The sequence below is a fragment of the Chiroxiphia lanceolata genome, chromosome 1, assembly GCF_009829145.1.
Source record: "Chiroxiphia lanceolata isolate bChiLan1 chromosome 1, bChiLan1.pri, whole genome shotgun sequence".
Taxonomy (NCBI): Eukaryota; Metazoa; Chordata; class Aves; order Passeriformes; family Pipridae; genus Chiroxiphia; species Chiroxiphia lanceolata.
Window position 1 is genome coordinate 59,939,037 of NC_045637.1, and position 102,531 is coordinate 60,041,567.

A 102,531-nucleotide genomic window follows, 5' to 3' on the forward strand; every position below is an offset into this window, starting at 1 on the left:
ACATTTGCATCAAACTTTAGCTAAGGGAAAAAAAATCTATTATGCATAAGACTCTTTGCACATTCAAATCAGAATAGTATACACACACATTTAAATCATAAAGACAAAATTTGTTCCTAGAATTTCAAATTCTTTTTGGGAATTAAGTTTGTAAAGCACTTTGATTACAGAAAGGTTGGGTTTGCTTTTCATTGAGTTTTCTAACAGTCTCATTACATCATCAGCTCTTTTTGTCATCCAAAGCCTTTATGCTACACTTACCAGATACAAGTCTGAAATATAAAGCTAAAATTATTGAATATCTGACCAAACTCTTTCATCTTCAGGAGAGTCTCCACAGGGTGGAAGAAGGAGGCGCAAAACAGTTCTTCAGCCTTTTTCCCCACTGTGTTCACTGGAGCTTCAGCTCTTCAGCCTCCACTATGCTCCAGTTTTTAATTACTTAGCCATATGTTGTAGCTTAATGAAGAAACTAACTCAGTGGTAAACCAATGACCTTACTGCATGTGACATTTCCTATGTTCCAGCATAGTAAAAAGCAGAGTATCACTATGTGGTCCCCAGGGTCCTTTTCTGTAAACAGGATATATGTACCTATGTATGGACAGGCAGATTTCACATCAAGACCAAAAACATAAACCCAGTGTAAAATCTAAATAGCTTTATAAAAGAAATTATGTGTGAACCACTGTGCGAATCCCTTTGGAAACAATACTCACCTATGCATAACTCTAGACAGAGTACAGCTACAGTTACCACATATAAGGTACGATTTAGAGACAGCCACAAGGAGTCGAAAAATACAGAACAAATTCTTTCGACAAAACAGAAAAAAAGATGGTCAAGTGCAAGCTATATGAAAAGAGGCCTGAAATATTCCATAAGTCTGCTTCAGATTTTCCCCCAGTGTCAAATATCTAACTCTACTGTCAAGCAGGCAATTAGCAACTAAATCTCTGCAAGAAGCGATCAAGCAAAAGTAATACAGCCCAAGAAAATATCCCAAGGACGATTCAAACTAATGTGGACTTCAATGAATAGGTCTGATGTTGTACTGGAGAGAAATACATTAGAATATATAGAAAATTATTCACCAGTGAAATGATGTACCATCTTTTGGAGATAATTGAATCAGCATTCTGTTACACTAACTTTCCTATGAGGAAACAGATGAACTTTAATTGCATCCTCTGGCTCACTGGCTGGTGTAACCCAAAACATCCTAGGTGGATTCATCAGTATGTGCAGAGCAGCAGCAAAATCTTATTTGTAATGTATAAGGTAGGTATAAGCTGTTACTGAAATCTTTACTCCTCTGAAAGGAGGAAAATAATTTGAATTTATACTTGAGAAAAGAAAAAAGTACTGTGGGAGGACTGGATATGATTGAAGCAGTCTTCTAGCATATCACTTCTTGAAGTGCCCATTCTATAATCTCTTATTTTGAATGCCCTACATGGGTTCTACAAATTGAGCTGAAACATCACAAGCTCTTAAATTAGAGCTTTAGGCAGAGGCCTAAAGCCAGACTGGCAGAATCTGTCTGTATTTAAGTTTTATTTTAGATAGAACTGTCACATCTCTAATGTTAAAATGGAATTGCTTAAATAACTTACGACATGCTAAGTGTGTGAAGTGTATGATCAAGGTACTGTTTCCAGAAGAGGAATATAGGTTTCACTTACTGAAAAATCAAAATATTTTATTTTGAACAGTAATATCTCTGCATTTGCAGATTCAGATATTACTTGAGCCAAATGAATTCCTATATTCTACACTTATGGTTAACAAATGAGAAAGACCAGATTTAGTAACTAAATTATAACTGCAGAGAGCTGTATGCTTAATCAGCTTCCCTGGACTTCTACAAGCATAGTGCTCCTACAATCCTCCTTCTAAAAAAGAAAACTGGAATAGTTTTAAGGCTTTAAAAGAGGTCAACATAGCTACTGAGTTTATGAATCTGTGAACAGAAGATGTGGCCTCAGGAAGACAAGCATTACATTTCCTGCTAATTCTGCATATGAATAAGAAAGCAGCAACAAGCATAAAGCACTCATGACGTTATTCCTCAAAGCCCGTCAGATGACATTGCACATTTGATACACGCATGAAGATGGGATCAGCCAGGTACATGTCAATAATTCCTGACTCTCCTTAGATTGCCAAGACAGAACTGTGATAAAATTGTAGCTCCTCCAATTTCTACTAAGTAAAATGCAGCTAAGCAGTGCAGCCTGCTCCACTGCTGGGTTGTCCTCATGGGGAAGTATTTGTTCCTCACATGCAGTCCAAACCTCTTATTTCAGCTTCTGCAAGTTGCCTTTTGCATCCTGCCCATGCATGGCTGGTTTTTCTCCGGAATAACCTCTCCACAAGCACTCAGGGCTGCTGCTGAGAGAGCCCCAAAGCTGTCCCTGCTCCATACTGAACCAGCCCTGGTCCCTCAGCCTCTCCCCACAGGACAAGGGCTCCCGCTCTGACCATCCTGGGGGCCTCTGCTGAATGTCTTTATGGCACTGGGGACCGGGCTTGTCCAAAGCTGCAGGCAGTAGCCCAGATAAGGCCTAACAAGTGGAAAGTAGAGGGAGTTTATCATTCCCCTTTTCTGTAACTGATGCAGCTTGACTGTAGGTTTCGCGAAAGCAGAGTGGTTGTTCCTCCCATTTGTTTTACAAGCCTCATGTATTCATATACATACATTTTATACAGGTGTCTTTTGCCCTGTTTTATCGTTCCTGAGGTCTCCCTTGTAACTGTCACTCTGCATCTTCATCTACAGTATCCTTACTTCCCAAGTTGTCCCTTATTTAAGCTCTCCTCACCAAGCTGGCGAACCTGTTGGCAAAGGTGCTGTTGCCCCATCTGGTCAGGTAGGGCCTCCTCTCCACAGCAGTCCCTGATCTTCAAAAAGGGTCCTGTAGATGTACGAGCCAGTTTTCCATCTAAAACACCAGTTCTAGCCAGGTCTCCACACAGAAATATCAATCTGTTTTCCATCTTTCCAATCTGTTCTACACAGATTGGTCCCTTCCTCCTGCAGGCAGGTCACTGCATCCTTCTCCCCTGCCCCAGGCCAAGCTCCAGGGTTCTGCTGAAGGTCCGCTCTGTATCAGGGAAGCTGCTGGAGGAGAGACCCTGCCCTGTAGAACAGCACCCCCAGTGGTGGTCACTGAGCAGACTTATTCCATCCTCAGCAGAGCTTGGCCAATCTCTAATTGCACTATTTCCTTAACGCAGATTCTGCCTCCAAAACTGACCACTATCTGTCTCCTCATAGAAATAGCCCCTGGAATAAATGGGGCCTATCCCGATCCAACACAGCAATCCCCAAGTGTCATTTTGGTTATAGGAAGGTTAATAAATAAAGTAGGCAGGTCCCTTCCCTTTATACAGTTGTCTCTTCAAGAAACTGTCACTATCCAGTTTCTACTCTGCACTTAGCCATAACACAGGCCATTAAAATTTTATAGCTTTTCAGTCTAATAATACCTGATAAAAAGGGTATCCCAAACAACTTGCAGGAGGCTCAGAACAGAGAGACATAAACAAGGCACAGGCATACAACAGTTGCACTTATCGTAGCCACTGAGAGCAATTATTACATAAAATTACTCAAGAGTATCAAGCAAAAAATAGACTTCTTATAAAGTGAAATTTTTCACTCCCAGTGGTGACAGTCAGTGCTGTTGTGAATTGTAACAGCCCCCAAGAGAGAGCAAATATATAAATGCACTTTTAATCACTGCAAAATGCTGACACTTGGTTCTTTCCCAAATCATACTGAAAGGCATTTTTCATATATTGACTCTAACAGTCACTCTCTCAATTATTTTAGACACAAACTGTTATTATATATCAATGTTAATATAATTATGTCAGCTATCAAAAGGGTTTTTTTTAGGAAAGGCTTCCTGCAAAATATTTCAAGTTGGACTTGAATAACCACTTCTCAGCAGAAAAGTGCTCTACTGAGACTTTAAAAGCAACTCTGAATTAAATTCCTCTCATAACAAACCTGACGTTCTCTGCTCCATGACTTTGCTCAGCTCACTTGCAGATCCCTCGGTTATTCTCAGTCTTGCATCTTTCTCAAGCCCTACCAAAGACCATTCATATTATCAGTATTGGGCAGAACAGAACTCATGACAGAAAAACTGTTAGCATTTTGCAGTTGGCAATGCAATAAATAATAAGCTGCAGCCTTACTTCAAAGGATCTTTGTTTTCCAGGAAAATCCTTTGGCTGATACACCTTGTTGGAAGGTCTCTCCACGATGCAAGTTGAAAGTCTCTCTGAGCTGCCCTCGGAATTCCCTGAGAAGCTGAAAAGTCAAGCTAGGGGCCAATAAGTGTGCTCGAAGGGACTTAAGCACTTGAATTTCTCCTTGAGTTTTCCTGCTCAAGAACGCCAAGGTAAAACTGAGCTTATATGGCTTTGATATGAAATCAGACCCTAGAAGTCTTCAAAGCCAGAACTAAATTAATCAAAATTATTTGCGATTATTTGGAAAATTTTGCTTTATGTGGCTTAAGATGAGAGACTATGAAAGAAGGGGGCCTTCTGCCATAAGGGAGCAGAATATCAGAAAGCATTTGAAGAGTCCTGCCAACAGGCTGAGGGAGGTGATCCTTCCCCTTGACTCAGAGTTGACTTTTATTTCTCCAGCAAGATAGTGTAACTGATCTCTCTCCTGTGCTGCACAGTAATATTAGTTACTGATTACCAGAGAAAACTTTTACAAAATCTCAGGGTGAGGTCTCGGGTACTTGTTATGACAATGGCATTTTGAAAAGTATAAAAAGGTAGTCAGAATACAGGAAGTCTCCCTTAAATTATAAGTATTTATTTCTGTTCTTAAACACTCAGTTCTGGCTGCTCTCCAACAGCAGAAAACAAGCTAGCAGATTGCAAGAGCGGGAACCAATCTGAATAATCATGGGGGAATGTCGCATAGAATCTAAACAAATCTATTTACCAACCAATAAATAAGAGACTAATAACTGATTCTTTCTACAAAGTGAAAATTTGGTACTACCAGAAATCACACTAGATTTTTTCCTAGTATTAAATATATATTTACACCTGATTCCACCAACATACACTTATATAATAAAAAAATATAGCAACCCATTTTATTAGATATGGAAAGCATTTAATTTTATGCTGGATGCAAGGGCAAATGTAAAGATTTTGAAACAGTGAGTTTTTAAATATTTACTCTGAAACAAAGAATAGTAGCAAGAAGCTGTGAAAACATAATTAAATCAAAGTAACAGTATGCTATCTTACTAATCTGGAAATAAATTTCCCTCCCGCCAAACATCATCACTCATTTAAAACACTTCCATTATACAGCATTTTCCTTGTACCATTTTCCTTCATGATCCTTCTGTTTTCCTATTTTAAGTCAAACTGGTTTTTGTGTGACCTTAAGAAACCAAAGAATACAAGATCAAGAACAAAGAAAACAACATGAAAACCTAAAAACTGCTTAGTGAGGTACCTGAAGACTTTTAATTGAAGGCTTAACAGAGATGAGTGTCATTTTCAAGCAGCTAAAAATTTTTTTAAATTATTATGATTATGATTAGTCACACAGGATTTAAGAAGAATGATACATGGTGAGAAAAAAAAAAAAGACCACGGGAGCTAACATATTTTAAAACTATCAAACAAAGAAAACTAATAGCATATTCTGGTTTTTAAATATATACCTTGTAGAATAGTGTACAAATACAAATCAACTTTACCTATTTCACCTAGGTACTTGTAGAAAGGCAGTCAAAAAAAGAAAATCACATGCATATCTGAAGATATAGCCTACAGATAACAGAGTCAGGAAAACGTGATTTTACAGAAACCTGAATTCCTAAATCATTTTCCCTACATATTAGAAAATATAGCAAAAATATGGGTTTATGTCAACCAGTTTTAGAACCATGAAAGGTAAGGACATTAATTTGATCTTGGTACGCTACAGTCAAAGAAAATGAGCTCAATTTGAAGGCAATAAAAAAGTCAGTTATAAGCTTGATTTTCAGTTCATTTGTGCTAACTGAGAATCTCAGTCATATACTTGTGCAACCACTGAATGCAGGTGTTGTTTTACTGCCATGGTAAGAGCATAAACACCTCTGCTTGGAACTCTTAATTATAGATGACAAACTATAAATCACTATCTTATTGCAACATCAGAAGGCTCAAGATGCGATTCATCATGTCAACATCCCAAAAATAAATTAATCCCTCTGCTTTGCTTAGCAGAAGACGTAGAGTTATTACATTTATTTATGAGCAAGTAACAATTAGGGCCATGCTTGTCTTGAATATTCCTTTTGTCCAGTCTTCTGCCACTGCCTGTACTGTTTTGCACTGATACTATTTGATACTCACCCTATGTAAGCATAAAACAATGTAAGGTGCAAGGTAATGGAGAAGCAAGTACTGTACCTTAAGGTACATTGAATCCTATGGGATATTTGTTTTCATGAAGAACAGTCTTATTCATGAACTTCCATGAACTAAAAAAGAAAATAATCACAATATAACCCAGAAAAATAAATTATTAAATGTTCACTGAGAAAGCATCAGCTACTTATTAAAAGTGTGTCTCTATCAGTATATATTCATAAATGTATTTTGTCCAAATGACTAGCTATTGTAATCTAGGCAAGTAGCTCTTTAGATGCTTGCTCTTAGATATTACAAACAGCCTGAAACATATTGGAAATTTAACAGCTTCAAATGAACAGTGGCAATCGTTATTCAATGCCAATAAGAAAATCAGAGTTTGACAGGTGGGGAAAAATATTGACAGTTGAAATCAGTTTAAATCCTGGGGTATTAAATAAGGACTTCTCACAACTATTATATTTCACTACTCTCTAAGCTCACCCATGTTGTTTTATGTCATAATGGTAATAAAAGTCAGGCATGCAGGCAGGAACTTTTTAATGGAAAGGAAAACTGGCTGGGCTGCAGGAACACTGTCAGGAGAAACAGCAGCTGAACATATCAGTCTTTTGTGTATCATGGGATGTTATAACCACAGCAGGACTAAACTACTCTTCAGAAGCAAACCTCCTTGACCATCATTACTGTGATCACCAACTTGAAGCTATATACTTTTACTGAGGATACAAACATAAACCCTTGTAGTCCATCTGAGCAGAGAAAGCCCAAAGTCTAGAGTAAACCTATGCAAATTAAAAAGGCAATGAAAAGTGTTTAGTTGTTTCTTATGAGAAACGCATTTAATATTAAGAGTATGTTTTGTCTCCTCTTTTTCAGAAGGTTTTAACGGCCAATTATATGCACTGTCATTTCAAATAGCACAGAGTTGTGGGTTCATGATAGGCCAAAAGCCCTTAAACAGAAGTATGGTTATATTCTGTCACATTAGCATTTTGACCAAAAAAAAAATCGTGCTACTTGACAAAAAAAGCCATACAAGCATTACATATTTGAACAAAGCTGTCAGAGCACAAGACTACTGAGAAAAGCAACCAACAATAACACAATAGCTGCTTAAAAAACAACCAGTAGTTGTAACATGATGTACATTCTCTCAAGAAATCTGATATTGCTATAGGTGGTACAGGATCTTCACTGAAAAGGATGAGCAGGATTATGCAATTTAGGAAATTAATCCTCCATAAGGTTCCAGGAAGGGGTTGAGGTTTCTCATACATTTTGTGAAGAAATAAACTCCTGATCATAATCATACACTAATTAAATTATAAGGTGTAAATTAAGCTTTACTGCAATAGATTAGGTATTTCCAGTACAAGACCCAGGTCACAGCTGTCCTAAATCCAAGGCTGATGAAAAAACCAAAATCAACTACAACAGCAGTAGCACTTACCTTCTCTTCCAGTCCCTCAGAGAACCAGAATCTACTGGGGAGCTCAAAGGATAAATATCCACAGTGCTACATCCAGTTGCAACAGGCCTCTGTTCTCAGTTAAGGTTGCCCCATCCTGTATGAGGGCAGCAGCAGACCCAATCCCTTCATTACACACACACTGCCAGTTTTAAGATTAGTGCTACAGAGGAGACAAACACCATTGTGTTGATCCTCGCAAGAAGGCCAAGGAGATTGGAATGGATACAAGGCCTAATGCAATTGCAGAAGACATCAACAGCTTATCCACTGCATTAAACTCTGTGTAAACTGCCAATGTACTAAAAGCTCTTTTAACTTTCCTCAAATTCTCTGCACAATTGATCCACAATCATCTGAGTGCTCATTGAAGCTTAGCAGCCTACTTTTTTCCACTGACTGCAAATAGCCTGTTTGGTTCCCTAACTGTGTTACAGCCAACACTGTGCTCAGTGGAAAAGGCTGTTGGCAGTGTCTAGCTATTCTAGAAACTGTAATACAATCACACACAGTATGCTGGTTCTTGGTCTAATTCCTCTGGGAGTACCCTTGTTGTTTTCTTTCAACCTTTGGGGGAATATATAAATGAAGAGTTTAAACTGAGTCCATGTCACAGGTTCCCAAGCATCTATGAGACAGCAGGAGAGCTTGAAAACTTATCTGAAACAAGATTGCTGAACTCATTCCAATTAAATCTCCATGTACAAGTGCCAGTATCACAAAAATCATCATCAAACTTGGAATTAATTGGCAAATCAGCTGGAAGACTTGATAAAGAAGACAACTACCTTCTCCTCCAAACAGTGGTAAGGCTAGACACAGAGGTGGGTCATTGTGGAGAAATATACAACTGCCATCACCTCCCCCGTGTCCATGCTTCATTAACTGGTTTCAAATACTTTTTTAAATACTTTAGCCAAACACTTTTTCTTTAGAAGGCAAAAAAATGGTAGATGCAAATGAGCAATTCATATTCTGATGATGAGCACACCCAGGTAGGAGAAAAATATTTAAGTCTTTCCAGTCCATATTTAATTGCAATTAATTTGCAAGGAAAAAGTAGGGCTATGTAATCCTGTTAGTGGTGATAAGGGAAAGAAACAGTTAAGGTAAATATTAGATCTGTCTGAACTAAAACATTTGTTTGAAATATTTAAATCAACTGTGTTCAAAAGAGAAAAACATAGCTTAAAAAAACCTATTTCCGTAAACAATAGCAACAGTTTCAATATATATTTTAAAACTCCTTCCACTGACATTTTCCCATAACAGTAAGTAAGTAAGCAGCTGTGTAGCCTCTGCAGTAAGGTTGTTATTTGTTAAAGAAAAAAAATATTCAGTAACCATTAATTCCTCTCAAATAAGAGGTTTCAGGAAACAGGGATGTGTGCCATTTTCTTTATAGATAAGCCTAAACAAAGACTGGCTGTGCCATTTTCTTTATAGATAAGCCTAAACAAAGACTGTCCAGAACTCACTGCAATCAATGTTGTTCTTCGAAATATTTGAACACAAACTACTTAAGGTATAATTTGGATGTTACTTCAAATAAACCAACATAGCACCCCTAGAATGGCACTAATAATGAGAAAATAAAAAAATCATGGTCTAAAAAGTTAATTGATTTAGATGGGTCTTTGGCAGTTAGAAAAGGCATTGTTACCTTGTATCTTCCCTACCAACTGCAGTGATCTGCAAGATAACGAATCCAAGTGAAAGATGGTTCATTTATTTCTTGACTAGCAAATGCACAGTTGCCTTGAGCTCATGCTAAATAGTTTTCAAAGGAAACTCCATGAAAGTGGAACATACGTTAGTTGTTCTTATATTATTTCTAACAGAAAAGCAATATGAAATTCTGAGTTTAATTAAACTTAAAAAAACAATGCTGTCTTTAAAACAGTGTACCCATATTTCCCATGCTTCCTTCCTCCACTTTGCTTGTTTTGTAAGGCTAAGAAAATCCTATGCTTAGAAAAGACAGGAAACCTGTAAATTATTGCTAATCTGTAAGTAAGGTTATTTACAACTGCTTTCCAAAGATACTAAGTTTTCTCTCTTTCTGCTTTTTGCAAGGAAGATTTCCATTTCGTTGTTTAACCCTAATGATACATGGGGCCTGCATTTGGCACTACACAGATGCCAGATTGCATCCACAACACCCTCCTAGGACCACTGAGCAGAAAGATTTAGGTTCCCATCCAGCCCTTCAGCAATGAGCATGCAGGTAAACTTCAGAAAATGAGTAGTGCCATTAACAGACAGCCTGTGCGCTTAGCCATGGGTGCACATGTTGTCAAATCAGATCACTAGTAAACTCCTTTTTTTATATATGCATATAAGCACCCTCACAGGGCAAAGACCAAAAAAAACCCTCAAACCACTGCAGTAGCGAATATAATAATGGCACTTATTATTTAGAGTACATAACTTCGGAAGACTTCAGCACCAAAGAAATTCAGGTACCTGTTTGCCTTCCTAAATTAACATATTTTTGTCATTCTTTGTTCCTACAGAAACAGAATTAAGTTCACTAACTCAAAACAGGGTTCATTCTTCTTGAAGCTGCAGACATAAGGCACACCTAGTATTTTAACCTTGCTCTACTTGCATATGGCACACAATTATATACTACAATAAAAAATGACAGAACATGAGCAGTGTGCTGCACACACTGCATTATTCATTGTTTCACTGTTCATTCACTGTAAAGGTGTTTTTGAGGATGTTTATTGTTATCTCTTTCTTCTCATCCATTCATTGGCTCATGTACTTATATCAGAGGACTTATAGGGAGGCTTTAAATATCAGAGGTAATCAGGTCGGTGTCTTTTTCCTCAGAGAAGCCCTGAAACCAGAGGTGGTGGGAAGTACTGCTTGAGCAATGACTCCCAGGTTGGAGTGCAGTGAGAGACTCAAAGAAATCTGCAGCAGAAGGCACAATGATAGTAGATCCTCCACAGACAGTTCCCTGACAACAAAAAGAGCTAATATATGAATAGGAACCAAATTCAGCTTTAGAAGTTCTACAGTGAAAATGGTTAATAGGTGGGAGAATGTTTTGTGAAATAATCATTACAGGCTTGCTCTAGTCTTCTGCTCTCCCCAAAGCTCACCCTTTCAGCAACTGTCGAGGGAGAAAAGTAGAAGAAAAAAAAGTCTTCTCAAAGATAACTCACTGCAAAAGACTTGGACTGTAGCCAAACAATTCACTCCGTGACCACCACCCTAATGTCTTCAAATTCACATCTTCTTATTTTCATTTTCTTATTACCAGAAATTATGACTTTTAAAATAAATGCTGTGCAAGAATACAAATTCTGCCTTTGGCTGCCGCATTCTAAGACATTAGACTTGTGCCTTAAATATCATGGCACAAATTTATTAAAATAGTAACTTTGCTCAAAGAGTTTGTTATCACAATTTAACAGGTACTATAGGAAAAGCTGAATGAACAGGGAACACTAGCACAGGGTACATCAGTATTGCCTAATAAAATATTGTGATGCATGAACAAGACACTACTAATAAGATCAGGAAGTACAGATACTACATAAAGGGGTTTTGCCTTGAGCTATTTAATAAAATATAAAACCCATGCTAGACTCTTTAGGTCAAGTTTACATAAGCTGATGGGAAAAAAAAAAAGCAAACTGAACAGGAAAGGAATAGAATCAAGCAGCAGCAATGCAGTTTATGAAGGCCTGAGAGAAATGAGCAGAAAATAAGTATTTACAGGCTCTAAATACTATAAGCTTTAAAATAAGTGTTTACAGGCTCTAAGATCAGGTCAGATTCAGACTAAAATTCAGCCCAAAGTAAGGTCTGGCAGGCAAGTTCCATACTTCCACTGGTGAGAACAGCTGAGAGTCTCACCTACAACTTTATAAATGGTAACTCTGAAGTCCTCTTCCACCCCTGAAGGAAGTCGTACCATACTGTCAAAAAAATTTCAGAGCTATCTGCCTGTCTGCTTATATATCCCTTTCACTCCACTGGTTCTCCTGCATTTGAACAATGCTTGAGGACTCTACCACCCAGCAGAAACGCTGCCACCGCAGTGAGTACTTTACAAGGGCTGCAGGAGGTAACGATTTAAGATATGCAAGGCCATTAACTGATTATTTTACATTTAGCTCTAGTAGGCAACTGCAGCTACATGCTGAGTCACAGCAGTTACTTTCCAAGCAAATACTCCCTTAACTGAATGCCCCTATACTTTCAAAAGTAATAATCTTTTAAATAATCTTTTAAAAGACAAAATTGTTTCTTCTTTCAAAAACTATTTCCAACTGTGAGAATGTGACACGAATTATAAATTCACTAGTACAACTACAGCACACAAACCATCCCATATATATTCTTTCTATTCATGTTTGAAAATCTTTATTACCAGCTTCTCTGTAGGTGCCTTCCAACTTACTACCTGCTCTCCTGTTTCCTAGTAGTAAAACAAAATCACAAGACAGATAGTTTGTGCTATGGAAAAACTTCACCTTGCTTGTAAGTCTATGTCTTTGCAGTTGTAAGTTACTATGTAAGCCTTCTCTTTGCAGTTCAGTAAGGGCTCACTGCAGTAGAACAGTATTTTTCTAACTCCTTTTAACTTATAAAAAGTGTAATACTACCTTCCTGTGATAAAAACCTTAGTAGATCAATATAGACCAAGTTTTCATCAAAAAAGCCCACATCCTCTAAGCTATTATTTTGACTTTCATTTTTTAAATCTAGCTTTGATAATTTTGAATATATCTCCCCCAAAAAATTCTTTGACTGAGTGCTCATGAAAGCCTGTGGCAAATGTGCATGTTGAGACTTTGGAAATAACAAAGGATATAAATAGCACATTCCCATCACCTCTACATCTGCAGCATCCTGGCACACCCAATTTGCCTCTCAGAAAGCCTTCGTTTTTAATTCCTTTTACTCTGACACAAAGCAAGCCAAGACAACAAAAACTTAACTGGTCAAGTTCATGTAAGAAAAATACACACATGTCTAAGCAGCCTCCATAGTGCTGGGCATGTAGAATATTTCTGTTGTAGAAGTTTCAAATAAACTCTTGTAACAGCGTCTCCTGTGGGGAGAGCTGCTGCTTCCACATTCTTCATTCTTGGTTTTATACTTGGTTGCTAACACAATGCATTTGATCTCTCTTGAAGGATGATGTGAAATCTCACAAATAAGACTTACCTGGGATTTAAAAAAAAAAGCTGTATGACAACCAGGCTCTGCAATGCCATGGAATTTGCAACTTTCCTGCTTAATCAGGCTCTGTAAACAACAGGGTCCAGTCACAGCTGATACTATAGAAGCTACAGTTCTTTACTTCTCCCTTACTAGATAAGGTTAACAAAGTTGGGGTGGGAAAAAAACACAAAGTACCCTCACGAAAATACTGAACTTTACTCCAAGAAAAGTGGGAAGAACTTTGATTTTTAAATGGGAAAATTATAAGACCTAGGCTTTCTTACAGACTTCTGGTTTTTTGATCAGAGCAATATACTGTAGTTCCTTGAAAATCCTCCTTGAAGGGAGATCAAATATTTTGTATTAGCAACCAAGTATAAAACCAAGAATGTGGAAGCAGCAGCTCTCCCCACAGGAGACACTTTGAAATCTGCTATAACTGCAGATTAGAAGAAGTAATAAACACCAAATTAGAAAGGGCACCAACCTTTTATTGCAGTGTTTTAACTGGGAAGGAGGCAAGGGAAAGAGGGGATATTGGGAAACAGGAATGGTTTCAACACTCAAAGTTTTAATTTAGTCTGTAGCTTAGTGGTGTAAGTAGGCTTATACTTAAAAGGTTTCCCTGAAATTTCAGGAGGTATTTTTGTGTAGCCTCTGTGAATCATTGAGTCAATACCATGAATTAATCAGGTCAAAAAAAGCGAATTTTCTATTTTTGTATTGGAATGGGAAGTCGTCTTATTTTTCCCTAGGCAAATAGGGGAATACAAGCACTAAGACCCTTGTTTCACTCACAATGTACCCCCAACCCCTTTACTACCCAACAATACAAATGACACAAGAGATAATAATTTTAGCATGCAGGCCTCAAATTCATGATCATTTCAAAATACCTCTGTACAAGAAGAAAAGAAGATTTGAAATCATGCTCCAAATTTTAAAGTCTTCCAAGTGAGACTTAGAAACTACAAATAAATCTGCAGTTCTTCAGAACAGTATTAGTGGTCATATGAATCAGTGTGTCCCACCAAAGAAGAACTGGCACAGCTTTTGTCAAGAGGGGTCACAGCTCCCAGATTTCTATGTTTGAGGAAAGAACCAAGAAGCAAATGGACAAAGAAGATCCAGCTGGAAACAGTCTACTCCAATTGCTGAAGGCTCTTCAGAACAATCTGTATAGAAAACAGTCATGAGAAGAATGTTCTAAATAAAGGTGGTAATAATAAATAATCATTAAATGTAAAAAGACCAAAAAAGTAGTCATTTGCCTACTCTAATACCTCAGTGGAGGGAAGGTCCTGGCAGTCCCATATATTCTTAATCAACCTAAGAAAAAAAAGGAGAGCCCAGGACAACCATACACAACTGTTATATGCTCCACTTTTGTCAAATTTTGTCCCATTCTTTATAAACATTTCAATTCTGAATAAGAGCGAGCACAGAAAAATTTGAGGAAGAGAGGACATTGTAGAAGGAGGACACACATGAGGAAAAAACCTCTTCCAAATGTTCAGGTGAAAAAAGTAGCTGTGAAGGAAAGGTCTGTAACCAGAAAAAACTGCGAAACAGAACTGGAAACAGTCCTCTGATCCTCACTGAAAAAGACACTCTTCCAGTGCAGAAATAGAAACAGAGACAGGAATCAAGATAGAAGGATGGGAGAACACAAAACAAGGAATAGAAAACTTGATACCGAACTAAAAGGAACACATATTAAAAAAAACAAACAACAGAACATACCCACAAAAACCCCAAAACTTTCCCTTAGCTCTCACATTCCTTAACTTTCCTTAAAATTGCAATAGTCCCAATGCAAATCCCTACTGTATCCAAGAAAGCAACCAAGAAAGACAGGACAAGCCATTATACCTGAAAGATATGAAACTGTTGGAAACTATCAGGAGAGAGATGTACAGAAGGCTGAGGGAAGAGAAGGAAATTAAACAGTGAGAAGAGCAACACAATACCAGGATCACAGCATTTTTCTTCATTCTGTAGATTGACGATAAACACAACGAATCTGCTTAGAAATCAAAACTTTCAGAATTAGCACAGCAGTTTTAGAGACTAAAATGCTGATTTTCATAGGAAGAATTTGAGTCCTAAACTATAACAATTTTATTTTGTTTGCCTTTTTAAAGAGGTGACTTCAAGTAGATCTTCACTTCTTTTTGATACTTAGCAAGAAGGTTTTTTTGTTAAACATCAAAGCTTCTGTAGGTCTTGGTCATATAAGTGAGCAAGAAAATATTATCAGAAATTTAAAGAACTGAAAAAAAAAAGACAGTCTACTAAAAATACTGAAGAAAAGTCTATTTGCATATAAATTAGATAAGACAGGAACATATATCAATATTGAGAACAAACTTCTAATTCTGCTGGAAGATTCTGCTGAAACAATAAGATCTGACAGAAAAGGTCAGAGTTAATTAAATAACAAGGCCTCAAGATGGAAATAATAAATAATACACAGTTTTATACATTATTATGCAGTTTTATAGAATAAGGCACTTTGTAGGAGAATTGATTATGACACTACATGAGAAAGTCATAAGCCATCAATCTGGCACCAAAGTGAGAGATTATGAGTTATTTTAATAATATTTGAATGTCAGCCACATAAGCGTTCTGGGAAATGTAGTACAAAATATCCCTCAGCTAAAGTATTAATACTGAGGTAAAAGTCATGGAAGTCAGCTTGAAAAAAGTGAGTAATTGCCATAAAGAGGAAGAAGATTTGCACAACAACCTTTAATCTTTGCAGTTATTTCTAATATATTTGCATTCTAAAAGGCTTTGCACAAAATACTGGACTGAAATATGTAACTCTTATCAATGAGCACTTCCATAAGTTCACTCTTGCTTCTCAACTATTACAACATGATAACGACAAATAGAAGAAAACATCTGTCACCTGTCTCTGTCAATGCACTACTCCTGCAATTAGGTTCTAAACCCACAAGTTATTAATCACTATGAGAATCTATCTCAATACAAAGACTTTATTCCCTGCCACTGCTCAAATACTTATTTTAATTGGAGAGAATTTTTCACCATAAAAAAACCCTTGGAGGGTCACAAAAACAAGCTGTAAGAAAAGATTTAGTTGAATTGATGTCATGTACACTGCATGAGACGTAGATGATGTCTTTTTTTCCCAGTCCAAGTCAGACTCCTTAGAATCTATTCATCTTACCAGAGCAGATTGTAACAGCTGAACTTTTTGAGAGCCTTAATTATGTTGATCTTCTTATATCAAAGCATCTTTCTATTTTGACCACCCACATTTTCAAAATGTCAAAAAATACCTGCTTGACAGTGACTTTCTCTTTTTTTTTTGGATGGGTGAGGGAGCAATTATTTCAGTCATTTTACTGTAAAGCACCTTGCAAAAACAAAAAGGCAGAGTTTAAAAATGTTAAACAAAACTGTAATATAAACTTCTGTCTTAACATTTCAGAAAATGGCAAATTTTAAGAAGCGGCAACTATCACCATCAACTACTCTTTACAAAGCTATCGATTTGAAAGATTTAGGATAACTCAAGTGGTTTCTGTGAGGACACCAGAACACCTCGAAGGCAGTAATGCAGGAAGAGTTAGCCTTCAACAGAGCCTGGCCACTTCGGATCTAAAGACTGAATCAGAATCTTGAACCAGATGCCTTCTAGAACCATGCATTAATACTTTCTTAGACGTTAACTTCAGATCAGCTCTTATAAAATAATTTCCAGTCATCTCCAGCTTCTTTATCCCTCTCACAGGGATCCTTTCCTCCCACAGATCCCAGAACAGAGGGCGCAAATGCAAGGGGCAAAATGAAGAATTACCTGTATTCAACATGTGAGGTAACAGCACATCCACTATTATTTTAGAGGTAAACATTACTAAACACAGCTACCTAGGTAAAGAAAGCTGTACAAAAAGTGGAAATGGGATATTATTACTTTAAAATAAGAAGGCAGTTCCTCTTCTCCTCTCTAGTTTTTGCTAGGTGGCGAAAAGACTACAAAGTGCACTGAGGAAGATGCACTATGCATTCACATTCTAAAGAAACATGACGACTCCATTAGAGACATTATTAGACTAACTCCTTTGGAGCAGTAATTTTTCATTGACAGATGAAAAGACAAATTTCCATTAAGTCATCCCCCTATCTAATGCAGTTTTTTGTTCTCTGCAAATATACCTTTTCCCTGTCAGCCAAAGATAGTTTGCTTTGTGCTGCAGTTTTATCTTTACTCCCTACAATGCTGACAATGGGGTTTTGAGACAATATTCTTTACAATGTCTCATGTGGTGCAGATAATTATGAGTTTGCACGAGTCTGTGTTGTCCATATCTATCCATTTATTCAAATACATACCAAAATCGGTAGGGTGTACTAACAAGATCCAGCTGAGCATATAAGAATGTTATTCTACCTCCCCTAGAATAAACAACGACTGCTGTGAACAATTCAGTCTTTAAATGCCATCAGCATGCAAGAAAATAGAAAATTACAAATCAATGTATACCACAGACTTAAGTGCATTTTCCAGCTGCTAAAATAAATGATTCTTATATGCACAACAGAGAACATCTGAAACAAATCGTGCCATGCAAATGCCTGATTAAAACCATCTCCACTGAGTGTTCTCCACTAGGACATTGAATGTGTCATTTTTTTTGAAGCAGTGTGGCCAAACTATCATAATTTACTATTAATAATAGCAAAGTTTATAATCCATTCTGCAACCAGAGCATTTTCTGTATCACTATAATGCATTATACTCAATTTTCCTTAATAAGATTCCATCTTATTAAAACTTTGCTGTTACAATGCACATCTTGCTTCTTAATTCAGAAAAGAATTTATTTCTTGCTACCTACTAAAATCATCTTTCAGCTATCACTGGCATTGCATACTACTTAAGACTAATCTACTTACTGCAAATTACATCCATGTGCCATATTACTGGGCTTCAACACATGTGGAACTATCTTTGTCCATCAGGTGTAAGAAATATTGTACAGTTGTGTCACATTACAGTTGTGTCTTATTTAACCTCATCACATACATAATAGACTGCTCTTGGCTACCTTTGGATGCTGTAAATAAATTTCAGAATCAGTGTAGCCTGTAGATTTTTTTTTTTTTCATTCAGGAGGAGTTAACTCAGAATGCTTACAGATTTTCAGCCTTGGGGCTGCCTTTTTTTTTTTTATCAAATAATTTCTTTTTTAATCAAGTAATTTAACATTCTGTTGTGTGTTGTGTAGAATAATTCAGAATACCCAAGCTAACACTATGCCTCCATTCCTGAATTGTATCAACACAGTCCTATACAAACAAGTTAACCCTGTGTTGCTGTAGCTATACTTTTGTTTGAACCTGCACATAGTTCTACAGATCTACACTAAGGAACCACTTTGGCAAAGGTTGCACTGACAAAAGCTTAACACAAATTGTCAGACCTTCCAAACCATATAATAAAAATAATACTTTGGGTTACTCCTTAGAAACTTTGCCTTTTTGAGGTTTTTAGGTAAAGCAGAACATTTTCAGAATCTATCCAGCTTCATGTCGTACAGAAAACTGAGCAGTTCTAAGAGAGAACTAGACAAAAACATTATTATGATATCAAGACAAATATATAAGTCATTTGCAGAGGAGGGGCTGTGAAGAATTTTAAAATCCATACAAATTGTTGATTCTTGGTTCACTGATAAAGATCTGCTGGCATAAGAAACATTTCAAAGCAATCTCTTGCTTCATCTTAGCTGAACAATTACATTTCAACTACACAAATTAACTGAGAAGAAGTGAAACACAAACCACTTTCTATGCAAACCTTAGCAGCAAAGTCCAACTCTGACTCCACTCACACATTTTACAGTGGAACCATCCTGACTCTTCCACCCAAAGAAAATTACTTCATATACCCTATAGAAGTTAACACAGCAGGATGTAGAAACACTGGGATTGACTCAGGTACCGTGAAAATAAGGAGCCTGGAACAGAATTCACTGAGGACACAGGAACTGCTAGTTGGGAGCTGGATTGCTACTGAACAAACAGTTGGTTAGAGCCTGGTGCTGGTAACACAAAGGTTTCAATCCCTGTTCAATCCCTTTAGGGGTCATTCACTTAAGAGTTGGACTCAATGATCCTTGTAGATCCCTTCCAATATTCTGTGAAATCTGAGAAAACATTATTCAAGACAAAAAGTGCAGAAGCCCCAAGGTCAACAATGAGGATGAACTAGAACTGCACACTCAGAAAATAGCTCTTCAATGAGTGACTGTAGGGCAGTGATAACCAAGCACATATCATCAAATGAATCCTGACCTACAAACTAAAGATTGCTCATCAGTGCAACCCCATGGGGAGAGCAGATACTTGGAAAGGACATTTGCGTGACTATCCCTAGATTTACTGCTGCAGTTTCAAGATACATTGGCTGGAAAGGGGAAAAGGGAAAGGACATGAACTTCACTTTGCTCAGCTAACCCAGCATAACTGGAGCAGCACTTCAGCTACTTTTAGAATTCTTTTCAGCATCCATTTCCAATCCCAAATCTTCACTTCTTAGGGAAAGAAAAATCTGTTTTTCAGAGAAACCTTACAAAACTGTCTTTCCTGATTATGAAACATTACAAGAAGATGCAATTTACCATTCATTACATGACTGCAGGTGCTTCAACACAAGATCAATGCCTCCAATGTAATGCTAGAAAGACAGAGAAAGAAATTTTCCAAAGAGTACAGGGATACACCTTCTCAAAAAGTCAATGAGGGAAATGAGAATAGCAAGAAGTAAATTATGTATTGACTGAACTTTAGACATTTCAAATGTATGATCACATTTAACTATGCTTATCACTTAAGCCCTGCTGGGATCAAACCCTTTCCTGCAGATATGCTTCTGTCAATATTCTCACTGAAAAAGAATATGGGACTATGGAAGAAGCAGGTGGTGATTTTATTCACAAAATCCGAAACTAGATGTATGCATAGATACTCAAAGAGAGATTTTGTAGAAAGTACTTTCAAGTCACTGGTTAAAATTCAGTCAAAGAAATTCAACATAGCCTTCTTTCATTAATAGATAATATATGCTACCTTATAGACTTCAAGGCAGCAGCATAAGATCAGCCACATAACTGAAAAGCAGGAACACAGACAGAAACTCCTTGCATGTCAAAACCTATTTCTTCCCACAGTTAACTGAAGAAATGTGAAAGTAATGAAACTGCAGGTTTATGCTATTGCAAGGTGGAATTTCTGGATGATGATGACGCTGCTAACATGCTGCATCATCCTTAGTATCTCTAGAGGAAGCAAAGCTGAAAGGATATCACTGTAGAGCTATTTGCCTATGTCTGGAGGTGACATTCCCAGGGTGAAGCTGCTGATGCACCCTGCACCATTCTTGATCCACTTAGAATATCTCTGCCTAAAGGAAGTACTTTCCACAGCCTTAAACTCACTTAAAATGCTAACTAGGAAGAGCATCACCTGTAATATCAACAGGAGTTTTCTAAACTCAATGAATAAGATTAACCAATTTCACTGCAAATTACAAAATTCCTTTCAGCTGAAATTAACTCATTAAACTCAGATGCTTTCATTAAATTCCTCTTTATGCTAACATTCTTTAGTGGCAGGAACACACACACACAGAGGCCCAGAGAAGTTCTGGACCATTACCATGCATGACCACAAGCCTAAAACCCTGCCAGGTCATACACGGCACCCTGCTGGAAAACCCCCTTGAGTGTGGTTTTCCCAGGAGCAGCAGGTCTGTGAGGGGAAGCCCTTCTTTTGGGGCTGGGATGTCATGCAAGGACAGTTCCTGGCACTGAGTGCCCTCAACCCTTCTCCTGGGGGACGGGGCACTGACTATTTTTCTCATGGATACCCCTGAGTGATCCTTCATCCCTTTGGGTGAAGCAAATTGATCTTCTGGGTGCCCCTGAATAAGGGGAGTGGGGGGGTAGTGTAGTTGTTTTTGGGTATTTCCATGATAATCAGTAAGCTGCCACAGAAGTTAAAACTGAGTAAGTTCACAAAAGGACCCTCACTTTTCCCCTCCCTCTATTTTACATCCTGAGGAAGTTCTGCCAGCTGAGACAAATCTCACATGCCTCTGTGACTTCTCTCACTGCCTCTCATAAAGTTATGGCAGTGTAATGTGAAAATGAGCATTATCAAAAGTGGCAGGGGAAAAGTGTTGGTTTATGATTTACGTCCTTTAGAGAACAGATGATTAGAAAGTTCACTAAGTCCCTGTTGCCAGATTGTAGCTAACACACATATTAAATTACTGCTTCAGTTCACATTTTCCTTACAAATGCCTAAAACTGTTCTATAACCTGTCCAATTCTGCTGGTAGTAAACTGATGCTACCTGAGTGACATACTCTGTATAACTTCGCTGTTTTATACATTTGTATTAGACTGCAATCTTCTGTCTCTCAGTTGCTGTAATCTAGTGAGCAGACACGGCTGTTTTCAAGGCCATCAGGAATTGACCCACAACTGCATAAGACTGTCAGTTCCATACTTGTGGGAAGAGATCAAACAAGATTTGTGGTAGTCACTATGTGGCAAGACAATTTGTCTGACGCTGATGAGGCTAAAAAAGCTAAGGCAGCTCCCAGCAGCAAACCTGCTGAATATTCAGCAGACAAATCAATCCCTCTATGATTCCCTCTATGAACACCACTTGGATTATGGTAAAACAAGGGCAGTAACTGATGTAAAGTGTGGGAAGAAGCAGGTAAAGAAGCAAAAGCAACAGAAAAGAGGTAGAGGTAGAGGTTGAAGCCTGAAGTACAAAACTTCTTTCCATCTTCAGCTGCAACCCTCGTACAGGCTGTTACCCACAGTGACCTGTATCTTGTGGTCTCCTGCTGTAGTTTCCAAGCTGCACACAGCTACATTTGTGGCCTACATTTGTTGTACCAGTCCCGCACTGCATTTTCTGAAGCTTCAACAGTGGTCCACAGCACAGGAGACTGGTATCATCAATAACACAACTACAGCACAGAAGGGCTACTCCAAAAACTCCAGTAAATTACTGCTCAGTAAACTGCTCATGGGTAAATTTTGCATTCTGAGAGACATCCTGGAAATACAAGAAATGAACCTCTCCATAAGGATTACAATAAACCAGTGGGTTCCATGGGCCACCCAAAATTACTTTCTGCTTCCACCTGAACTCCATCACTCTTCTGGGACTTGTCTCATGACAAGCTCTATGATAAGCTCTTTTCTCTACCTTGGTCTAAGAAAGTTCATGTCTAAGGCTCAAAGACCTTAGAGTTATCTCACCTGCTTCAGCAAGTTCCCAAAGGTAGCAATCCTGTTACTACAGTCATTTGCTACCTTCATGGGAAAGCTTGTACATGGGGAAGCATGTACATGCTTCCTTCATTGTACATGAAAGAAGCCAAGGAGGGGGAAGCATTCATTTTCCTCCAAGACAGAAGAACTCTGGAACTTGAACTCTTCAGTTCAAGCCTTAGCCTGCCACATGGGAAACACGGATAGCAACCTGTGCCTAGAAGTTATTAGTTGTTGCTTAACCCACACTCCTTTGGTAATAAAAAAGTTCTTTGCTTTCTCATACGAATACTTACAGGAAATAAATATAACAAGAAATTAATGGAGAGTGCAGGCAAGCATCTTCAAGACAAAATCGTTCAATGGAAACAGATTACAAGGATGGTCAGACCACCAGCTATTTTAGTGTCTCGAGAAGCAGCATCCTAATGGTAGAAAAAATTAATGCTTAACTGCAGGTGACCTTCAAGAGATGCCAGCTGCTGCCCGTGTCAGAACCAGAGTGAACTGTCATGGGCCATTCTCTATGTGCAGGACTTTGTGTGCAAGTTAGTGTATGTTATATATAATTCTGAAGAAAGATAAAGGGAACGAAAGGAATGAGATTGCTCTACATAGGAGCTGCCTGGCATGTCAAATGCCTGGTGCTTCCACAGAATTAGAAAAAAAAAATCATTAAAGAAGTAAAATGAGAATTTGTCACAACAATGATGTGACATAAGCCTCTGGTGGGGGGGTGGGGAAGGTGGGAGTAGGGAGGAGACACAGACATCTAGTGGCTTAAAATCACATCTGGGTTCTGAACAAAATAACTTCCAAAAAGTCAGTCCTTGGAAAAAGAATCAAATTGCAGATTTAAAGGAAATTATTCACAGAAAGAAAAACTTATGATAACCTGGTAAGTTTATAAGTTTTCACAGATCAATACATATGTTCTACCTAGGTAAGTGTGTCTACACTACAAGTACATAAGCATAACAGAAGCTTGACAAAAATATTACACAAATATAATTATCAATTAGGGGTAAATCAACTTCTGCTATTCTCATCTCTAAAAGGGAATAAATTATTTTTTCAAAGAAGATTGTGACAGGAAGCTACAGTAGCTGCTACAACAGTCAAATGGTGTGCAATCTTTTCAGTTGATTAAGCAGTCATAAATTTGGCGCAGTCTGATAATGTCTTAGTTTCTGTATAAATTCTGGCACATAAAGCAAGAATCGAGACTTTTTATGCAACTCACCAAGCATTAGTTGGAAACAGGTCATTTGCTTAAACTGGACTTTTAATAGTCAAGACAAAATCATCAACACAAACCAGAAAATCTAAAGCTCCTTCTTATTAAATGTAATTCTGTCCAGTTTCACTGCTAGATAATTTATTTCAGCTCTCATAGAGATATGAAATTATGGAGAACATCTACACTGGAAATCTTACTGAATTAGTACGAATAAACATAAAGAGCTGAGCTAAAGCACCAACCAAAACTCCAGTTCTAATAAATCCTAGAATAAATGTCCCATGTAACACAAATATGGATGTGCAGTCTGATTTGCAGATGGGACTCTCTTTGGACTTCAAAATTTGCAGGCATTTTCCTCTTCACACTGCAATATTACACTACACAATTTGCACAAAATTACTGCAGGTGCAAAATGAGGGATCAAGGCACAGCAGAAGAAATAAAAGAGTGCTCTGTGACAGTAAACTAAAATTCCACATGTAAGTGCACTGAGTAGCTTAAATGGAAGGCCCCATGTACCCCAGAGATTAGAGCGTACTTTCAAACAGTGGTTGTGGGGAGATGCCAGAAAAAAAGCCTCTGTCTCTCAAAAACTATAAAGTTTGTGGGAGATTTTTTCCCAGTTTGGTTTGTTGGCTAATGAAAATAAGGCAATGCATGAACGTACTCATCGGGAATGATACATTCTGAATTCATGTTTCTGAGAAAGAACCCAGTGAAGGTTGGATTTTAATAGAATAGAGCTGCATAGAACAATGCAAGCTTTTTCATGTGACTCTTGGAGATGGTCCTGTGCAGAGCTAGGAGTTGGACTCAACAACCCTTGTTGGTCCCTTCCAACTTGGTATATTCTGTGATATAAAGTTCAACAACAAACAGGTTAATTAGCGCTTCAATTTGAAAGAGTACTCTAAACAAACCCACATGTAGAGATCTCCAGTGGCAACTAGGGCCCCAATTCTTGCCTTTTGATGCTTCAGGCATACTGAGTAAAAACGAGCAAGAATCCGTGATCTCCACAAATTCCTACACGGTTACAAAACTTAGTGAAAATTAAAGGCCAAAATAACTGCCTTCTACTCATGCTTTGAAAATATAAGTTGTAAAACTGAAATGCTGAGATTAAAAAAAGAAGCAGGCTGTCAATTAGTTCTACTACTTCCACTACTTCCTAAAGACACTGTATTTCCAATTCAGTCTTTACCATATGTCCGACAATATATGAAAGTAGATGCAAAACTTGAAATTAAAAAATTAATAATTGAATTATTCCATTAACCTTCACTAAATGTCTTTTCAGGAACAGCAGAACACCACTGATACAACGTTCTGTCCTTCCTCACACGCAAATATTCCACTAAGTACTGTACAACAGAATTAAAACAGCAAAGATCTTTATATACGTATGTCATTAGAACAGAACACGGTGGACATGTGGCATAGTTACCATGATGAGGTTTTTTCTCAAAACATTCTTTTACCTACCATGTCATACAGGTAGCAAACCTGGAATAAAATTATTTAGTGTCAGAGTATTTTTCCTCTTTCAAGATTTATGTTAAACGTTTTCACTAGGTAAACACGCTTTGCACATTTCTATCAGAAAAGGTGAAGTTGTAAATCGAGGTGTTAAAAAACAAATAATGATAATCACGGATAAGAATATTTACTTAATTCATTCTTTCCAGACTTTTCCAAACATGGAGAGCTTTCAGTATACTTTCTAAGTTCCTGGGGCTTTTCTTAAATCTTTAATCATTATTTCCAGATTCTTCTGAACATCAAGAGGGTTTTTTGCCCTATTTGTAAATATGTATTTTGTATCTTTGGTACAGAAGAGATACTTATGATACTGAACTCTGACATATTAAGCATTTATGTTAGCTTGAGGGGCTTGGTGGTGGGTTTTTTTGTTTAATAGCTAAATACTTTACAATCCCTGCAGATTGAACTGATTTATAGTATTTCAGTGAATAAACAGGACATTACCTAGCTATTACATTCTTCCCTACCTTGCATTTTTTTGATAAGTTTACACCAAAACAGTTGCCTTTAACTGATTCAGGAGGGAAATAATCATTAACATGTATTCTAAGTGGCCTTTATGCAGAACAAAAGTAATTCCACCTACCAACAGATGATCAGTGTCTAATACATGCATTTCCTTTCAAAAGGAGAAATCTCTTCAAAGGAGATAAACAACTTAAACCCAGAAAGAGTACCTCCTACTTTAGCTGTCTTCAGTATGTTTAAAAGCCTTACAGTTTTCAACTTCATTATAAACACTTCTACAACTGAAGCAGCATTAATACTAAGTAGTATTACTCCTTTTTCACAAACATTTTAAGAGGCACAGCATGAGAAATTCTCTTACATCTTAGAATTTGAAGAAAGAACAGAATGAGCAATGCTTTGACATTCAATTTGATAAATTTCTCACCACACCCAACTCACTAGTTATCCTTGTTGCCACCATTTACCCTTTTGATTTATGATGGATGCAAGAGACAGGAAACAAGGACAGGATTTACCTTTTCATATTAATGTCCCTACAACTCACTACACACAAGCAGAGATTAAAACTCATAGCTTGTTCTTATTTTAACTTCTTGAAACACTGTTTTATCTGTGCAGTTTCTAATAGAGTTATGTTTAAGCTCAGATTTAGTTATCACAACTTAATTAGACAACATGTATCCGCTGAGCTGTACTAATATGTCAGAAAGGCAGAAGAGCAAATGCTGTTACCTAAATCTCCTTCTAATAGTTTGAATAAGTTGGAACATCTCATAAATACAAAGCAGGCTACCACATGACTTGTTGGACAGTAACTCATTAAGACATATTGAAGATATAAAACTTGATCACTTGTCTAGATTCTTAATTTGAAACACTATCAATCTATTTCAGCTCATGATATCCTTATACTATACATATATTTTTGTTAAGTACACAATCACTAGTATCAAATAGCTATGTAGCTTAAGAAAAAAAATTTAAAAAATAAAAAAAAAAATAAAAATAAAAAAGGAAGACAGTCCTTGTCTCAAAAAGCAAGCATGAGATAATGAGACCAGTTTCAACCAAATCAAGGCCACACCTAAATATCTAACGGATGAATGCAAATCAAAACATACCTTCTAAATAGACAGAGAGAGACCAGGCAGGGGAAAAAAAATCTGTGATGAGGCTATACACCATACAACTGCTTACTGTATTAAACTCCACATATAAAAAGCACACTGGAACAGAAATGCACTATGAAAGCAAATGTTCTGTAATAGAGGTGGTTCTCTAACAGAAATCGAAAAAGGGAAGAAAAACCAAAACAACTGAAAGGCCAGTTTGAAGAAAAATACTGTGATCACTCGCCTACACTACAAAGACTTCAGAAATATATAGCTGCTATTAGCTCCCCACTAGAGTAAGCCAACTGCAGTAAAGAGCAGTGACTCCAGAGTGGCAGTGTTAAAATTAAAGACAATTGTTCACATAACATAAACTAACACAGTTCCAGCTTATTATCAATGGAAGATCGCATTAACTGTCCAAGAATACTAATCAATTGCTCATTTACAACCTTCGCCCTTTAGAAATACCTCTTTAAAAAAATAAAAATAAAGAACACAGAATATGGAAGCATTTAGGAACACAGCAGACATCTGGCAAAACAAAGATAAGTGGCAGGATTAACATTTACATGCAGTTCTATTAGAAAGACAACTTCTCCACTGTTGGAATAGTCTCATAAAAGCCCTTTCATTAAATCACTCTTTCATACTAACTGATTCCTTTTCAATGCAATTTAAGCTCATTATGTTAAAGGAACACTATTATATTTGCAATAAAATAAACATAAGTTCTGTTTTTATGCTTGCCTACCAGGTAAATCACCCTTTAAAAATATTACAGTTCTATCTGTTGCAGACTGCTTAAACATACACATTTAGAAGTTGTTAGAGGCTGCTCTCCTTTTAACTGGATGAGTTGCTACCTGAAGCACACAAATACAAGTAAAACCTTTCATATTTTTTCCCACTTAGAAGTGCTCATACTTCCTCTCACTGAGGCATTAAAGGAAAAATGTGCTGTAAGGCTTAGTGTCACAATCAGTTGTGTATTTTGATGATCAGATTTCAACTGGGGCCTCCACTCTTCCTGTTCGTCTTAATAATTGTCTTTTATACATAAGAATCTTTTAATGCAGAATGGGGTATGCAACTCATCTTACTGCCTTTTGCAATAGGTATATAAAAGGGGACTTAGAAGATTAGATGAAGATATTATCAAAACGTAGCTTTTTGGAACAGATACCTTCTTTCATGAAATGGGCCACTGCAGTTACCTAATGTAATCCCTTTTCTTTGTGGAGGTTTAGTGTATCTCCTTTCTTATACAAAGAAACAAAGATGTTGAAGAAATGCCAGTTTGAGTGAAGGCACATGTAGCTTTCCAGATTTGATCATACAGGTGGTCATTACCGAGTTTACTTGTGTGTGCAATTAAAAGCAACTGTCAGCTGAAATCAAAGGAGTGTTCACATGGCATAAATACTAAAGCAGGTTTAGGTCCATCTAAGGCCTATCTCAAGACATAAATAGGGATTATTAGCCTTCATATCTTCAGAAAACACATGATTACGGTCCTTTCCTTCAGCAAAGATGTGTGAAAACAGCTCTGCAACAGTTGGGTCCATTTTTTAAGGTCTTGGAACAGTTTGCTTGGCTTTGCTGCATACACATGTTGTTTATGAACAGCACAAGTTAGCAATAGTCAGGAAACTCTGCTATGCCTTGTATCACTTTTCAGGTTGACAGTGCTGCTAAAGATTTACCCTCTTCCTCATCAATTCAGTTAGTAAACTTTCAGGCTACTAAATGGCGTATTAGGGATAGGGACAGTATTACTCTCCTGTTTCATTTCCAGCAGTGGCACCAAAATTTTCTATAAAACATTCAACTGTATAAAACCATCAATGCCTTAGAAACAGCAATTGCTTATTAAAAGAAAAGGAAGTACTTTAATTTTTAAAAAATCCAAACCCACAAACACTGGAAATGCAACAAAAATTCAGCTAGAATGAGCAGTGATAGATCTTTTACCATTTTATGGCTGCTGAGTGCCCACTGACTTTGGTAGCTTTACAGCAAGTCAGAGAACATACCTGCACATCTCAAAGGATCAGTGCAGCCAGAATAATTGTACATCTTTGTTTACAGGCTTAGCAGTGAGGCCAACGACTGAGAGGGCTCCGGGACTGCGCTTCCATTTCCTTGCAAAAGGTGGTACCTCAAAGTCTAACTTCAGCCAAAAAAAAAAGCTTGACTGGCCACTTGTCTGTTCAGATGAATTTCAGTGTCTGTTGTTCTGGCATTCATCGTGCCCAGTCCATTTGTTAAAACATTTATATCACTTCAAGGGATCACAGTCACCATCAGCAGTCAGTAAGAAAGGACACGAAATGCAGCTGATCATGCTCGTTAGATTGGCTAACGACCAAACACAGAAACATTTCCACTTCTTCTTCAGACAAGATTATACAAGGCGAACTAGAGCTGTATCAGCCTCAGCTTTATTATCTTGGAAAGTTACATTAAGAAACACCTTTATGGCAGTGGTATGTATCTCCTGCTGTCTCTGCAGCATGGAACACAAGTACTTACATATGAACATTGCTTGCACAAACCAATTAATGTATGTAAGCAAATAAAGAAAAGAGCGACTTTAAGGAAATCACTGCCATAACAAAAATCACAGCCGTCAACAATATAACTGTTCATTTTTCTTAACAGAATTCTGTGAAACTGAATTTGCTGTGGTTTGTAACACAAGAGGTAATGACAGTGGAATTCCAATATCATATAATTTTATTTTTTAATACAGCAAGTAAAAAATTTGGTCCTAAAGTTACTCCAAGGAACCAGAAAGATCAGGCAGACACATTCAATTTTTATATGTATTGTTAAACAAACAGTATCAGATATGCATTGTTTCCAAAAGAACTGAATGTTACACAAATTCAGTACGAGCAGATGAGCTGATAATTGGGATCCAGTCATAGGCCAATACGTGAGGCAAGTACCTGGGCTCAAATCAGACAGAAAGTTAGAAAATGGGAAAAGAGAACAAACAGGAATTTAAAGAAATGTCATCACAGATATTGCAAGTGATTTTCTTGACAAATGTCTTGACTGCCATATTGTTCAGATCTGTGACTTCCTGTCTACCTTTTCAATCCTTTACTAGAATATATTTAAGTATTTTCTGGGGGAAAAAAAAAAGGAAATATTTCTGCATTTAACAAAACCTGTCATTTAGCAATAACACTTCAAGAAACCTGAAGGCAACAAAACACATGCTGTTTTATTACTATGCATAAAAGTCAATGTTCTCAAAAACTGCAGCTTACATCACATAAGGCATCTTCAAAGTATAGCTCTCAAGAGAAGCAGTTTTTTAACCACAGCAACAAGTGTCTGTAAATATTCATAAAAATAATTTCAATAGACTCACTATCAGAAACAGATTAACCATGTGATGTTCAACAGAGTAGAAAAACTATCATTTATATCAATAGGTCTCGTCGATCTCTCCAATACCAATTAAACAAATTATGCAATTGCACTTTTTACTGAAAAACTTGCGGGAACAGTCTTGCTCATTGGTATCAATGAGCACCAAAGCTTTAGTGTGTTTTTTGATTTGGTTTGGTTTGGTTTTTAAAGCAAGGAAATTAGTGACCCAATTAAGTCAGTAATTTGTTCCATACCAATTATTTACCTTTTCAGTGCTTACATAAAGCACCAAGTTGACTATAATATACTGCCTGGTTTCTTCCAGCCATACCAACTTAACACAAACTTTACCCTCTGAATCTGCATAGTTTGTGGTATAGATATGACCCATGTAATCATAAAGGCCAGATGTCTTGGAAGACAGTTCCATGCAGACTGGGGCACTGAAACACCAGAAGGGCTCTCCAGTTTCATCAAAAAGAGTAAGATTCATCATGTAGCAGTCCTACAAACACAAGCAGAAGAGATTATTTCTCCATGCCATGGCACAGTAAGTAGATCTGTCCCTAATTTTAGGAGAAGTATCAAGGGTTCAGAGAGTAATTTTTTGTATGAAAGCTAAAAATTCAAAATATAATTGACAGTGCTTCACTGATTACTGCAAAGCAACAAACACTTATTTAGAGGTTTCCTACAGAAATCAAGATTGCAATGTACAGACATCACAAGCTGTGCTACAGAAGGTAGCACTGCCAACCCAAATCAGACATTATTTCCAGAACAGTTTTAAGCCTTTAACATCTGTGTTTCTCAGTTATTAGTAACCTTACCCTGCAAACAAATGACAGTCCTTCCAATATGAGAAAGCAACTCAAGTATAAAATCAAGTTTAGAACTTGTGTGAATGCACCAAAATTTGCAGAGATACTCAGAGACCACACCAAGGAAGCCTACAGACACTATTACCCTTAACATGTCAGCTGTAAAAGGAAGCTTTACAACACTTTTTGAATGGCTTCAAGCTTCGGTTCCCAAAAAGGTAATACTAATATACCTTTCTACCCTTCAAATAATTCCTGCTTTTATGAATTCTTGAAAATGTTTCTTTACAACATTACACAATTACATCATTTTATAATGCTAATGTCAGGAAGCCAAATCTTCAGCACTTGCAAACTGATAGTTTCACATGTCCCTTAAAAGCACAGAAGTTGCGTGTCATTGTTAGTATCAGCTGTTACTTATTCTCATGAGTTCTAAATCACTAAATGAATCAAATTATCTTAATTATGTAGTATATATGCATTACTTCCAGGAGTAATGCTCCAAAAGTATAAATAAACCAACATCACATATTCCACGCCAAGAAAAAAACAATTTGGAATGCTTTACTTCTCTGTACTACATAGTTGTGTTTCTGTTGCTTTAACACTGCTTTCACTATTACTTTACTTCAATCAAACAACAGAGAGCAGATGGCACAAATGCAAGGCAATATGATACACACAATTTTCCTAAGCTTTTTACTGTAGACTGTGCTGAAAATACAAAATTCAAATCAAACCTAATGATGATGTAATCAACTTACATGAGCTATAAAATCGGTTGAAACAAGAAAAAATTACTATTTTCTGGTCTGACAACTTGCATATATAAAAGACCAATTATGAAAAGTAAGGCAGGGTGGTGTTGAGTGTTGGGATGTTTGGGTTCTTCCCAGGTATTTCTGTCCTGATTCCAGTCAGGACAGGGTTAATTTCTGCAATAGCCAGGAGGGGGCATGGCTAAGACCCGGAGGTTATTCTCTACCACCTCACACCATTTCCAGGAAGGGGGAAGGGCACACTTCCAGGTCAGGGCAGCTTGGCACAGTTGGGTCGGGTTCCATGGTGAGCATTTCCATGGGAATCATTTGCCTCTCTCTTGTACACTATTGTTATTAATACTGTTGCTATTACTATTCATTTTCTTATCTCACTGCTGTTTCCAGTAAATTGTTCTTATCTCAACCCGTGATGTTTAGCTTTTGTGACTCCAGTTCTCCTCTCCAGCCACTGCAAGGGAAGGGTAGGAGGACAGGGGAGGGATAAGTGGGGTGTGGTTTGAAGTGGAAACACTAAATTTGAGAATACTATTCCTAAATCATGACAATTTCTAACTATCTGTACTTCAGCAATTAATTTTTTATAAAAAATACCCAGAAGTGCAAAAAAAAAAGCTTTTGGGGTTTTTTTGTTTTCTTTAGAGCACTGAGCAAAATTCAAATAAATTCAAAGTAGTGGCACGTCCTGCTTCTGTGGCTGTTGTTATTTGGCCTCCACATGTTTTAATAATTTTAGAGATTCATGTTAAAAACCACACTGAATTCTACCCACAGCTTTATGTTGACATGTTCAATCTCTCACCACAAAATGAGGAGTTTAAAAAAAATCTTGTATTCTTTATTTTTTCCTAGAAACAAATATTCAGTATAACTTATGCTGTAAGCACACAGGACAGAGACTAAAACTAAAAAACTAAAAACTACAGCCATAGCTCTGTGTTTCCTCTGATAGTTAACTTCCCAAATTCTTGTGCTACTCATGAAAAAAAAAAAAATTCTGCCAAGCAGCTGTTAATCCCATAGAACAGTTTGGGTTGGAGGACACCTTTAAAGATCACCTAGTTCCACCTCTACTGCTATGGGCAGGGACAGCTTCCACTAGACCAGGTAGCTCCCAGACCCATCCAGCCTGGTCTTGAACTCTTACAGGGATGGGGCATCCACAGCTTCTCTGGGCAATCTGATCCTGTGCCTCACCACCCTCAGTGTAAAAAAAAACCAAAAAGTCTTTCTGATGTCCAATGTAAATCTATGCTCTTTCAGTTTAAAAACATTGTCCCTTGTTCTGTCACTACAGGCCTTGGTAAAAAAGCCTCCCTCAACTACATTATCAAACAATATTCCACTCCACATTTATGCAGGATTAACAGAAACAACAGTTTTATTAATTTTTAGGGTTTTTTTCAAAACAAGTGCCAAAATCAAAACCAAGTGTTGAACTAGATAATTTTTCAGTAGTGCTTACATTACGTTTATCAGAATTTTTGTAACGTCTGAAATATTCATGCAGTTGAAGAACATTTAAAAATAAGTGCCTTCACCACTACTGCAAAATCTAAAGAACTGCTCTCAAACTTTCTTTGAAATAATGCTCTTAGGAATTTTATCCAACAGAATGAGTGAGCATTCCTCTAAAATACAAAGAGTTAAACTAGCTGACCGATGCACACGACTCGAGCTAGGTGCTGACTGTGTGAATGTGGACTGTAACTTTCTGCATGTGTTCATTGGCATTTTAACATTCTCCAGCATTTCCTAACTTCCACTGCATATATGTACTAGCACAGAACTGCAGAGTATTTCCCCAGGGGTTCAAGGCTTATTGCTTGCAAAAAAACTCCAAACAAACAAACAAACAAAAAAAAAAATCACCAAACCAACCAAACAAACCCACAAAAAGTACATCTGCATTACAGTATTTTTGTCCAGCATTTCCAAGCAGGGCTGGTCAGTCGCAGCACCTTGCTGAGTGGAAACCACTGGAGTCATTGCATATACACAATGGTTCTATCATGCAACCTACACTACAGGAGAGAAAGGATAAAACTGTTTTTTTTCAAAATTTACGTATTTTTTGCAATATCTGAATGGAGGTCTTTTTCTAGTTAAAGATACCTTCTACAAACAAAAACATTGTTTTAAAAATTAGCATACTTAGGATACACAAACTTAGTTCCGTTTTGAGATAAGTGTTTCCAGAAACAAAAAATATTTCTGACCTTCACATTGCCTTTAAACACATCTGTTTCCCAGGATAAGCCAAGTGTCCCAATAAGAGGCAAGTGCTTCCTATTATCCTTTAAGCTTACAACCGTGAGCCTCAAGTATCCATTTGCAATGTCACCTGAAAATACAAACAATATCTAACATTATACCAGAACAAATCAAATACACTGTAAATGTTCTCTTATTTTCTCTCCATGTCTTTATTTTCTTCTCACTCACCAATAAGGAACCCTGACATCCTTCAACAGAGAAATTCAGTTGCAGTTCAGAGCTTCAATTCTGTGACCCACAGTAGAAGCAGCAGCTAAATGGTCTTTTGTATTTTTTAGTATAAAAATATGAATGGCACCTAAAGAACTTACACAAGGATGCAACATTTCATTTTCATGCCACCAGTGCCTCAATGGCTGCCCACTCCCCAAAAGTAAAGCTCAACACATAACACATGAAACAAATTATGATACCTTCCCTGCCCTTTTTTTAAAATTATTTAAATCTCTCAACTCTGACTGGTAACTCAAATAACACAATGCAACAGGGTATAAGGATTAACTATCAATCCTTCTTGGAAAGGATATTGCATCATTTAAATTGACATGCAGTATGCTTTGATTTAAATCAAGTTTTTAAATTATGGATTTGTTCATTTTTTTAAACAGCTTTTCAAAGGCTCACTTTCTTTTTTTCTTTGACAGAATTATTATGATTAATGATTTTTTTTATTACTACATATAGCCATATTTCTTTGGTATCTCTTCCTCTCTTTTCAGAAGAGATCGACTGTTTTAAATTATTCTTTTTCCCTTGTTATCAGAGAAGGAAAGTTAACCAGACAGTCCAATGGTTTAATTATAACTTGGGGTACATCATAATGAACGTGATCTCTGACTACAAAAAAAGTAGAAATAAAAGCATCACATCATGACACAAGCACATTTCGTAGTAGGACATCCCTTAAACAAGTTTCCTTGAACAAGAGAGACTCCCTTAAAAGAGCAAACAAAAGCACTAGAAACTTCAATATAAAGAAAGGAACTAAGTGTCTAGCACTTGCAGGAGATACAGAAAGGGAGAGAAGGAATTCCCAGGAATATACTGCTTGTTCGGGACCCAGTAGCAGGCCCTGGATGTTATGATAATAGCTGAAGGGGCTTGAAGGGCCTAGAGAAAGTGATGAAAGTGAAAAAAGAGAAACGTTTTGCCTGTGATTCTCCTTCAATCAAGCCCAAGTAACAGCACAAGGCTGCAGACAGGAGAAGCAACATCAGAAAGGTTGACTGTGAGTTAAACAGTTGTAGCCTGTGCGTAGTGGCAGCAAAACCTTTGCTTGGTGGCTGCTTTAAGCAGACAGCTGGAGGCAGTGACGGAGAAAGAAAGCCCACAGTCTACCAGAGAAGCCAGAAACTCCTCTGTATTGGTACTGTGGGGCCAAGCAACTCCCGAGAGATGCCTGCCACAAACCAATGCTGGAAAGGCATCACTCACAAGTGGGGAGTTCAAAGAATACTTACTCTGGGGAGAAAGCAGCCCAGCATGACAGAGGACAAAAGCTGCAGGTTTTCAGGTATAGACACTATCAGGAGTAGGAGCGTTAATATACTAAAACCAACATGACTTTGTCCAGGAGATATTTTGTATGGTTGAAAGAATATGCAATGCTCCAGACAGTGACACCCACTATCCTTGCAGTGAAGTCTCCAAGAACTCAGTGAGAAAAACATAAGTAGAATTCATTTCTAGGATCTAGCTCAAAGTGCAAAAAAGATATTAAGTTGATACCTACTCAAATGGTTCAATTCCAAACCTCAATAAATCAAATCCAATCACTTGATTTCGTTTGAGGTAAAAATATTTTAAATAAACAGTTTACAGAGTGAACACTAGAAGTTCACATTTAAAATTGAGCTTTTATACAAGAGACTTGAAAACATCAGTCAACAAGCATTTTTTTCAAAGTTATCTGCAATTCTGATTTGAATGGAAACAGCTACTTCTCTTATTCAAAACAAATTAAAATTCGAATGGAATAAAAGCAGGTTGTAAAAAGCATACTGCTAATAAATTCACAAAGCCTAGGACATCACTACTATACCATGGCATTAATACAACATTGCTAGATGGGTAACCTAGCTAAGGTTATAAACCTCCTACTACAGTTACTTCTTAATTTTAGGCAGAACAGAAATAGGCAACAGATCAGGAATCTGAAGGCTAATTAGTCATGGGTTAGTTAATCCAATCTTTATATATATTTTTTTTTTAAATTTAAAAGCTCCATTGCAATTCTCATAACCAGAAAAAAGGAAAAGTCTACCTAGAAATGAGCAAGAAGCTGAAGGCTAAGTACTAAAATTTCCTCTTCCTCACCCCAATCAGAAGAGAAAAAAAAATTAAGGGGCAGAACAAGCTATGTTAAACATACCAAGAGAAACACAGAAGAAGCAAACTGAACAGGGCTTTCTTCAGCCTGATCTATACTTTGTTTCATTGCCCCCTTGTAATACCTACAGTCCAGAGTTTATGCAAGACATATATAGCAGCAAAGCAGCAGAATAAGTAATAAGGAACAAAAATTTTCAGATAAAGGTAATACCAATAAAAAGAACATGTATCATGTAGACAAACCTCAGGGGAAAGAAACAAACAGCCAAATAGTTCCAAGGCACTTATTTTAGCTAAAAGCCAAGGAAGTTTGTTTTGCTAACCAAGCCTTCAGTGCAAATTGTAATATGATTGGCATTTTCAGAGGAAAGGCTGTACTTAACACTACTTCTGGTGCCAAAACCCAGCCTTACCACACTGCAATGGTCATTTAAACTTGCAAATCAATCTCCAAGGTCAAGCAAAACATTTCAAATACACCATATGAAATTTTACAAACAAATCTTAACAGCTCTCTAAACAAACAAAAATCACCCCTTATATTTTGCAAGCACAACACATCAATTTACATCAACAAGAAATAACATTGAAAAGCCAACGCTTAAACTACCATGTGGCTACAAAGCTTTTTTTAAAGGTTGAAAACCTAGCAAAATACATTTCAAGAATGTTTATTAAGAAGCTAGATTCATGGCCCATCATATGAAAAGCCTGTCATAGCTTCCTGAAAACAAGCTAAGTTTTCTACATATTTTCAATTCAATTTTAAAGTATTTAGCATATTCACTCTCCAGTATCTGTCAGAAAGACCGTATTACCAATGCTGTTTACATGAAAGGGAGCATAAAATAAAATGCTAAAACCTAACCAAAACAAAGTGACAAAACAGCTAGTTACTGCAATGCAAGTATTAATAACAGAAAAAAAAAATCTGAAGCCATATATACTCCATCTGCTTGGTTTAATGAAGTGTGATATAACTTTTTATATTTAATAGTAAGAATTCTGAAAAAAGAACTGAAAATAGAGCAGAAAAATGAAGCACAACATTAATGAGCACTAACAAAAAGCAGACAAAAATAAAACTAAACTTGAACATATAAATCAGTTATTTTGCAGAATACAAATAGGTATTTTCTGGTAACCTAGGAACGCACAGATTCCTAATGGAAACCAATAAAAAGGAAAACACCAGTATAATACCTGACAACTGTGTCTCATGTTGTGGAAACTGCCATTGGTATGTCACATCCATAATTTAAAATAAATCTGGAGCGGGTAGAGAATTTTAAGAAATAGCAAGACTTCTCAGTATGCCTGAGACCTCTATGCTTCAGAGTCCTCCCAGAGAATGGGACAAAGGGTATTATTAGAATGGAGCCTACAAACAAAGCACAAATCCTCAAATACAACCAGCCTGGACTAATATACACTGTCAGCCACATTCAGAAACACCACATTTACCAGAAAAAGCAAAATGAACAACAAATCACAATGAAAATATGTGAAAGCAGACAGCCCTAAGCTGCCTCACGACATTTTCGTAGAAAGTCAAGCATTTTCCAAAAGTAATTATTGTGCAAGCACGGGGAAGAGACGAGATGACAAATGAGCTTTTTGTCTGCAGAACCACGGCTTCAGATGTCCAATGTCCTATAAGACCAGAATCTAGTGGCTGTCACACTGCTGAAGGTCACAAAACCAAAACAATTCAGAAAACACTAGTGATCATAAAACAGATTCTGTAACATGCAAAATGAGATGGCATCACAACTGTAGCTCATAGACATTTGCTACCATTTGCATAAACATCAGCATAATCTTTTAAGGAAGTAGATTCTAAGCAGCAAAAAAGTGAAGTGTGCCACAATACTGCTTCTTTTTGTGCAACTGTATTGCTAGGAGCATAAAATTTTAATTTGAGAAAACAAAACATGATATTTGCCTCAAAAATTAAAACCAGAAACCAAAACACAACCCCAAACCACCTGGCCAATTTAGAAAAGAATTTTCTTTTGAGGGTATAAAGAGGACTCCTGTATTGCACAACACTTCAGGTGAGATTTCTTGATATATGGATAGACTTTCACTGAAGTTTTAGCCTTTAGAAGTATTCCTTTATTTCAGGCTTGAAGCTTTTATGGAATTTGAAAACATAGATATTTCAGATTCAAGGACTACAACACTCCACACTGTGCACAAGGTTAAAATCTAAATGATAGGTTTTGGAGTGACCAAATACAAAAGGAAAAAAAAAAAACAAAAACGAATCACAGGAAATTTGTTGTAACTCCATAAATGCACTGGAGCCTGACAACATCGCCCTCTACTGTCTGCAAAACTAGCATTTTCTGAAATGCACAGGAGGCTCAGTAGTGCCGTTATCACAAAATACTGGGGAGCAATAATTAACTTACAGTATTTAATTTTAATTGCTCTATTTTAATATTTTAATCTGTATCTGCTGACAGAAAGACAGCCGTGTAGCTGTAGGAAGGACTGTGCTGAAGTTCAGTCAAAGGAGAAATCGCCCATATATGTGCAAAACCATAGTACAATTATGAAGTTGAGCTGTACAAAAACAACACAGATGGTCCATTGTGTCTTATGAAAGGAAATGCTGAAAACCAAAAGAAGCAGCAAAGTTAAAAACAATCACTGAAATTGTTTACTACACAACGAAAGGATGTCAGAGAAATCTGAACAACTTAAACTGAGATAAAAAAACTGTAAGTATTAAGAGTTCACAGTAACTTCTACAAACATATTTAAATATTTAATCTGTCAATGCACCTAAAGTATACTTGAGCAGAATTCTACAGAAATAGGCCTCCAAAATGTATGAGGACAAACTGTCTCTCCTTTATAGTATCTGAGATGAAGGAACATAAACCTGCACCAAAAGCTGTGCCACTACATTATTAACACAGCACTGAACCAAATGAAAACACCCTGAGAATCCGCAGAACTTGTGTCTCAGGCCTGACACCATGTCAGCCTAACAGCAGGCAGAGTTCACACAGAGCAGGCTTACTCATGATGCCACACAACACCCCATGCAGATATAAAGAAATGACAAAACAAATGGAAAGACAGCTTGCTCTTAAAAATCCATTTCAGTTTCTGCCCTTAAAACAGAGACACTGGATACAAGAAGGAAAGACATAACAGGGATTATTTTAAAACCAGACATTACTGTTCTGTCAACTATACCTTTTCTGCAGAAGAGGTTCCTGAATGTTCCATGCAGGTAGGTGCAGCTTCTACCATGCATTTCCAGATGCAGACTGTAGTCATGTAGCCCATATTCTGGGTCAATATCATCCAATACAGGTTTATTAGGTGGAGGGGCATATTGACTTTAAAAAATAATAATAATGTGATTAAGCAGGGGGAAATGACTTAATAAAAAGAGATATAATACACAGCCCTACACTTAAACTATCATCTTTAGAGAGTTTTGAAATCAAACATCTCTAGTTTATCACACTTAAGCTACCTTCTACAGTATATAATACTTCTAATCAGCTGTTCAGCAAAGGCAGAAAATAATGGCAGTCAGCTTTAAAAGGTGCATCTGTTAAACTCCAAAATATGGACGTGTAGCCAAAAAAGAAAAAAAGCATCAGCTTAAGTACTAATCTAAAAGTCCACTAACTAGAGACTTCTCTGAAATAGCAATTACTGGAATAATTTTGTCTGTGCCTAACCAAAAGAAAAACTACTGCACACAAATGACCTGAAGAGACCAAATGCCAGAGGCAACTGAGCAGCTTCTACTTAGGATTCTATTTGGAACTACGGGAGATGGTGTGAAATCTTACCTTCTGTGCTAAAAAGAGCCACATTAAGTTATAGGGGGCACATAAGACTACCAGTAGATACAACAGTATCTGAATAGAAAGCTGAGGGGAAAATAAATTCCACAAATATTGTTTTAAAGCTAACAAACTCTATCCTTTTAAACAATTTACAGTGTATAAACAGGTATTGTATTATATTATATGCTGCAATACACACATATATACAAATACCTCACAAGAAATCCAGCTAATTTCCCAATAAGACTGAAAGATAAATGCAGGCACCCTACCAGTTGATCAGAATTTTTTCTTCCCTCTTACACAGCTAAAGATTACTTTCCTACTTCCTAAAATGTCTCTCTCTTTTCTTTGTCTTTCAGATTGGAAGAGGGAATAGAAAGACTGCTTGTGAAAAGGGAGGAAGTATTGGCAGTGTATTTCTAACCTTCTCAATACAGCAAGTACTAGCACACTTGTAAAACTAAATTATCTCCTCAGCAGCATAAAGATTGCAACATTTTAGTATGAAAATGCTTCTACAGTCTCGTATATAGTTACTGTAACTTGTTTATATTAAACAAGAATAGTTAAATACTGCCTAAATATAAACCTCTTACCAGCAGCCAATTTTAACTGTAAAACTCAAAAGCTTTATTCAAAAGGTTATCTTTATTAACCACAAAGGAGAAACCAAACTTACACAGTAGCAGAACCCAGAATGCTTCTCTCGAGAAGTTGATGATAATGAAGACTCACCATAACAAAAGCAATTTCATTTTTCTCCTGAAAAGTTAATTAAAGTAGATGTATTTTCATCTGGAAACGCTTTTTTCCCCCATAAAGTCTTTCTGAGCATTAAAATTCATAGATAAATGCTGCTGCCTATTACTCTGCCCTTTATTGTAATAATGTTAATAACGGCTTGCTTTAATACTTGGACTCCAACAACTGCTACTGTCTTTTCACAAGAGCATAGAATATATGTTAAAGATTACAGCATTTGTATATTGGGGGGAAGAGAGGGAAACTAGCTATATTAGGGCAAAAGTTATGAAAGAAAACGATGAATTGTACTCCTCTAGCATCTACTTACCACTTTAAAATGGATACCTAAACAGAATTAAGCAAGACTTAACCCCAGCTACTGAACAGCTAAGCATCAAGTTTATGTAAGGAATTATTTGCAAAGAGGGCTAACATCATGAAGGAATACAGAACTATTCAACAGAAATGGTATATTTCAAAGTAAAACCTTAGGTGTCTTCACCAGATTACATACTCCTGTGAAAATGTTAAGACATAACTCTCTATTGGCCTAACATAGCTCAAAGAAAACATCAGAGCTCAATGTGAGAGCTAAATACAGACAAAGGTATCTGTTTACTCCAAGAATACAGAATGCTAGGATTTCAGCTCTTTTTTTTTTAATGCATTTTTTAAGTCCTACATTTGCAAACTCATAAGTCAACAGTAAAACTATTCACAGCCAGCAGCCTATCACTGTCCTGAAATGTGGGCAACTATTATTTTTATCTCTGGGTTTAATTTTGGGTTCTTAACTACTCCTGTACTTTCATAGTGCAAAATTACAGCTCTAAAAGATATAACAGTAGAGATTTATCAATCACAGAGCCTCTCACTCTTTCTCTATCCAAATATCAGAAGGCCCACACAACTTGTCCTTGGTTGCCAAAACTACCAGCATCAGCAGTTTCTGCTGTGCAGCTGAGCTGTGCGTAAAATGCCAAGACGTGTGACATTTGCAATTCCTACACCCATCTACAGTTAACTGCCTACAAAGAGAATAAGAACTGCTGTTCAGAAAAGCTCCTACAGTGACGCACTTGATGCTTAACAACTGTGTGGAACTTGGGTATGATTGAACCATTTCCAGGTGCTGAAAGAGTTATCTTTCCAAGCGTGGGAGGGGGCAGTGCACTAGCAAGACTACAGGGCCAACAACACGGGGACAACAACCTAGTAAAGCTCTGAAGACACAAAAGAAATTGTTGTTCATTTATTGGAGCTCTTCATAGGTTAAGACAACCTGTAATAGGCTTATGCAGGTCAGCCAGTCTCAAGTTTTTTAGGAAATGGACTTTCACTCTTATCTTTAAGAAATATTCCTTCCATGATTTTAAATGCCTCTGGTGATTGTGCACATTTGAGGTAGCACAATTCCAGCTGGAAATTAGACACAGCTTTGAGCAACTGCTCACAGGCTCCCTGAGGGAAGTTTCTTGCAAGTGCCAAGTAACATAAATCTACGTCAGTAATATGGCTGAGGGAGGAAGAAAGGGCTGCCACCTCTGAAATCAGACCAAGAGCAGAACCCCTGAGATAGGCTTTCACAGCACCTACCCCAATGTAACTCTCTGCAGAGATACAGATTCCTTTCGTGTACAAGTCTACTTCAGATGTTGTGCACTGCTCTCTGAAGACATTCATCTCTACACACAGCCTACAGAGACTAACTGCTTAAACTAGACCCTTAATACCAAGAATTTAATACCCCCAAAAGGGCATGATTTACAGCATTCCTACTGCTGGCTCAGGATACAGCTACCTGTTAATGTAGATTAAAGCTAAGTTGCCTTGTGGGGACTCATCACTTTGAGTGATGTGGACAGGGCATGGCATGAATCAGGGGAAGAAGCACATCTCTCCTCAAACTATTCTATTTAAAATAACTCCAGGATATCAAACTTTGGCATGTGAAGACTGCAACATAAATAAAACTGAACACAGTATCTAATAATGTATGATACATAACCGATCTTTTAATTAGAGGTGGATTTTTTTTTTAAAAGTACAGACAGCTCTTTAGAATACAATAAATCATCAACTAGCTGTCCCTACCTGCATTTTGTTGTTACTAGGTTAGATCTCCCAAAATCCAAAGGGAAAAAAAAAAAGAGGATTAAAAAACCCTTGAAATGTCCCCAAATCCCAAACTACAAGGCAAAAAAATATGTTCCTTCAAGTCATAATAAAGTACTGAAACAAAATGTAATGTTATCTTACCTTCCAAATTCCTATTAAGAGTCCTGGATTCACACTGAAGAGCTGAACAAGGCCATCAGCACCAACTGCTACACTGCTTTCAGTCAGGTTAGCAAGATGGTATTCAGCAATTAAGGAAAGTCGTCGAGGTCTTTGAACAGAACACAAATGTAGCAAAAAGGTTATGTCTCCTTATTTATGTTACAGTTCAGCCCAATTTCATTTTTAACTCTGAAATCTGACCAACAGCATGCAATGGAAATAGTTTCAGCATGCACAGTCATAAACAATATGTTTGAACAACTACAGTGTATTAGCAGGATCTCAATCCCTAACAAGAAAAGAAACAAAAACACCATAAGAAGTTCTACTATACTCTTAAAAATGAAGAAAAACTTATGTGCTTGCCCAGTTTTTCAAAATACCCACAGAATTACTTCATAATTTGTTTTTAATACTATGATGGTACTAAATGGAATCACTGAAGTTTTGTCAGTGTGAAGCAAGCTGCTAATGCAAATTCTTCCTCCACAGAAGCAAAATCCAAAGGAAAGGATCAAACTGTACATATAATAAATTAAAAGCTTCTGATAGAGCAAGCTTTTCTTTTTAAGCAATTTTTTCTACCTGTAATTAAAGATATTTTACATATCTTTATATGTCTTCATTTCATATAAAATCCATAACACCCTTTAACTAAAGTTCAGATTTCACAGATATTGTTATTAACTAATAATGCACTAAAAAAAAAGACCAGAAAGCAGAGTCTGTGTTACCTATTCAGAATGGAGAGAGAAGTCTTTCTAAAACCCTTTGCAGACTTGGGCTCTTATTACATTCAAAACAGTTCCTAGATTTACCAATAGAATCACTGTAGTATCACCTACCACACACTGCTGGGAAGACAGCAACCAAGAGGAACTTCATCACATTACTTTAAACTGTAATATTTGCAGCAGTGACAGGACATCACAGAATCACAGACAGAATGTTAAGGTGTTGGAATGGTCCTTAAAGATCATTTAGTCCCAAGCCCTCTGCCATGGGCAAGGATACCTCCCACTAGACCAGGTCACTCAAGGCCTTATTCAGCCTGGCTTTGAACACCGCCAGGGTTGGGGCATCCAACCCATGGCAACCTCTTCCAGTGTCTCACCACCCTCACAGTAAAGAATTTTTTCCTAATCAACATCAACACTTCCCATCTCTAAGTCAGTCAGGCTCATATCAATACAGGAACATTCCCCAAGTCCCTGCAACAGCTCCTTATAGTCTTAACACTGACATTCTGATATTGGTGAAACCATTATATTCATGTATATTCACAAGCTCCAAAAACTTATTTTGTGAAATAAATACACCAACTGCCTGCAAGTTTTCTTTTACTATTTTCTACCTATGAATCATCATATTGGTAAATCAACTGTATTTCCCACATAATTTGACTGCAAGACTTGTTCAGTTGACTTTATACAAAAGGCTTCTCTTGATTTATTTATTTCTTAAGCAAATACTTTGCTTCTGCTTGAGGAACCAGGTTTTTTTTGTAGGTGAACAATTCTCTCTTTTCAGAACTCATATGGCTAAGGGCTTTGTGTAAGAAGCATGTAGCTGACACTGCACATACAATACACACAGACCCAGACATGTGCAAAACTCCTTGACAGCAAGCGAATATCTCAAATAGACACTTTTCATTCAAATATCTTTTCTCAAAATATAATTTCAGAAAAGCATTGTACAGCTTAAGCTACAAAATAACAGATAAGCTGTGGACTCTTTTTTTAAATGCATGTACTTAGATCGTACTCACAGTTACACATCAAATTCCCTAAATTCACATACCTATCAGATAGAAAATAAATGTTAACAACATATATTACCTGACTGCAGCCATATAAATATTGACAAACTGTTCCAAGCTAAACGTCTCACATTAAATTCTCCTAGATTTACATGTTTCTTTCACACCCATTTGTATCTATGCCTTAGATTCAGCTTTCCAAGGCAGGAGCTATCAGTCTGTATATCACATGCCAGTAGCTACATTAACCTATGAGTTAATGTCATAGCTTGTTAGATTATACTGTTTCTTGTTAAAAAGCTCTACTAATGAAGAGAAGAACATAGGCTTTGGAAGAAAAGACAAGCTTTCTAACAAAGAACTAACTTGCTGAGCCACACCAAGGTCAGATAGCTCCTACAAGTATGTTATCAATCAGTTACACCAAAAAACACCTCAAAAATCCTATGTTAAAACTCACCCATTCTTGTTGGGAGGCATGTTTAGGTCAAGAAGCAATGGTGTAACTCCAAATAGTTTTAGGGTTGACACGACATCTAAGCGCGGCCAGTTTGTACTATACCAAAGTATGGTAACAGATGTGTGCTTAAATGACAGGTTTGCCTTCTCCATTACATGTTCTTTTCCATTTTTGTCCTTTAGAACAATTATCCAACTCAAGCCACAGAGTCTGTTATTTAGGAATTGAGAGGGGAGAGGGATATTAAAAAAAAAAAAAATTGCAAAACTTAAACTATGCTTGCAAGAGACTTTTCAGATTTCTACTAGCTGCTACTTATGTTTCTCAGGCTCAGTCATTTATAGGCTATCATATCTTCTCATTATGATACTCATGTTATAACTTTATTTCCATACCCCCTCCCCAGCATTTCCAAAGCCATTAATATTCTGTACACTGTTCTTGAGTAAACCCCTTCTGTGACAAGGAATTGCTTACTTCATAGCTACTTTGTTTTTACACGGAAGACCTGTATAAGGATCTAGAGGTTTAGCAAGTCGCATTACTCTAGTTTTGACAGCAGCTGTTTGTTTCAAGATGTATTCTTTCTTCCAGTACCCAGGCTTTTTATCATGTAGAGCAGCACAGCCCAAGGGAACAGCTTCTGTTTGTTCAGACTTCATTTTCCAAATTGTCCTTTTTGGCTGCAAACAACTGGAATAGATTTTCAGCCAAATTCCACTGAAAATAAAAACAGAATAAAGAGGAAAACCACATAAATTTCAAGAATAGTCAATTTTTTGTACTCACATTTCAGCTATGCTTGAGCATAATGTTAGCAGATTATCAGCAAACTATATTTGATCTAAATCTAAGTTTCTAGAAGAGCAGTAACTGGAGCCTCCTAGCTATGAGTTAAGAAAATACAAGGGCACAGTTGCACATTTTTCCCCATTTTGACCTTCCAAAAGCCCACATAAGGTCAGTTTCCGTGGTGCAAACATGAAGGTTCAGGAATCCAAGGATGCTAGATGTCAGCATTTCTCATGGGCTTACTAGACTATCTAAAAGACTGTGGAATCTCAGAATACATTTCTTGTTCTAGATTATACATGCCAAATGAAATCCACTTAAAACTTTCTGCTCTACCATGGGGGGAGAGGGGGGAAGAAAAAGTTATTAAGTCTTACAATACTTCAATCAGGTTGATAAACATCTCAACTATATACACAGAAAATGTTTGACTAGCGCTCTAGAAAGTAGACTAATTGGATATTGAGAACTTCCCACTGTTTTATATCTCTCAATAGCACACCAGAGCATGTGGTTTTTAAAAAGCCTTCCTTCCCCTTATGCTGTTACTTCCTTCACAGATACTTACTGAGCAGATTTAAAAAATAAAAAAAATGATAACACAAACAACAACAAAACAAACAGATCTGAGATAAAGCTATCATAAGGAAACTATGAAAAGGTAAGTCTTGTCCGTTTTCCTGAAAATATGGGATCCAGGACAAAGCTCAGACTCAGCAAGTGAAGTGAGAACTGATAAGGGTTAAGCAGTTACTTTTCAAAATTCCTCCCCAAAACGATGCATCCTCCTCACACAAAATCAGCTAGTGGAAAAAGTGGTTTAACACCTCTTACTCAACAAAGATAACCTGTACCCCTCAAGTTTCTCACACAACTGAAAGTGGGGTGGAGGAGGACAATTAGAATCACCTATGTATGGTGGTACCAGTGTCACTTCAATCCCTTCTGCATTCTCTTTGGAAAACCTGACAGAAGACATGACCTTCTGAAGACAAAGAAACATGTGACAGGAATAATGGCTTCAGCTCTTCCATGTAAGGAAAGCTATGAGGTCACATTTCCGCCTCTCATATCCCAGTATCTCTAGAACAGTTCATGGAATATTGAGTACAAGAAGTTACAAGAATTTAAACAACAATCTATGAATAAAGGTTTCCAATAAGTTTTCTAATTCTGAAGTACTAGACACACAGTTTACATAACTGCACTAAAGAAAATTAATAGCAAGAGAAACAAATTCTCAAGAGACATTTTCTACCATTTATCAGCAAGATTACCTTTACCAGCCCTCACTTATCCCCAGGCAAACTTACATTAATGTGGTTTGTAATGCATTTTCCCTCTCCTTGAAGCATTAAAGCATTCAAGGACTGAATCCATCCCACACTGCCTCCTACCCATCAAAACCATTCTCAATTCATCAGCTGCTAAGAATAAGCCCCTACATGCTGAGAGCCAGGCTCTGGTTATTGATGCAAACATACTAAGGAATTTTGAAAAAACTTTCCAGCCTACTGCTGTATAGATATATACAGAATGCTCCACTGTCATTTTTTGAGACAAAGCTGTTTAAAACACACAGACCAACGAGCTTCCATGACTGGTAAAGGTGGGTTCACAGTCAACATGACCATCTGACTTTCGCTTCTACAAAATCGGGGCAGGGGAACATAAAAAACAATTCCACAAGTAAAACAAAGATTTAAGATACTTCTATTTTAAGACCAAAGATACAAGGACTCCCTGAAACAACATCTTAGCCTTGGCCATATTGATCACCATAACTGGTCTACTCTGGCCTCAAATCGGGAGGCCTGGAGACACACCATCTATAACGCAGCTGTCTCCTTCGAGAACACACGCAGGATCACTCTCGAAGAAAAAAGGCAACGCAGAAAGAACCGTGTCTTGCAGAATACACCATCTAAGGAGTCCTTCTGCTGCGCCTTTTGCAATCGGATATGTCTATCACGTATTGGCCTCATAAGCCACCAGTGTGCCTGTAGCAAATGTGGATAGTGCCTTCCCAAATCTTCGTTCGCGAAGCCAAGCCATGATGATGATTTTAAGACCAGAAAAAGCAACCAGGTTATTACATAGTATAAAACATTTCCAATAGAGGGAGAAAATTTTTATTTAATTACAAAGCAGTTTAGAATTGTGGGATAATGAAAACAGAGGAGAGATGTCCTTGACATATCATCATCAGGGGAAACTGAGCTGTGTGTCATCTCACTGGTCTTAACCAGTCTAAATAGCCCAGTAAGATATCCTTATAACACTCTCCTGTTAACTAGAAACCCCTTTCCAAGAGAGACATCCTTTCTTTCATGGGGAGAGATACTTCACATCTGACTGCATGATGCTGAAAACACAGAGCTTAGTAGTAGGCATTTCCTGCATTTTGAAGGCTCAGGCTCAGGCAATATAGGTGACAGAAGACAGATTTGCCACCGATACCTAGCAGACTTGTCCTCACTCACAGCTACATGTTGCTTCTTCCTTTTCCAAATAAGCCTTGAGCAAGCAGATGAGAAATCAGTTCAAGAAGTTCTAAAATTCAGTTAGGGCAGGGAGGCAGAGGAGAAAAAGAGGATAAAAGTATCACTGCCCCTTCATCCTCAACTTCTGAAGAAGTCAGGGCAGACAAATCAAAAAGGTATCCAACCGTGAAGTACAGGTTTGCCTCTTTCACAGCAGAATACATGCACTTTTTGCCTCAAAATGTGAACTTAATCTCAAGGCCTCTTACTGGATGTTACTACAAGCCAAACAAAGCTCTTACTGCTAATTCAAACACCAGAATCAGACACAGTTCATCATCAATCATCACCTGACCACAAGAGCAAAAAGATTCTTCCTCCATGCTCTGGCTTCTCACTTCCTCTTACGCATGCACAATCTGCAGGTGATGAAAATCCGCAGGCTTTCAGACAGACCATCTACGCAAGCTTCCCACAAGGCATGACAAGAAGGCTGGAAAAACAACATATGGGGCAAGGAGAGTGCAGAAAGGGGGCTCAGAAACATTTCCTTGTCTTCAACAGTTATACTGGAAGTCATCAATGCCAAGGAACTGTTCAAGCGCAGACGTAATTTGAAGAGCCCAAAGACAAAGCACTGCATTAGGCAGCACAGACACATCATAATGAAAAACTGACGGTCCTGTTGCACCAAGGACAGCACCCTGTACATCCAGGACAGAAGAAAAAACCTAAAATAGATACTCTGCCTAAAACACAAGATCAGATTTGTCAGAGAAATATGCAGGGACTTCAATTAAAACTTCTGGTAATTCAAAACAAGATTTGAGGTCTCAAGAAGGTTCATGAAAATCCAGCAGGAAAATGACCTGGTCCCACTGAACCAGTCAATCTCCTAGATAAAGGAAGTAGCTCTTCCCCAAATCCCATTTGTGCACATACAGTAATCTCTGTCAAGATCAGAAAATGGAAACAGACATTGTTGAGAGGGAGACAGATGAATCATCCTTCCCTGTAGAGCCACAATGATTTTATCCTATCTTACTATCTTGAAGTGGAAAACACATACCAAGATAGATAATTTGTCAACTATGCAATTTTTATCCACACTTACCTGCTGACAGCTTCAAAACATAAATCTGGATTACAGTCTTCCCTTTAGATTAATCAGTTCTAAAGGTGTCAATGCCAATGTAAACCAATTCACTGCACTAGTTTTGGCAAATAAGGGAGAAATGGATTCACACCAGACACAGCAACTTCCTATACAGGAAGACATTTTCTCACTCAAACAACACTAATGCAGCAGAATCCTAGAAAAAAAAGGATACCCAGACATCCCAAATATCATGTACCAACTCAGGTCTCTCCTCTCTATCCTTTCACAAAATTATCATGATACTGGTAGGAGCCATTCGTGAACTCTGTATAAGCAATTGCTTACAAAAAATGTGTTGGTATTTATGTTTGTCTCTTTGTTTTCATGTAGAAGTCACCAAAATTTGACAGAAAGAGCAACAGATAAACCTACTAGTGGATCATTTGATTAAATCAATCCCTTTGCAAAAACCTGATGAAAGACCTAATAGGTAGGACTTCAAAATTATGAAAGCCACTGGCTACACATCACTAAGGACTGCCTGGTTCAAAAAGGTTGTGCAGGTGCATGTGAATACAAACAAACACATGCAAATTTCACAACAAAACAAATGCAAATAGCAACATTTCAAAGCACTGTATTTAGTTTTCACTTCATAACTCCCATTAAACAACAGGGCTTGCACAGCTAGAATTCCATATAATATATTGTACTGCGGGCTATGAAGTATATTTGCAGCAGAGTAATTGCTCATAGGTTCATGCATCAGTGCTCTGGCATCAGAGAAACTAAATTAAAAAGACTCATAACTCAGGTAAACTCAACAGCTGCCTGACTGAGACCAGCACCTATACCCTCCCTCTTCCTTACTTGTCATTAGCCAGATCATAGAAGAGTTTATTCACACAACCGACAGACAACAGGGACACAGCATCCAAATACGAAAATATCTTCAGCAGCATTTCTGATGGCATGCTGGAAAACAGGAGAAGGAAGAACACTGTTAGACTTGCCTGCAAATTCCAGAAATTACATAGGCAAAGAATTTTAAATTCAAACCAGAGCAAAACAAAAGAGGTGGAAACTATCGGCTTGTAAACACACAAATCAAAAATCACCTGAAGAGTTAACTCAGAGTTTGGGTTCTGATTTCACTCTCTTATATATGGCATTTGCATAAAACAGTTCATCACAACCTTTTGAAGTGGCACAGAACAATTACATGAAAAGTTATTGGTTTGCATTTTCATTAACTTTATTAACTTTAACCCAGTTTGACATGACACTACCTCATTCAATCTCAGTTTCTTACTGCTTGCACCACGATTTTAACATTTAGTCCATACCCACTAGTATTTGCCAAAGCTGCAGGTATCTCTCCTCCTGACTGTGGCATCAGCTCTCAGGATGCAACAGGACAGAAATGTCCTAGTTAAACAGTAAGATCATGCTCTATTTCATTATAATCTTCAAACTGCATGTGCTCAGAGCTCTCATGCAGTTTTCACCAGAAAAACATGAACTTTCACATAAGAGCCAAGTGGCACGTTGAGATTATTAAGGTTTCTGTGCATCTGGAAGGCTGCCTGAAATGCAAGTGGCAGTCTAAGCATGATAAGCCCAAGATACCCAGGAGATAAGCCACCATGATTTTATCATTAACAGACAGAAACCTCATACCCTTCAAGTAGCACCTCATAACTGCACAGAATTTAAAATACATGCATTTTATACTCTAATTTTTTGGAGTATATAGTCACATCAAAATCACCACTGAAAATACAAGGTGCTGTGAAAGTCAGTGCCCCAGCTGTGCCTCATCCTTTTACTACTGTGTCATTTACAACAGTTGTTGATTTATAATACTTTATTCCAAAAGCACAGGGCTGTCAAGGGTAGCATGATAATGCCAATACTCCAATGTTTGTATTAAACCTCAGAATCTTAGCTGTAATAACATTGAGGCAATGTGCCAAAACTTGCAACATGCCAAAATTTGCACGGTTATTATGCAAAATAACCCATAAACTGAAAGCCCAAAGTAGTGCATTTTTTCCAAAAAGAATTTAGAAGTGATCCCTTAATTAAATAAAATTATGCAAATTAAATAAAATAATGCACTTGATCGAGAATTCTCAACAGCAGTTTTCACAACCATATTATTCTTTCTTTGAAGGAAACCGAAAGGATTTTTTTTTTCCTTTTTCCTCTCATCTTTCACACCAGACTAACAGCATAAAGGTATTGAACTGGCCATCCAATGCAAACCAGAGAAATCTTACACAGGAAGCTAGCAAATCAATAAAACAAGGAAAATTAATTAATCTTTCAGGTAACATATTCTTAGATGGGGTTCTTTGTAAAAATGTAACTAATTTTCAAAAAGAAAATTCAGGATTATATTGAAAGTGCCCTTTCATTGTCAAACGGGAAGGGAAACATTTACCTTTCAGCAAATATGCAACAGTCCCTTATTCCTCCCCCCTCATCCCACTCCACTATCCTCAGCCTCTCTATACAAAATAAAAACCAAGAATCAAGAGAAAAATACAAAGTTTAATTCCAAATTGGCTTTTATTGAAGTAAATAAAACAACAATTTTTATTCTCAAAGAACAACACAGCCCACGACATGCAAAGGAGTTGCTGAAGGCTTCACATGACTTGGAAAAGCTACATACTTCATATGAACTCAGAAAAGGAGGCAAAGGACAATCATGACAGTAAACATTAGAAGGTGAATATAGGATCATGAAGCAGGCCAGGAAAGCAAATCTTTTCAACTCAGAACATTTGACATAGAAATCTTCAAAATATGAACACAATTACTGTAAGCAGTCAAAAGACGGCTTAGAGTCTGCGAGGGGTCTTCCACTCTTACTCCTAAACTAAAGACAAACTCACCTCTCAATGCACACCCTTGGTTTCCGTTTTAGAGTAGGCGTCAAATACAGACTTTTAATTCCAGCATTTACAGCTTCAGAACATTCCCCAGGCCTGGCAGCAAACGTCCTTAGCCTATTTCTATGAAAGAAAAGCCATTAGGAGTCACATCTTCACAAAATGAAAAAATATGCATACTGCGCGCACCTAGACACAATATTTCAATCAAGGCAGGATTCAGGGAATACATCACATGGCAACTCATAATATCTGCTCACAGATTTGAACAATTATTACCATGTTAAAATACTTGACACCAGGAAAATGTCAGATTTAAACTCATAGCTGTCTCTCCTGTGATTAATCTCTCACAGTAGTCAGAAGGGAGTAGTGTCACTCCACCAAACCAGTTTGAATCCAGTAGAGATTTATTAGGGTTATACAGCTGCATCACTGTGGTCACCACAACCAAGCCCCACAGAGGTCTCTGCAGTGAGTCGAACTCATTAATCTTCTGTTTTGCAACATTACTCCAGAGACATTTTTGAGCCATCCAACTTTGCTAAGCTATTAAAAGATACCAAATAAAACAATGCCTTGAACCTTTCTCGAAAACTTCTGAGGTTCAAAATTATTTCCTTGAACATACAACAGAATCATATTTGAAACAAAGTTATAGTCTCATTTCAGACTTTCCCTGCTAAAGTATTCACAAACCTGAGAGATAAGTGGTAGTTCAACAGGCAAGATGGGTATCAATGTTTTTACAGTTCGTTAGCACATCACAGTTTGGATAGAAATTACTTTCTTTTATTCAAGAAAGTAAATATGCGTATTTTTTTCACAAGTAAATTCTTAAAATCCAACTGGCCACATATTTTTCCAAGTTTTATGATAGTAAGGACTTTGTAAGCTGTAATTATAAATACTACCATTAAACCACATAGAAATATTGAGATTGAAACTCTATCTTAATCAAATCCTTGCACTTCATACCCACTAATGCCACCAAGCAGGCAGAGCTCCTCATTCACTGCATTCGTAATGTTTTAAATTCCCAGATGACTTTACACCATGTCGTCAAAACAGCTCTGGGTTTCTAGGCAACCAATCGATATTGGGGAAAAAAATTTTGAAGTATATGGGTACCATGTACATTTAACACATGTTGTTCCTGATTTAGGATTGGTTTATGCTCAAAGAAAAATAAAAATAGAAAACAAAGAACAACTCTGCTCTACACTGTCAACTGGGCTATGTGAAAAAAAAAAATCCAAGACGTTTTACTGAGAATTGTTATAACACAAAAAGACATGCATATTTTAGCTTGGGTGCCAATTACTAACAGACTAACCAAACTAACTACTATAAAGAAATAAGCAGGTAACAAATACGACCTGGAGGTCAAGCAAATGTTTTACCCATGTATCAGGATCAAGAAGCACACTTAGATGATAAGGCACTAACAAACTTCATTTTTAAAGAACCATTAAAGGGATTTAGGGACAAAAGTCATGTTCAACAGCAGCAGAGCTATCACTTCTGTATGTTCTAGGACAGCATGGCCAAAGCTATTCTGCCCTCAATCCATGCTGAAAGCATGGAGATAACTAGTTTAGGAACACTCTACAGACATAACTTCATAAACTCCAGGTACAGGAGTAATTCAGATAAGAAGCTGGGTCCTGGATTTTAAAACTATTTTTCGAGTACTGCGCGTGCTTAGATTTTAAATTAGTATTGACAAAATATTTTTACGCCACATTGACAAAGCTTGGGCAGATAAGCACAAGTCAATGACAGCTGTTATGTCTCCTCTTTAGAGATTTCAAGAACAGCCCAGATGCTCTTTCTCAGAGGCACAATAACTTCAACTGCTTTTTCATTAGCTTTCAACTTGTGGGACTCAGTTTTGTACCACTATTTTCACTTTCATACCCTATAGTACTTGCAGTGTGATTTGGTTTTTTGATGGTCAGCAAACAAGTCTCTTTCAAGTAATGTATTTCAAATAATGTATATTAAAAGCACTGAAAGAAACGTGTCTCCTGTTCCAAATTTTAAAGCATACCTGGGAATAAACAGAAATTACAGTAATGCTTTGAATTTTTTTTTTCATCTAACAAATCCAAAGTCTTTTTACAAGGTGAATGTTATCCCACTCCATTTACATAACCACAGCCCTTGCCGTGACAATTTCAGAGCTAGAAACCAGAGCCGTGGGACAAGTGGAAGGGGCTTCTCAGAGGAGCAATGCGTGTTGAGGGAAAACCAACAAACCACTCTGGCCAGGCAAGATGAAGGAGGCCAAGCAGGCAGCCCTGGGCCGGCAGAGCCCCGCTCGATGTGCCCCTCTTTACCTGCCCCGGCCCGTCTCCATGGCCGCTGAGCCGCCCCAAAATGTCGGCTTCGCGCCGCCAGCAGGGAGGGAGGGATGGAGAGAGGGATGGTAGGAGGGGCGCTGTCTCCGCGGGACGCCGCGGGGCGGGACGGCGCTAGCCCGAAGAAGGCGGAGCCCGGGAGCGCGGCCTCGGGGGAGGCGGCGCTGGTTTACGGAGCAGCCCCGTGGGGGGTACACGGAAAGCATTAAAGCCCCGGGCCGGGGCAGCGTCTGCTGCTATATCATCGTCCTCCCCACGTCTTACAGTGAGCTACGCCCCAGTCCCGGGAAGCCGGAGCACGGTGTTCTCGGCGCTCGGAATCACAGAATCAGTAGATTCCAACCTATGACCAAACACCACCATGTCAACTAGACCATGGCACTAAGTGCAACATCCAGTCTTTTCTTGAAGTCTTGCAGGGACGGTGACTCCACCACCTCCTTGGGTAGCCCATTTCAATGTCTAATCATACTTTCTGTAAAGAAATTCTTCCTGATGGCCAACTTAAACGCCCACTTGCACAGCTGGAGATTATGTCCTCTTGTCCTATCACTGGTTGCCTGTGCAGCAAGAGGCCAACCTCACCTGGCTACAACCTCCTTTCAGGTAGTTGTGGAGAGCAATAAGGCTCCCCCTGAGCGTCCTCTTCTCCAGGCTAAAGTACTCAGCTCCCTCAGCCTCTCCTCACAGAGCATGTGCTCCAGACCCTTCACCAGCTCTGTTGCCCTTCTCTGGACACACTCCAGCACCTCAATGTCCTTCCTGAACTGGGGGGCCCAGAACTGGACACAGTAACTCGACGTGAGCCTCATCGGTGTCAACTACAGAGGGGGAAAATCATTTCCCTAGTCCTGCTGGCTGCACTATTTCTGATCCAAGCCAGGATGCTATTGGCTTTTTTGGCCACATGGCACACTGTTGGCTCTTTTCAGTCGCCTGATTAGCAGCCCCAAATCATTTTCCGCTGGGCCGCTTTCCAGCCACCCTGCCCTCAGCCTCTACCCCTGCCTGGGGTTGTTGTGGCCCGGGCATTTGTTGTTGTAGGACCCGGCACTTGGTCTTGTTGAACGACATAACGTTGGTCTCCTCCGGTCTCCATTCGTTCAAACGTCAACTGCAGCGCTTTTACACACCTGTGTGTGCCAGACCAAGAAAAACATACATAAAAAAAACGCTCCGAGCAGCCTCCCCGAGCCCCCTTAAGCGACACGGCGGCTCCCCCCCTCCCCAAGCGCGGTTGTGCTGTGGCTGCGGCGGCGCTGGGCATGGCGGGCGCTGTAGTGACCTCGCTGGGAGCCGCTCCCGGCGGCGGGCGGGAGAGGGAGCCCGCCCAAACTACCGCTCCCAGGGCTCCCGCTGCCGCTCGCCGTCCCAAACATTTCCGCCGGGGCAATGGCGAGTGGCGGCTGTCGGCGGTAAAGGGTCAGTGGGGCTCCCGACCTGCTTCTCGGGGCGGGAGGCTGCCCTGGCTCTTCCCCGAGGGTCCCACGGGAGAGCGTGGCGAGCGGCAGGAACTTTCCTTTCGGCTCGGTTGCCCCCACCGTACCGCCGTGAAGCCGGCGGGGAGCCGTGCCCGGGATGCTGCCCGCCTCCCTCGGGCGGACATGCCTGGGGAAGTGGCTGCTCGCCCCCCGCAGATGGGCGCTGCTGGGGACGGGGACCGGGGCGGGGATGGGAACCGGGTCCTGCCTGAGGTGGCGGCACCAGCCCCCGCTGCTGCTCCGGCCCGCCCGGCAGAGTATCGGGACGCAGGCAGGAGGGCTGAGAGCTGAAAAACCTGGCGAAAATAGCAAAGATGTGTCCGTGCAAAGGGCGCGGAACGAGGAAACGCTGCTGTCGGCTGCTCAGAAAGGTAAGGCGAGCGGCAGGCACCGTGAGGAGGATGCTGTGCGCTGCTCAGAGAGGCTGTTGCGGAGACAAGTTCCTGCTGCAGCTCTGGTTTTGTAGTCCCAAAACACAAGTATTTGAAAAAAAACCCACAGCACACCGAATCTCTGAAAACTACCAAGCCGGTTTCTTTTCACATCGTACTGTTTGAGCAGTTGGTACCTTTCAGTGTATGCATAGCACAACCAGAACAAACTGTGTGACTTCTTCCAAACAGCCTATTGATTTAGTGTTCAGGTCACGTCAGGGACAAGGTGAAGTAGCCTCTCGTTTTCTTTTTCAAAAGGGACTGTCACATGCAGCCTGTCTCACGGCTGCTGAAACAAGTTCACCTCCAGCAAAAATGTCGAAGCTCTGTCTGTGATACTAGTTTCTTTATGGGGTTGCTGTCAAAGCTCTATGTGCGATACTAGTTTCTTTATCGGACTGCCGTCACTTTGGGTGGTGTCATTCACTTCAGTGAAAAGTGATTACTACATAATTAGACTCAGAAATTCTAAGTGCTTTGAAATGGTTTATGAAAAATGCCTTCATCTGAGTAGGAGACTGCGGGAGAAATGATTATTAAAGTTTCCTCGGTAACTTGTGCTTAATTGAAAGGCACACTTTATCACTTTAAAAGATTAGTAATCTCTTTTCAAGTTCTCAAAAAATATTTTGAAACAGAGAATCTCTTGTGACTTTTTTTGGAGTGTATACTTACAATTTTACTAATACTTTAGATCAAACCTGATAGATAAAAACTAATCAGATAAACAGTAGTTAAAGATGTTAATAAATAAAACATATTTTGGTCTAATATTCCTCCTTTTTATTGTTCTCTTTATTAGTAATTAATAAAATCAGTTATTTTCAGTGTGTGCAATTTATAAGCTTTTGTATTTTTACTTTTCCCATTCTTTGCATAAGAATTGCAATAATTGTGGGTTTAGGTGCTAAATACCTCATTAGTTCTTAAAAAATCTAGCTCTCACGTACCCAAAAAAATAGCAGTAAGTGCTTTTTTTTGGATCTTGGAATCATCTAGTAGGAAAAAATAATAAGGCTTAACACAGAGATATAAACATGTCCTGTACAACATAAGAGATGTTCCATGGTCTCTTGCTTATAGTGATGAGACATTATGGAAACTGTTACTGGAATTTTTTCTCCTGCCAAAATGTCATTTGAACTGCAGACTAATAGAAGAGCATTTACATAAGAAAGCTATGCCAGTTTTATTATCCAAGGTTGTAACTTCTGTGTTGTTTTCTGTCTTATTTCAGTGAAAGAAGCTGGAAGAGACTTTACCTATTTTATTGTGGTGCTTGTTGGAATTGGTGTTACAGGTTATTTTTTATGATTACATTCTTTATCAGAAGACACTTTTTATAAATTCCGTCAGGTTTGGTAAGTTTTCATTCCATTTACTGTTATTTCTGTTACAGGTGGTTTGTTCTACGTCATTTTTAAAGAGCTATTCTCTTCTTCTAGTCCAAATAAGATCTATGGAGATGCCTTGGAGAAATGCAGATCTCATCCTCAGGTTGGTTTTTGGACTTTAGTCATGTTTATGTTTCTCGGTAGTTACTGTCTCTTTTCAAGTCAAAAGTCTGTGCAAGGAATCTCACAAGCCAAGCTATGGGAAAAGCCATGTGGTGCTTAAAAGATCTGCTGGTGCTTTTAACTGGCCAGAGGTGGGTCAGCTTCAAACTGGAGCCTGTGTTAGGACAGGTCAATGCAAGCATTGGGCCTGTGTGAATTAGCCTGCTGGAAGCCAAGTGAGTGTGCCACAGCACAAAAACTGATGCAAATACAGTCTGCCCTTCCGAGCATGTGCTTGTGCCTACATGCAGAAAGTCTTACAGACATACCTGAGTACCTGCTACATGTAGTATTTAAAGAGTTCTGCAGGCCACAGAGGCAACTGGTCCCCCTTAAGTTCTGTAAATCTAGCCTGCTGCCTTTTCTCAGCACAGTTATTCTGTTGTGACGCTTCACTACGGTTCTGTCATTCTGTGAAACACTGAATAGATAGATACCCAGAAATGTAAACTCTTCCTCCGGTTAGCATTCCCGTGGCTAACAAGAAAAGAGATGCAGAACAGTCATGGGATCACACAGTCATCATAGCTAGGTGTAAACAAAAATCAATCTAAAACTAGATTCTAAAAACCACTACTTCAGGTAAAACAAGAAATGCATGCAATAACTTTCAAACAAGGTTGCTTCAGATGCCACTGAGGATAACCTAGAAATGAAGTGACTAGAAAAAAAATGATGACTGCTTTGGAACAAGTTTGTAGAATTAAAACTTCTCGCCAGTACTTGCATAGTAAAACCTACCCTCCCTTTCTAACCAACTTTAAAGTAAGTTTAAAAATAGGTTAATCTGCTCTGGCACTATAGATTTGAAAAAAACCCTGAATTTCTTCAACAGTAGTGTTTTTTAGATAATGTGAAGGGGAATGCATTTGCATTTTAAACTTTGAAATATTCTCTTGGAGGAGACATGAACAAATATTTCATGCTTTTTTTTCCTTTTTACACAAAATGTCAGATTACACATCTTCATCTCAGAAGACAGTAAAAGATTAGCTCAGTTGCTTAGCGCATGGTGCTGATAACACCAAGGTCACAGATTTGATACCCATAATGGGCCATTCACTTAAGAATTGGACTCAATGATCCTCGTGGGTCCCTTTCAACTCAGAATATTCTGTGAAATGGAAGATATTAGTAGGATTTATTTTAAATGTTTAATATTTGACTGTAAAGGAGTGGAATACAGAGGAATTTTCCTTAACACTGTTTTCTTTCGTAAACTCTTCTAGATTCAGAAAGAGCATTTTGTTAAAAGAAAATGCATTCCTAGCAGGGGTGTGAGCTGATACTGGAATATCTGTTTGTATGTGATATCTTCTGACAGTTCTAGCCTCTTCTTTTGTAGATAATTGGTGCTTTTGGTGACTCTATTAAAGGTTATGGGGAGGCAACAAGAAGAGGAAGACGACAGCATGTCAGGTACCCTTTGGTGTTTGCCCATACAGACAGTAGCTTTTGCACAGTAAAGACATTTTGGGTCACAAATTAGATCTAGATTGAAGAACTGTATGTGACATACCCTGTCACTTCTGAGTGAACATACAAGTTTTTTGCAGTACCTCTTGTGTGGCATATACCAGTAAGTACAATAAAATGCCAATTCTGAGTGCCTCAAAACAAGCAGTGGTCATCATGGCAAACGTAGAACTGGTCTCTCCAAAAACCAGGAGGAGTCTGAAGAGAGTAGTAAAGAGGCCTAGACATGCGTGTGGAGAACAGGAATCTGACTGAAGTTTACAGTCTGAAACTGTTCTGAGCTGATACTCAGAACTGGCTGCCCATTCCTTATATTGCTTTTTTGTCTTGAGGCCACATCTCTATTGTGTATTTAACAGAACATCTCTCACCTAAAACTTTCATCAGTGTATATTTATTACTCTCTTTTTGAGGAAAACAACAGAACTGTTTCTTACAAAACATAAATCCTCTGTGCTTTGCCTTTATTGTGCTCTTTGACTGGAATATGTTCAATGAGGTTTCATATAGGATGAGACACATAACCCCCAATACACAACTTGAACCATGAAATTGAGGTTGGGGGGTTTTTTTGACTTTTACTAGTTGAAGTTTTATCTCTTCACCAGCCTCTGTGAAAAAGTGTTTAAAGCAGAGCTGCTAAATGAAATGAATATGCACAGACATTTTAAGCACCACTGTAAAGTGAACTATGTAGATAAGTAAATGTATTATGAATCAGCTTTCCTGATTTTTCATTTCCATCATTTTGAATGTCTAGTATTTTAACTAAATTTTTGAGCTGAGAACTGTGTAAGATTGTAGAGTTTACACCAGCAGTATAAGGATGACCTTCAAAGTCTCAAAAATGTACAGAGTTTTTTTTGTGTATGAACACCTTAAATGTGAATTTACCACAATAAGGCTCTTCATTCATCTTATGTTTTCTCTAACCCATCATGTCGCCTTAAACTGAATTCACAGTGTGTACCTGGGTATGACTGATGGAAATAAGAGCTTGGTAGAATGCAGCAGTTAGTAATTTCAGTAGGAAACATAAATTCGCACCAGAACTTTCATTTGACCATTAGATTCTGAAAATGGTCACTTTGAAAGGAACAGGACCTTTCTATTTATCTAATACATGCACGGAAACCGACTGCAGTCTAAATATCAGCATTTGGGTTGTAGATCTGATATCAATGCCAAAGTTATACAACTTCAACAGAATAAAATTATTGCCAAAGTAAGTAAAGCACATAATTAACTGTTTTGATGTGATTTAATCATCCCAATAGTTATGTTGACAAAGCATGCTTTGTGTGGTTTGGCTTGTTAACTTAGTTTAAGTGCCTAAAAAAACCTCTGGTAGTCTTGGTGATGTGGGCATCCCTTTCTAGGGGATGGCTCTGAATCCCAGGGTTCTTTAAAAGAAATACAAGGAAATTCCAGAGTCTTCAGCTACTGGGTTGCTTTTGAGTTTTTAGGGGAGGATTGGGGTGAGAACATTTAAGCATTCTGTCTCTTAATCCTCACCAGCTAATTAGCTCTTCTAACTCCACTAGTCCTTAGGCACTCACAGTAAAACTTGGGAAGAGCAGTAGAGAAGGAATCCATGGTAGCATAAGGACTCCATCGGAATACACTTTCTTACAAAATGAGTGAGCAACCCCTCTAAGTAAGTTTAAATTTGGAGTCTTAACTGGCATATAATATGTATCCTTGCTGGGTGGTTGGGTTTTTGTTTTGTTTTGCTGTTTTTAGTCACATTGAATACATAAAGGACGGATTGAAACATATGCGTTTGAAGTTCTATATTGAGGGCACTGAATCAGGGAAACAGGGAACAGTCCATGTGGAAGTCAAAGAGGTATGTACAATTGCTAAATATAGCTGGCAAGCTTAATCTTGAACTTAAACTGCCAAAGAGAAAAAAACAACCTGAAATTGTTTTCCTTACAGAATCCTGAAACAGGAAGATTTGAGGTCCGCTACATAATTGTGGACGTTGACACGTATCCGAGAAGAACCATTGTCATAGAAGACAACAGATAGCCAACGATCAAAGTTGCTGCCTTGTCTCATTGAGTGTTGGATAATACTGGGGTAGCCAGTCTACAACGTGAATTGTTTGGTGTTCTTGATTGTGTCTCCCAGCTTTGGGGTTGTGTTACAGGAAGTAGCCTCTCAGGGCATCCATTAAGGACTTTTGATAATAACAGATGCAGGATTTAAAGTGAAACCAATGAAATATAGTAGAGCTATCGTTTATGGCAGATAGTCTTGACATAGAAAACCAATGGCTCATAATAAATTAATGCTGGATAATACTTCTGTACACCCAAGTACTGAGTCTTCCAAGTTTTTAGGTTTGGATGGGAAGGTTTTTGTCTTCCTTTGCTTGGATTTCTCACTACCACTGCAATAAAGAAAGTGGTATTTTAACTGTAGACCAACTCTACTGTTTTCATTCTGGATGTCTTTGTAGGTCAGAAGGTAAAATAAGAATGTTAGTGATGCAAAACAGATCTAGCCCAAAAGCATGTAAGGGTAGGAGGAGTGGAGGCACACAGCCATGACAAACAGCTGAAGATAAAGACTTTAGTATTCATATCTTCCAAATAAATTAACACCACACAGAACATCAGCACCATCTGCTCCTTCCAGTGTTTGCCATGCTGTTCCACATGGTTGTAGCAAGGTGAGGGTCAGCCTCTTTTCCCAGACAAGTAGTGACAGGACAAGAGGAAATGGCCTCAAGCTGTGCCAGAGGAGGTTTGGGTTGGATATCAGGAAAAATTTCTTCACTGAAAGAGTGGTCAGGCATTGAAATGGACTGCCCAGGGAGGTGGTGAAGCACTGTCCCTGGAAGTGTTCGGGAAATAACTGGATGTGGCACTTAGTGCTGTGGTTTAGTTAACACAGTGGTGTTGGATCAAAGGTGTGATCAGTGATCTTGGGCATATTTTCCAATCTAATGATTCTGTGATTCAGTGAATATAGCAAGTCAGTCAGTCTACCCCCTCACGGGAAGGGGTGCAGAGCCCTTTCAGGGTACTTTCAGTCGTCCCTGTTGCATTACAAACCTTGTCATGGTTGTCTAAAAGTCAGTCATAGACAAGGGGAACTGTAGTACTTGACAGTCACTTTTCCTCTTGGCCACCTCCCTCAAGATTGTCACCCCCGCAGAGAAAAGAGAGAAAGACCCCAGTATCTATAATTGACTTCTGATATTCAGATACTTATAATTGGTGACACGAGCTGTGCCTCTGGATGAATTGTATAATACAGATGGTCTTTTTACCATGCAGTGCTCATTACTCTCCTGTTGACAATAAGCCACATTTATGGAAGACACTTCTGTCTCTAAGAAGTGTTCTCTTGTAATTTCAGGAGAACATTTGGTATTTGCTATAAAGCTGCCTTTTCTATAGAGTAACTAATGTGTTCAGGAAGTAGTGTACTTCACCATACTGTCTTTTCAAGCCCTGACACCAAAATGCAACAGTAAGAGATAGAGGCACACATATAAAATGTTCATGAAGCTAAATGGTAGTTAATATATTCACTGGTGTCTCTTTAAGAAAACTATCAAGCTCTAAATACTGTTACCTTCAAAATGTTTTGAAAAACACAACATTCCATTTAAACTTCTCTCTTTCCCACCTTGTCTATGTCTAGAAGTGTTACTTATCGGGGAATGTTCTTCGTCCATAAGGTGCTGCTCATGATTTTCTTTTCCTGCCTGCATCACCTGGCTAGCTAAGCAGATATACTAGGGTGCTTTTCTTCTTATTTCTTGGATGGAGGACATGACTCTAAAGGACATCACTTCTCCTGCGTTATGAAAAAGCTGACAATATACTTGATAAAATGAAGACAAAAGTAGCAGAAGAAATCCACCTTTACCCAAGCTTAGATATATTAGTGTTCTTAATTTAAACAAATGACAAATACAAGGCTTAAATGCTTTCCTATCTCAGTGACGGAAAGCTTTGCTAATCCTTTTTATAGGAACATCTCTTCAGTGAAGGAAAAAAGAACTTCATAGCTTCATTTATCATTCTCCTCCTAGCTAGATACCTATCACCAGCAAGATTATTTAGGCCCCACGAGATTTTCAAGAGTATTAAAGTTTTATACATACGTAGTTTGGCTGCAGAAAACGAAGTTAAACAGTTTTTGCTAACAAAAACTGTTCTTGTGGGAACTAGTTACTTCTTTCCATATTCCTTCTGAGGCTGAAGTTCTGTTGGTCCCTATGGACCAGGCTGCCTTAAAAAAATTCCCTAAATCCTGTTTCATGCAAGCAAATATATGGAAACACCATAATCAAAATTAGGTAAGATGAGTCCAGCAAGACATCTGGAATACAGAACATTGATCTCTTCTGCAGTACCAGTTTACCTGGTAGTTTCCACTGGAGTAGAACAGCTGCATGCACTGAGTTTAAACATCATGTTTGAGAACACCCCTGTCCTAATTCTCAAAACAGCCTCAATTGTTCCTTATAAAGCTGCCCCTGCTTCAGTGGATTGCTGTGCTACCAGTAAGCCATGCAGAGATCCTTCTGTAGGGTAAGCAGGTCAGTGTTCCATCCTCTCACTGGATGATGGAACGGGAGACAGCAAAGTAACTGGAAGGTTCACCTTCACTTGTCAGTAAACACAAGCAGTAACCATTTCAGTGTTTCCTTTTTAAAGGTCTTTCTTCTTTTTCTCTGGGAAAACACAGAATTACAGTGTATGCCAGTTATTTCTGATGTAGAAGTGTCATGTTATTGTTACTAAAGTGATGGGGGAAAAAAAATCACTGCCAGTGAGTCAGAGCCAAAACAATGACATTTTCATGGAAATTAAACATTTTCCGGAGTTCAGTTTTGATTGTTGCAGAATTAATAAAAATGTATATGCTCTAGACCCCCTTCTCCTTTAGGAAATGAAAATATGTCACTCACCAGTGAAATGTTGTTTTTCCAGAAACTCTTGTGGCAGACTACTCAAAATGTATTTAAGGCATATGTACAGTTTGGTCTTAACTTTCCTATCTCTGCACTCATTTTTGTGGATGGCAAAACTTGTGTATATAGTGTAGGCAGCCAACATCCTGAGAGCTGGTTAGTGGGAATAATAATATTACTATGTCATTTTTGTGACCTCTGTTTGAGTCTAGGTCCTGTGTGTACCTGCTGTATAGTGACAAAAAGAAATATCCCTTCAGGAAATTACTTTAATGAAAACTTTAAAATATCAAAAATGATTACTCTTTCACTAAGCTTCAGTAAACAGAAGATCTTGCAAAGAAAACGTAATCTTAGACTGGGAAGGAAAACTGGTGTTGTGCATGACTGAGTTTAAAAATGATCTGAATACCTAAATATTTCCAGCATGGAATTCAAGTTAAATGATTGATTTAGGCAATAGAGTCATGATCTTGGAAATGGTTGCAAATAAATGCATGTCTGATAACAAGAAACTTGAAAAAACTCAACAAGCAGAGAAGACAGGAATGTGAGTAAGACAATTATTGTATCGCATGCCAACTGCAGAAATAAAAAGCCAGAGAAGGTATGATGGGGGCTTTCACAATTCATTTCAGTTTACTCTCAGTCTCATTTACTATCACAAGGGGTGCTATCCATTCTAATACTCGTGGGATTGTTCCAATGCGTAAATTATCAGCAACCTAACCTGTTACAGATTACATCTAAGAAACATTGAAGACACATTGAGTCAAAGCCCACTTTTAGGATTCATTGTGGCCTGTAAGCTAATGGAAGTACATAAGGCAAGCGCAGAGATTGGGGAAAAAGTGTAAAGGGAAAAAAGTTTGAAGGAGCAATCTTAGAGATGACAGTAAGGGCTCATAACTGGCCTCTGTATATCGGGTTGTGAAGTCTGCTTGGAGATCTGAAATACAGTTGGCACTGGAAAAACAGGAATTTGAAAACAAAAAGATCTTCCTCCTCTTTTTCAGGGGAAAAAAAAGAAGCTTAGTCCCTAGAGAGATGTTCACTTGCTCAGAATGCAGAATAATAGAACACTAGTAGAAATTCTCCTTAGGCAACTGGGAATGGATATCATTATGTTATACAGTGATTTGAAACTGTACTATAAATAATTGAACAGCATAAGTATTTGATAGTTGTTCTTATGAAGCTGTCAGGGGGTTTTATTCTGTATGGAGCAGGTCATCCTAAGTGCAATCACACAGCACCTACAGGATGGACTGGGATCAGACCCAGCCAGGACAGGTTTCGGAAGGGCGGGTCCTGTCTGACTAACCTGATCTCCTTTTATGATCAGGTGACCTGCCTGGTGGATAAGGGGAAGGCTGTGGATGTGGTCTACCTGGATGTCAGCAAAGCCTTTGACACCATCTCCCATAGCATACTCCTGAAAAAGCTGGCAGCCCATGGCTTGGGCAGGGGCACTCTGTGCTGGATTAGGAACTGGCTGGAGGGCACAGCCCAGAGAGTGGTGGTGAACAGGGCTGCATCCAGTTGGCAGCCGGTCACTAGTGGTGTCCCCCAGGGATCAGTGTTGGGCCCAGTTCTGTTTAATATCTTTACTGATGATTTAGGTGAGTGGATTGAGTCCACCATCAGCAAATTTGCAGATGACACTAAGTTGGGGGGGCGTGTTGATCAGCTGGAAGGCAGGAGGGCTCTGCAGAGGGACCTGGACAGGCTGGAGAGTTGGGTTGATTCCAACGGGATGAGGTTCAACAAGGCCAAGTGCCGGGTCCTGCACTTTGGCCACAACAACCCCATGCAGCACTACAGGCTGGGGACAGAGTGGCTGGAGAGCAGCCAGGCAGAAAGGGACCTGGGAGTTTGGATTGACAGAAAGCTGAACGTGAGCCAACAGTGTGCCCAGGTGGCCAAGAAGGCCAATGGCATCCTGGCCTGGATCAGGACCAGTGTGGCCAGCAGAACCAGGGAAGTGATTCTTTCCCTGTCCTCTGTGCTGGTGAGGCCACACTATGTCCAGTGTCCAGTTCTGGGCCCCTCTGTTCAGGGAGGATATTGAGGTGCTGAAGCAGGTCCAGAGAAGAGCAACAAGGCTGGTGAAGGGACTGGAGCACAAGTCCTATGAGGAGAGGCTGAGGGAGCTGGGATTGTTCAGCCTGGAGAAGAGGAGGCTCAGGGGAGACCTCATCACTCTCTACAACTCCCTGAAAGGAGGTTGTAGCCAGGTGGGTGTTGGTCTCTTTTCCCGGGCAGCTAACAGTAAAACAAGAGGATATGATCTTAAGCTGTGCCAGGGGAGGTTTAGGTTAGATATTAGAAAGAAATTCTTTACAGAGAGGGTAATCAGACATTGGAATGGGCTGCCCAGGGAAGTGGTGGATTTTCCATCCCTGGAGGTTTTTAAGATGAGACTGGATGTGGCACTTAGTACCATGGTCTAGTAACCACGGTGGTGTTGGATCAAGTGTTGCACTTGATGATCTCAGAGGTCCCTTCCAACCTGGCTGATTCTATGATTCTATGATTCTTTGATTCTATGATTCTATGATTCTATGATGTGTTATGTAAAGTAATCTAAAGGAATTATAGAAAAATGTGAATTAATACCATCCTGTATTCAAATTCAGTATATTTTCTTAATGATATTTAGTTAAAAGTTTTTGCTACACTTGAAAATGTGGCAAAAGTATTTTGCAATTAAGAGGAAACAAAAGGAAAAAAAAAAAAGCTTTTTTGGAAGTCTTATGGTTGTCCTAGGAGGAATATATGATTCCCTTCATCTCCTATACATTATTATGGAACGTTTTTAACTCAGCAAAGAAAAATATTAAGCACATATACCTGTTTCAGTAAAACAGTTCAGTGTGGAAAGCCTCTGTTTGCCTCTTAGTGTTCAGTATCAAACTACTGCATTTCATTTTAATATCCATGTAAAAAATGTCAGGTATGGAAAAAGCAAAGTAAGTTAACTTATAATTATCTGCATAAAGGACATGACGGAGTACACCTCAAAGAAAGTAATGGGTAATTTAAACTAATAGAAAAGGTCAGTATTAGATGCCATATATGGCAACTACAAACATTTACCAATCTATATAAAAGTTTGCTTTTTGTACTTTGGTACAGGCTTGTGCCTGAGGTGGCAGTGTGAGGAGAGCACACACCCCCCTTTCCCTGTACCTGAGGGAGGGATGCACCCAGAGCCACCCTGTGGCAGGTTAGCCTTGACCAGCACCCAGAGCTGCTCCCCCCTCAGGAGAATGTGGGTGGAAATGGGGAACAGCAGGAAAGAGAAATCTTTGGATTTGAGATGAAGACAGGGAGATCACTTGGCGTTTACAGTCACAAGTGGAATAAACTTCAAAATTAACTCAAATTCTTGCCTCTTGCTGCGTTGTTGCCCAGTGCAGCAGCATGGGCGGTGTGCCGCAGTGGTGGAGCACCCACTGGGGCTGGCAGCACTGATGTCTCTACTTCAGATCATGTGCAGGCTTCTGCCTCTGCATCTTAAAACCTCCCGGTACTGTCCTGGGAAACCTTTCCAGGATAATCGTGTTTATCCAACCTCTATTTAATTACAATTCCCCTTTATCAGAATCACGATTGCATTCTCTAGCACGAGTCGCCGCCTTATATGACTCCCCACAATTAACTCTATTAACCTTTTATCTAAGCTCGTTTTCACTCTTTATAGGAACAGGATTGTTTTTCAATTTCAATCCTAATTCTTTTTTCCATTAAAAACATAACAATCTCAGTCATAACAACATTTTATTACAGTTATATGCATACTAAATCATGGCTATATTCCCTGAGATGTGATTTGCTTCATTACTACAACCTTCGTAGAGGAGCTGGAAGTGAATTGCTGTATTGTACTCTGTCTGGGGCCATGCGTTATCCTGTGTTTTAATAATATGAAGTCAAATCCCAGTGTTGGAGTGCAGATTTGCAGAATGCCACCAGTTGCTTTTGGTGTGATACCTGGCGAGCTCTAGATGGTCTCTCCTCCTCTGCCTGGCTGCAAAGCTACCATATTCAGGGGTCTGATACTGCTAAGGATAATGGTGGAGAAAAATAGCTGAGACATCTCAATATTTAAAACAGCAGATTTCTGTCAATTGCCTTGAGCATAAAAGCCTTGTAGTAAGCCACAACCATTTTTGCCTGAAAATATCTGTGAAAAATGTCCTGCTGTGCTGATTTTTTGTATTCTTCACACCTGTTTTCCCTGATTGTCTTTTAACATCTTTTGGGGGAGGAGTGCTGCTAGAATCTGCATATATTTCTCTTTTCTTTCAAAATATTAGGTCTAACTTCCATGTCTGCATGTTTCTTCTTTACCCATATTTAATTTTGCAGAATAAAAGTTAAACTCCCACAACCCTTTATCTTTTCTAGGCCTTTCACCAGCTTCATTACCCTTATACTTATATATGCCTACGCATAAGAACACTGTAAATATATAAAGTAGAGCATATATGTTGTATATTATGTATACATTTTTATACCTATCTACGTAATTCAGTAAACTGTGTTTACAATGCTTACAGAGCCATAGTGCTGTCTACTCTCTTATATGGATCTGAATCATGGGTCATCTACTGCCACCACCTGCGACTCCTAGAATGCTTCCATCAACGCTGTCTCCATACAATCCTAAACATCCACTGGTCAGATTATGTGACCAATACATCTGTTCTAGAACAAGCAGCAGTCACAAGTATTGAGGCCATGTTACTGAGAATGCAGCTGCGTTGGGCAGGACACATCTCAAGGATGAAGGACCACCGCCTCCCTAAGATCTTGCTTTATGGCAAACTTACCACCAGCTGCCGCATGAGAGGAGCCCCGAAGAGAAGATTCAAGGACTCCCTGAAACAACATCTCAGCCTTGGCCATATTGATCAACATAACTGGTCTATACTCTGGCCTCCAATCAGGAGCTCTGGAGACACATCATCTTTAATGCTGCTGATGCTTTTGAGAAAGCACGCAGGATCACTCTTGAGGAGAAAAGACAACGCAGAAAGAATTGTATCTTGCAAAATATACCACCTAAGGAGTCTCTCTGCTGTGCCTTTTGCAGCCGGACATGCCTATCTCGGATTGGCCTTTTTAGCCACCAACACACTTGTAACAAACGTGGGTAGAGCCCTTCCCAAATCTTTGTTCACGAAGCCCAGCCATGATGATGATGACGTACTTCACCTTGAAAACTTTTCACATGACATCAAAATAAACCAGCTTCTGGGGACATTCAAAAGCAGACACCTGTCATTACTGACCAAGTCATGTTGCAGAGCTGGTCTCCAGTGATGTTACTGAAATCTCTGTGATACACATAAGCCACATGGAACTAGCAAGTGTTGAATTCTGGTTGGTGGGTCCATTTGACACCTTTTCGACTGATATCCAGCACCCCATCCAAACCTTCAATGACTGACATGTACAAAAGCTTCAGACATCTCTCAGTGGCAAATATTTCAAGGTGAATTAAAAAGAAATCAGATAAGCAAAAGGATGTGACTTGTGCTAAGATTAGAGCCAGTCAACTCTAATCTCTTCTGTATTAAGTGAATCATAATGGCAGTTTCTTCTTGATAATCCATTGCTCCATCCTGCGTTGCAATGGTAAAGGCCAGAAAAATAGTTGTGCATTTGCTGGTGGCTGTCAGCCTTTGGGATGGAATTGAAAGTGGAAGTATATGAATATGGGGTTTGTGGTTTTGTAAAAACATGCATTTTTCATGTTGAAAGCATTAATTCTAAACCAACTGCTGATGTTACAGTCAGCCCCATTTACCCATAGGCTGGCCACCACGCTGTACCATGCACATGAGGGATGTGACAGAGTGACTCCCTCTTCGTGAAGGGCGGGCTCCATGCTTCCTAAGCAAAGTGTTCCTACATGACATCTCCAAAATAATTATCCACCACAACATAAATATCAATGCATACACACACAAAATCAAAGAAAAACTAATACTCTAAAAAATGAAGCTGTCATAATGTCAAGAAAATGAGTATGTATTCCATGGACTGAAGTCAATGCTTTTAGATTTAGCACACTTCTATGAACATTGGCAGGTAGTGCTATAACGAGTGAGCAATCTTGCTGTGTGAGAGCATTAAATTCTTTTGCTGTGTGCCCAATCAGATGTGGTTACATTGCTGTACCTTGTGATAGAGCTCAGAAGCAACCAGCACATAGATATCCATGTTGAGGTCATTGTGATGACTTATAAAGGGTTCTGCTGCTGTGTCTGCTTGTGTAGTACTCACAGGAGTCTCCACCTTTCAAATGCAGACATCTGATGGCTTTCTAAAAATATGTTCTACTCAGTCTTAGAGCCCCAGGGAAGGTTCCTGTCTCCAAATCAAGGGTCATTCATCTCTTCCCTGGGAATAAGAGGCTGTTTGCCGGAGGCCAGCTGCAGACAGGTCTTTTAGACCTCTGCATACCACACATGTTCCTCAGGCCATGCTTTCTGCAGCAACTCCGTGCAAATCTCACTAGGATTTTAAAGACAAGAAATAACATGGGTATTTTTGGAACTGCCTGTACATCACTGCCACATCATACAGGGTTACATGAAAAGCATACTTTCACACTGAAATAATACTTAGAAATAAGGACATGTTAGTAATGGTACAGATATTTTCTTCATCACACAAATGGGTAACGAGCACAGGGCTGGGACTCAGGAAATACTGATTCTGTGATAAATTCTATCACCCTTCTCTTCTCTGGACCTCTATCACCCTTCTCTTCTCTGGACCTGGAGTGAGTATTTTTGTCTTTCTCTTTACTGTCATAATCACCTATCCCAGATGAATGTTGTGAGAATCAGATAAGGAACTGAAGCTGCAGACAGCCTTGGCAGGTGGGCAGGAGCCCTCAGAATAAAAAAGTTTGTGGAATCCAGAGGGTTGGTTTTTCAGAAACCCTTGGGCACATTTCCTAAACACACTTCAAATCAGTACTCAAAAGCATTTTTCCAGGAAGAAGATTTTATCACTTCTGTCTATTAAAGTGATGAGTAAAGAAATTATTACATAATATGTCACGACATTAAAGAAACAAACATTATTAACCTTTCTCTCAGGTCATTCCTCAAATCCACGATTATACAGAAAGTTTCATAGGAAACTCATAATATTAGCGCTGATAAAGAAGGGTCAAAGTATCCAGTAGCCCAAGGCTGGTATTCCTAGATATCCCACATGCCTGCACTGCAATTAATTTCTGGTTTTAGTGAAAAGCTCTTCAGACTTGAAAAAGAATGTGCCAAGAAGCAGTAGCTCACTTTTAAGCTCAGATTAAAAAACAACAAACCAAAGAGATTTATGCATAGCAGAACAAAACCCATCCCCTGAGGACAGTATGAAATATTTATGCATACAAAGAATAAAATACATTTCTCTGAGCTGGATGCAGCTTTTTATGATGCAAACAGCAACCATAGCACTGTGTGAACACACACATCACTCCACAATATAGTGGGCTGTGTGGCTAAAAGCCACAAAATGTAGAGCAGATCTTGATTCTCCTCACGTAACAAAAGTAAGAGATGATACAGAAAGGATTGAGCTTTCCTAACACTGAACTGGGAACTTTATCAGGACATCATAAATAATATTATCCTAAACCTATTAATTACCTTTTGTGACTGCCTACAGCATTCTTTCTAAAGTCTTTGTGGATTTTAAGAAAAGGTAACAACCATCAGCAAGTCCTTTAGCTGCAGCGAATGCACACTCCCAAAGCTTTTGCCATAGTTTGTAGTTTAGCACCACCTTCCTAGACAACAAAGAATGGCAGCTTTGCACTGCCAGAACTTTTGGCTTGAAAGCCTTCGAACAAAAAGGAAACTGCAAAGAAAGGTGATTATTTCCCTATCTGTTTTAATTACTAGACGTTTTTAATAAAAAGATAGCATTCTCTATCCTCAGCAATTTTTCCCTCTCCTCAGTTTTCAGAAACTATCCCACAGACTAGTGCTCCCTGTAGCACTTCAGTTACAGCTCTATAGCTGTGGATCTGTGCTGTCACAGTTTCAGGACCCATTGCTTGTGTTTCCAAGTCATGAAAACTGAAGTTTCTAATGTAAACTGTATTTTATGCTGAATACAGTAAATTTTAGTATTTTAGAAGGACCTTGTGAAGGCATGATATGAGCATAGTACTTTTACTCAACATTTGTAGGCAACAAATTTCAAACTAGTTTCTGCACTTCATCTTAAGAGTTTCAGCTCCTTGCTGAGAAACAAACAGAATTGGCAATGGTAGCCAGTACCCTCATAGTCATAAAAATAAATATATTCTTCCATAATCCAAGGAATTGGTAAGAAAAATAGTAAAGGTGACAGATGTATGGGTAATTGACCTGCATTAGCATCAGAGTAACCCATACCTCAAAGAAAATTCAAGTGAAGCATGTAGATTTTTTCAATTAATTCTTGCTTTTTTCCCTTCGTTTGTTCCCCAGCATGCCCTCACTTGTATGGGGCCTGTCCAGGATCAGCTATCCAAGGATAAGCTTAATCACAACATTACCTTACAGTCACCCTCTGCAAAACCTCCTTCCGGGCTGAGCTCCTTATCTTGTGACCCAGAAGCTGCAAATAACCCCCATGACACGACCTGTTTTACAAAATTCTCACAAGTAATGCCTGAAAAAACCAAAGGGGTCTGTGTACTTGGTGCTTGGCTTGGTGCATCCCATCAGCACTGTATGAGGGAGTCCCAGGAGAGGCTCTGTAAGATGTGGTCACAAAATTGTGGGTGACACATGGCCATCCTGCCTATGTTTCTTATGACAATCTGGTGACTAAGCTGCTCACTGCCATGTTGGATAATGAAGCTGCATCCCCTCTTAAGTCTTTGCTTCCTTCTCTGGTTGTAAAATTATTCTCCAGAGTAGAAAACACTTTTAATATGGGGGAAACCTCTTAGGCATTTTGTTCCTTAATTTCTTTGCCTATGAAATTACTCAAGTGTAGTCTCACTGCAAATGTAAAACAACCCATCGTTTTTGTCTCTTTGGGGGAAGAAAAAAAAAAAGTGATATTGCATACTAAGCAAACATTTTATTTTCCCTGCTGGATACCCACCCTTCTGTCATATACTTAATTCCCCCAAGTCAGTACCTCAGTGGCAAATAATGCCCGTTTTAGTTATGGCAGTGAGTTGAGGAATAGACACACCTTTACATCTGCTGACTCTGGGCAGCAACACAGAGAGAAAAGAAGGTGAGGAAAAAAGAGAAAAGGAGCTGTAGGTGTCTGCCTTTAAAATCTTCCCTGAATTCCACATGTGAATTAGGCATGGTTTCTGGAGGCAGCCCCAAGCAAATGCAGGTGAATAAGTTCTTTTAGGGTGTTTATTTAATTTCTTTACACTTTTGTCTGAATATTCTCATTCAGAATTAAAAAAACTAAAGTTGTCTTAATTTAATTTATTTAATTTCCAAGGAGAACTAAAGCAGACTGAATTAAGGACACTGACATTCTGGCTAAGAGTGTCCATATGATACTGTTTAATGCAGTTTAGTCCTTGCCTTTTCAGTTCACATCTTTAGGCTTTTCTGGCTGCTTTTCCAGTGTAGCCCTGAGATGGCAAATACCAAATGCATTACTGTTTGAAAAATGTCGTGATCATGTACAATGCTAAACAAATACATATTATTTTCTGGTCCCATTTAATCGATCATGCACATATTTCCATAGATATTGCTACTCAACAGAGGCAACTGCATAAACACATGCAACTGTGTGCTCACATGGCACATATTTTCGACACTTCTGTTAAAATTTGAATTTTACTAAAATTGCACCTGGAGTTTTCATGGAAAACTTATTCTTTCAACTGTATATGATATTTACCATTGCATGGAAATTACAAACATGCCCAATGTAAACAGATTAGCTCCTATTTAACAGGAAATGTCTGTACTTCCTTGGCTTTCCAGACCTTCTCAGACACCAATCGTTATCTTTAAAACCCTCTGAGATTCCTCAGTGTCAAAGCCAGACCAACCACAGCGTAGGACAGGTAACTTAGTCAGAAAAGCCATGGTGAGGCCTCAAGCACTATGGCATTTTCCAGTTATAATGTTTATATTAATTAATTTATATCAATTAAATATGGAGAAATCAAAGCCTATCAAAATCAATTTAATGAATTGAATATAATGTTCTCCTTGTAAAACATTAGCCCTGTAAGTGAGCCAGCAGGTACCTCAGAGGTGTTGGTACTGGATTGCAAGCCCCTTACCGATGTGGTCCATCAAAAGCTGCAGTCCTGGCAAGCACAGCCTGCTGAGCAGGCAGCTGCCCTGGGCTGGCAGTATTTCTCTGTCTTCATCCCCATCACCCATGGCATTGCTGGCAGTGCCAGTGGCAGAGGCCGCAGAACAGCAATATCTGGGGACCCTGGGGTATTATGAAAGAGGAGCCTGGAGAAGGGTCTATGGTCTGCCCATGAGCAGGACTTATGGATTCAAGTCACTTCATTTTAATGCTTTTCTGCAGTGTAATCCATCTTCCCTCATGAATGACAGATGAGTAAGTCAAAGTATTGTGGACAGTGAGATATTTCCACCTCAAAAGTACTGGCCTGGTGAGGATGTTTGTTTGACAAGCAGTTTTCAATCTTTCAGGTAAGTGAACTTCACAATTAGCTCCCGAACATGGTATTTGCATTAAAATCATTCCGTTAACGACATTCTCTTTGTCTCCAGATGCTGCACTTCAAATTTGATGGCATTGCTGTGTTGTTAGAAATTTGAACAGAACAAAGAGCATACAGAGAGAACAGAAGGCACATAGAATTAGCAATTATTGTTTGATGAATAGAAAGAGTTAGCACCAGCTATAAAAGCTGAAAAAGTTCTGCTTACAGTTCTTTAACAACTTGGAATTAAATTTTACACAATGAGCATCTGTTATCAGTTGATTTCCCCCTCACCACTCCTTTACCAAAAGCTTCAGTCAAGGTAGTTTGCCCATTTCTGGGACCAAGTCTGAACAAAAAATGCCTGCAGTTATTCCACAACAAGTGGGACAGGGCAGCCATGAAAATGCCTTGGGATACCCAAGCCCAGGCAGCCATGACTGGGTCATATCCATGTGGGCACCCCTCTGGGCAGCAGGAGATCCCCTGGAGCCTTGCAAAGAGCCTTTTCCCAGCATCTCACTGTTTCCTACAGTATTTATAGCAATCAACAGGGAATAGCTTTCTTGTGAAACTTTTTAATCGTATTTTTAAAAGCTAACGTCTCACTTATTGGGCATCCAAGGGATGACTCCTGATTAAGCAGAGCTGTGAGATTCTGCTAATAGAGAAGAATACCAATAACTGAAAAAAACCCCCATAAAACCTTATTTAGAAAATTAATCTTCCATGGTTTTGTTCTTTTTTGTCCTCCTGTATGTTGAGGGCACCAGCCACTTACTGTCCATATTTACAGCAGCCCTAGCAGATGTCCCTGGCAGGGGCAGGGACTGACAGATCTGATTTAATTAGCACATCCCACCTCACTCTGGGGACCAGTGGCTCCTCTAGCTACCAGTTCCTCTAGTCTCAGTTACACCCTGTCATATCCGTAAGTCCTTAAGTTTTTCCTATTGCCATAGGAAAGACGATAAGCAGAGGCTGGAGCAGAGGACTGTAGAAATGCAAGAGAATGTTTTTCTCACGGCATTTAGCAACAGGTCATATCGAATGTTTGCAAACAACCATGCAATGTTGATTGAAAAGTTGAAAAAATTATCAAATTGTCCTAGGTCACCTCCATAAACAGTTTAATTTCTACAAACTTCACTCTGTTGGTATGCTGGGGAGGAGGCTGCCCATAGACAGCAGTGAGGACCCACTGGCATCCATCATCTCTTCCCTTGATACACTTGGGTCAGGAAAGGATTTATTTCCATGGGCTACCGACTGAAACTTCTTCCTTTTAAGCCCAGCTCAGACTCATTAAATCCACTCTTGATGCCTTTAACAAGTCTTTCTTTACACTTCAGAGTTCCCAATGTGGTAGCTGGATTAATCTGTGTTTACACAGAGCTTTGTAATGGAAAGTCTTGGTAAAATGTGTACTGTAGATTTAGCACTTTTCAGACTACAGGTTCAAAAATATGCAGTACAAAGTTATGTCAGGATCCCCATTCAGCAAAATACTTAAAAGCTTTTTTAAAGCTAAATATTTGTTTTAAGAACTCCACTACTTTCAAGTCTAACTTTCTTAATTTCTTACACAAAAGGAGCTGTTTTCCTTGTTGGTATGTATGCCATATTTCAATGATGTTTTATTTAAAGGTGTAAGCAAATCACATTTTTGTCAGACATCTGTAAATCCTACTGAAAATTTATCTGAGTTATTTTGCATAAATAATTTACAAATGTATATTGGGAGATTTTAAGTGTTCGGAGACAGATGCCTCTTCTACATCCCTGAAGAAAAATTGAGAATAAAAGTGCCTTGAATGTTTAGAACAGATTGTAGGGCCATAAAAGTGCTAAACAGCTATAAAGCAAGCATCAGAAAGTTACATACTTCAGAGAGGATCTGGTAGCAGTAAGATGCTGGAGACATGCTCTTTGTCTCTCCTGGTCTGTCACAACAAAATCTGTGTGGCTTTGAGTCATTCCCTCAAGCTGTAAAAAGCATTATAGGCATTTTCTGACATGTGGTAAGTGGTGGCAGAAAGTAGGATTATACTGTGGCTACTTTGGACTAAGCATTTATTTCAGAGTGATTCTAGGGACAGAATTAAGATGCCATAATATTTCTAGGATACCTGACTAGACCTGATTCTTGCCTTAGTGTCATCTTTAACTCCATATCATTCTGTGTCCACAGCAATTAGAGACAACATACGAATATTGCAAGATACACAATATCCCATTCTACAAAGTGGAGCTAAGTAAAGAAGAGTAGAACCCAAGGAATGCTATGTCTGTTTGGATGCAGAGGACTCCAGAGGACCCACAATAATCCATTTCCCCTCAGTGAATGACTCCTTCAAGGAATCCAAGGAACCAGGTAAGTTCGGTCACCAGAACTACATACTGTGCTCTACCCCAGTATGTTTCCTTCTGATGGCAAGCAGAAGATCAACTTCCCTACTCCTAATGGTCATTCTCCACTTCCAAAGTATGCAGGATACAGTCTGGGGCAGCTCCCTGCCACACAGTGTTGGAGAGCATTGCCTAGAGTGGATGAGTCTTTGGTTTTGGGGAACAAAAAAACCCAACCCCTGGAAAACACCCAAATGTTTTTTGAAGGCAAGCTCACCTCAGCAGTCTGCCAATGCACTCCCAGGCTGAAGCTGCATGGCTGGCCAGGCACTGGGACTCCTCTCTGAGCCTGGTGCTGTGGCAGTGGTGAGACGAGGGAACCGTGTACTCCTTGTAGTGGTTGCCCACTTGCAGAGAGCACAGGAGCAGGTGGAAAGGCTGCTTGCAGAGTTGGCACATGGTGCTCTCTCTGGCCCAGTGATCCATGCAGGCAGAGAAGAATCCGTGGAAGCAGAAGAGCTTCCTTGACGTCCCCCAGGCAGATGGGGCATTGCGCTGCCTCCTCCCGCCCTGCCTGCGCAGCTGGCTCATGCCTCTGTCCTTTGCAGCAGAGCTGCTCTCCTGGAGGTCAGGCTCGCTGGTGCCCAATGCCATGTCCTACCAAGAGAGACTCGCAAAGCACTGGAGCTTTTCTGGCTCTGGGAGGGGAAGAGCAGAGAAAGGCCCAGAGAGCTATGGGAGCAGGAAGATAAGGATGTCCTGAAGGATCTGCTGGTGGGCTGGAAAGCAGCAGCAGGAGTGGGCCTGTGGGCTGGCCAGCCCCAGGTTCTGCCCTGCATCCCTGCCTTCTCCAGGCAGGCTGCACCTTGGAGAGGTGCTGAGGGAAACTCCTGCCCAGGCCTCAGGGGAAGACGGGCTTGGGCATAGGGCCCTGGGCAGGGACAGCATGTGTGGGCGTGGTGGGAGAGGCTCTGTCTGGCGCTTGGCAGGATCTGGACAGATGTGGGGCAGCCCAGGTTGTGGAGCTCTCTCTGTACCCCCTTGGAGGTGGGCTCCAGGGAGGGAGGGATGAAAAGCAGGAGGGGAAGCCCACCTAGATCTCCTCAGCACCTGCCCAGTGTTCAGGCTGTCTGGGATGAGCTCTGGTGAGGTGTAGAGGGGCCCTGGCAGAAGAGCTGGAGTGCCTGAAGTCCAAAAGCACACGCACTCTTTGCCGGACAGGAGCTGGGATAGCACAGGGCACCTGCCTTCAGGAGGTGGTCAGGAACCCCGGGCAACGTTGGGTCTGGTCTCAGGACAGGCACTGAGGGTTTTACACAGCCCTGCACAGCTGGGTAGAGAGGAGAGGAGTGCTGGAAGTGTGTTTGGATCTCAGGGTCAGCCTGTGGTGAGAGGTCAGAGTACCGAACACAAAGACCTGGCAAAACAGGGAGTCCCTCAATGCAGTGGGGGAGGCCTGGTGAGCTCCTATGTGCCAGTGAAGGGAGCATCCCCACTCAGTTCCTGCGAGGGCTCCTCTCAGGAGAAAAGTTCCTTCCCCTTGTCACTGGAGGGAATGGCTCTGAGATGACAGTTGATGTTGGAAGGGACCTCTGGAGGTCACCATCTCCAAGGTCCCCACTCAAGCATGGGGACAAGATGCAAAAGTACAGATATTAGAGAGAAATTACTTAAGAGTAGAGAATGAGACTTTTTATCCCACATCATATTCTGTCAGGCTGTGTCTTTTTGGTCGTCCTGAGGCCAGTCTGCAATTGAGTGATTGTCATGGTTTGAGAGCCCCTAAAATCCAGTTCCTGAGTCCAAGCTCCCCTCTCTCATCTCAACCCAGTGTGAGATGGGTTTTCCAGACACTACACAAGACTCATATACATAATCTTAACTATCTCTCCTATGATAAATCAGTATTTACAATGGATCAGTCTCTTCTCCCTCCAATAAAAGTCCAGAAGGGAAAAGAAAAGATCCTTTCCACTCTCAGGGCAGCAGTGTCTCTCTTCTTTCATGCAGCAGCTGTAGCTGGATTGTTGTAGCTGGATTTCTTTCCAATACACACAAGGGGGTCTCCTCTCCCCCTCTCAGCCCTTCGGCTCCAATCAAAGGTCTCTTTCTCTCTCCCATGGACTGCGGTAACCGGGACAAAGGGTCGCCTCACCACGTCATATCACGAAGTGCAGGGGTCTTCATGATGGTCCCTTTCCTCAGGGGATTCAATCTCCCTTGAGTCAGAACGTCTCAGGCAGCTTTCAGTTGTAAGTCTTTGCCTCAAGAGTTCTGTCAGAGCTCCTGTGCTCTGTCTCAAGCTGCCAGCTTGGCAGCAGCAGAGGGGGGGTCCAAGGTCACCCCCTCCTCATTCCGTCTGGCCGTCCCGGTCCAGCTCTGAGATGTTTTGAGCTTCTTGGCTCCTCTCTCTCCGGTGCTGCTGCACTCCAAGGCTCCTCTCAAATAGGAGTCCATCTCCTCCTCCTCTCTAGGAGGTCTCAGAGGGGTTTGGGGAGTTTGTTTCAGTTCTTACCCCAAAACTTTCTTTGTAGAGCTTAGTCCTGCTCTGTAGCCGGCTCCCTTTCTCTTTCAGACAACTCTGTGTCTTCCTGCTTGGCTGCTGCTTGTTTTGCTGCTCCTTATCTTCTTCTGGCTCTCTGCCACTGTTCTCCATCCGCTGCTGCTCTGCCACCGCTTTTCAGTATCTCCAGCTGCTGCTTACAGTGGAGAAACTTCCCCCAGCTCTTAGCTACAGATACCTGGCCCAGTCTAACACTGTTCCACGTTCCTGCAGCCCCCCAGCTGGGGCTGGGGGGGGTCTAGCCCCCAGCAGGGCTCCGGACCCCTCTCTCTCTCTCCTCGTGGTTTCAGAACATGGCCACTCTCTCCAACAACAACTACAACAACCTTCTTTTCCAGTCTGCTTGTGATATGTTTATATTTTGCAGGAGCACTGATTGGGTGGGTCCACATCAAGTGACACCACGCCCTCGGGGGTTACCACTTTTTTTAACTCCAGGGGGAAAACTTTTTTTCCCCCACCACAGTGATGAACAAAAAATGCAGTTAATTGCTTTACTAGAAACAGGTCCGGCCATAGTCAGCATTTATCCTTCATTGGCAGCAGCAGTTTTATGCTGTATGTGTTACTGAATTCTTCACCCACCAATGCTGAAAGCTGTAAACATTTTCTGTGTAAATTTGAAGTAGCCTATCACACACCCTGAGAAACTGGTTTTCCCACTGTTCTCTGTCTTCTACTCTGACTTACCCTGTTACCACTTCCACGCAGAACTGGAAAGAGCCAGGTTTCTCTGCCTGGGTAGTCGTTGGCAATATTTAGCACCTGATGTACAGACATATATGTTCATTAATGATTTCCATGATAGAACTGTCTTTCTGCTACTACCTGAACTTCTGTGTCTTGTGACAACTTATTTTCAGATTTATGTAAATAATATTCTTAGTAGTTGTTAAAATGATTAAAAATTACATTATTATTTTTAAAGCTATTATCTCTAGCACATTTAGCTTAGTGAAGAGCTGTGAAATATAACACTTCTAAACTTCTTTATTATCTCTCTACTCTGGAAAACCAGTAATTTAGTAACCTGTTTGAAAAAGTAAATTTCAGGAACTCTTATCTGCTATCCTCAGACTTTGAAAGTGTCAGTAGAATCCTTAGGTCCAACCTTATCTATTCCAAAAAAATCATGTGTTCCTCTATGTCTTTCCATGTTCTTTGGGGCCTTGATGCCTCTTTGAGTTCCTCATGATGCACATAAGACCTCTTCTTTTCTTCAGTTATTTCACTGAAAACTCCAAAAAAGGAAGGTTCTTCATGAGGAATAAATGTTATGTTTCAAAGAACATTTCTAGATTTTGCAACCCCAGAATTTAAGACTTTGAAAAAATATTATACTTTTAAGAAAATGGAGCTTTATCAGCCATAGCTTTTATGAAGTCGTTGTTTTGATTTGTCACAATCAAACACCACGTATTCACACATCATGAATCAAGCATCTTGAAAAACATTTCTTATGCTTTTATTTTCCTTATATATCTCCTTAGGGTTTGAACTAAATGTCAATATGCTTTGATTTTCATCACAGCCACAGAGCCTACAAACCCGTAAACTGAAAATCTTGGATAAATCAGTTGACTCCAGGAAAGGAAAATTTATGCACATCGGTTCAAAAAAAGAGTAGCACTGCAAGTAAAAGCCTATAAACTAAAGGGAAAGAAAAGTTCATTTTTATTACTCATTCTTAATCAACTTCAAGGACTAGACATGAAAATAAAGTAGTAAAACTAGATTAGACACTTTAAGCCTTTCTTTTGCTTTTGGTAGATAAGATGAGGATTATTTTTAACTGAAAATATAATTTAATTGTTTGATCTTTATTGTTGTGGTTCAACTAGGAATGCTTAACCACATGTTGGCCATGGAACATGGATGTCTTTGAGGATGCACTGGGCAATGAAATTTTATGGCAGTTCCTAAAGAAGTAGAGGGAGACTTCTTTCTTATAAAAGTACAGAAAACTTCTAAGTTCACTTCTTCTCTAGAAATGGAAAAAAAAATCTCTTCTCTCTAAGGTTTCTTTAGAATTTATGACATGTGGAAGAAGGCTTGAAGTTTATTGACAGCAGGAGGGATCACATCAACTCTAAACATTGATGTCTGCTGCTTCAGATCTGCTGATGCTACATTTTTGGAGGGATTGATCACCTCATAAAAATCAGACCTGTGAATTATGTCTTTGTTCAAAACTGTTTTGTGATTATGTAATGTTTCCCACTACATTGCAGTGTTGCAATGACAGGCATTTTATCCTGAATAAAAAATAGATGAAAGGTAGCTGGAAATGCAGTTTCTTTGGGTTTTTTTTCTGAACAAGACCAAAATTTTTTCTCTATTCATAACCTAATTTGTTCAGCTGACCTTTAAAAGAGCAAGTATAGGATTTCATAGTGCTTTTGTCTACGTCATGCACTAACGGTTTTTACATAGGTACAGCGGCATACTATAAAATGGAAGAACAGCTTCCAAACAATGCTGACAAGTTTACAAACTTTTCCTGAAAACCAGCTGACTTGGCTAGACCTGTAGTGATTTTCTTTTCATAATGTATGTCAACAAACTATGACTCATACCAAATTCACATAGACCCTAGAGGATATGCAGTGATCCTTTTTTTCAACTATTAAATACTTTATTAAAGCTAGAGTATTCTCACCAGCACAATTCTATTTCTCATCCACAACTTTTACTGTTATTATTTTCCACAATAGAGCTACACAGTCAGCAGTCACTTGCCCTCACCTGTGATGCTGTGTACCTCTGCATGGAAGAGGGGAGAGGGAGTTTGCACACAGGTAAGTGAAGTGTTTGTTCTCCTGCTACTGTTTATATTGCCCCTGGCACCAGCATCATTGGAGGCTGACCTGGGTGTACGGCTCCATGCTCTTCCTTCTTTCAAAATGAAGAGCAAAGGAAAATGATTAAATTCAAACTCCTATTGTCCTTTTCATCTTTAGGTAGACACTGCACAAATACACAAGGATTGAAGGTTATTAGGTTGCAGCCTTATAAAAAAGAATATTGTAATGAGGGTTCACTACTAAAGGGCTCACTCAGATTAATATTTTCATCTCAACTCCTGCCTGGCAGCAGTCATAATAAATGAAAACGCTACACTACCACTTGCTGAACAGGCATCTGGTGACTTTTATACCATAAAGCTCAATACTTTATTTACAATTGTGGCTCATGTGCTATGCCTACTTTCCAAAGCAGTAGCTGGGAATACCCTACCCCTTTATGATTAAACGCTTGTAAAAATTGCTTAGCTTTGCTACTAGAGCACAGGAGCAAAGTGTTTGGCAAATGTAATTTTATGTTTCACTGAAACTTGTTTGTGCAGAAATTTGCAGCAAGCAGGTATTGAAACCAGTCAGCCCCACTGCTGTACATCCAAATGGGTTTAGAAAGAACACAAGATACATATATGCTGAAGGCCTAAACCTCCAGCAGTATTCTGGCAGCGTGAAAAACTAAGGATATACCTTCAGTGTACAACACAGTACTGAGGAGGTATCTGCAATAGCTGAGACAGCTGAAGCAGTGTGTTAGCATCGTATTGATTCATACTGTGGCTTAGGCCAGATATCATGCTTTCTCAGCCCAGAAACATTTTGTATGGTATAGACAAAGCCTCTGATAAAATCAAAATTGACTTCAGTTTAAGAAGTCATCAGCACCCACAGAAACTATGCTCAGAAACTTTTTTGCAGCTTCTTTCCAGAAGCCCATGACTGTGACCTGTCAATTTTGCATGGGACAGGGAGGACACCTGGCAATGTTTTCTGAATCCACAGGCCAGATGACCTGAATGTCCATGATTCAAATCCCCACAGCTACAACATCTCTTTGTTTCACTGAATACTTTTGCTGGACTCTGTTGTTCATACTGCTGTTTTGACCTTAATGCTTAGACCCCCATTTGCTAAACTCATAGGTAAAGTACCCACAGGACAGCACAAGGTCAGTGCAACAGAACTGTGTCAGAGAAACATATGCGAGACTACCCGACACATCTTTGCACTCACTGGGATATGTAGCTGCACAACAAAATCTGGAAATGCATAGAACCTGCCCACGCACACATGAGGTTATCATAGGCTGCTCAGTGCTCCAGGAAGGTAACAGAGATGTCCTTGCCCCTGCCCCCTCACTAAGGTTTCCCCTCTGCTTTGCGGGCAGCAGCCACACCAATTACTCAGTCTCTTCTGAGCAGCTGTTCTCAGTGTGTATTTAGCTTCACAAGTCACCAAAAATTTAAAATCCAGAGACCTTTTGCTGTACTTGCACAACAGAGTTTTTGTTGTTGAAAGCCTTTGCGTGCACACCCACCCCACCCTTTCAACTTCAACTGTACCCTGAATTGCAAACTGTGCTTTTGGACCTGAGAAGTCATGGAAGAGACAGACTACTCTTATGAAAGGAATCTGAAGCTAACAGATCCCACAGTCAGCATTGCCAATACCTCATCATCATGGCTGGGCTTCGCGAATGAAGGTTTGGGGAGGGCTCTACCCACATTTGTTACAAGCGCACTGGTGGCTAAAAAGGCCAATATGAGATAGGCACATCCGGCTGCAAAAGGCACAGCAGAAAGACTCCTTAGGTGGTATATTCTGCAAGACACGATTCTTTCTGCATTGTCTTTTCTCCTCGAGAGTGATCTGCGTGCTTTCTCAAAGGCATCAGCAGCATTAAAGATTGTGTGTCTCCAGACCTCCTGACTGGAGGCCAGAGTAGACCAGTTATGTTGATCAGTATGGCCGAGGCTGAGATGTTGTTTCAGGGAGTCCTTTCTTCGGGGCTCCTCTCATGTGGTAGCCAGTGGCAAGTTCACCATAAAGCAAGATCTTAAGGAGGCGGTGGTCCTTCATCCTTGAGACGTGTCCTGCCCAACGCAGCTGTGTTCTCAGCAACATGGCCTCAATACTTGTGACTGCTGCTTGTTCTAGAACAGATGTATTGGTCACATAATCTGACCAGTGGATGTTTAGGATTGTACAGAGGCAGCGTTGATGGAAGTGTTCTAGGAGTCGCAGGTAGTGGTGACTCATGATTCAGATCCATATAAGAGAGTAGACAGCACAATGGCTCTGTAAACACTGATCTTTGTACTTTTCTTCAAGTGTTTATTTTACCGTTTCGCCAAACTCTTTTATGAAGCTTTCTGAAGGCACTATGTGCCTTAGCTAACCTGTTGTCTATCCCTCCGTCAATCTTACCATCCGAGGAGATGAGGCTACCTAGGTAATTAAACTGCTGGACTGATTTGAGCTCTGATTCGCCAATGGTGATATGGGGATGATGGAAGACTTCCTGAGATGCAGGTTGATGGAGAACTTCTGTCTTCTTTAAGCTGACTTCCAGCCCAAAGAGCTCAGCAGCGTCTGCAAAGCAGGATGTTAAACGCTGCAGAGCTGCTTCTGTGTGGGCAACAAGGGCGGCGGCGTCAGCATAAAGCAGCTCCCAGACAAGATGGTTTAAGGTCTTGGTGTGGGCCTTCAGTTGCCTTAGGTTGAAAAGGCTTCCATCAGTACGGTATTGGATGTAGATACCGTCCTGATCCTCGAGGTCTGCCGTGGCCCTTTGGAGCATCATGCTGAAAAAGACGGTGAATAGGGTTGGTGTGAGAACGCAGCCTTGTTTCACACCATTAGTTATTCGAAAGGGCTCAGAAAGTGCATCGCCATATCTGACTTGGCTGTGCCGATCCTCATGGAGTGAGATGATCATTTTAAGGAACTTGGGGGGACAACCTGAGCATTCCAAAATCTGCCATAGACCTTTTCTGCTCACAGTATTGAAAGCCTTGGTGAGGTCAACAAAGGTTACATAGAGACCTTTGTTCTGTTCCCTACGCTTCTCTTGCAGTTGTCTGAGAACAAATACCATGTCTGTGGTGCTCCTGTTGGCTCTGAAACCACATTGGCTTTCAGGTAGAATTCCTTCTGCTATAGCGGGTATTAGTCTGTTCAAGAGTATTCTTGCCAGGATTTTGCCAGCAATGTAGAGCAGAGTAATACCACGGTAATTTGAACAGTCTGATTTAATTCCTTTCTTCTTATATAAGGTGATGATGACTGCATCTCAAAGGTCTGCCAATACCAAACAAATGGTAAATGGCAATAAATTAAAGGGAAATGTGTTGTAACTGAAATATTTGCAGGATGTTTATAAACAACAGCCAGGGACTTTCCAGAAATGCAAAACAGGATCGTCTTTTTCCTGAAGAAACTAATAAACAAGGGCAGAGAAAGGCTAGGGGATTCTTATGCAAAAGATACAGTGGAAAGTCACCAGAAGTTATTTAATTAGAATTTAAAGAAAAATTAATTTTCATAAGCAGAGGGAAAGTTCTTGAACAACCTCTGAATACAGGTGAATTATCTTTCACCCAAAGTTACCCTTACAGAAATTTTCACCACATACCATAACTTTGGAAAAAATGGCTGAACAGTACTGTCACAAAAAAAAAAAAAAAAAAACATTTAGGATCACAGTATAATGCCAGATGGATGAGAGCTCAGGGCACCTCAGTGGAACCTTGTGCTCACAGCGGGACCAGTTCTGAGGTCAGACTTGGTTGCTCAGGGCTTTATCCTCTTCGTCTACTTGTTACCATCATGGATTTTTTCCCCTTCAAAGTAGGGGAAAGAGAAAAACAAGAGAAGAAGCTGTACTGATTCAAACAGAGGAACCATCTAGGCCAGGATCCTGTCTCCAGCAGCATTCCACCAGATGGAGCATCAAGAGCTGCCTTCATTGATGTTCTTTGTGCGGGTTCCCAGACATCTTCACCTGATGCCCCAGTGCTGTACTGGGAGGGAGGGTGGTCAGTCCCTCTGTAACCTAGTCATACCACCCATGATTTTATACTACTGAGGTTCCTCCTTTCCTTTCCTGGATTGTTCCATTCCTTCTTTGGATTAATTAAAAAACATACAGTACTGAGCCTATAGACCAACGGTACCTGGTGTCTGATCTTTAGATTTCAAATATGACAAAAAACCCATACTTAAACATGACTGGATAAGGAGCAGACATGTCATTGCCTAACCAATAATAACACAGGCCTCGCAAATTACAGGTTCTTTTCTGACCTTCAGAGAGAGAAGTTTGCATGAAAGGACAACTTCAAATAAATATATTTTTCACAAAAATAAGATTCTATGAGGGAATAAACATTCATACTACAGAAACTTTACATGATTTTACAATACATTTGATCCTCCAGAAAATATTAACTGCCATGTTTAACAGAGAAAGAAGAACTTCTAACTTTAAAATGCTACTAATCTAAAATTAATTGGTAGGTCATCAACTGCAGTAGCAAAGGTCCCAGCAGTGTTGTAAAATAAGTACTTTCCAAGGCTGCAAGAGGGATTTCCTGCAGAAATCTGAAGGGAACTGCACAGCAATGGTACTGTTCAGTACCTTCTCTAGGACATACACAGAGTGGAACAGACAGCAGAATCTGTCTTGTGCATATGTCAGCAACCTTACTGCTTGCCTTGGTTTTGTGTAGGATATCAACTTCTGATGTGGTAAAAATGTTTACAGAAATGTTTTTTATTTATGAAAATTAGGTCCCAGGATTAAGGGCAACTCATTCTGGCTGCAAAAAACATGTATTTTTATAGCATGCATTTTTATAGCTGTTACCTTAAATATTTTTCATCTGCAGTTACAGACTGGTTTCCCCCTGGGTTTGAGAGAAAATGCTCTCTCAAAATCGCCGTTAACTCATATTGATCAGCAGCTTATAGATGGACCACTTGTGTGACTGAACTGGTGCCGTGTGTGCTGCCATATTGTGAAGAAATTTTGATAGCATTTTTCCCGTCTGTGTCCTTGGGAGGTGATGGGTTGTCCTGGTTCACTCTGAGCTCCTGCCAAGGCCTAGGATGGCAGTCTACTGCCTGCAAATAATGGAAGAGAATAAATCTCAAAGAGAAAGAATTGCTAGGCTCTTTTTTATGTGATTGATTTGATAGTTTGGAGCACAGAAATATATTATTCCTTTGTGTAAAAATAAATAGCCCCTTTCTTTTGCCACAGGAGTAGTAGCTGCTTGTCTCGTGGATTCTGTCCCCTTTTTCAGCTTATTTGTCAGGAATGTGTTTAGATGAGGAGCACTTAGGATCCTAAACTTTAGCTGAATAAATCATGATTAATGCTTTTGGGACATATCATCATGGTTGTGTTTTATACCCTCCTCTAAAACATACAGGGTATGTTCACCCTTCTCCAAAACATCTCTGATTCTATCATATGCAGTGATATGCCACTCATCTCTGGGAGTTGCTTATTTTTATAGTTTTGTATGCCCTGCCTTATAGTACTCTGACACAGTTAAATATCCACTGAAATGCATTTGACAGTTTTCTTCTCTTTGTATTTATCTAAAGCTTTTGTGGTTTGTTCTTCTTGTTCCCTGATACAGGAGTTAATCAACATGCCAAGCAAAGCTGCTTTGGCTGCTAAAACGTAAAGCTGGAAAGCACTTAGGAGTTGATCCAGCTTTCCTGATTTAAGGAAGGCTATTGCATGCCTAAAGTCAAAATGGTTATAAGAGAATAATTCTTGCCTTAAAGAAACTGAAATCATGCAACATGGCATAGATGTAGTTAAAGAAAAGTACTGACACAGAATAGGTATTTTGGCTATCATTCAGCAAAAAAAATAATTTGGCCAAAATCTACTTTGATAATTTTTTTAATGAGGTTTTATATATACTTGGAGACGTCAGTTTGTTTTGAGCAGGCAGGCTTTGAGCAAGTGTGAGAGTGAGGCTTCATACCTACCCTATCTCTGTGATGCATTTTGAATCTGCTGAGTTTACAAGGTCAAATAGTTCTTACATAGCCAGTCCTGCAAAGCCTGCCAGAGAGCTGTCAAATTAGGGTTTTTTTCTTGGCTTTTTTTTCATCTTCACTAATTAAGCTTTCACAGGAGAGAAGGCTTCCATGTTCCAGCAGCAGCAATTGCATCCTACTCTTTATTAAGCCTTTTAAACTACACTGAAAACTGTGAAGTGGCTTGAGAGTTTTTGACTGGCTTCCTGATTGTGAATAACATCGATTCTTGTCCCAAGTGCACTTGCAGGAGAAAAATAATTTGTTGTGAGCATTTAGTTTATGGGTCTTGCCTACATTAGGGATTTTTTAGACAAAAATCCCCAATTGTTGCAAGTAAAGCTGAGAAGATACACAGCTAATATGCTGCTGAAAAAAAATGTGACGTGCCCTTAAGTTCTGTATGGCAATATATCCAAAATTAATATTTGGAGATGTAATCTCATTAGAGGGAATGTAAAAGATCTAATTAAAGGTGGGGTTTTTTACATCAGTATTGTGATGCTAACAACTTTAAAACACAGAAATAATTTATTTTAATTTCTAAAATATGCATAATTGACTTTGAATATAGCCTGTATGCAAATTTACTGATACAGAAGACACAATTCTTCTTGTCACGTGCAAAAGAATAATTGCTCTCTAAATATAATTAAAATTCTCAGAGAAGCTAGTCCAAATATTTAATGATTTTCAGGTCTTGCTAAAGAGATGCTGATTATTTTTCACAGTCTGCAGTCTTCCAGCTTTGGGAGCTGTTTTTGCTGTGACTATTGCATGTTTGCATAGATATCTCATGACCACTGAGACTGAAATCTAAAATTAACAAGGCAGTGGGGTTTTTTTCTAATTGTAATGTGGCTGAGGGCTTTGCCCGGCTGGGTCTTGAAAAACTGGGGACTGCCAAAACCGGGTGCTTAAACTACTTTGTCTCGCCCACATCACATCTCATCTGTGCTTCCACAGCCTAGATAGAAGGAGGCAGTGAGGTGCTTCCCCCCCGCAAGCAGCTAGTGGTCCCAAACACTGGAACTCATTGGACATGGACTTCTCCTACCAAAGCTACATGTTATAATAATACAGCCCTCTAAAACTGTGTTTCTCATGTCCCCAGTGACTATCTGTAAGCATCTTCATCCCTTCTGCCCCGCCTTGCCTCCTCTCTCTGGTCATCTGATGGACACAGACACAGGGCAGGGTTTAACCAGAAGTGAGTGGCTGTACAAGTCAGGATCAACAAAAAGTTTTCCACACCTCACCTCACTTTAGCACTTTGCATCAAGCCTTTCCTAAAGAACTAAGGATAGTATACAAGAAAGTGGTTTTAACCAGGATACAAGCCATTTATGCAAATCAGGCTGCCTATCCAGTGTTTCAACGCTTAGTAACTTGTGACTAACTCATGATTTAACTCATTACAAATTTTGGTACCTAATCATTTAATCACTCACTTCTTTGCATTTGTCAAATTAACCGGGACTAGAGAGGCCTCATTTCCTTACTTTTCATTTTTGATTGACTCTTTACATGAAAAACTCTGGGACTGCAATGCCAACACCTCATCCTCAGGCAGCAAACTTTATGATTTAACCACAAGAAATATAAATGTAGCCAAAAGACAGTAAAAGACCAAAAGAGGCGATCAAGTCCATCTCCTCCTTCATGGTCAGGGAAAATTACACCTAAAAATAAACTATCTAACCTGAAGACCTTTGGCTGTTGTAGCTCCATAACCACCCATCCAGCCTCTTCCACCGTTTCCTATCCTTAGAATGTTACTGCAGCACTGTTGGACCTGTGATCCCCAAATATCTTCTGATCCTCTCCTGTGCAGTCACAGTACTCAGTAATTCCTGCCCAACTATACTACCTTTCTTTTATCACCTCACTTTTATCATGATAAAAGTCGTGACTATCTCAAGTTTCACAATATTTTTTGAATTCTAACCTTATTCACACCTTCTTGTAACCAAGAAAATCTTCACAAGAGACACCTCGAGCGAGGTGCAAATCACCTACTCTCTAATCTGGCTTGAGACACTAGTGAAGGTGTGGCTGGGTTTCCTCCATGTCAGCCTCCCACAGGCACTCTGTGTCCACACAGACTGTGATTCTGCACTGCTGCCCTTCCGGGCATGCGTTAATGACTTTTCCTTTGTAGCTATCTAGCTTTTTTTACAAGTAGTGTCAAACTTAATATCTCCAAAACCTTTTTCCTGCTGCCAAATTTATTTGACAATAGCCAATAATTTCAAAATGGTACAGGGGAAATAATACAGACTTCTGATGCCAAAAGTGATAGTTCTTTGGAAAAAAAACACAAAAAATAGCAGAAGGTTGGTTAATGCATTTTGTGCCCACATTAATTAATTTCTTCATTGGTTTAGGAAAATTAGATGAATCAACATCTAAATCTAATAGTTTCAGCCCTGAAGCACCTATTTCTGCTATAATTTTAAAACCCTGTCATAGAATGGCAACTCTTAAAATAATGTCTCAGGCTTGAAGAAGATGAGATATTTTCTAAACCCTAAGAAAACAACTGATGAAAGAGTTACTTGTTCCATGAGAAAATACATTATGATACTCAGTTTGGTTTAAGAAGTAGTGGTTTTTTTACTCAGAATAACAAACAAAATATGGAGATGTATTTAGTGAAAAACTTTGTTTCTAATTTTAAGAAGTTGCTTTGGGAGTTTTTGGTGGTGTGGATTTTTTGGTGGTTTCTGTGAGGGGGTTTGTTTTGGGTTTTTTAGTTTGTGGGTTTGGGGTTTTTTGGGGGTTTTTTTGTTTGGTTTTTTTGGGGGTTTTTTGCTTGATTTGTTGGTTTCGTTTGGTTTTCATTTGGTTGACTGGTTTTTGGTTTTTTTCATGGTAGAGAGTGCACTTAGTCTTCATAGTATTCCAGACATGATAAACTTCTGATTCTCTTTTCTTCCCCTCTCAAAGTGTCTGTTTGAAAGGAAGGGAGACACAACTACTCTTACTGTGCCAGTACTTTAGATATGTCAAATAATCTGTAGTTTACATATTTCATCACTAGAGGGAAATCCATTATAGTGCTCTCTTCAGTAATGCTGATAAGCAGACTGTTTTCTAGAGTTGCACAATGTGCAACAGGTTTGAGTTTGAATGCAAAAGCCGGCACTTTCCCCTGGCCCAGCTCCAACTCTCGCATCCCTGAGGGCGATCTGCATTGCTAAGAGAGAGAGAAACAAAACAGAAGTGCTACTGAGGGAGTAAACCTGATTTTCAGTTTTGGCTGTTAGGGATTTTATAATACATTTTATTTTTGACCTCATTTGGTAGGAGTCAAAGAGAGTCAATGAAACAATAGAAAAGGGTCGCATGAGCCTGTGCCATTTTGCATGACCATTTGGCCATTTCTAGTTCAAACATTTCATTTTAGCATAATACATTGCACTTGTCTCCAGAAACACCATCTAATGCTATTTTTACTGTGACCTTCTGAGGTCAAGCACTACAGAAATAGGTATTGCGTGTGTATCTGACATTAATTATGTTTTTAATAAAAAACTGATTTTTAATGAAACAGAGGTACCACAATTCAATTCTTACTATTTTTTTTCCTTTTTAAACAGTGTTATGTTCCTTACCCATCAAATATTTCATTTGAATATCAGGACATTTTAAACTGTGAACTTCATGCTGTGAATAAAAGAAATAATACAGAAATTTCTGAGTGATTTCTTGACAGACAAATCCTCACTTTTCCATCCAGGCTTTCTGGGTTTTCCTTTTATTTTGTTTTCCTCTCCATTGCAATACTACATACTAATAGCTGCTTCACTGCTCTGGCGTCCTACTCGCAGGTGCCGAAAGATAGAGTAAACCTTTGGATTGACAGAGGGTTACATTCACTTATGCCAGGAACAACCTAAGTTCTGATCAGGCTTCTATATAATTTCGCAATTATGTTGTTCCTTTAACCCATTTCAAAGTGATTTTCATATTCTTACACAACTTTCTTTGAATGCAGTTGAGCATTAGATTACCAAATTTTCAGGCTTCACAGATGACTGCCTGAACCTAAGCCTCATTAAACCCTCAGAGATCAAACTGAAGAAACATTTGCTATAAATCTAGTTTCAAACAGCTGTCAAAATTCATCTAACTTTCAAAGTTTCCTATTCTGTTTCAAAAACTGGAGTTTGCATATTGAAAAAACAACACACAGTAATACCTCATGTGTCCTAGGAGGTTTTTTTCTCCTAACAGTATTTCATCTCCTATACACAAATATTTTAATGCACGTATTTATCCATTTAAAAAGGACTTAGATGGGATTAAGTGCTATTCCTAGATAACAGCAACTAGCAGAGAAAAGAAGATGATGAAGGCTAGCAGGAATAGAGGGAGGAAAAGAAAAAACTAGGGAAATCGCAAACAGGCTATCAACAAAGGTTGATCAAGTCACGCTGGTGGAGACTTTAACAACCTGCCTCCACACTGTCTTAGGCCACCACCTCTGTCATGTTGCTGCAGGTCACTTTTTGCTGGGCAGGCAGGCAGGACTTCTAGATTTGCCTGCTTTGGAGTGAGAAATGCCAAAATACCAATAATTTCGGACTGTTTCTAGATTTTTTTTTCCACCAGGAGACAAATCTCTAGGAAAAAAGAAATTTAACTTGCAGAAACTTATAAGTAATGGCCCCTTACTCACATGGGTTGGCTGCTCTATAGCTGACCTTCCATATTTAAATGCTTTGGAATAGCAAGATAAATTACAATCATTTTCTCTACTCAGTGATTTAGCCAAAATGCCCTATGACAAATTTAATACTGAAGCTTTCAGTATGAAAATTATATCCTTAGCCAGGAGCAAAGGAATAACCTCTGTCATATGCATGCACATATACAAACTCACAGAAAAACCTCAGTCAGAAGGATCTTCCTGATCTCTTCTAGTCTGATCCCTGCTCAAAGCAGGACCAACCTTGAAGTCAGAGGCAATGTTAAAATTAGATTGGATAGCTCAGGGTCATGTCTAGTCAAGTTCTGATTATCTCCAAGGATGGAGATATATGCTCTTTCCATAATAAACCCATGGCTTAGATCTAGAGCACAGGCAGCTCAAGGACTTAACCTTTTGTAGTTTATCTGCAAAATAAATTAAAAACCCTAATGGAAGGGATCATGTAAAAGCAAAGACACTTCATCCCATTTGCTAGACCCAGATCTGCATTTGGATTATAATCTACTGGTTTGTGATCAATTTTGCTTTTCCAATTCCAGTGTTTTATCTCATCCTAATATCAAAAAAATCATGGATATTTTTCCCCCTAGGAGGAAAAAACAATTACATTATATACAGATATGCAATTTAAGGACTAAAATTAAAATTGTATCAAGATATTTCCTTTTAGGTTCTCTCTCACCCACAGACTCTGAAAAACTTCTTTTACTGATTAATAGACTTCTGGCAATCAAACAGTCCAAAGTTATACTGGCAGGACTGAACTCTTTTGCTCTTTAGCAATGATGAACCTTTTCAAAGAGCTGTAAAAGTAATTAGTCAGGCTTTTTAATAAATTACCTGGGGAAAAAAAATCTTTTTCACCAGCTCAGCATTGTCAGTAAGCAAAATTATAAAATCAATTGGTGAAAATATAGGTTCATTTCAAGATAAGATTTAAAATGTGGCATTTGATGTGTTCCACTATTAGTTTGGAAGGCTATGCAAAATGCTGATATTTTGCATTATAAAATACAATTACTTAAAAATAGGAATTGTTTTGAGAAAAAACCGGCACAAACGATGTTTTAAATACACAAAATACTGAATAGCTACATGAAATTTTTCAGATAGGTAGGACCCAAAACTAGAAAACAGGAGTTGCTGTACATTATGCCAAAGTAATTTCAGATGTTCTTGACCCTGCTAAAGGTCCCTCTCTTCACCACCAAAGGTTGCTGAGCCCATGGAGGCATTACCCTGTCTCCATTCTTTATCCATCACAACCATGGGCCACTGCAGAACTCTCACCCATCACGAAGATGGGCTTGTACTAATATGCTGATTTGTAAACTGAGTTTTATACCAGCTGCCATTCACATAAAGATGACACCTCTAGGAGAATGGGGCTAAATCCACCAGTACCGGTCTGTCAGAGCTATTAGGATTAGCAGCACACATTAGAGGGTTTTTCCCCAAATGAGAAGGTTCCAGATTCCTTCTTCTTTTACCTGCCTTTCATCTCTTAGAAGAAAAGTTTAGTCCCACCTGTGTAGCACACTGAGCCTCAGCCTGTCTATGTTCTCAGAGGATACCAAAGCCATTCCTCCCAGATCAAGCCCTCAGGGACTTTACGCAGAAGGACATTTATTTCACAGTTCATATAATCAAGGTATCAATTTTCTCAGCCTAGTTAATACCTTGGAATTCTCTGGATGCACATACAGATGGAACTGCAGTCATTTGGGAAACTTAAAGCAAATGGAAAAGTTTTATTTTGAGGATAACTGAGAGAATCCAAGGTCAAGCAACACCTAGGCATGATTTATAGGACTTTTAGTTTTGGACATTGGTCAATGCTTTTGTCTGACTTCTGACATCCTCAGCAACAGAACATCAGCAGTAGGAAATAAAACAGGACCAAGGCCCAGGTCCCCACTGCACAGACCTAGCCCAAGCAGCTCTACACACGTCAGGGGTTGTGGGTGGCACAATGTTTACAGCAGTGGCCAGGCTGCCCACAGAGGATAAGCATGTCCAAGGAGGTTGGTCATTGTTTGCTGACACAACACCTCTTCTCCACGGAGCAATAGGCAGGTGAGACAGCTTCATACAGAGAGGGCCACAAACCAGGGAAGTCATCTGTTGTAATCCCAGCTGAATTCTCTCTGCTAGCCTGGGCCTCTTGTGAATTGGGACTGCAGCCAGCTCCTCTTGTCCTCACTTCCAGGCAGAGTGTCCAGCACATCAACCCATCAGTAAATTGAGAAGGATGATCCTAAATCCTTCCTTTGACAGGGCCTCATTTTTCATCGCCTGAGTAAAGGTAGCCCGTAATCGGAACCTAACCCAAGCCCTAGTTCAGCCTGTGCCATATTGTCCTCAAGTTGTTTGTGTTCTATTTTCCTGTTGGGACATCAGAAGGTAGCCATGGCCCATCAGAGCATTTGTCCTGTACTCAGTCTCCAGCCTCCAAAAGCTAAAACCACAAATCAAGCATCAGTCATAATCTTACCAAACTAGAATTTGGATTACCATTTAGAAATTGAGTTGATCAGGGAATGAGAATGGGGATAAAGTTAAGAAAACAAATTACCAAAGCAATAGCCCAGATTGTTATATGTTCATTATGAAATGAATTCATCTTTCCCTCTTGGCCAACAATATTAGAAATTAGTGTCTGCAGAAACTTGGCCACCAAAACCATAAAGGATCCCATGCTTCTTTACAAAGTTGACACTGCAGGGAATCCTGGCACATGACCCATGTTGAACCTAGACCAAAACTGAGAGAAAAGAGCATAATCTGGTATTGCCAAACCAAAATTCATCTTGCTACCTCTGAAAGAGGCCAGCATTTTTCCAAACACTTTCAACCCTCTCTTTGAGGACAACATGAGTTTGTGGCTCCTGACACAGTAGAGCCAAAAGCATTAGGGCTTCAGGTATGGACCTCTGGCTAAGTTGAAGGTATGGCTTCAGGCAGGATCCCCACCACTGTGGGAGGCCACTGCCCCAGTGCCAGGGACAGGGCAATGACAGTACAGTGCCATAACTCCAGGGATGGAGAAAGCACCAGGGGTTGGCCAGCAGACTGACACCTACACAGGTCTCTGGACAAGCATGAACTTGCCTTCTTGCAAGGATTCCCACACCAACCGTCCCGTGAGGGACCCATGCTGGGTCATGGGTTCATCCCAAGAATATGGTGGAGGTCCAGGAAGAACTTTGAAGCCATGTGCACGTGGAACTATGGGCTTAAGGTCGGATTTCAGACTCTGCAAAGCCCAGTGTAGGAAGGTGACTGAAATGCCTGAGGTTCACTGGGCTGAACTGAGGGCTGCTCTCCATAATTGGCCTCACAACATTTCAGCACTTAAGGCTACACGGGATGCCTAGGACAGGATTAGGTTTGGGATAATTTTTCAGGACAGCATGAATATCCAGGTTTAAAAAATTGGTTGTCCAGGACACCCTGCAGGCTGCAGCCTCAGAAAGCTAATACAACTCCTAAAAGTAACAGGACATAGGCTTTGCTTTGGCTTTGCAGAGCCTTCAGGTGGAAGTTTATCAGTTTTGCTTTGCCTGAATTTGCCTAGACCTGCTTGAAGTTTTCCTTTTACTTGGTTTGATTTGTTGCTGTAACAGCCATTTTTCTAATGACCAAGTAGCTACACCTAACTTGCTTTGCTTACCTTTGTGCGGTATAACCATGGCTTTTATACAGATGGCAGTAACACACAGTTCCTGTGTGTAGCGTGACATATTTACAACTGTGACAGAATGATGTAATGCAGGCCTGGTATGAGAGAAAAGGCTCTAAAGGTGGGCTCCCAAGCAGTGCTGTAGAGGAATACAGGCACAGGATGTTGGAGATGGGACATAGGCTGATGCTGAGGGCTGCAGTGTTATAACCAGCACACCAGTGGTGAGCAGAAGTGCTGACCTGGAAGCTGAACAAAACCCATCTTAGGAGTAACAAAAAGTAGAAAAAAAAAAAAAGGAACAAATTTCCAACATAGGTAAAATGCACCATAAATAGCAAATTCAAGTGTAACGTAGAATTGCAGACCAATGAAGAAAGAAAAAAGCAGAAAATGTTTGAGAAATATGAATATGACTTTAAGTGGATCCTAGACAAGGAGGAGGAAGAAACTGCCACCACCATAGTCATCCCACTGAAGGACCCAGAATACTGTTACCTGGCCATACCTGCTTCCCCCAGGCTGCAGCCACTGGCCCAGAAGAGCAGTGGAAGGGTGAGTGGGACACCATGGAAACGGGGTAGAGCCTACACAGTGTGTGCATAACAGCTTTGACTGTATTGTTATTATTGACACTTTCCATAAATAATAATATTCCTAATTTTTTCCCCTCCTTCTTCCTGTTTCAAAAAACAAATGAACAAAAAAAAATCCATCTGCAGAATAACAATTTTTTTATAAGACTGCTAAGGCTTCAATTACACTAACACTAAATTCTTGGCGTCCTCCCCCCATAAGAAGATTTCAAATGTAAATATGTAAAAGCACGTATTCCAGAAAAGGCCAGCAAGTGTTGCCAGACTCTGGATAAAGCCAGAGTCAGAGTTTGGTTTAAGGTTGGGTTCATAGCTCAGGTTTAGAGGGCTTTTCCAGAAAGCACAGAGTCTGGGCTTCAAAAGGGCTGTCAAGTGTGATTGAGCTAAACCAATGTCATTCACTGCAATCTCTTCACATCTGCAGCTACATTTTTTCAGGTGCCCCTAACTCTAACAAAGGTGTCAATCCCTGTTCAGTGACCCTGTGCAGAGGCAAAGCTCAGTGACGCATGCAGGCATCAGCCAACAGCTTAACTGGCCAGCACCTTTTTTAACTTATCAGTTACCTTGATATATCCCAAATCCCAGCTGCAGCCACGTTGTCGGGGAGGATGATGGCTCAGGCTTGCACATGTCTGTGAGTAGCAGTAAGCTGGAGTCTGACTGGTACCACCAGCACTTCTGCAGCTTCCCAGCTGCTCTGCTGCTGCTGCCTAAATCTAGGGGCTTGAAGCTTGATAAAGGCTTATGCTGTGCCAACAGGCAGGGAAATGGAGAGAGGCTGCTCATGTAGAGCCCAAATCAGTTCACTATCTCCAAGACAGTCTCAGTATTCTCTTGGGCTTTCTGCTCTCTGGTGTCTCTGGACTTGGCTTAGGTCTCAGGGAATACATTTTTCCTTCCCTTTTGGATACTGGACCATGACAATGGCTCTTAGGCAACAGAAATAGTTAATTAAGCAGCAAAACTCTGAATGGAGTTGTCATGTAACAGGGCCAATTTAACTCTTTTGCCTTGGACTCTGTCCTGGGACCGTTGCCTTCACATAGTCCAGAAGGACATAAAGTTCAAGTAAACAAAAGATTATTGGTCTGCTTGGGCAACTGTGAAGGAGAGGAAAGATAAATTAAACTGCCTGTATAACCATAAAAAGATTGATTGTTATTACTAGTGCTGGGCAAGGATAGAGAAAGGGTAAGAGGTTTATCTAAGTTCTGCAGTGACAAAAGATAGAAAAGGCACCAAGAGCAAGCCTTTCCCACTTACATTTATATCAAAATTATTCTACACATAGACACCGAGTTAAAAAAATTACTGAATGAGTAGGAAGATAAAAGTTTTTTATAATTTTTACCCTATTTTAGAAGAAATCAAAACCAAATGTAAAGACCACACTTAAAATCAATGTCCTCATGTTCTTTTCTGTTATTACATTTCATATGTACAAATAATTTTCTAAGATTAAAAAGTATTTTGACCTATCATTACACTGAAAAAAAAAAATTAAGGGTTTTTTCCACTTCTTTCCTCTTTAAATGTTTTAGTAAATGGTAATTTTTAAAGAAGAAAACACAACACTACTCTAATTCAAGATGTCAGCTTCATTATATCTCTACAGTTAAGCCCACAGCCTGACATAACTACATTCCTCATCACGGTAGAAAACCTTTTTGATAGTTAATGGACTTAAAAAGATTCCTGCAAGGATCCCAGCGTATGGTCCCAGAGTGCAACTTTGTGATGCCTTGCTTCTGAGGCCATTGCATTTCTCCTCATTAACATTCACTTGCGTGACACAGCTGATCCTGGCACATCTTCAAAGGAACCCCTCAACAGCTTCTCAGAACTCTCAGGGAAGTGTTTGCACTGAGTGCTTAGCAGTCTTCAGAGGTGCCTGTGAAAGGAGTCTTGCAAATAAAGCCATACTAACAGAAAAGGAAGAATTATGGAAACACAATAGGCAGCCCTGAACCATCACCTTTTATGACCTAATCCACTACAGCCAGACGCGTTTAAAAACCATCAGCTATAGCTTCTAAACCCTTGGCCACAATGGGAGTCAGCAAATGCCTTCAGCCAACAAGCCAGCGTTGGCAAGCAGTGAGAAAACACACATGAATACGAAATCTCCTCTTCTGTGCAGCATTTCTTCCACCTCTGAACCCTGAGTACTTAATAAAATCCACTAAGAATGTAGGAATCTTCCAAAAGTTCCCCTGGGCACAGACCAAGCCCCTCCATGGCTCAGAGCCCTGTTATTTCAGGAAGGTCAGTGGGAGTTAGCCTGAACTTATGGTCAAGCAGCACTTGGCCCAACATTTGCTAAAGGCAGAATTTTCTTCTGCTTCTGCCTGACTTTCAATTTAAAGGCACAGTAAAACTGCAGGAGTGGGACTGAGTGGGGTGTTTATACCAATCTCTCAGCTGCCCTTTTCCATGGCATGCTCTCCATCACTCATGCTGGTAAGGGAAAGGCTTTGAAAAACAAGAAAATACTGCAGCAGAGCTTACAAAAGACAGGTAACCCCATATGGTACAGATTTCTGTAATTTTATCTGGACAAGGAAACAAATTAATGGATCACCTCAACCTCTTAGAAAATCTTTTGTTCCTTATTGCTGGTGTTGTCTGGCAACAGAGCAGTTCTGTGTCCAGACTGAGACCACTGTCTCAGCTGTATTTTGGCAACCTGCAAAACCCAGACATAGGTTTTGCCCCATAGGAGCAGGCCTTAAAGACTCAAGAAAGAAGGTGGAAGAGAGCTAATCATTCTTAGATAAAATTTTGAGCAGAAGTTTTCAAAAAGGGCTGTTCAGTGATCAGTATTCACAGATGAGACAAGTCTGAGAACTTGATTTATGAGAGCTTTCCCTTTTCTAGTTGTTGACATAGATCTATATATATGCAGCTAGATAAACAACTGGGAAGATATTTAGGTTCTTTCAGCAGCACAGAACAATAATCCAACTAGTTTTGGGCATTAAGCAACCTTAAGACTGACTTAAGCTCAGTAAATCCGTTTACTTTGCTCAAGTGTTTCTCGTAAATACTGTCTCTCTTTCATGTTTGTGCCTCTGAGAAGTGCAGCTATTTTGGCACTGGGTTGCAAAAGGCTTGGAGTATAGATGGAAGAAGTGGGTGAAGGTGACCTTGTTTTAAATGCAAGAGGCATCTCATGAATGCAGTTTCACCGGTACGAAACATCTTTAAACAGAGCCAATGTTGCCCATTTCAGAGGGACCAGCCAGGTCAACGCAATAAAGCACTGCTGAAACACTCAGCATAAGGACACACTCTGATGCCTGAGGAGGCTTCATCAGCCAGAGCATAGTGGCTTAGCAGAGTACAGGAGCTGCAACGTGCGAGTAGCCAGGCAGGAATACCGTCACTACCCAAAGATAAGTCTAGAAATCCTCTGCTTTTGAAACCACCACCAGTGAAGTGTTGCAGGACACTCAAAAAGTGGCATAAGAAGAGCGACTATTATTTACTGAGAAGAGTTTATGAGAGTTTTCATAACCATGTGCTTTGTCTTTGGTGCCCATTGCCTGGGGCAAAACTTATTTGTGTTTTACCAATTAAAACCTGTTAAAATTGCACTTACCTTTCTTATTCTTTTTTATTGCCAGCATTTAAATAGACCTGATGAGTACCATACATTATTTCTGTTTTACTATGATACTTCTAATCACTGAACTTCTTAGTGACATGGTAACTCACAATATTATTAAAAACTGGAGGAATTTTTGGATGCAAACTTCAATATTTGAAATGTTGGCGAACCTTCCCTTTGTCTTTTAGAGTAGAAATCAAATCAAGTTGTCACCTTGCGAATTCATTGAATGTACCCTATGAAATTTGTATCACTAGGGCAGAGATGTGAAATGTCTGCATCCTGACTCAGGCACATTAACTTGTAATAACAAGACATACTATTTCATGAAATGGAGCAACTGGGAGGAGGGTGATAACCAGTGTATATGGTGTACCTTTCATTAATGTCTTAGCCACCTAAACAAAAGCCACAAAAACTTGTTTTGATACTACTTTCTGCTTATGCTGTTTATAGCGTAACACATTGATAAAGAGGATGCTTATTTTGTTATA

The 102,531-nt window shown here is 39.4% G+C and overlaps 2 protein-coding genes and 1 long non-coding RNA gene across 9 annotated transcripts; 2 read left to right on the forward strand and 1 right to left on the reverse strand.

The window, feature by feature from the left end:
- Positions 1 to 29,200: 29,200 nt before the first annotated feature.
- FBXO15 (F-box protein 15) lies at positions 29,201 to 56,346 on the reverse strand. Of its 7 annotated transcripts, none has more exons than XM_032692565.1 (10): positions 56,246 to 56,346; positions 52,724 to 52,843; positions 50,691 to 50,795; positions 45,924 to 46,166; positions 45,447 to 45,656; positions 43,204 to 43,333; positions 40,880 to 40,962; positions 39,590 to 39,735; positions 33,988 to 34,112; positions 29,201 to 30,670 (listed from the first exon to the last, which is right to left on the reverse strand). In XM_032692565.1, exons 3-10 carry the CDS (start codon positions 50,792 to 50,794, stop codon positions 30,401 to 30,403), a joined length of 1,311 nt encoding a protein of 436 aa, XP_032548456.1. In that variant the 5' UTR covers position 50,795; positions 52,724 to 52,843; positions 56,246 to 56,346; the 3' UTR covers positions 29,201 to 30,400. The 7 variants fall into 7 exon arrangements, with proteins under 7 accessions (XP_032548456.1, XP_032548088.1, XP_032548227.1 ...); XM_032692197.1 differs by having other exon boundaries at positions 56,217 to 56,338; XM_032692336.1 differs by lacking the exon at positions 56,246 to 56,346 and adding an exon at positions 55,063 to 55,235 and having other exon boundaries at positions 52,724 to 52,837.
- A 100-nt stretch (positions 56,347 to 56,446) lies between these two features.
- TIMM21 (translocase of inner mitochondrial membrane 21) lies at positions 56,447 to 62,459 on the forward strand. The gene is made up of 6 exons (XM_032692787.1): positions 56,447 to 56,935; positions 58,236 to 58,298; positions 58,398 to 58,495; positions 59,900 to 59,973; positions 61,774 to 61,879; positions 61,972 to 62,459. Exons 1-6 carry the CDS (start codon positions 56,662 to 56,664, stop codon positions 62,062 to 62,064), a joined length of 708 nt encoding a protein of 235 aa, XP_032548678.1. The 5' UTR covers positions 56,447 to 56,661; the 3' UTR covers positions 62,065 to 62,459.
- Positions 62,460 to 62,850: 391 nt separating this feature from the next.
- On the forward strand, positions 62,851 to 78,325 carry LOC116789303. Its single transcript, XR_004357977.1, has 3 exons — positions 62,851 to 63,081; positions 77,055 to 77,058; positions 78,313 to 78,325. It is a non-coding gene; the product is annotated as an uncharacterized LOC116789303 (long non-coding RNA).
- The last annotated feature ends 24,206 nt before the right edge of the window (positions 78,326 to 102,531 follow it).

Bases quoted from the DNA above. Each gene is read 5' to 3' on its own strand.
- FBXO15 (XM_032692267.1), bottom strand. From the start codon at position 55,082: ATGGAGACGGGCCGGGGCAG. The intron at 45,657-45,923 runs GTAAGCAATTCC...CCTAAATAACAG, and splicing joins AAAAACAAAGTAGCTATGAA to ACTCTGTGGCTTGAGTTGGA. The intron at 43,334-45,446 runs GTGAGTTTTAAC...TTCTGTTCAAAG, and splicing joins ATGCCTCCCAACAAGAATGG to ACCTCGACGACTTTCCTTAA.
- TIMM21 (XM_032692787.1), top strand. From the start codon at position 56,662: ATGCTGCCCGCCTCCCTCGGGCGGACATGCCTGGGGAAGTGGCTGCTC. The intron at 58,299-58,397 runs GTTATTTTTTAT...TTTCTGTTACAG, and splicing joins TGTTGGAATTGGTGTTACAG to GTGGTTTGTTCTACGTCATT. The intron at 59,974-61,773 runs GTACCCTTTGGT...TGCTGTTTTTAG, and splicing joins GGAAGACGACAGCATGTCAG to TCACATTGAATACATAAAGG.